General features: G+C 34.8%; 1 protein-coding gene across 8 annotated transcripts; it reads right to left on the minus strand.

Moving 5' to 3' along the window:
- Window positions 1-1,816: 1,816 nt before the first annotated feature.
- LOC134383794 (sodium channel protein type 1 subunit alpha) lies at window positions 1,817-76,670 on the minus strand. 8 transcript variants are annotated; one of them, XM_063105257.1, is made up of 26 exons: window positions 76,401-76,670; window positions 68,058-68,176; window positions 65,886-65,975; window positions 64,240-64,368; window positions 62,458-62,549; window positions 61,391-61,660; window positions 57,500-57,563; window positions 56,839-56,980; window positions 55,655-55,861; window positions 53,800-54,084; window positions 52,472-52,819; window positions 51,065-51,194; window positions 49,943-50,181; window positions 48,365-48,538; window positions 47,190-47,546; window positions 45,488-45,970; window positions 25,914-26,034; window positions 24,052-24,206; window positions 22,363-22,536; window positions 19,738-19,860; window positions 12,438-12,719; window positions 9,985-10,038; window positions 8,276-8,413; window positions 6,516-6,620; window positions 4,568-4,838; window positions 1,817-2,994 (listed from the first exon to the last, which is right to left on the minus strand). In XM_063105257.1, exons 1-26 carry the CDS (start codon window positions 76,662-76,664, stop codon window positions 1,817-1,819), a joined length of 5,994 nt encoding a protein of 1,997 aa, XP_062961327.1. In that variant the 5' UTR covers window positions 76,665-76,670. The 8 variants fall into 8 exon arrangements, with proteins under 8 accessions (XP_062961327.1, XP_062961293.1, XP_062961284.1 ...); XM_063105223.1 differs by having other exon boundaries at window positions 57,500-57,558; window positions 61,404-61,660; window positions 76,401-76,664; XM_063105214.1 differs by having other exon boundaries at window positions 52,439-52,819; window positions 57,500-57,558; window positions 61,404-61,660; window positions 76,401-76,664.
- Window positions 76,671-144,179: the final 67,509 nt, after the last annotated feature.

The raw sequence follows: 144,179 nt of genomic DNA on the forward strand, positions 1-144,179 counted from the left end.
GGAACAAAAATGAAAAATAAGCACTACCTTCAATCAGTTAGTGTAGGCACTACCAGAAATGTAAATAAAATTTTATACCCTTCTCCAACTGCAAAGCATAATTTGGATGTGAGTCGTGAACATATTTTGCCCCTTAAAATTATGAAATAATCTAAAATTAGCAAATGTAATTTAAAAAAAGCAGAAATCTACAATTACCCAGTCTGGTTTTCATTTCTTATTTAACGAATTTCTTCCATGAAAAAGGGCTATGGACAGAAAGTAAGAAAAGTGAGGGCTATGGACAGAAAGTAAGAAAAGTGATTGTGATATCAACCTGAAGATAATTTCCTCTGCATATTTATGTACATAATGCTGAAAAATAAAATAAAATGACTTTTTACAGTATTTATATTTGCTTATAAAATTCTAAACACATTTTTAATAGATTAAGCAGTGTTTTTTTAAAACATTTCTGTACAGTCTGGCTATACACCATATGTTAACCACTTAAAATTTAAAAATAACCAAAAAGCTGTTAAAGTGCTATAAACTATTGCTTAATGACTTAAAGAAATGAGATCTTTTAAACAATTTCCTTGACTTTAGCTGTGACATATCGTTTCTCATAAATGAGATTCTGAGCACTGGAAGAAACCAGATACAGCAGCATGGTAATATAAACATGCATTGATAGCATCCAAACTATCTATAATGATACAGAATACATTACATTATCTGTATAAAGCTTGCACTCTACATTTCTTGTGGTACATATTTGATGCAATAAATACTGTGCTTAGGTCATTATTTGTTTGCTCAAACATGCACCACAGAGTAAAATGACTATTTACATAATAAATAGCATTTCATTAACATATACAGTGTCAACCTTGCTGAGAGCTGAAGATGGCTAAACAAAGTGCAGGATTAAGCAGAAATTTATAAAGGGTTCTTTTGGTCAATTCAGTGTTCTGGGGGTGGCGGGTGGAGGCCAATATTCATTATTCAGGTTTTTTAAAATACAATAAGCAGAAACAGAACATTTATGACTCCAGACATTTGAATGATGTTTGCACCTGCTAAGATTTAATGGTCTACCCCCAAATGATCTACCTGGTCTAGGGGGCTAGATTTAACAGAACAAGATCAGCAAAGCACCTCCAACTATCACCAAATTACCCCTCCCAGAAACATGGATAAAATTTTAGAGCTCATTGTTTTCCTTGTGACTTTTTCTCATGCATGATCTCTAAGTGCAGCATGCTCTCATGCAAAACACACCTTTGTGCAGATAGGAGGGTCATGTGGTTGCTGTAATCCCCAGATGGCATACCTCTTAAAGAGGTCCTTTAGTCTATTTCTCAACAGAGACCCAGTTTACAAAAATAGTCACATATAATAAACAACATATGAATTAAAAAAAAGATGAATCCACTAACAGATTTTGTAAAAATGTGACAAATGTGGCAGTTGAAATGCAAACAGTGGATACAATTACTACACTAAAGTGTTTCATGTTAAACATCCCCCAAATTATAGGTTTACACCCCTTTAAACTGGTCCCTACAGTCTGAGTAGCCATTTTGTCTCTTGTCTTCAGCAGTGTCAGCTGGTAGTGAGAACAGTAACCTCCTGTCAAGGTCGTCTCCAATTCACACACAGTCACCGTTTGCCAACAAGGGGTCACTGTCTTATTGTAGGCACTGACCTTAAGTAGATTTGTGAAAAAACAGTCAGTTTGGCATTGACCTCCTAAAGGAGTCCTGTTGACAAAAATACATCACCTTTACAGGCTGTAAACAATTTGTCACCCAATTATTTTTATTTGTTGTTATTATTTCCCTTTGGCTTTTTCATCTTTGCCTTCTTGCTCATGTTTTTCCACAATTGGCTTTGTCACCCGATCATAGGAGGGCGGACAAGCTGCAGTGGACATGGTCAGATCAGTTTTTTCTGTAACAGAGTTTTCATTTATTCTGTCAATTATCATGTCTTCTTTTACAAGAAGATTAGCCCCACACTTGATTTTGTTTTTATTATATGTAAATGAAGCTTGTTTTATAGTTCGCTTTAAAAGGTGGCGCCTGTAAGCACGCTGAATAATAACAGCAGATACTTCCTCTTGTTTTCGTTTTAAAGTAGTAGTGATTGGCTGATAGGAGACCTTGGAGGGGTTGGAAGCCATGAACCGCTCTTCCATCTGTATTCGAAGAGCATCCATCTCTCCACTCTCTCCTAGAACCCTCTTTGTAAAAGCAAATAAGATGTCAAGACAGTGGATTCGGTCACCACTAACCATGGGCAAATCCATGGCAATAAGCTGGAGTTTGTTTGGTTGTGGCAAATTGAGAGGAGGTTCAAGAGCAGCTGCAAACTGAGATAGTTTTTCAAATTCCATGAACTGGGTTGCATCGGGATCAAACTTCTCCCAAACCTCGTAGAACATCTCAAAGTCATCCTCACTCAGGGGCTCTGCACTCTCTTCAGTAGCAACACTGAAGTTCTCCAGGATGACTGCAATGTACATGTTCACCACAACCAGGAAGGATATGATGATGTAACTGACAAAAAAGAAAATTCCAACAGACGGGTTCCCACAGTCTCCCTTAACTGAGCTTCCAGGGTTAACTTTATTAGGGTCACAGTCAGGAGGTCCACTGTTAAGAATAGGTGCTAGCAACCCATCCCAGCCAGCAGAGGTGGTAATTTGGAACAGGCAGATCATGCTGTTCCCAAAGGTCTCAAAGTTGAACATGTCGTCAATTCCAGCTTCCTTTTTAACATAGGCAAAGTTGGACATCCCAAAGATGGCATAGATGAACATGACCAGGAAGAGCAGGAGGCCGATGTTGAACAAGGCGGGGAGGGACATCATCAAAGCAAAGAGCAGCGTGCGGATGCCCTTTGCTCCTTTGATCAGACGCAGGATTCGGCCGATCCTGGCAAGACGGATCACACGGAACAGGGTAGGGGACACAAAATACTTTTCTATCAGCTCGGCAAGAAACATACCTGTGGATAAACAATGAGAATACCAGCCAGTGAAGAAATTATACATTAAAATAATACTTGCATTTCTTTTGAGCCTCTAAGGTAAAATTCAGAGTACTGAAATTCAGTTACATAATTTTAAATATGATAGACATATTATATGTATATGTAATTGTATGTAATATACATTATAAATAAACCTTGATTTTGACATTTAGCAATAAAATCAACTATAAGAAATATAGTACTTTTTTTTTTGCCTTTAAGGAATGTTTATAAACCATTTTTAGTTTACATAAAATCTTAAGTCAGAATCTGGAAAAAAAAAAAAAAAAGTAAAAAGCACAAGTCTGGCTGAGCAGCAGTGGCCAGAAGTATAAGCACATGTTTATATGAATACAATTACTTTTTATGAAATTGTCAAATCCTAAATCCTCTCTTCACTCCTTATCCATCTAAAAGTATATGCAATTTTTGATGCTATTTTCATCTCTCCATGAACTTCACTTTTCTCTGTTTCCACTGTAATATTCTTTCATACTTATTTATGTATGTTCTGCTGCATTTCTAAAAGTATGCAAGGTTGATGGTCTTTCTGCTTTCCTGTGTCTGACATCATCTCCATTGCCTTTTAAATAAAGACTGTACTAAAAACAAGCTCAAGAAACTAAATGCCTTCAAGTTAAAATGCCTCATTCCGAAAACAGTAAGCCTAAGTGTGTGTGCATGTGTGAAGGGAGCGGTAGGGCATGAAAACCTGCCCCAAAAAGGTGCTCTATATTGGATGGTAAAATATTGACTCAATAATATCATCTTGTTTAAGGAAGAATGATTACTTCAAGCCTACAGACTGAGACTTCCGTACTTCACTGAAGCCTCAGTTGTATCTAGTGAGATGAGCTATTGCTCAAGAGGCTTGTTGTACATTCCAGGCTTTGAAGTATATGACTGATTAAATGATGCCCCTTTGCCACCTCACTTCCCTTGTGCACCATTACTACAAACCTATTTTCATGACAATCTAGAAAATCTCTATATGACAACTGTAAAGAAGCTACCATCTATATATGCTAACATTTGGTCTTTTATTCTCTTTTTACTCTATGTTTTTGTTATTTTGCAACCAGCTTCCACAACTATCTACATGCTGGTGATTCCGTGTCTATGTCTCTAATGCAATGTCTTTCCTGAGTACAACACTAAATTTGTAGTCCTCTTCTCAACAGAACCATCTAGATATTGCATAGGCTTTTCAATATCAACATGTCAAAAATATTTTTATCTTAGTCAACAGCACAATTAGTTTTACTATACTGACTATGAAGCTTTACTATACTTAGTGCCTAAAATAGATAGATTAAGATACAATACCAGTATATAGTAGGAGTCTCATCTTGTGAGAAAAACAAACACACCTAAATGAAATGCATCAAAATATTCACAGTTGTTATCTCCAAATGCCGGAATGACTTCTATTTTTTTAAAAAATTTATTTTTCTTAGTGAACTGATGGTATTGTAATGACTTTTAAACTTGATTGTTCCAACTTTCACTTTTATTGAGCTGAATTTAAGAGAATTTAAATATTTCTTACCTACAATGGAGAGAATGACAACCACAAAATCAAAAATGTTCCAACCAATGGTAAAATAATAATGGCGGAGGGAGATGAGCTTCAGCACACATTCTCCAGTGAACAGCACAATGAAGACCAGATTGATGCGTGACAAAATGCTAGTCACGTGTTCACTCTGGTCATCTGTTTCCACCATCATTGTGACCATATTAAGACAGATGAGAATCATGATGCTTATGTCAAAGACTTGTCTGGTCACGAAGTCAAAGACCATTCCTTGAAATTTGTTCTGTAGAGAAACAGAAATGCTTTCAGCAACAGAGGAGTTTTGTGCACATTAACATCTACATAAGTACTTTCTGCATTAATTGGCTTCCTAATATTGTGCATAGCAGCCATTGGCCCTGATTTTGGTAATAGATGTTTTCTAGCACATTAATTTTCACAATTTAGTTATCTACATTGCTATTTACCAAAGTGTATTCCTTAGAATAACAATCCCTTGTCCAAAGAAGACAAGAAACACTTCTGATAAGAAACACTGCTTCGTATATAATTCTCTCAGAGGTACACAATGCATATCAACATCTTAAGATTATGAGAAGTTAAGAAGTATGTTTGGTTCTGCTTTACCAGATGGACCATGCAGCTATTTAAAAATATAGTATCTATTAACAATTCATTTGTCTTATTTTCAAATAATTTTTAAAGGTTACTTGAAAATTTCAGGACATACCTATAACTTTATGCATTTAAATCCCATGTATAACAATATTGTGTTCTTCCACCAAACAGCCTTTGCTAACATTGTCAGCCAGAGAATGCTGATGCTTCACAAGGCTTTTACACTATAGGGATTCTTGAGAAACAGATCTAAAGTAATCCCAGATGCAGCAAAAAGGAAATGTCGGGAAATCCCAGGGTGGGAGAAAGCCCACTGAATGGCCAAGAATCTGAGCAGATGGCTCCAGGAAAAGAAAACTTAAATGGGTAGTAAAAAGCTAGAAGAATGGCATTCCTTGCATTTTGATGTCAAAAAACTGATGTCCCTTGTCCCTTATCTGTTCTTCTCCCTAGTTCTGCCAATGTCAGTCACTGCAGGTCATTGTATGCCTATTTCCCTGGGCTGCTGAAAAATTCTGTGAATATTTCCTATCTTACATGTTTTTCTACACACAGTTGACTCATTTCTACCTTCAGTGCTAAACCTTAACAGAGGAAACTATATGTTCCTCATCATTCTCAGGAACAACACCTTTTGCTAGCACAGTATGAATGTTCACTAGTATTTTGTTCTTGGATGCACCCCAGGAATTGTTTCAACCTCACAAATCTTCATCATAAAAATCATCATAGTATGAGATAAGGCCTCTCCATTTTCACAGCATTTTATTTGGTTCAACATGGAAACATGAGAATTGTTATTTATCATCATGAATTGTAATTATTGACCCTGACTTCCCTAGACATTAGTAATTTCTGACTTTATAGCCATACATATGAAAAATAGAGACTGGAATTCTTTCCATTCCAAAACTTATAGTACCTCTTCTGAAAATGAAAGTAGGGTGTTATTTCACTAAACACTTCATCAACTTCTTAATCTAGTAAAAAATTACATGTATTTTAGCTCCATCCAAAGGTTTACTCCTTTCCCTTACATTACTTCACAACTAATCTCGAGTCACATGATCAACACATAGGAACATCACATGGCCTGTGTGTCCTTTGGCCATTTAGTTTGGATTCTAGTTGTGCAGTTCTAAATCCCTTGAAGACAAGGGTGCATTTTCTAGTTCTTCTTGTTTTTTATTTTTTCATTTTTACTATTACCATAAAAGATACACATTAATGATGCTCTAAAAGTGGAGGAAGTTTTTGCTGCTGAAAATGTTAGCTGCTTTCTCTTCTGTGAGAATACTTATGAATGTTTTTAATTTTTCCCATATCATTTGGTATTTCTTACTCCTGGTCGAGGTATAGGCTTTTGTGGCTTTTTTGATCCTAATTTTTTCATTGCATTATAGTATTTCTTCTGTTCTTCTGTCATAAAGATGTCTTGACCTCCAAAGTATAGAAAAGAAAAATCAGAACTGGTTAAAACTATATTCCTTTACACATAATTTTTCAATGTTAAACATAAGAAAGGGACAGTTAAGAAAGAAAATGCAAAACTCAACCAATTAGTGTAATTATGCCTGGAATTTTAAATTTGAAAAATTAAAAGTACTTTTTGGATACTATAACCTTACTTAATTCCCACATTGTTTAAAATCAACATTATTGTTATTATATTTTATGGAGAAAAAACAGAAATTCTGAGAGGTTTAGTATTTTACCCAATACCATATATTCATTGAGTCATAAAATTTGGTTCACCAAGACACTAAATACTTGGTTCATTACACTACACATACTACCTTTCTGAAGTTAAAGACAATGATTTTCTTATTCACATGTAGCAAAGAGTTAAAAAATATGTATATTGCAAGATGGTTTGACGTTATTCCTAGAAAGCCATTTTAACTCTGTAAAGAATTGGAGTAAAGGAATAGAAAGAAAACTGGACGAGTTGGTAGAAGAGTTTGGGGATAAATTAGAAATGATGAGCATGGCAGGTATGGGACAGGCTAGTAGGTACAGAGGTTTGGGACACAGGCTAATAAGGGAAATGGAGTAGCCCAGTGAGGGAGCAGTGACGTGGGCACATTCATACACAATATTTGGGAATTTAAATGGCTATATTACTTCAGGCAAGCAAAATACTTCACTCTGGGAATTCATCCTACGGAAATAATTAGACTCAATATTTTTTTTTTTCATTTTGGCATAAAGACTTTTGACAAAGCACTATTTAAATTATCAAAGATTGGAAACAACCTAAATTGTCAGCCTATCGGGGAATGGTTAACCAAATTATGGTAAAGTGCATATGAAGCCTTTTAACAAAATGGGAAAATGTTTACGTTAAGTCAAAAAGAGACTTTAATTTTTCTCTATTAAAAATAATTTTAATAGCAGAATATATGTAAAAACACTTTGAACAGAAAAATGTAAAATATAAACAGTGGTTACTCTCAAGTGATGATATTAGTTTACTTTCCACACTTTCTATAATGCGTATAAATAATTGGGACAATAAAATGGGCTTTACAAATAATAATACAGAAAATAAAAAGTTGTTCAATTCAAGACTGGAAGTGATAGCTTATAATTAAATATCTGGGAGAAAGAAGTGGGGATATATTAAAAAAAAACCCCAACGAAGAAAAAAGTGTGAAAAGAAACACTAGAAGATTACATCTGGTGTCTAATTTCTTGCATATTCTAAGTGTTTAAGCTGGAAAGTATATTTTAAGGGAGAGTGGGAAGTTGTAGGTATAAAACATCACGTTGATTTGGGGAAAGGGGTATAATCCTGGGTTCTTTTCTAGTTCTTTTCTAGTTATTCTCTTTCAAAAGACAGAGAATGTGGCTCCTTAATAATAATAAAAAAAAGAGAGAAGTGAAAGTTTATGAACCTGTGCACCGGAGTGTAGAACACAGTTATTCTTAGCTTTCTACAGCCTGAGAGAGAAGGGTAGTGGATGGCAGAGGGGGAGAAAGCAAAAACATGTTTGAATATATATTCCATGTGGTTTCTGAACTCAATTTCTCATTTGATGAACAAAACACTTCAAATAACTTTTCTACCTCAATGGGAGAGAAAATATTAGAAACACTTATCTTCTTTTTTTGCTGGTTGAAATTATCTATGATGACACCAATAAACAGGTTCAAGGTGAAGAAGGATCCAAAGATGATGAAAATAACAAAGTAAAGATACATGTACAGACTTTCCTCATACTGAGGCTGGAGTTCCACCTACCGAAGGAGAATATTTTGTAAAATATTATAACATTTTAATGCTGAAAATGGCATTGGTGCTTTTTCATGAGAATAGAAAATAATATTCTTAATAATATTTTAGCAGTTTTTTTTTTTTTTCCTGAATCAACCACCTCTGAAAAAATCTCTGAAATTAGCTGTTAGGGATGTTTTCATGTGAAAAATATTGTTATTGTGATACTCTAGAGTCTATTTTTTGTAACTATAAATACAATTAATATTTTGCTATTTGGACAGTAATGTCATAAATTTGGCACGTACTTAAGGTACTGAATTTTAGTAAATTTAAAAATTATTAATAACAACTTTTACTTCTATAAATATGTATTGGATATTTAGAAACAATCATTCATGTATGCATGAATTTATGTAGCAAATAAGAATTGAGTTACTCATTAAGATGTTTGGCATGATACCTTAACATTATAATATTTATTTCGTTTTTCAGATTGAGTAAACATATCTGGAAAGTTCATTTTATAAATCCTCATTTAATAATTTAATCTCTAAATTGTATTTAAAACAAATAGGCACTGAGCTATCACTTATAATTTTGGAAAGGGGTAAAATAATTGCTACAGATAATTCCCTAATAGATTCATGTCCTTCTAAAGATGACGGAGTTAAAACAAACCAAACACACAAACAAAATAAAAGTAACAAAGTGAAATAACACAACTCCGGAGATTATCAGGAAGGTATGCAACACAAAACTATAGCCATATATGGGAAGTGCACTTCAAGAAAGATAAAACCAAACTCTATCAGGTCAGTTTCAAGACTATACGAATGGAAAGTTATTCGTTAGGATTGTAGACTAAACAGATGAGACTTTAAGAATGGAAAGATTAAGACTAATAGAAAATACCAAGTTTTACAAAGTTTTGAAGAGCAAAGTTGGAATGATCATGGGTTTTAGTTCATGTCTTGAAGCTAGAAAGGGACTGGAAACGAATAAGGTAGGTCTTTACTTTGGTGATACAAACTTAATGCTCTTGGCTATGGAAGTGAACAGCATTGTTAAAAGCTCCAGTAAATTTATTAACTCTCAAATCATATAAAAGAATTTTTTTTGCCTGATTTGAAATATGATTATTTGAAAGAGGCTATTACAGAAACCTAAAGCTACCAGGACAATATCTATAAGTTTTTCATGCTGTCTAGTATAGAAAACTACTCAACTACTCATGGCAATCATATATATTTTCACATTTACTCCTGCATATCAAAATTATTGCTGATTATATAATTTGTGGATAAAAAGGAATCAAGATAGAAAAAATTTTAAAAGAAGAATATTTATGATTTCCTAAATATATGAATTTATGTTACTTTTGTTTGACTTTCAAAATAATTCATGTTTTGATTTACCTTGATAAGATCTATCTGATAAACATTGCTATAATTAAATATTAACATGAGTCATATTTTTCCTGAATGTTTTTAATCAATGTAGAATTATTTCATTTGGTTGCTCACACTTTGTTGAGTTAATTTAAGTGCCAGATCCATATTATGAAAAGACTTAGGATAGAAGGAATACTTACATTTCTGGAATCAACTGCTGCATACATTATATCCATCCATCCCTTAAATGTGGCCTATTAAAAAGGACATGCATGCTTTACTTTGGAGTAAAAATAATTAAAAATAAATGTTTAATAAATATTCTTACAGATATATTTTTTAAGAGGAGTATTTTTGAAAGATATTTAAAAACAAATTTTGCATGGGTTTTGACCAAGACAATATCTTAGTAAGACCTTTAATTTCTAGAACACATAATAAACAAAATGATCATTTGATATATTGTTCTGCTTGATAGTCAACTCACAAGTACTTTTCAATTCTTTAGAGTTCATAGAATCATGAAATTTAAAGTGTGATTAAAATTTGGTGGAACACTTTTAGAAAGCCTTGCAAATGCCAACACTCTTGACATTACCTGTAGCACCCAAATAATTACAACTTAGACCTGATGATCATCTGCTAAAATCTATCTGCAAGGTGGTCAAAGAGACTGAAAGTTTAAGATTTCTCTTTACTGTAATAATCTAAGGATCATACAAGTATATATAAGGTCAAAGTTGCAGCCATCCTTTTGAGAATTTTGAAGCAAAACATTCAGAAATAATCTTATATTCTACTTCTCTAGTTCTTGAAGAGAATTAGTTTATATGGGTAAAAAATAGCGGAAAATAGTATGGTAGACACTTGGCGTTGACAGGTTAAAAAAGGATCCCAAGTCTAATAACGTACTAATTAATGATTTGTACTAGGACATGAATTTTGAGCCCTGTGGGCCTGAGAGGATTATTCATCAGCTAGGGTGCTTAGCAAAGTTTTCAGTATATGTCACAACATGTCTTTGTTTTTATAACACTAACATTTGTGAAGTGGTAGATGTTATGAGAAGAAAGCCAAGCGAGGGTGTGTGTGATGAGTGATAAGAAGTTAATGATTCTTAGGTGAAAATAGAAGTTTTTGCGCATAAAAGAGAGAAATGTTGAGTGTGTCAATGGCTCAAGTCAACGATAGAACAAGTCCATTGCACACTTGGTAAGGAGGAAAAAAGTGATTCAAGGAACCATTTCAATGAATTGCTAATCAACAGAGATAATTCTTTATAAAGCCAAATATGAAGCAGTATTTTAGTGTTTTTTTTTTTATTTAGTTGCAGAATTTATTTAATGGCTTTCAATTGATATTTTCAGAATCACTTAGCAATTTTTAAAAATTGCTTAAAATTTTCAATTTTTCTTTCCTCAATTTTATGATGAAGTGATATGTTTTAGTGATGTTTACAAGTGTGGTTATTAGTTAAGAGTTAGGATAAATGCCCAAGGAAATATGTTTCTACTAACATATTTAAAGAAATCATATTGACAGATTTTTAAAATTCCTATTTTAGTTACATGAACATTCAGAGTAGACTAGAAAATGTCCAGAAGAGAAATAAGAATTTCCAACAAACAGGTGAAAAGAATTTGTAAAGTGATCACAGGACAGACACCTCTGAAAAAGCTGCAAAATAGTATTGACCAGTGTAGGTTTGTTTGCTTAGTCTCCTCATTGAGCAATTGGAAACATAACCCTGGTGAACAGAAATAGATTTCTGCCGTAAAGACTCTGTACCACAAGGGAAGAAATTATACAGCTTTTTTATTTTTTTTAAAGCTGAGTTTTCAGCGGCCAAAACAGTGCAGTATTTTTACTATGTTTTTCAAGTACACTGGACTTGTTTTATTTACTGCTTTGTTGTGATGCAGCTGCAGCTAAAAGCAGCATTGAATGAAAATGTTTAAAGGCCTACGATCATTTGTGTTTTAAGAATGAACTATTTTTCTTAGAGATCCAGTCTTAGATACTCAGTAGTGAAAACATTAATATTTAAGATAAAATAGAATTAAATAATGGTGTTGAAAGGTCATTTAAGGGGAGACACCGCCTACCAGTTGCTTGTGTTTCATTTCTGTGTCCAGATACTTCCAGGTATTACTTTCATTTCACCAAGAGGATCTAATCCTAAAACTTAAATATCATTCCTCAATCTTCAACCCAAATGATGTAACTCAGCAGCAATTAATTCCCACCAATTAGTTACAATCCAATCAGGTGGGTTAGGTGTGTGTGTTTGGGGGGGTGACATATCAGTGAAACAAGCTTTCCACTTACAGTAGAAAACAAATAGCGAAGCTAACAATTTATTAATCAACTTGTTCATATGGAAAGAGAGAGCAATATGGAAAAGAAAATATGAGAAAAAAGAGAAAAAGATCTTTGGAAAGAACTGGAATACCTGGCCACTATTAACTATGTCTGCAGTGCTTACATGTAATAAAGTTTCCACTTATGGATTCATAAACTTGTACTAAGTCAAAATTAGAAAAAAAGAAGTATTTATAAACTTTCTTCTTAGTAACTAAGTAGTAGATGTATGTCATTACTTTGTTATTCTTCCAAACAATAAACAATTTCAGAGAAAATAGTGTTCACTTACAACTTGAAGCAAAGAGAGATACCCAAATCCTACATTATCAAAGTTTACTTTCACATTTTTCCATCGGGCAGTCTCATTTCTTTCTATTAGTTTTAGGCAATCGGAATGATTATTCACATCGTTGATGTCAAACATGTCACCAGTTGTGGTGTTAATACAGTGGTAGAATTTTCCAGCAAACAAATTTACGCCCATGATGCTGAAAATTAGCCAGAATATAAGACAAACCAGAAGCACATTCATGATGGATGGAATTGCTCCTAAAAGGGCATTCACAACCACCTAATACACAAATGGAAAAAAAGAAAAGTCAGGATTCGTATCAGTTAAAAAAGGAAAGACATTCCCCTAGTAAACTTTAGTCTTTCTGTTTTTTTTCTTTTATCAAGACTACTTGTTCTAGGATATTTAAAAGCAAAGTAAAAGAAAAAAACAACTTAAAATGGAATCTATTCTTTCTTAAGCAATACATGTAGGGAAACAAATACAGGCAATATAACAGAGAAATGAAAAAAATGGTTTAAAAAAAAGGAAGGGAGAGGTACTAAATGGTTAAAGAAAAAGCAAAATCAGAGAAACTTGTTGCCAAATGGAGTCAGAATATGTGCTGTTTAATAGAAAAAAGAGATGTAGGAAATCCTACTCATAAGATTAACTCATTTATAAAAGGCAATATATTAAAGAACGAAACTAAAATATTTGGACATGAGTTAATTTGATCAATATACTTTTAAAATAAATGAAAAATTCAGATGTACAAATATAAAAATATTATTGAATACCTAATAGAATCTTGTCCTTAATTATTCATGCATCGCTATGACTAATAATAATTTTTGCGTAAGAAGCAAGACAATTTAGCATTATGTATTTCATTAGATCATCACATCGTTTATTTCAAGCTCCAGTCATGTCAGTTGTTTCATTTACTGAGTTTAATTCAATAAACTTATTTTAAATGAAACATAATAGAATTATTTTCTTAGGAAAATAGAAATGGAGGGATGCCATACATAGTTCCCAAATCTGATGTGATTACATGAAGTTTGGTGCTAAATTATTATCTACTTTTTTTTTTTTATGGAAGCATGTATTCCCCCTCTTATCTTTATTTCTGTACCACAAATTAAAAATCTGAGTTTTCATATTTGGCAACACTGTAGGCATGGCTGTCCTTGCCTCTTCCTCCATAGTTCCCATTGGATCTGCACATGAGTAGGAAAGAGGGAAAATAAAGACAAGCCCGAAAGTGCTATGTGACAGATGATGCCTCAGACTTGAATATTAATTGCTAAGTTTAATTCTTCCTATGTACCTCTGTTATTGTCAATTTGATCCAAAGTAAACAACAGGCATCAGAATATCTTCTATCTGTCTTTTGATGCCAGTGCATTTCTACAACAAAGTTTTTTGATTGCCTGTGTGAAAAGAAAATACATGAGACAATTCCTTATACTTCTGAGCCCTAGACAACTCTTGGCCTTCTGGGGATACAAAACAGTGTGATAAGTGGGCCAAAGGAAATAATAAAGCCAGTAATGACAAAGGTGGGGAATGAACATGAAAAAATTAATTTGGGTTGAGTTATCCAGGCGGAACCAGATGACACGGCCTATGCAGCCTACCAAACTGAGACATAGCACCTTTTCTTATCTTATTTGACTGTCTGCATTAGTAAAATTGACTAAATAAACCTGTTTTATACCTCATTTTAAATGTGTGGATATAATTAAATTTCTTTTGAATTAGAAACTTATAAGCTTAAATCAAATTATTATTTATTTTGCTCTTTTTCTAAATATTTTGTTTACCATCCAAAACAGATCAAAATGTTGAAACAGATCAAAATGGAACAGATCAAAATGCTGTTTCTACACACAGTACGTATGAAAATCAGTATTTTTACCTTCAACACCTAGTTTAGAGTAATTACCCATACCTATATTTCTTTTCACATTAGTATATAGGTCTCACACTTCTTTCTAGAAAACTCTTCTCACCTTCCTCACCTCTTTTCCATTCTCACAGTGACCATCCTAGCAGTGCCCTGTTACTTCACACCTGCACTACAGTCAGAGTCACCTTCCTTTAATCCATGTAAGATGAATTAGTCTCCCCCAAATCCTGCTCTAAAATTATTCCAGGGCTCCCCAGTGATTACCAAGTATTTTCCTTAGCTTGGTATTCATATCATTCCACAATCTACATTTCTAGTTTTAACTTCCCTGGCCACCTACACGTCATGTCAATCCAACTAATATAATTACATGTGCTAATATGATTACCAGAGAATTTAGATGCCAATTCCTTTGAAATTCCTTACCCAGTATCTCTTCTGAAGGACGCTCCCTTCTCAGAGGCTTCAGTTCAAATAGCACATCTTTCATGGAGTCTAATTTCAACCCCTAGTTTAGCCTCCTAAATAAAGATGAGTGTTTTCTCCCTTGTACTTAAGAATCGAAATTCTAGTGCTGCGCAGAAATGTAGAAATAATTAGCATTGTGTTCTCATTTGGCAAGTAAGAATAATGAAGTTAAAATAAGTTCAGGGAGTAGACCAGAAGTAGTGTTGAGTGTTCTTTCCAGACTGTGTCATTAGTTCTCCTTAGAGTTGCTGCCATTTATCTGGTACCCATATTGCTCTGTATTGGAGTTAATTGTATTCCTGTAATCCTGACAGATTAATTTTTAAAAAAAAATTTAAGACGCAAAAATATATTTGTGACTCCTCCAAAGCCTTGTGTACCTTGAATACAGGAATACAACAGAGAGCTTTGAATAGAGGAAAACAAACATGGTTGACTAAACGAATGAATGAGCAAATCAAGTAAAGTTTAACTTAGCATTTACTGATCAAAGCATAATTTTTAATTGTTATTTTTGGATATGATAACAACTTTTAACTGTTATTTTTAATAGAATAATTAAAGAACTGGGAACAAGAAAAAGTTTGTGGTTACATAGTAAGTTTGAGAGGTTTACTTTGAAACTAGGGATTGATTTTGAATTAGAATTAACTAACTATTAGAATTCATGATGCAGGCAAGTGCTCTAAAGCAGTGCAGTTCAGAATAGGATTTGCAAAGTTGGCATACATTTGGCCCAGGGAAAAAAGTTTTATATTTACTAAAATAAAAGAGCTTTGTCTTGAAAAACATTTGGCATCATATTGGGGAAATTTACTGTGCAAATGTGCATTCATATTTAAGATTTCATTAAATTAGACAATGAAGGATCTTAGAAACAATTGCCTTTTCCCAAGAGCCTCAAGCCATTCCTTGGTTTAGTAGAGAAGGAGGTGGATTAACACTTTTCAGTCTCTAGGGAACTGCAGTAATTTGTTCCCATGTGTGGAAGGCACTAGGCAGAATTGGTCTGAATACATTGAGATGAACAGATTGAGGTTTCAGGCTGCATAAAAGGAGATGTCTGAGAAAGGAACTATTATAATGAATTATTACTAGAGGGTGTTTCACGAACTTTTCAAACTGTTATCAAATAGAATTTCTCTATTCTAGCAGAACCAGTTCTTACGGAAACTCTTATCTACAGTTCATTATCTGTATTTTTTGATTAAGTCAACTCTAAATGAGGGATTGACAATTAAATATGCAAATTAATGTTAGGAATTTTGCTACATGCAAAAACGTCCTCTTGTCTGAATGAATTGTCTTTGAAGTTTCAAATCAATACTACCCTTGGATTTCAATGCTTCATTAATCAAAATACATAAAAACTATATGAATACAAATCAAAAGGAGGCAAAGTAGAAATCACACGTTTTTGAGAATGAAGAACAATAAGAATCTTTTTTTTAGTCTAACAATTAAATTTGTGTTGTGGGGTTTAATTAAAGTAATTACTTTTTAAAGATATGATAAATCAATTAACCAGGCAAAAATTCCAACTTTTTTTCTCCCTCAAAAATAAAAACTTTTCTTCTTGCACAATATTCCTAAACTTCAAGAATAAACAAAATGTAGACTCATTTTTATTTATGTTTTCACTGTTGTATCTTTTAAGATCCTAGGAAGTTAGCTGGGTGTGACTTACTCTAAGAAGTGAGCTTATGCATTCAATTCTACTTTACTACTCATGATAAGATGTTTTTGCTTTATATCTAGGTGGGTATTTTATTTTGTATAATTTTTTTACTTTTTTCCATTTAAAACATAAATCATGTGTGCTTATTCAACTCTTTCTTAATATATTTTTGCCTTGTTATATTTTACAAATAAGCCCTACGAACTTAATAAAAAATAAGAATGGCCACACAATCGATACCCATTTTATGAAACCTGGAATATCGCACCTTAGCGTCTGTTCACACATATCAGCAATCGAGTGGTGGTATCTACCTGGCAATTTTCAGGCCCCAGATAATGTACTAAATGTCAAGGGTATGCTTTGAAAAGTATCTTCGGCTTGACAAGTTAAAACTTTTTCACACAATCATTCTACACCAGGCACCTCCACCCTCACCAGTCAAGCTCCCCATAAATAAATAACTCAGTATACATAAACTAAATCAGATTTAGTAAAACTTAATAAAGATATCAACTATTGGAGTTAAAATCCACAGAGGGTACATTCATGAAAGTATTTTTTTCAAAAGAAATTTGAGACCATCGAAAACAGGGGGTTAGGATACAAAACTGTATTTTCCCTGCTGTGGTGCAATAGTACCCTTCCCAATCCCCCCCTCGTCCCACTACACATAAGTCACAGTGCAAGGATTAAAGTAGCAAAAGGGGTAATACAGTACCCATAATAAAGGGCTGAGGGGAGGAACCAGCGCTCCACCCCATCCAAGTTGGAGCAAGATTATCCTATATAAAATAGAAATATATAGTTTGTTATTAGTTAGAAATCTGATATGACAGAACATTTGGTGTTACTTTTTGTATATGATACTCTGTTTCCCTATCAATTAAGACTTGAGTTCTTTTGAAAAAGAAGGTATTTAAGATTTCTTAGATTAGGAGGTTAAAAATACAAATTTAAATACAAATTTTATTTTACCCTAGATATTCACGACATCAATTCACTCAGTTCAATTTTACAAGTTGAAAAATTTGGACTGGAAATTTGAAATACAATAAATGTTTAAAAGCTGTCAGCCAGAAGTGTGCATAAAACATGCAAAACACAAAATGCAACGTGATGATAATTTATTTATTACTTTCTACCTTCTTATCAAGCACTGTACGACATGCTTTATTCAGTAATGTGGCATAAAAGCACATGCTTTGAAAAAGTAACAGAACAGCAAAAGTAAAATGAGTGCCTAATTTACGATTTGACACAGCGATTTTATGCTGCTAGGGAGAAGAATTAAATGAGAGTTTCTGAATATATTCAAATCGCACTTCCCAATCATAATTATCATTCTTGTCTCCAACCTCACCATCATCTGTGACTATACTTTTATAAAGCAAAAGAAATCCAAATATTAGAAATACAAAAAATAGGATCAATAATAAGGTTATTTTGACTCTACAATGCCAAACAGGTGTGGAAAATATCACTCATTTTAGTGCTGTCATTATGAGGCAGGAGCTATATTCATAAAGCTGTCAACTTAAATGATTAGTTTTATCCCTATCAGCATCTATAAGGAGTTCATGTTTTTAAAATCCCCAAATTTGTTTTGTTTCAAAAAGAAACCTCTTCTTACAACATAAAAACTATTATGACTAATAATAATAAATAAGGTTATTTCCATAAAAACTAAAAGTAGACCCACAAGATTGTTACAGAAATAGTGTTATATACAGGAAAATCTGATCATTCATCTCATGGATTTAATACATTTGCAAAAGGTTAAATTTAAAATGTTTATAACAGCTTCAAATGTTTAGCTTTGTCCAGACTTCAGAAGCCTTTTAAAAATGCATTATTTTGATTTAGGCAACATGTTTTCAAGTAGAATACGTAAAAATGAAAGTTTTTTTTCCAGAACTAAAGCTGCCAGTCTGAAACAAAAGAAAGTGACATTTTAATTGGAAATCAAACTTAATCTTTACGTACCCCGGAGAGAATTTCTGATAACATTTTGGCGAAAATGTGTGGATCTCTGTGAGAAATAAAAGAAGGACTATTATATTGTGTATTACGTTGTTTTGAATTGTTTCTAATGAGGGAAAAGTTTTCACATATGTTAGGAAAATTGAAGACAAATCTTACGTTCTTAAAAGGTGACACTTATGATAAATTTAAAAGAGAACATAAGGCTATAAACAACTTACAAAATGCAAATGAAAGTCTATAATACAACCTGGTTTCTATAAACATAACTAAACCTTAGGCAGGAAAAGAGCAATGTTTTTTAATTGGAATCATGCAATTCAGCAACTTTGCATAGACAAAAGAAATTTTGTGGTTTTTTTAATAGAACTATTTTTTATATTATACATCTTATACAAATGAATGCTGTGTGCTTTTTAAAAGTCATGGAAAATAAGTCAATAATGGCATAATTTCAAATCTGTTATGAATCATGAGGAATAGTTTAATGTTTTCTTAAAAGGGGCAATAAAAATTTTTGTGTGACTTTGACAAATGAGATTCAAGTTAAGGTTAATTTATGAATCACCTATGGTAATGAGTCAAAAATTATATTTGCTCTTCATTATTTTATAAATGTTTTGTTTTATTGTCATAAAAATATGTGGATTTATATATTATCTTTAAGTTGGTGCTACTATTTATATCAGTTAAGAAGATTAATACAGTTACACATTGAGGATATATTAAACATAACTTTAAAGAGTTTAAAATCCAGTCAGTATCTAATGTCTACCCTTTAATATTCAATTAATGCAAATTTTGGCATTATACAGACAAAAATGTTGGCAGCTTTTTTCATTTACACTCATACTTAGGCACATGTGTGATTCTTATTATTTTCAGTAAAACTTATTAAGTACAGATTAGTCATCACAAAGGAAAAGTAGATGATACAGAATTCACTTAGTTTATTATTATTATATCATTACATACAGTCCTTTATAGTATATCTGCTTTTTTGTATACAGGTTTGTAAGGAAACTCCCAAGATGGATTAGGAAATAAAGTTATTTTAATGAGCACAGCAAATAAATGATATCGTATCATTTCAAGAGAGGCCTAAGTTCTCTTGCATATCACCTAGAAGTAAATATGCAACAGATAAAAGGATAAGGTAGCAATTTTGCAAGAGTTTGCCATTCCTTTTGCATGCATGGGTTTTCCTTTTTCTAAATTTAATTTAATTTAATTCTGGCTATGCGAAATACTTCAGGATCTTTCATTTTCCTTACCCTCATCCCTTCAAATCGTGATAAGGCTCTTAGAGGTCTCAGAGCTCTTAGTGTCCTGAGAGATTTGATGGCACCGAGTTCAGAGTAACCCAAAGCATTTGCTGTTAAACTGACCAATGAAACCTGCACACACAAAGATAATAAAACCTTAAATAAATGGAATAATTGTCATTCAATTTGTGGTTACTATGAAATACAAAAATACAATGTTTGTTTATAATTATGCAGAAGATGAATGGTTGGACATTTTCAACAAACTTTTTAAAAATTTAAGAAAGTTTTATTTTGGGCCGAGCCCGTGGCGCACTCGGGAGAGTGCGGCGCTGGGAGCGCAGCAACGCTCCCGCCGCGGGTTCGGATCCTATATAGGAATGGCTGGTGCACTCACTGGCTGAGTGCCGGTCACAAAAAAGACAAGAAAAAAAAAAAAAGAAAGTTTTATTTTAATGCAAAGAAAGTAGTTTATAAGATGTTAATTTTAAAAAGCTAGTTTAACAAAAAAACTTAAATGTCATGTAATTTGTTAATTGTTCAGCTAATTTAATATATAACCAAATTATTATATAATAAAATATTAGTTGAACAATTGTTAGAAGAATGAAATAAAGAATTAATAAAATGAAAGAAGAAATCCAGGTAGGAAATGTCATTGGTTATTCATCTTTCATTTTATAAATTTGCTGATGAATTTAAGACTTTGCCTATTGCTAGTTATAAAATACAAAAACTGCTATTGTACCAGAAAAATGAAGCATCTCTACCCTGTGTTAGTACATTCAGCTAATTATAATTGGTACTTTCAGAAATTAATGTGTTAAATAAGTTTTGAAGGTGATTTTTGTTCATCTTGTATTTTCATTTATTTAAAGTTTATTTCTATGTAAATAATCTAACTTAAAAAGTAATTTTGTAATGAAATTTCCTCAAATTTTTCTACACTAATTTATGGCTTCTGCCACAGTATCTAGTCCTAAACAGCCAATCAATCAATATTTACCAAATAACTAAATCAATGGATTTACTTCATTTGTATGAAATATGCATGGCTAAAGAAAAAATTTTAGATATCTAATTCTCTAAATAAAGGATCTACCAAAACTCCATATCCAAGAGGGATTGCAATTTCTTTGGTTTGAAAGTGGCTAGTATTGGACAGGTCCACATACACTGGACACTATTTTTGCAAAATTTTCTTTTTTTAAGTGCATTAAGTTGCTTTACATTTAATATGCTTTTATATTATTTGGGATGTGTTAAAATTGCTTTTATCTTCTTTAGAGAGCTGCACTGATACTCATGAAATAATTTCAATGGAACAATGAAAAAAAGGTATTATTCTTTCACAAGTACAAAATTCTCTATCAAATTATTTTTCTAAAATATTTCATAAATGACTATTAAAAACCAACTTGTAATAATAAAGCTATCTTTTTTCCACCTAAAACTTCAGACATGTAAGCATAATAGAGAAAAGCAAAACTCAGGAAATTTCAAAAGGGTTAAATTATATTTAGATTTAAAATCTAATGTAAAAAATGATAAAGAATTGAAGTACAGTGTAACTTTTAATGCTCCATACCACAATGTTAGAAATTTTTCCCATTTTTAATATCATAAAGCAATTATTCTTTTGAGGTTTCTCTCAAATCACTCCTTTCGTGGTAACATTACTAAGCTTTTCAAATAGCTTTGGCTTTGCCTTTGTTCAGAATCAAGGAGATATAATGCATGTATGACAGCTCTAGAAGTATTTTCCACAGGAACTCTTCATAATCCTGGGATAAAACTGTTGCCTAGGAAGTCATGATATTTTGGACATAGCTTTCTAAAGCTGAAATTATGCCAAATTGATAACGTAAAACACAATGTTTAACACATCTTAAAGTCAGCTATTAGTTCAAGGGTAAATGAAGTATTATTCATTGGGTATACACATTCTATGAAGGGCTGTTCGGTACATTACAGGCTTGCCACAAATGTAGTCTACATTCTAGGAAAACTGCTACTGCATAAAGTAGTCATGTCTTTCCCCACACTCTGCACACCTTACATCCTATAATGGAGTTATAATCTGCATAATTTACTTTTTAAATCTATCCTATAAAAACTTTGAGTAAATCGAAGAAAAATTTTTTAAAAATGACAGTAGTACCTACCATCATCACTGTTTATTGAATGCCTTTAATACAGTATAAGTAATATCACCATTTTACAGAGTCAGGGGCCACATAACTTACTCAGTGACACAAAACTACTAAGAGGTGGGACTGGGATACAAATTCAGATCTGTCTGATTCACAGCATAAGGAATGTAAGCACCATGCTGTCTAAGTTCTATATTTCACCACTTTCCCTACAAGCTGATGGTAATAATGTGTGTGTGTTCTTTCCAGCTTTTGTCCTAGATAACCACCATAGATCCCATTCCCCCAATACTATTTTAAGTCAGTCCTAAATTAGTCCATGTCTTCCCCGAACTACACTATTATTCACTGAGTGAGTTGAGTGACTAAGTAGCATATCCTGTCAATACAACATAGTGGTCAGAAATTCACCACTTTAGAATTAGAATACAAACAAGACAAACTACCTTGAACAGAAGACAAAGATATGGAGAATACCTACATCAACAATTAAGAAGTCCAGCCAGCACCAGGCATTGGTGAAATATGTTTGATAGCCATATGCCACCCATTTTAGAAGCATTTCCAGTATGAAAATATAAGTGAAAACCTTGTCAGCATATTCCAACATTGTCTTAATTGTCTTTCGCTGATCAATATATATGTCTTCAAATGCCTATAAATAAAGAGTTATACATTTGAGCTTTCAAAAACTACTATACTCTATGAGCTATTTTTTTCTGGTCATGTATGCATATGGCATTTCATTGTAATAGGAGATCAGAGGAACAGTAATTATTGCTGGTTCCTTCCTCTCAAAGTTTTTAAAATTATTTAAACAAGAAAACAGTTATACTCTTCATTGCTATTACAGCCAGAAGAAAGAAGTAAAATTATAATTCTAGTGAATTAATTTGACTTGTTCAGGAAATAGCTCTTGATGTCATATCCTGATGCAGCCACCCCAGCATGAAGTTACATATTCCATTTGTTTCATTTCTTTTGCTTCCTTCTGTTGTATTTTTCTTTTTCTTTTTTTTTTTTTGCCACAGAAAGGAGGTTAAATAGAAAAATGAAGGCTAATATATTTATAAAGCAGAAATTGTCATTAATCGTCACAGTGCCTGATTTAGCTGGTTCATCTGCTTCTTTTTTCTTTATTTTGTTGATAGCTTATATTTCTCAGCAGAGATATGTCATGACAATGATGGTAAAATAAAATTACTTTTCATTTAGATGCTAATATGTATTCTTCTAACATGAACTGGTCTTGATATTTCACTTCTAGGTATACATTCCTTTCAATGGTTAAAGACTATTTCTTGTCTAAAGTAGCATGTAGAGAAAATTTATTTCATCAGAAAAATTTGCAAGAAAATATTACCCTGTGTTAGATTATAAACTTAAAGAAACTCATAAGAAATTGTGTTTCTACCAGGCAAACTATCATCTATCTGTATCTATCTATTTATCATCTACCTATTTCACAACTTAAGTTTTCCCTTTGTGCCAGTGTTTTTCAAAAATGCTATCTATACATTATATTTATATATTTTAAATAATTTTCATATAAATATAAATTGATTCTGGTGAAATGAACATGTTTACATAGAGAAAGCAATCCTTAAATGAATCACTTAAGCATGCTGCTCAGTATTTATTGTTATCAACATTCATTGTTTCCTAAGTAGTGTAGTAATTGTGAGCACAATTGGGAAAAGACAGAGAAGAGGTCCTTAGCTTACCAACTGTTCATAACAAGATAATAACAGTACCACTCAGAAATGTAATTCATCAGAATGCAGAGGATACATATTCCCAATCATAGGACTTCCATTAACTACATTGTGGTTCTCATACCTATTTTTTTATTAAACCATCAGTAATTGAATATTCACATTCTTTGGTTATAACAAATAAACTGGAGGGCTAAATTTTCTGGGCTACTTAATAATAAGCAACAATTAATAAATAGCTTATGTAAAATGTATGCATAGTAAAGTAGATTCGAAATATATAGTTATACATTAAGTCTATAGTCTGGAAGATACAAGGTGGGGTAATTAAAAGTGCACTGGATACTAAGACAGAAAAGAATTAACAAGAACTAAACGGAAAGAATTAATAAGTCATCAGTATTGGAAGATTATAAAGGTTAGTACTGTAACACTTTTGCTTAATATTCACTCACCAGGGCACCACTACTAAGGAGAATCATGAAAACAATGAAGGTCTCAAACCAGTTGTGTTCAACTATTCGGAAACATGTTCTTCTCAGGTTCCACCATTGTTTTCCTCTTCCGTCTTCCACACTGATTTGACAACATTTGAACCTTTGTACACAGCCTGCAAGTATAATGTTCAAACAGTAAATAAAATAACTTTCATAACATCTTTTGGCATGTCCCTTTTTATCTTTTCATTATTACTACCATCTTTATCTTGCTGGGATAACTCTCTAAGCCTGAAATAGTAAGAGCACACATTAGCTCTGTGAATTTGGGAAAATTATTCAGGATTTTTAAATGGTTCCCTGGCTAATAATATCTGCTTTTTCTGTCTCACAGTGTTGTTGACCAAGAGAAAACTTTTTAAATTACAAATAAATGGAAAATAGCTTTTCCTTGTATTCTGTCATCCTATTGCACTCTGTTGAAGTCACTCTAGAAAAAGATTCCAAAATGGAACTTAATAATAATAAAAAACAGAAAACTTCCCTTTTGAAGAGGACATAGAGTAATACTGTAGATATCTTTCAACAGTGCTGGCTTTGTTACTGTTTATATTTTCTTGTGGTGCTCCTAGTATGGCTAATATAATTTTTGAAATCAATTTAGTTCACTAAAGTGTGATTTTAATGGTCCTGCTTTGATGTGTCATTGCTTTCCTCATGCCGCTTTCACTTATTCTAACATCAGAATTATATCAGCAGATATCTCTGAGTGCCTTCGTAAGCACCATGGAGGATACGAAAAAAGAAGTACAGAATATATACCTTGCTCCTAACAACCTTACATACTGGTTTTCAAGAAAAGGTATAAACACAAGAACCCTGCCCCAAGGCAAAAAGAAAAATGAAAAAAGGCAAGTATGTTGCAAGAAAAAGGAGGGGGAAAAAAGAAAGAGAAAGAATGGAGAAAGAGGGGGAGAAAAGATGGCAAGAAGGAAGGAAGGAACTAAGGAAAGAAGAAAGGAAGGAAAAAGAAAGAAGACATAAAACAATTCAAAAAAGAAAGAGACAAGTTTTCGTAAGACAACATATGATTAATTATCAGGTGAATTAAATGGATATATATATTATGGCTGTTCAGAGGAATAAAAAGCTATCCCAGCATGGTCAGATGAAGGTATTTTGAGAACAGCTCTGAGTGTTGTGCATAATTTATAAATGAAATAGAGGAAGACTGAAGATACGTTATGCCTGTGAAGAAAAGAACACCAAATAGAAAGTATACAAACGTATTCACATCTCCAAAACTCAAATTCCCAATGAAATCAGAGCATGGGAAATACTAGTTATGGGATAGGCATATCTCATACCTGTCACCCATGTTGCACCAGGCTCAACCAGATGCTGTTTAGGTATTAGGTATCAACAGCAGTGCTTATCTCCTGTTTCATCCAACAAGGATTGGAAAATGATGTTTTTGTTAAAAAAAACCACAGTTTAGCATTTACAATTCATTTAGCTTTAGTAGATGGAAAGTTACTTTTAAGGCAAATTCTGTTTATGAGAATATTGACTAGTATTTGAGATGCCAACTTATTGAGAAAGCACCATTTTATTTTAAAAATTGTAAATTAGTCACACGATTTGGTTTTGTTAAAATACTTTTGTCTCCATGTTCATGATCTCTTCCGCATAATGGGCAGAGATAATCAAACTACAACACTAGATTTTAAATCATTTTTGTCTGTCATCGTATTAGAGATAATTGAAATGGATCTATTACCAATTTCTGTTCCATTATAAGACACCCATTTTGGGTGACCAGTAGCTAAAAAAGCTGCCCTCTACAAATGAAAGACTAACATGAATATCATTCTGTTTACCTTCAGTAAAACAGGCTTCAGGTTCAAGGGTTTCTTCAGGTTCCACTACAGGCTGCTCTTCTGCAGGTATACCAATGTCCACAGTGCTGCCTTCTGAGGAGCTACTGCTTTCATTAAGTTTCTGTACATGAGACAGACATAAAAAGTAAATTCCTTTAATTTCAGTAATAAGTGCCCTATTAAGAAAGGATTATTGCTATGAGCTTATTTTGTACTCTCCTCGAGGTAGAGATTTTTAGCACAAAAGAGGGATTGAATAAACAAAAGAAATAAGAAAACCATTGTCTATGTTAATTCCTTTGCTGTAATTCACAGTGTTAAAATATGAAATCATATGTTAAAATATGCTATGTTATGTTGTTACAAATGGCTGTCAGCAACATGTACTGAGCAAACCATAGTCCTGTGGATTAGAAGAGGAGAAAAAGAGGGAGAGGGATGGGGAAAGGGAGGAGAGAGGAGAAAGGAAGCAGGAGAGGAAGAGAATCCCTACCTTAGAAGAAATAATGGCTTTTAAATTTTTGGTGAAATTAATTAATTCATCCAGTAATTTATTCAACTAATATTTACTGAACACTAATAAAGTGCAAGGTGGTGAATATTTACTAATGACTAAAATATTTGTGGTTTTGTTGGGCTACCAAATCTAGTACAGTGTTTTCCAAATTTTAGGCTTATGTAGACCATCTAATAGGCATTTAAAAACACACACCAAGCACTCATCTAACCTGTTATCACAATATTTCAAATAAGGAAAATTAAACACAATATTAAAATTATTAACAAGAGTTTTATATACATGGAAAAGAGTTGATATTTTGGTGAAAATTTCACCCAACTATTTGTATTTGTTTGAGAAGGATAGCTAATATGTCTGGGTCCATATCCAGTTTCTTTCTTCCCTTCCCTTTTAATTTCTTGCCCAAACTTAACTCTCAAGTACAGGTCATTAGGACCTATAATGATATGTAGCTCCATCATAGAGGATTCAAATTGAAGCTGATCTCTGAAATTACAAAAAGATTTATCATTGAAGACTAATTTCAACATTGCGACAAATATTCAGTTGTCCTGCATACCACACTCAAAAGCGGAAGGTTGACTGTTTGACATTGGATACAGTAGCAAATAGATTTTTGGTTGCAAAATCTACTTTTTGGTTGCATTTGGCTCTTAATATCCTTACGTTCTGTTCCAGCATTTGTACTGAATTAAATACATACCCAGGAATAAGTCACTGGTTTCTTCCTCTGACAAATAAAGAAAATCATTGAATGGTATACCTGAGTCACAATCACAATCAAACCATTCATATTAAAGTATGTGGTCTTCTGAAGAAATCCTTATGTCTTAACCTCAACATTACAGAGATTTATCATTTGGTTATTAAGTGATAGGCCTAGGCTGAGATTTGCCATTTCAACAAGTGACTTCATATGATAGAAGTGGCCTTTATTGGCATTATCAGTGTCATAAAAAAATTATTTCATATTTTATAAAAACCATGTGAACAACATTTTGTCATCACCCATTGTTTTTCATTGTAGAAAAGCAGTCTTGTGCAAGATGTCCACTCCTTATTCAAGAATGAGCGAATAGGATCTGAGAAATTTAAGTTTCAGCAACACTAATTAAGAACAAGAAAGCACATTGTTTCCTTTGAATAAATTTGTGTGTGGAGAAGCATTCAGATGCATAGTTAATATCAATAGCAAATTTACCTTGCTGTAAATATAATTGTTACATGCTAGATCTGATCCCCAAATAACCTTTTTAGTCTATATCAACTCATGAAATAAGAGATTGGTAGAAAAAACATCTCTTTTCAATAGTATGGGTTTTCAGTGATGAACAGAACAAAAAGTTGTTGAACAATTCATCCTCATGTAAGTACCACACATAAATGATTCATTCTCTGCACATAAGTGGTTTCATCCAATTGTAAGGTAAATTAGATCCTAGCATGAATATGCACTTAAAAGTTGTTCTTCTTTATTTGTGCTGGTAATATTATGCAATAACAAAGACATTTGATAATAAAATACTGCCAATAGCAAGTTGTGATTTCTTGCCAACTGTATTTCCTTTCTTATGAGGAGTACTACTTTTAATGATACCTCTGAAGTATTGAGTTTTATTCTGCCTTTAAGTGAAAAAAAAATATTCATTTGTTGCAGCAAAGCATTGCTTTTTACTTGTTCTAAGACTTATCTGAGGAGTGACTTTTTTCTTATTTGAAAATTACATGAACCAAAAAGATCTCATGTTACTTTTTGATAAGTTTTCAAAATGACATTCTCTGAAGTGGACAAATAGATCAACAATTCAATAAGATTCCATTTTCAGATACTCATCTTCTTATTTTGACATTTAGTTTTAGGCTGCTTATGTAAGGTTGTCATTCTTACAGAATTACTTTTTTTCAATACTGGCAGACTCATAGTTTTTCTGTTGTTTTTACAGTAGAGTATCAATTCACACAAAAAAATCTGAATTTTAAGGTTTGTATTATTTCAATTTCTATTTCATCCTTTCTAGCTACTGAGTCAATTTTATGTAATGAGGAGACAGCACAATAGAAGAGTAGCATCAATTAATGCAAATTAAACAAATAAGGGATACACACAAACTCTACTAAATGTTAGATGAAGTAAACTTGCTACTATTATCCTTGCAGTACATGAACAACTCTTTAAGAATGTAGTGGATATTAGGAACATCAGAATAATTCTAGGAACTCTAAATTAGCTTATATTTTAAATATGTTAAATATTTGTGAATAACTTTGCTGTTTCTTGAGGACTGCTTTACATGCAAATAGGGACCATGACTGGGTTGTAAGTTAAGGAATTGATGAATAGTGTTAATTTTCCAAATTGTAAAACATCAATGGCAAAGCCAAAGGTAGTCAAGTCACAAACAGATACAAGATCAGTCTGTGATATTATAGCTACATGGTTTGACCACTTACTGTCTTGCTTCGTGTTGTAGTAGACACTTTTTATTCATTATTTCATTTAATTCTAACACTTTAATTCTATGAGGATGGTACTATCATTCGTTTCACAGATGACAAAACTAAAACTCAGGTTAAGTCACTTGTCTAGCACCATATAACTAATAAGCGAAAAAGCCAAGAATTGAGACAATAATTTTTGAGCCCAAAGCCTATGCTTTGTCTTCTAAGCAAACACACTGTGTCTGAAACAAAAGAAAGAGTGTATTCACACATTTATAATTCTTCCATCAAGTTAAAAGTAAAGATAATCTATAGGAAAAAAGTATCAAAATGAGCCTAACAAATGAAGAGAATCAAACAAAAACCACCCATTCACACCACAAACCAATAATGAAATTTTATATAATACAAATATTCAGTGCCTTCACAGAAATTATTTCATCAGCTGCAACAAGTTAACTTTTGGTAGTTATAGACATGAGTTATATTTAATTTTTGTTGATAGTGATTCTGCCAACATAATGATACACTTGTTATAAAGCAAATGTTATATTAGTGGTTTAAGGGCAAGCAATAACAAAACCCTTTGGTATGGTTATTACTTTAAATCACAGGGAAATTTAGAAAATATACTACATGTAAACTCTTTAAAAATTTTGGACAAATTCAGTCTTTGCTTAGCACAATTCTTCACACATAGTGCAAAAATACAAACATTATGCTTCATATCAAACAGGCATCCATTACCAAATAAAATTATGAATTGCATAGATTTCAGTTTTCCAAACAGGAACTGTAAGTCCTAAGGTAAAAAGATGTGATCCTAAAATAATATAAATTTAATTTAATTTTATTTCTACCGATTGCCTCCCTAAGTATTCTTCCCTCGTGTGTCTTGCCTGAATGATGATAAAATAAATTGTTACCTTTTTTATGTACAAAGTTATTCCAGGTCTTACTGGGTAAGGCTTTCTCCAGGTGAGAGTGCTATTGCCAGTATATCAACTTTACTCTTAAGAACATTCTTTAAAATTAATTGTTCTTGTTTTGTAACCCAACTTTTAAATACATTACTAGTTACTCAACGTACTTCTAAGTATACTTTTTCTTTAATGCATACAGTTAAAAGTTGAAAGTCAATCTATATTTTAGAAGTTTTAAAATGATTTAAATGAATTAAATTCCCATTATTAGTATTTCAATGAAAGATCTGCTTTTAGAAATTTCCTAGCTCTAGACAAGTATCCTCTAGATGTTGACAAATTAATTTTCAAATATTCCTTAACACTGTTAAGTGTATCTATGGTGTGTCTGAACTACTGTCGGAAAATAGAGGTGTGTCTATGGCATTCAAACTCAACATGCTCTCTATTAAATCAAAGACTTTGTTTTCCCCTCTCCTAAAAATGCTCCTTTAACCAAGTTTGATTCTGGCCGATTGCAATACCACTCTTTCAGCACCCAAACTCAGAATCTTCCTGTTTACTCTTCCTTATTTCAATGGTTAACTGTAATCAAAGGCCACATTTACTTAATTATACCTCTGAGATAACTCTTTTCTTAGTCCCATCTTCCAAATTTCTGTGAAATTTCTGTTCATTCTTGTCTTACCTATCTTTTCGAGAAATAAATAAAAATGGCCACCCTCATTCTAGCTTCACCTTACTTAGCCCTTTGTGGACCACAAAGCCTGGCATGTGGTAGATGCCCAATAAATGTTTGGTGAAAGAATAAATGCATGAATACCTCTGTTTCAGATATTAGCATCAGATGAAGCTCTTGTCTCCAACTTAGCATTCCGACCAAATCTCCTAAATCTATCTTTCAAAGACAGAAGCTGTGCTTTAGTCAAAGTGAACTTACCGTTTTCTGGCTTTTGCTCATAGTGGTTTTTTCCACATTATTATGGAAGAGTAATAACTGCTCTCTCATCTAAACCCTCTTCAACACTGCACTACCCTTTGGGCACGTATTGCTTTTTATTATAACCTACCTTCATTCTAATTGACTTACCAAATTAATGATGTTTGGCATTTGCTCTATAAAATACAATGATTGATGCCCTTGATGTGCCAAAATTGCTCAGTTGGTTGGCTACTCTGCAGTATACATGCACATTTCTGTTTCCACCAGGTGAGTTGCATGGTTATCAGGAATAAGTCATGTTTGTTTTCAAATCAATTTATATCATTTTTAACTAATATATAATTTAAATTTTGCATAATTAAAAAAAATGAGTTTGGAAAGAAAGTCGTATCCATAAAAACTTAGTTGAAATCACTGAATAAACTTAATAAAGGTATATCGTTCACATGCATACATACCCATAAGAAAGCTTGTAAAATTAGGTTTGAATAATAATTTTTTTAAAAAGGGGTATGTATATAAATTTCTAGAAAGATGATAAATTCAGGTTGTTATACAAGACTCTTTAAAATTTTGTTCTCTTTGGAAAACCTGACCTAGAATCATAGATGATGAATTACAGCTGTGGCTCATGCTAAAGCAATAATGTGCAATCCCAATCACTAAGCTAGAAAAAGGGGCCTAAAATTGCATTTTTAATATATGTGTCATTAAAAAAAATAACTTCTGTTAAATGTTTGGGATCCAGAGGAGTTTATAAGTCATTCAAAAATGGAATATGTCTAAAAATCAGATTTCAAAAGATAGTATTCATATGTGACTTAAGCTCTACTTCCTAAATCAACATTTTGCAAAGAAAGACTGTTAAGTCATATCATAGCTAACCCCTCTGATAGACTCCGATTCTCATAATAGTAAGGGAAATTTGCCTGGACTTTCAAGTTGTACTGACATCACGTAAAGTGACAAGTGAATATTAGAAAGATCAAACCACAGACAACTGTACTCATGACAGTGAATCTACTCTAGATAAACTATGCTAACCACAGAGAAATACTAGTGCTTTTTCTAGAAATTCATATATAATGGAAATAAATGAACAATAATGTGAAAAGGAAAAGAAAAACAAACAAAATAAAATAATACAGAAGAGACTGAGTTGAAGTGTTTTTAGCCAATACATACATGGGCAACAGTAAGAGTTTTGATTGTCATGTTAAATAAAAAACAATAATTAAATTAATATTAAATTAATAATAAACTTATTAAATAATAGATTAAAATAAATAAAAAAAATATTACTAAATAAAGGCACCAAAATCTTTTCACTGGATGACAAAGACATCAGTAATGATGTCAAAGATGTCAGAGATGACAGTAAATTTATATAAACAAGAGAGAAAGGCACCAAGATGAAGCTTAAGCATTTAATTCTCATAAATTCTCTATAAAATACTACATGCTTAGTCATTAGTGTACTTTAGAATTTAGAGAAACACAATTGTTTTTGCAGATGATGAACTGTACAGCTAAACTTCAATTAATAATTATGTACATGTTCAGTATATATCTTGCAATGAAAGGTGAGTATCTGTCTTGTTATGGAAGAGGGGATCGATACTATGATCTGCATAGATCTAGGCTTCAGTCAGAAGGGGAAGGCCAAGCAGGCAAGATCCACTCTCCTCTGTTTTACGTATTCATGGTACATGTAAGAATTTGTTTAAAAATCAAAATTGTTAAAAAATACTGAGAAACCACAATTGAATCAGAACTTGGGGAAATGTGTGCCTGAATTTTTTAAAAGAATATTAAAATGGAAGGAAAAATATGTGCTGAGTAATATGGAAGATTAAATGGAATTAGTAACATAGTTTTCCATGAAAGCAAGGTGATAAGTGGAATGACTTGCTTTTGTCCAATAAAAAAGCAATGGGATGTCATTCCTGTGATTATGCTTATTTTTTCCCACATTTTTTTTCATGAAAAAAGTAATCTGTAGTTCTAACTTCTTTATGCTAAGTACCAAAAATCATGCTTACAGGAGCAGTAAAACATGAAAGCTTTCCTGTGTGAAAACATACACTTCAAATCAAATAAATTTTTACAAATTATGCTCAAATTTTTTACTAGAATCTCATAAGGATTAGAATTGAAAGTGACCTTAGAGAGCTTCGGAGAATATTTAAATTAGAAAAGTAGACCTGGGTGCTATAATTGATTTGGCAAAAAACACACAGCTTATAGGTCAATGACCTAGGGTTCAAAACTTCCAAGTTTAAACCTCTTTTTAACTCAACATGCTGCTTCTGTGAGTATTTCATTACCACACATCATTTTTATAAAAATTATGCAGAAAATTTACGTATGGAATAAGTAGATGATGTAAATTATTTTACACAACCAAACCACATCTGTCACTCTCTCAGCATTTCTCATCTCATTATTCCAGAACTTTTAAAACAGGCTATGGCCTCCAGTCGAGACTTTCTTCAATCCACGTGCACCAGAAACTGGTGGGATCTTTTAAAACAAATTACTTTTCTACTAAAATCTATAAAGGCTCCCCATTATCTCTATGGCATCTATGCAAATTTCTAGTTTTGTCACCTGGGGGAGGCGTCACCTTTGCTGGCTTAGGCCACAATAGTGGAAAGAATTCCATTAAAAATAATTTTTTTCTTTGTATTAAAACATAATTGATTGTACCTGTCTGTGGGGTACAGTGTTTTATATCGATACCTATGTGCAATAAGTGATGCTCAAATCAGGATAATTAGTATATTCAATGTTATGCAATGTTATTGTTTTTCATGGTTCTTTATTGATTCCTCCCTTACCCAAAACATCACTGGTAATGTCAGTTCTGTCCTATCCTTTTGAAAGTTCAACGTATTATTGTGATTGTCATATCTTTCGTTCTTTCTTTTTTTATTGATTTGTTTATTTTTTCAAGCTCCCACTTTTACAAGTGAGGACATGTGGTATTTCTCTTTGTGGCAAGAAACCCAAACCTGGTTCAGCCTCTCGCTTTCTGTGTGACTTTGCCCAAATAACTCTCTTTGGGCCACAGTTTCTTATACATAACAATGAAAGGATGACCTGTAAAGTTCCAGCTTTAACGTTCTGTGACTACATCATCTTTTGGGATTTGAAATGATACATTTTTGCCAAGCCTTAAAACTAAGAGAGATGTGCTATCAGGAATGAGAAGGCAACGTGAGGAGCAGACCTGGACTCAGGAAGAGGAAGGGTGAGGAGTGAGCTCAGGGTGGGGATGCAGCTGGGCCTGCACAGGCTCATAGTAAATGCTGGCTCTGTGGCTAGAAAAACCCCATGATTATCTCTGGCCAAGGAGAAGCAGAAGTAATCACTATTCCCACCTTAGAAACAGGGCAACCATCGACATACGAGTATAGCTGGGCTTTTCATTTCATTTATCTATTAGCTCTATGTCCAGTATTTACTCACTCAACATTTATTGGAAGGTACTATGTTCTGAGATTTGTGTGAAGCATCTGTCTCATGGACCCCCTTAACCGCATAATGCGTTATTTATCTGAGACTTTTTTTCTTTTCATCCGATGCTTTTTGTTGGCCTTTTATTGGCCAAATTGAAAAGTAGAAAGTACTTATACTTACGTTAATATTACAATTAAGGTTAATAATTCTTTGTATTTGTCTTCTAATTATAATGTTTCGTATATAAATTGTCCCTGTCTTTTGCCTATTTTTCTAACAGAGTGTTAGTGGTCTTACTAGACTGTATTTACTCTTTATACATACAAAATCATTTGGGTTTTCTTAAAAAGTATTATTTGCCAAATGTGTTAGTTTTCTATTGCTGAGTAACAAATCACCATGTACTTAGTAGCTTAAAACAACCCAAATTCATTATCTCACAGTTTCTGCAGGTCAGAAGCCTGACACTGCATGGTAGGATTCTCTGTTCAGGGTCTCACTGGGATGTTGTCAAGTTGGATGGAAATGCAGTTCTCATCTGGGGTCAGGATCTTCTTCCAAGCTTACTGTTGATGATATAATTCATTTTCTTGCGGTTGTAAGACTGAGCTCTCTGCTTTCTTGCTAGCTCATGGCCGAGGATCACTCTCAGCAATTAGAGGCCACTCACAGTTCCCTGCCACATGGCTGGCTGCTGTATGCAATTTACAACATGGGTGTTTGCTGTCCTCTGGGCCAGCCCCAGCATATTTCTCTGATTTCCTCTATGTGACCAGTGGGAGAAAACACTATGTTCTTAAAAAGTTCACCTGACTAATCAGGACCACCCAGAGTCATCTCTCTCTTGCCATAAACACAACATAATCACAGGGTGGTATCTCATTATACTCTCAGGTTCCAACCACACTCATGAGGTGGGGATTATACAAAAGTAAGGGTCATTGGGGTCACCTTAACATCTTGACCCCAAACTGAAGTTTGTGTGTTTTATTGATTTTTCCCCCTGAATACCACCTGCTATACTAATATCATTTGCTACATTGATAATTTATTCCTTTCTCTCTTTATTTACATTCCCTTCATTTTGTTGTTCTTTTTCTAATTTCTCAAACTGAGATACTTGTTATGCTCTTTCATCCTTTCTCAATCATTCTTAGTAATATTAAGACATTCAGTGGCTGCTTGGTCCTGTTCCACAGATTTTGACATAAAATGTTCTTATTTTTGAAACATCTATTCATATATTTCATTTGCTCCATAACCCAATATTTGTTTAGGGGGACATTTCTTAATTTTCGAGTGGTTGGAATTCTATCAATTTATTATTAATTTCAGGTTTAGCTGCACTGTGACCAGATAACCCTCTACAATGTCCACTATTTTGAATTTATTGAGGTTTACTTTGAGAACCAGTGTATAGCTAATTTATATGAATATCCCAATGGGTATCTGAAAATAAGAATTCTCTGTGAACATAATTTTTGAGATAATATGCAGTCATAATATATTTGCTTTTATTATTTATATTACTCAAATTCTCTGTGTTCTTAATTAACTTTTTCCATTATGTTTTATAACAGGCTAAAATAAATTCTATTAAAACCCTCATAAGCAGTACATTTTTATCAATATAATTTTTATATTTATCATTGTTGAAATCAAAGACGAAGTAGCTAGTTCTTCATTTCATTAGGATAATAACACTTTTACTCAAAAAGGGAAGGTAAAGCTCTTGAGATATGAGGGAAGAATCCATCTCTACATTAGTACCCAAGACATGAATTCAGATAAAATACTAAAGAAATTTCATAACAGCAAAACTAAAACATCCTCAAGCAAGTAATTTTATTGATTTAAAAATCAATAAGGTCAATTAATTTTTCTTTTTTTGTTCTTACATTGAAATTTATTTTTTTTTGAAATTCACAATTCACATAATAAAGTAATTGATTCGCATTGTTTTTGAGATTAATAGAATATTTTAAAAATTCATTTTAATATTTATTAAGCCATTAATTAACCTTTAATTTACTAATTTTCAAATGGATTAATTCACTTGACAATATGTACATTTTCACACATGACCCTCAATAGCTAAATTATGCACTCATACACTGACTTGTATTGTCCATATATTTTTCGCAGGCTGACTTTATTACATGTGAGCTGAGAAAATGCAGAGATCACATTGTGTCTGAAGCATCCACTTTGGCTTGCACACTAGGGCATTCAATAACCACTTAATAAATGCAACCCTGATGGTAAGAGCGTTTTTCTTCCTCAGTAAATTTATGCAACATTTCTTGCTTTTTAAAAATGTTCTCTACTATAGTAAATGATTTTGACCTTGAGGGTGAAGCAAAACAAAGCAAAGCAAACATAACACTCCACAGTATTTCTTTAAGAGCAAACAATTAAATGCTGTTTTTTGTTCTCTGATTTGATCTTAGAATGTTTGCGTGTTTACTTTTAGACTTGGTTTGTCACAGGGACCTTAATTATAGAGTTTGATAGGAGTTCAATGTGTAAGTGATAAAAATAAATCAACAAATAAATCTGGAATCTACGAGTCAAAAAGATAAAAGAATGTCTTTGTGTAAAATATGTTTGTGTAAAATATACATGAATATATATATTTAAACTGTAACAAATAAAGAATATTATCCCAAGTACAGGTACTGATTTTTAAAGCTTGGCATGTACTATTTTAAAACTGGGTGTTTTACTATTGTTTTTTATACATATATATACACACATACACACACACACACACACACACACACACACACACAAGGGTACTTCAAAAAGTTCGTGGAAAAATAGAATTAAAACATAATGTGAATGTTTCCATGAACTTTTCGAAGACGCATCATGTATGTGTGGATATATATATATCTTAAGTCATACATACTAAGGTGCTCTACAACCTCAAAAATATTAGTATTAATATTTTATGTACATTGGCACTAGTAAATATTTCTAGTGTATACTATGCATATTAAAAATTAAAATGACCTCTATTAAAGACTCAACAAAGCAACAATGTAATATCGAAGGAAAGACAATGTACCGAGATTTAGCATTTCCATAGAGCAGCTAGAAAACTCAAATATTAACTCATTAAACCCACATTATTCCTATACCCCAGATGACTTTTTCATCAGGCTGCATGTTGAAAGGATAATCTTCAGTGCATTATTCATATTTACTAATATTAATCTGTTCCTATTAATTGTAAAATCTAGTATTAGTCAAACACTTGCCCAAGGTAGAGGTGAAGATGGAAGAATATAGCTCTAATATACCCTGAATTCTGCTTTAAAGTACGTCAGACATGAACCTTGGTATTGATTAGATAAAAAGAAACAAACGAAACGTAACACCACATCACATATTGGGCCAACAGGAAATCACTGTAACGTAAAAAAGTTTGAAAGGAAACAAAAAAATTCTGCAAAATTGCATTTATCATTAATTCCCAAGCTAGAAATCAAAATTTCAAGTCAATTGGGTAGTTTCTATTATTAAGTTCATTTTGCTGAATTGAACATAGGCTCTCTAATGTTCTTTTGACATTCATTTTTAACATTAAATGATAACATATTTAGTGTCTACTGGCTAGGGAAACTGTATAACTATATAATAAAATGTGTAAGAGTACTGTTTTGAGGATCAATTAAACTTGGATTTGAATCACAATTAGGGTTTTATGGACTTTAGGCAATTGTCTTGAGCTCCTTAAGGTTTAGGTTTCTAATTTGTAAAGTGGCCCTTCACGTGGTTGTTATAGGATGGAGCATGGTAAACACATGGAAAATGTTTGGCACGTGCTTACTTGATAAATGTAACAATTTTCACCACAGTATTGCACAGTTTGTGATAGGTTTAATTGCTGGTATTTGACCTTTTCAACTACCACAAATACTGGTTATGAGCTAGGCATAAAAACTAGGACCTGAAAAATAAAATAGTGAATATAATAGATCTAGTTCCTGCTGTCATGGTTTCACAAACAGGTGGAAGACACAGAAAGCAAAGAATTGCCACACACTATGATAGGGTCAGTAAAGCATATTGAAAACACCTAGCTGAGTCTAGGAGGGGTGGAGAAGAAGAAAGTGACATTTGGGACCAAAAGGATGAGATGGGTGCGGGTGAGCCAGATGAAGCAGCATGGAGTAAGAGAATATTCCAGACATAGAGAACAGGTATAAAGATAAGACCCAGACAAAACATGGGGAGTCTGAGAAAACAAAAGATCAGTTTAACTGGGTGGAGAGGAGTGGGGAATACTATTCCATGAGGCTGAAGAGGTCAGAGATGTCAGTTTTTGCAGAGACTTGTAGGTCGTGTTAAATGGTACAGACTCTGTCCTGTGAGCAACAGGCAACTCCTGAAAGGTTAGAGAGAAGAGAGCTGTGACCAGATTTGCCTTTTAGAAAGACCACCAATCATTGTGTGGAGACTCTCAGGGGCATAGTACTGTGGGAGACCCAATTGGAGGCTCTAGCAGCAAAACTGAGAGATGATGGAGATCTGACATTGGGTGAAAGCAGTGGAGATGCAGAGAAGTGGACACGGATGGAGAGACTTGGCAGTCGCTGGTAATCAATTAGACATAAGGGAGAGGAGATTAGGTTCCTACTGGCTAGATGGTTGTACTCTTCACAGATAGTAGCTTCAATCTCAAAGAGATCTTGTGCTTAGGCTGGAAATTGTTGTATGTTCCTAACCCAAACTTTGTAAGAACAAAGTATTAAAAGTATTAAAAATACCAGGAAAGCAGTAAGTATTTTTTTTTTTTAACACAGGTGATACAATTGGGAGAACAAATGGGAATCTAGAAGTAACTGCTCATCACCCATTTATTCATTATTTAAGAAATATTTTGTATGTGCTATAGGCTTAAAGTAAGACATGGTTAGTGTTTTCCTGTTCTCAAAGACCTCAGAAGCTCATAAGGTTATCATAGAAATGCTTCTTAAGGATTTGGAAGACTTTTCCAGACAGCATTAAACTCAGAAGGGTATGCTCCTTAAGCACAACTTTGAGTAACTACAGCCTGGAAGACTAAGTGATCTGTAATTTGGACTAGACTTCCATATGTCAATGTGGGATGTAGAAGCAGATCAGCCTAAAGTGCAGGCCAGTCCAGGAGGAAGAGGACCTTCCAGGACTGAGCAAAAGGACTCTAAGACATTCAGGCTATGCCATTAGTCCACACCCAGCGAGGAGCGATTGGTAGTTAACACTGAATCTATAGTTGACACCTATTCCTGGTTCTTCAATAAATAGTATCATTAATTTTTTAAAAAATGCTAAAGGAAATACATTTTCTGACATTACTGAGAAGCTTTAGTGTAGTGGTTAAGAGCATAGACTCTGTACAGGCTACATGGATTCTAGGCTAGGATCAACCATTTACTATTTGTGTGACTTCAGCAAGTACTCATTTGTTCAAAATATGTTCGTTTTCCACACCTGTAAAACTGGAATAGTACTATCTATCTTACCGTATGAAGATTGAATGAGACAGTACATGTAAAGCTCTACAAACAATGCTTGTCACTGGTGAACACTTAACAAATGATATCTGCTATTAACATGACCTGAATTACAAGGACCCAAATAACATTTTTATTCATTATTCTAGAGCTCACTTATTGCAAAAGCAAGTGCTTTTTCTTAACTACTTTAGTTATGTATCATTTTTATTCCAAAGAGCTATAATTTTAATAACTCAATTTTTCTAAAAGAAATCACAGGAGTTATTATGGTGACATCACCATATGCTTTTGAGTGCTTTTCACTTCCAAACACCTTTTAGATCCTCATACTATTCCCATAGGCATCATAGGACAGACGCCTTTGTTTAATAAATTGGGAAACTGGGTAATATAGAACTAGTGATTTGACTATAGTAGAGTAAAACTCTAAGTCTTATATCCTTATTTGGCAACCAAACTCAAAAAATTATTGAGCACTCATTATGTATCCAACATTGTAGTAGGTGCTTCAGAGGCGAAAAATTCTATTAAACGCAATCCATGAACAAAGAAACTTGCTTTCTAATTGTCAAGATATGATTTTATACCATTTTTTTTTGTATAGTTTCAGCAGTTTTGTCCAGATTTCAAAGCTTTCCAAAGTCTGTCTCAGTAGAAACCTCTATTTCCAGCTGATGATTATTCTTATTATTGCATGAACCAAGAAACTTTCTTAGGTTTTCAAAATAATTCCTCAAGTTATTTGTATGTACTTTGAGGGCTGAGGTCTCTTGGGACTTATAGAGGTGATGCCTTTTCTTCATTTGAAGGCCGATAGGAGGAAGGTATAGAAATGATGACCACAAATTTGTCCCATAATTGGGGACAGTGATGTGTGAGTGCACCCCTGATATAGGAGGCAAAACAAATATGAGCTTCCATCTTACTGTGTCTCTTCATACCAGTCTATTGCTGGTTTCCTAGAAACTGAGACTCTGCTCTTACCTCCATCTCTAGCCTCATCTCCTGTGACTTTATGGCCCAGCAATTCCAAACTGCTAATCATTTCCAAATGCACCTGTTGCTTCATATCTCTAAGTTCTTGCATATTTATTTTTCTGATTGAAGTGTCCTTCAGAAAAACAAATTTCTTACATATTTTTTAAAGTTTGCCATATAAGAATTTAATCAAAACAATTTAAAAATTAAACAGAAAATATAAAATTTATCATTATCCCCAGATAAACTTATAAAGCAATTTATTACAGAAGGAAAAAGGTACACAATAAAAAAAAAGGACAAAGAAAACTGGCTGGAACAGTGTGTTGAAGAATGCTACTGGTAAAAATAGTAATGACGACTTATCAAATATTTACTGCATGTTAGGCACTGTGCTAAGTACTTCACATTTACTATCTCATTTACTACTCGCTAAAAAATATGCAGGAGGTAATATTATCCCCATTTCTAAGATGAGAAAATTGAGGTTTAGATAATCAGGAAGGTCATAAGTAAGTGGCTAATATGAAATTATATAACTCAGCATCTGGCTACGGAGTATAACCTTTTATCAATAACATTCTAACAGTGTCCTCACATGTCTAAAAACAAATGTTCAGAGTATAGATAATAAACAATGGGTACTTGTCATTTTAACCCAAGGCATTAATAAAACTTCTGGGGTATTATAATAATCCATTGCAGATAAGAGTCATTATTGAAATTGAGAAATGGAAACACTAACAAATTCAAATGGAATAGGTCTAACAGAGGCCATGAAAGGTAGCATTTTTGAGTCAATACAGTATGTCTCAATATGGAAATTTATATTTAAAGGTTGGGTCATCTTGTGTGTGTGTGTGTGTGTGTGTGTGTGTGTGTGTAGAATCAAGGCTTATGGCTTATTAGTATCCACCATTATCTACTGCTCTCCCTGGCACATGGTAACTGCAGAATAAATGAAGGTAGGAAAAAAGAATAAAGTCTAAAACAGAAAGAACCAGAGTGATGAGATTACTTTAATATACTATAGGCCTATAGACTACATTCCTAATGTAGAATAAAGAATCTTCATCTTTTGAGACGTCTGCTGTCAGGTTAATTCCTCCAAAAGCTGAGCATCTCATAAATTCTGCTTTGCTCTGATGAACAGAGTACAACATAAGACTGAAGAAGAAATGAGGAGAAACAGTTTTCTGTCCAAGAAGAAAGAAATGTTGAAGTGGAAATGCCAGGAAATTTGGAGCATTGTAATAATATATAAAAGAATATTTTTAAAAAGCCAGATCAAAAATGAATGAAAGAAATGGAAATGTAATATTAAGGGATCAATAGAAGTTTCAATATTAAATTGAAAAATTTAAGCTGGATTAAACACCACTGAATTTCAGAAGCAATTTACATGAAAAAGATGAGGGATTATTACTTTCTTAGAAGGCCTGTATAAATTAACAAGGTAACAAGGCTAACAACAATAAAAACAAAATTTAACTCAGTTGAGTCCAGAGAAAGTGGGGTCTGAAATTATGGGAAATAAAACTATAATTTCAAGTATGCTCTCATCAGAACAAGCGTGATAAGAATCCATCAAAACTGTTCTAGTAAGAAGGGGTGAATGAGCTGGAAAATTTTAATCTGAGCATCTACTTCATACCAAACATGTAAAATTAGGTCAAACCATAAAAGGAGAGATATACATGCATATAAGTAGCTACCCTAAAGTACTATGGTACTTTGCAAGATGCATGAGCCTAGGGTATGCATTATTTATTGCCTGTGCTTGTTTTATGCCTTATATCTCTGGGAACCAAAAAAGGAAGCAATTATTTCTGCCTAGGGTTAGTAGGGCTTCATGACCACTACCTTCAAAGAGCTGAAATGGTGTTTCTCAAGCTTGAGAACTCCTGAACTTCAGGTACTACACCCATGGACCAAATGGGTAGACTCTAGTCAGACAAACAGTTCATTAAATTTCACCACAGGAAATAGAAGCTTCATTTGCCAGTATTTCTCCTTACAACATACAATGTGCTCTGACATAATCTATTCTATTTCATTAAAATTTTAAAAAATAACTGGTGCATGAAATGGGTTTCTCAGCTCCAATTGAGTCATAACTCACCATTTGAGAAACACTGCATTAAATTATCTCTAAAGTTTCTACTACCCTAACATTTAAAATTTCAGTCAATGTAATGTTTCAAGATATAAAATGTCAAAGAATGTGAAGAAACAGAATTGCCTCTAGTGATTTGGTGGATAGTAACTTTATGAAGAGGTCAGTGCTCCTTTTAGCCCCGATCAATACACACAAAAATGTAAAAATATAAATTACATCAGAGTTTTGCAGAAGTACTTGTTATGGATGGCCTTTGTAATAAAATAGTTTTCTTTTCCTTTCTTAATTCAACAGATAGCACGTAGTAGCTATTAGTCTTCATCAAATATTAAATGTAGGTCTGAATATTCAAGACAAAGAAAATCAGACTAAGAAGAATATTACTAAATTTATTTTAACAGAAGTTCAGAACCAGTTATATAAATATGAAGACAATAATTTCTCAAAAAATTGCCCCCCATCTGGTTCCTTAGCAAAACCCAAGTCTTTTAATAAACAGTTTGAACTGATAAAATGTTCAAATTAAAAATCTGAAGAAATTTCACAATGTTTTACAAAAATAATCTATTCTTTTTTTCTTTTTTCCTGAATCCATTTCCACATCCATGAGAAATGAGAAATAAATACCATTACGTCGCTGTACTATTTCCCTCCTGCTTCTCTCATTACCCAACCTGAATTACCTACGAATCCCTAAGGCTAGGGTCAAAGCAACAGTTTCTAGTTCTGACATTAGCCCTCTACTCCTAAAAGTGAAAGATGCCCTAGATTATTAATAGACTCACTATAAATACTCAAATATCTTTAAAGGGACATATTTAATAATTCAAAAGAGTGTAACATGACTGTGGTATCTTATATGGACAACTATCAAAATACAATGTAGTTATCCTTGGACATGGTGACATCTACTAGAATTTTGTCTGATCCTTTAAAATATTTAAACCACGCAATCTGAACGGTGGGCACATTACTGTTTTTGAGACTTCCAAACACTAAAAGGAAAGTGAAAGCGCATTGTTCTAGACATTTTTTGAATTATCTTATATATCAATATTTCTAAGTAGGTTTCTTTGGACTGAATTGTCCCTTCCCCATCCCAATTCATGTGTTGAAGCTTTAACCTCTAATGTGACTGTATTTGGAGTCAGGGCCTGTAAGGAGGTGATAAAGGTGAAATGACGTCATAAGGGTGAGGCCCTAATTTACAGGGCAGGTCCTTTACAAGAAGAGGAAGAGACACCAGAATTCTCTCTCTACATGCACATGCACCAAGGACAGGCCATGCGAGGATATCTCAAGAAGGTAGCCATCTGCAACCCAAGGAGAGAGCCCTCACCAGACACTGACCCTGCTGGTGCCTTGATCTTGGACTTTCCAGTTTCTGGAACTGTGGGAAAATAAGTTTTCGTTGTTTAAACCACCCAGGTTATGGCAAAGTGAGTGTTATGGCAGCCCAAGCAGACTAATACACAGGGCAATGTAATTTTAGCTGGAGGAGCAACATATAATATTTCTTGTTGTTTAGTTCTCTCCCATGTATGTGAGCCAACGTGCTGCAATGGAAGGTAAACAGAACTTATTAAACAAATGCTCCAAGTCTCAGCTCCACCCTCCATTAGTCATGTGATCTTATACTCCATAAGATAGTTTTCTTATCTGAAAAGTTAGAATAATAACACATTCCATTCTAGGTCATTTTAAGGATTAAATCAGATGATGTTGTACATTTGTTGGATGATTCGTTCATCCATCTAACAAATATCCATTACTAAGATGAGAAAACTCAGACATATAAGTTATTTTTTAAAAATTTATCAATCATCTCCCTGGTTTACTTTTATTTTTTTCCCCTTTCATTAGCATACCACATAATTTATTTATTTATTTATTTATTTTTAATTTTTATTGAATCAAAATCGATTATATGTATTTTTGGGGTTCAACATTGAGATACGTTGATCAAATCAATATTACTAGTATATATATTATTACAAATCATACTTATTCTTGATGCCCCTTGTCCAATCTCACTGCATATCTCCCTGGTTTAAATCTTCCTCAGTGAAATAAAATTTTGCCTGATGGCAAAAAAAAAAAAAAAAAAAAAAATTAAATGGAAAATATATAATCATAAATATGGCAATATATAGTGTATGTATTACAGATGCTCTTTGACTTGTGATGTGGTTTAGTCCTGATAAAACCATTATAAGTTGAAAATATTTTAAGTAGAAAATGCATTTAATATACCTAACCTACCAGATCATGGCTTAGCCTAGCCTACCTTAAACGTGTTCGGGATACTTACATTTGCCTACTTAGGCAAAATCAAGACACAAAGCCTATTTTATAATAAAGTGTTGAATATCTCATGTAATTTATTGAACACAGTCCACTGTAGAGTAGAGGACTAGTTGTCTACCCTTGTGATTACATGGCTGACAGGGAGCTATGGCTGCTGCCTCTGCCCAGCATCGTGGGAGAGCATCTACTGCACATTGCTACCTGGGAAAAAGATCAAAATTCGAAATTCAAAGCACAGTTTCTACTGAATGTGTATCGCTTTTGTACTTCAGTAAAGCCGAAAAATCATAAATTGAACCATCATACATCAGGGATCATCTCTCTCTCTCTCTCTCTCTATGTGTCTATTGACCTACCCACATCTATAGATTCTTACCTCTTTGCTTTCTTCCAGATCCGATTCACTACTAAAGTCCTCTGTGTTTAAATTTTCAAAGTCAGACTCTCCTACAGCAATTGGTACAGTCACAGTAAGACTGGGATTGTTTATGAACGACATGTAATCACTTTCATCAATAATGTATTTTTCAACACTGCTGCCGGTTCCTATGCCACTTGTGGTTCCATTTACATCTTTAAGATAGTCAAGATCTTTCCCAATTTCTGTTGTATGATTGGACATACAACAGTCTTTCTTGTTGTTTAGATCATCAAGTGGCTTGATTTCATCTAAAATCTTTTGTTTTCTAACAAAGGACTGTTGAATAAATTCATATATTTTTCTTTTCACATAAGCTATTCCTTTGTGCATTCTATCCACAGCAATTTGGAGATTATTCATTTCATTATCATCATCCGTGGCTGCAAGGTTGTCTGCACTAAATGAGCTCAGAAGCAAGGCCAGAAAGAGGTTCAGGACCTTAAAAACAATAAAAATATGATTATAATTTTAAACCATTGTAAAGAAAGGCAGATTATGATCACTTATTCCTTTAAGTGTGGAGGAAACTGTAAGTTCTAAAATTAGATGAGAAAGAAACACCACAGCATAGTGATTAGAAGTTGAGCAATTTGAATCTGTGATCTGGCTCAGTAGCTACTTATCTATACATCCTTGGGTAAAGATGTGTTTTTTACCGCTCTCAAGTTCTCTCATTAGTATAATGAAGAAGTTAAATGAACTGACTTAACCCTAGGGTTTCACTATGTATGAAACTGTAAGATTAGAAGAAAACAGATTTATATATGTACTTTAGAAGAATTCTAAACTTAAAAATCATTAATTATGCATTTAAATGCATTTTACAGTTTCTTTTTTGATAAACAGAGATATTCAATTGGGCGTTAATTGAAAAATAACCATTATGACTCAGAAGAGGATTAAAGGCTTAACATAGGCATTGGGACATGTTTTCTTAACCGATGGTATTTCTCATACCCCACTGTTGACTAATTAGGAGAACTGTTTATGAATAATCACTAACATTTCCATGAGATTGGCACATTAATGTACATACCTTTTGGAATACATCATATATTTCTATGCTAAAACGTAACATTCCAAATTTAAAATATAGAAAGATTGATCAGTTACTACATTAGGGTAATCTCAGGCATCGTTTGCCATCTTTTCTTTTGACTTAGAGCCACTAGAGAATCGACCAACCCAGGTTGGCTAATGTATCTGCCATATGACATAAAGTGACTGAAATGTTACAGGTCACAAAGAGGCAAGGAAATGGTGCAGTAAGTATGAACACTCAAAGGCACCACTTTTTAGTCCTATACTGGCTGGTATGCTGAGATTTCTCTCTCTGTATTTTTGTTGTTGTTGTTTGTTTTTTAGTATTTCTTCCTGTCTTGGCTCTGAATTTGTAAAATGTTCCCAGCATATCTGTCTTCAATATGATACTCTATTACAATTCACATAATAAACGTGATAAAATCATTGACACAATGGAGTTGAGTACAAAAATTGTAGGGTCACTGCTATGTTGCTGTTTTCAAAGTAAAAATATGAGCATATATTAGGTAAGAGACTTTTTAAACTAATAACAATAGGTTGGGGGGCAAAATTGTCACTATTCCATTATGCTTGCAATATATTTCTGAAATACATATCTTGGGTGGGTACATACCACTAGGTTTCCAATCACCATGACCATCATGAAGACAGTAAGGCACATGGCTTGGCCAGCAACCTCCATACAGTCCCACATGGTCTCTATCCACTCCCCACACAGCACGCGGAACACAATCAGGAAGGAGTGGAAGAAGTCGTTCATGTGCCAGCGTGGGAGTTTGCAGTTACTGGCAATCTTGCAGACACAGTCTTTGTAGCTCTTACCAAAGAGCTGCATGCCGACCACAGCAAAAATGAAAACAATGATGGCCAACACCAGAGTTAGGTTTCCCAGAGCCCCCACGGAATTGCCAATGATCTTTATTAGCATATTTAGTGTGGGCCAAGATTTTGCCAACTTGAAAACTCGAAGCTGGAAAATAACAAATTAATATATATTATTATGATCTTTAAAAGCTTTACATATATTGAGGTTTACCAAGTAATGATGTTTAAAACTGAATCTCTTACAACATCTGCCCTGCCCTAACCCACTCAGGCTTATGGTTAATGGTTAATTTTTGGACCCCCTAGGAAGATTCTTTTTTTTTTCCATATTTTAGCCATGTAGATCATTTTCTCTAAGAGTAAAGTTTTAATGATTACTTGGGGTCCAACTTTTCCTAATTAGTTTTATAAAGATGGTTTGTGACATACTGGGCATGACATTATAATACTAGCATCTGAATCTGAATGATCTCTGTTGAAACATATTCTTTTCTCTATTAGTACACAATGTAACGTTATTTTGAGTTCTGATATAGGTAGAGAAAAACTTCCATTCCTTTTTTTTCCTTTATCGGTGTCGTTGTCAGGACATTGATAAGGCTAGATGCACCTGCCTTGAAAAACTTGAGATATTTCCCATGACTCTATAATTATTTCCCTGATTTGCAAGGGCACATATGTTAATTAATGAGCATGTTTAGCAATCCTGCAAACTTTCTCTTCTTTGAGTTTGGAAGGTGTATACTTTCTAGAGGTAGACTTAGGAAAAGTTCCTGCATGTACATCTTGTATCTGACTGTCAACCACTGCTACAATGGGCTATTTATATTTTCAAGTTACTGATAAAAGTGATGCATTTTCATTAAAAAATATTTTCTAAATCTGGAAATCTGTAGTAGTCTCTAGAACCAAGTTTGTGTCATAAAATCTGACAGCACTATGCGTTTTTTTTTTTTTTTTTACCAGTCGAAATGAACGGAGAACTGATAATCCTTCCACGTTGGCAAGGCCAAGTTCTACTAGGCTAAGAGTCACAATGAAACCATCAAAGATATTCCATCCTTCTTGGAAGTAATAGTAAGGATCCATGGCAATAATTTTCAGAAACATTTCTGCTGTAAAGATCCCAGTGAAAACCTAAGATCAAAACAAAATTATTCTAATTCCATCAGGTAATGATAAAGTGCATGACATAATATTTGCTATTAGAACAAGATGCTTATGCTACTTTCTCCATAATGATTCTATTAATAACTTAAATTTGTAAAGTAATTTGTAGTTGATGAAAGACTCTCATATACATTATTTCATTTTATCCTCATAGAAGCTCTAATAAATAGATAATGTAGGTATTATAATTATTACTTTACAGATGAGGAAACTAAGGTTTTCAGATGGGTGAAATAATTTGCTCACCATCATACTATTAGAAAATGGCAAAACTAGGATTTGAGTGCAAGTCTTCTATTTTTTAACAGTGTTCTTTCCTTTACATCCAACTGCCTTTTCCTTCAGACTTCACACAACACAGGTACTGACAAGATTTTGTCCACAAACAGTTTTATTTATTTATAAGTTTATTCTTATTTGCCTCAAGTCAAATAGTTATTATACATGCTTATCTTTTATTATAATGTGTGCATTACTATTGGCATTATTTGTTATGCACAGGAAAAAAATTTACTTCCATAGCATAAATAGTAGAGCTTTAAAAATATAAATAATACACGCAGGATGTTAAGCATGTTTTTGCTTTTTATCACCAAAAATCCTAAACCTCAAACCAAATATCATGAAAAATGCATACATTACTTTAAAAGGCGAAAGATTTATACGATCTGAAGAGAAACCAGAGTATGCATACATTACTTTAGATAGCTCATTCTTTCAGCAAATAAAAGCTCATATTCCTAAGTTGAGGCAACTGGCAATCATTTTAATAATTTATGTTTTTGAAGCACGAAAAAGAATTAAGTGGCAACCTTCACCAAAGATGGCCTTGCTAATTATATAATACACAAAATGTACTGAAGGTTTTCAATACGTCATGGTTTTGATATAGAATACATAGATGGACAAAACAATATATGTACTATCTAGATCCCAGAAGTGGAAAAGCTAGAGACATTTTTGGGTTGTTAAAATTATTTCTTGCAGTGATGATGACTGGCAAGGCTAAAAAAAATCTACAACTTTATTTCAACTTTCTACATCTGGGGCAACTATGATAATATCATTTGAAAAAAGAGAATCCTTAAACTATGAATGGCTTCTACATCTTGAAAAAGTTAAAGATGTCATCATTGACTTTTCAAGTAGTACTGTAGGCCTATGTCTACTGTTCTCTCTCAGTTTTTGCATGGACATTAAGGGCCATTATTTTTGGCAAAAAGTAGGGTGTGGCCAGCTAGATATAATTCCCATTTTGGGGGTCAGGGGATAGAAATTGTGATTGAAAGACTGCTATAAGCTATTAAGTGTAAACATTTTCTCAAACAGAAAATTTGAAGACTGAACACATTTACCTTCCAATATGCTTACCAAGTTTCCTACTGTAAGCACATTATTGAAATGTTTCGTCATTGGATAGTGCTCCATGGCCATGAAAAGAGTATTTAAGACAATACAGATGGTGATGGCCAGGTCAACAAATGGGTCCATCACAACCAGGTTGACGATATGTTTCACTTTTAACCAATATGGAGAACAGTCCCAGATTAAGAATATGTTGGAAAATTTATACCAACAGGGCGGGCATTTCTGCCTGGATTCTTCAAGTTCTGGATTTAAAAAAATAAGAACCACCACCAAAAGATACATTTTATATACACATACATTTGTTTATTTCAGATCTACTAAACTTATTTTTAGTAATCAGCACATTTCCATTTGCTACAGAATCAACCTTTTGTACTTGATAAAAAAAATACACACACACACACACACACACACACACACACACACACACATATAGAATCTACTCTAGATTCCCAAAGATATTTCATTAGATATGCACAGAGCAGAGATAGAAAAGAATAGTTTTTTTTCTCTCTTATGCATTGATACTGTGGCTCAACACTTGGCCTCAAGTGAGTGGTCTTTTAAATGAAGTCACAATAGGAACATGGTTTGGGGTAGTGTAGAGACTGTGTGTAACCCTGTGTTAACGACTGGCTACACTGTCAACCTCAGGTTGTAAGAGTTTATTAGTATAGGGATTGATGTGATCCAAGAATCATCTTTTTAATTTTTTTTGTTTGTTTTGTGAAAATGACCTACTCCTCCCCTTCAATCTTGAGAGGATGTAGGATGAGCCTGGAAGAGAGAGTTGCTGAAGTCCTAAACTAAGTGGAACAAAGAGAGGGTTGTGATGACTAATAGGATTAGAAACCCCTAACAGAAATGCTTTATTCCTCATTTTTAAATAGTTGCCACACAGGTAGGAAAACACTCTTTAGAGTCCCAATGTCATTGACTTTAAATAATTTTTTTAAAGCTTTTAGAATATATAAGTACATATAACGAATAATAACTCTTGAATAAAACTATTGTTTTCTCATTAGAATATACTGTACCCAATTCACAAATAGAGATATTTGTTTCAAATGAGACCATATAAGTTTGGTGGAAGTAATTAAAATGGCAATGGAATTTGTTACAAACCTTCTACTGTATTTGTTAAGATGCTGGCTATACTCATTGCTCTTTGCCTTTGGGAAGGATCTAGAAAGTCCATGGAAACATGAAAAGAACTTGACCTTCTCTTTCTCATTTCAGTTTCAGTGGTTGTTCCCTGTAAAGAAAATGCTAATGTATTAAATGATTAACTTGAGCAATATGATAAACAAAAACAACCAAATGATGACACAGTGAATTTCATGAAACACATGCATCATGCACTGTCATATTTAATTGGTGATGACAGATATTGCTGACTTATTGTATCATTAACCTGGGATGTCCAAACTGTTAACCATTTAGTTATACAGCAAAAACTGAGTATTTTAAACCTCTAATTTCATAATTTTATAAAATATGATATAATTTTGATTTGGTTGATAAATCTCTTGAGAGACATATTTAAGTTATCCTTACTTCTGAACTAATAGTAAAAACCTAATAACTTAAGTCATATAAGTGATCAAGGCATTTGATTTTTGAGAAGGTAACCATTTATTTTTAAGAAAATGCCAAATGATTACCACACACTTAGCTGCCATCTCATTTTCTGGACACAAGACATGGATGGTTATTGACAACACAAATTATATGTTAAAAAAAAAAATCACACATGCAGCATGGACAACAGTTTCATCCAGGGTACCAAGCAATAAGTCATCCAATTCGGACTTAGTCATGCCTCATCATGCTGATATATTTCCAAGTGAGTGAACAGTCTAAAAAGAGGCAGCATCTGTTTAGAAATTCCTCATCTGGGTATACATTCACAAACACATATCACACCTTTGTATTCAGACAATTATTTTATCTGCCTGTATTCATAATTTCTCTGTGTTTTTTCATTCATATTAGTTTTAAGAAGGCCTATATCAGCATTTTTTTTCAGTAAGACACATACAAGTACTAGACACTTTAAGGTAACAGTGAAGCTATTTAAGCACAGTGTTTTCAAAAATCTAAACTAAAGCAGAGATGTATTGGAGAATATGTTAGAAAGATTTATTACACACCCTTCACACTTAAACATAAGGATCTTTCATTTATTTTTATGCCAGGGCCTTAGAGGATGTCCTGCTATTTAAATTCAGTGTGGGTATATAGCAAATCCTCCAACTGGAGACAGTAATTATCATGTTTGATTAATTCTTAGCACTTTAAATAAGTAAACGCATTCAGGTTTGTGCAAGAGAGTGTTGAGGTTTTTAGTTGGTTAGTCTATCAAAGGTATTACAAGATGCAGGTGCATTCACAGCTTGACCAACCAGGAATCATTCTCATGGGTTCCATTCTGTAGAAACACTGGCTGGTGCAGCAATAATGGGCCAGCCATGCCTAGACTATTTAAAACTTCCTTACATTGTCGTCAGTAGCTGGTTTATCTATTATCACCTCTGGTAGAAGCTGTCCTACAGGCGATGTAGGAACTGAAGGTCCACCAACCAAGGAAACCACACCATTGCAATCCACAGTGCTGTGCATCTTTCCATTTGCTGGAAACACTGCCAATGTCCGGGAGGACCTACTGGTCTGACTTAGGTTACTGTTGCGTCGCTCTCCATGTCGTCGAGGTACAAACAAGGAATCTCTCCGGCTCTCGTTATCCTCAAAGGTGCTGTGCTCGTCATCAGCAAAGTCATTCTCAGACCCCACATCTTTTGCTCGCCCTCTAAAACTGAAAAGGCTTGTTCTGCTATTTCGCCTTGGAGAAAATAGGGAGCCACGGATGCTCAACAAAGACTAAAAGTTTGAAACGAACACACAGAAGTAAAATCATATTAATATGGCCCTTTGAAATATGCTTTTAGTTTGCAAGATTAAGTTGAAGGAGATTTCAGCATTTATAACAGGATGGGCTCATTTCTTTTAATTAACATTCTCATTTTTTCTGTGCATTTGGAATTCAGATTAAATTCGTTTTTATAAAAGGAGGTTTCTAGCCCTTGGGATTAAAGAACGAGGAGCTGGATTGCAGTGTAAAGATATGAAGAAAACCCTCAACAAACCCTGAACCACCATTTCTCAAGTTGAAAAGGAAACATCCTCAATATATTGCTATGGATGTTATAAACATTTGGTGAGCACTGGCTGCATGACCTTAACAAGGCCACACTTGTTTTCATAGCTCTTTCCTTTCAAAGAATTATAACACTTTTTTACAAATTATTTTACTCTGCTTTTCAGAAATCACTTTATTATTTCTGTTTCACCTATAAGGCACAGTGTTCTGGGAACTTGAAGTTCAGACTTCTGAAATTCTGAGTGGTATGTTTTTTGATAAAGTGTGCCATGATTAATATTTACAGAACCATGAATGATGATTTATAAAAAGTTAGGGGAAAAAGCCCATAATAACCCAAAGGACATTATGAATCAGCTAGCCCCAGATCCTCATTTTGCTGTTGTCATTAAAAGGGCTGAGGACCAGAAAGATTAAATGTCATTAGTTATAGAAAAGTACCAGCAGACAGAATCAGAATGAAAATCCAGGTCTCCTAACTTTCAACCCTTTCAAGTGTCATTTCAACTACACCAAGCTATAGACTTACATATGTGGGGAGTAAAATTTCACATTACTGTGTGGAGAAAGTTTAAGTAAAATAAAAATAGTAGCCAATTCAATTCATAACAATTGCTAATTAAAATTCCATTTTGACTCTCCTCCCCTCCTCAGCATTCTAATTTTCATCCATGCACCAGTAGACTGAGCGATGCCATACCTGGTGTGGGGAAGAGTACCTCTTTTCATAGGTCAGGCGGTTCCCTTCGATGGAGAAGCGAAACCCTTTCCTCCTGATGCTGTCTTCAGATTCCGATTTATGGAATTCATCCTCATCTTTCTCTTCCCCACCAGACTGCTCTTTCTGTTTTCTTTTTTTCCTTCGATTTCTTCTTTCCTTAGCACTCTTGGAACTCAACTTGGAGGCTTCAGATGAGGTGTCTGAGAGCCTGCCTGCTGCACTGGGCTCTCTGGAATGTTCTGAGGCAGTTACAGTTGCTGCTTGCTATATTGAGAAGAAGCAGTGTTAGCATGGCACTAGAGAAGACTTTATCTTTTTAAAAATGGCTCAAGTATTTGCATGGCATTTAAAAATACATTTAGCTGACTGAAGCTGATATAACATAGGAGATGTTCTGCAAGTGTAAGTGAGATTTTGTTTTTTTAAATAAAGGCTTTCAGAGATAATTTGGTTTTCTCCATGGGAACATTTATTATGTCTGTGTTATGCTTCACAGACCACATATTCAAAAGGATCCACTGGGCACCAACAGGAACATAAATTTATAGTACTTTTTGGGATTTGATTTACTCCAAAAACCGATATTTAATTAGTGTTGTCTTCTTTTCTCTGAAAAAGAAACTGCAGCATGGAAGAACTGCTGATGAGTTACCTGAGGTCATATCCACTTCAGATAAAGATCTGAATTCCACTCTCCAGTTATTGAAACTGGGTTGTCCAATACCTTCAAAATATTATCAGTCAAATTTATGTATGGTTATAAAATCCCTTCCACACCCTTCCACAATACTCTGTCCAGAGGAATGGAGGAGGGAAGGTCAGTGGTTTTCTGCTAAGCAAGACAAGACACCCAGTTCTCCAAAAAGTGTCCCCACGCTCTTCATCTCAGCACTTGTAGTTACTGGCCATGTAGGCATGGAACAAAAACAATGCTTTTTAGTTTCAGCTTGTACTGGTACTAAGTTGGCACTTGGCACCAACTTGTTTGATTATTATCATTGTCCCCAGAGTACCCTCAATACAAGACTTTTGCATACAGACTAATATTCCCCAAGTAACTGTCTTCTTTAATAAAGACAGTGAGTGTGTATGCTAAATAGAAAAACTGAGGGAAAACGGGAGGAAGAGGGGAGGCATTTTACAATTTATTGTATTATGAGCACTGATGCCTCACTATAAGAACAAGCAATCCCTCTTAGATTACCTGATCCCCATAAGATTAGTGATGTTCATATGCCTATTGGATACCGTTGTATCAGAGAACATTACACGAGGGTACTTCAAAAAGTTTGTAGAAAACAGAATTAAGAAATAATGCAAATATTTTCATGAGCTTTGTATTATTTGATCATTTCTTATAAACGCAATTGAGTAACCACATTAAAAGCCAACATATTTTTGATTAAAGAAAGGTTGATACTATTTTTAAGAACTAGATGAACATCTTTTTATATAATAACCAATAATTTTTTTAAAGAGAAGATGATTTCCTTAGAGAAGATGATTTCTCCTAATGTCAGTATACTCATTCAGTAAAAGTTTCTCACTTGAGGAGACTCAGAAAGCACATTTTCCCTTTTATTCTGAGACTCCTAGGATGGTTAAAAGGAGATGAAAAAGTTCTATTGTGGTTAATACTATAAATAGCTTAGAAAAAAAATAAACCCAATGAAACTAAATAGATGATCAAAATACAGAAATCTTTACTAGTTTTCCATACTACCAGCTTCCCTTAGATACCATCTCTCACTTTTCTCCAATATTTTTGTATCAATCAAAATAATAAAAAAGTTTGGGGCCACGAGACAGTGCATATTTGATTTGATGAATTTACCTGAGCTGCTTCCTGTTGCTTTTTAAGTTGTTCAAGCATCTGTTGAAATTCAGCCTCTTTCTGTTCTGCCTCTTCCAAAGTGGCCTGATTCTGTTCCTCATAGGCCATGGCCACCACAGCCAGGATCAAATTTATTAAATAGAATGAGCCCAAGAAAATGACCAGCACAAAAAATATCATGTATGTTTTTCCAGCAGCACGTAATGTCTAGAAACAGGAATATCAGAATTATTTTTTAATATTATTTCACTAACGGGTGGCTTCAACTTTCAACCTACTTGTGTGTCTTGCAAAACTCTGATATAAATAAGAATAATGTTGGTCACAGCTTCTCATACCTCTTTGACTATTTGTTTCTTTAATCTCAGTCTCTTTCTCCGCCCCTACCTTATGCATTCATACTCTGATCTCTGAGAAGGATTTCTTGGATTCACCAAGAATGAGACAGTTAATAAAATGCCATGGGGACCTCCATCAGAGAGGTGAGCCTTTCATGAAAGTCAAGGAAGAGACAATTATCTTTCTCTCTCTGCTTCTTCATTTTCATTACCTCGTACCTGAGGGATAATACTTGAAGGCGTAGATAGGGATGTGGGGAGAATGTGCTTTCTGTTTAGTAGAATCTGAGTCTGAGAAGGGTAGGAAAGAGTCTTTGAGCCAAGGGGAAATGGGAGAGAATTGAAATCCTGGGCATCACTCTGCTTAATATGTGTTATAATCAATAGGCTAGAGAAACTCAAGTCTACTGATTTCAAGTTCTGCTCTTTCTGTTATATTACGCTGTGGTTTGGGTTTCATAACTCAGTTGGTTTTCTTGTATACATTTACTTAAATGCAGACTGTTGGCTCTTCTTACCTGTGGGTTCTGCATCCGTGGATTAAACCAACCATAGATCAAAAATATTCAAAATAATTGCATCTGTATCGAACATGTACAAACTTTTTGTCTTGTCATTTTTCCCTAAACAATATAGTATAACACAGCATTCACATTGTATTAGGTATTATAAGAATCTAGAGATGACTTAAAGTATACAGGAGGATGTGTGTAGGATATATGCAAATATTGTGCCACTTGTATCAGGAACTTGAGCGTCTGCAGATTTTGGTATACATGAGAGGTTCAGGAACTAATCCCCCGAGGATACCGAGGGTTGACTGTGTGTCTCTCTTCAAATTCTTACCAGCTGATAAAGATTTTCCCAGAAGTCCTGAGTCATCAATCGAAATAAAGACAAAAAAGCCCAACTGAAAGTATCAAAGCTTGTGTAGCCATAATTGGGATTTCTGCCAGCTTTCACACACATATATCCTTCTGGACATTGGCTGTAAATAGAGCAAAAAAAGTATAAAACATCCTTCTCTCTTTTTATTCTGGTAAGATGCTATACTTATAACATTGTCTAACCAGAAAGATTTGCTATTTCAAGGGATACAAGTATGATAAGTAACTAATACATTTTCCAGCTTTTGACTTAATAGAGTTTTCTTAGCCACTTGGTGTCATATTTAAAATATGGTACAGTATTTCTAATAATATTTTACAAAACTGTTTTCTGTTGGTAATTAGCATTTTATCATCTCTACTTCATTTTTTCTACTATAGAGTCTCCAGAGTTGATTATAGTTCAATATACTTATCTAAGGGAAAGAGCATTATAGCTAAAAGTATTACTTCTTGCTTTACAAAATGTATAAGCTTATCTAATTAAATAATCTCACACTTTATCAATAACCCTAACTATCAAATTAAATATAAATAAAGTTAGTTGGCTGTCATTGGTCAGTGTCTAAAAAAAGACAGGACAAAATACACACACATACACACATAAATTACTGGCTTACCCTGCATCAGAGCTATTTCCACATAGCAGTGCATCTAAAAAACCCTCCAGGACATAATGGTACCCTGTTTGAAAAAAGAGAGTCATCTGATGAACATTTGCACTGTAAAAAACACTGAAATGAAAACAGGAAGATCAGATCCTACTTTTATGTTCACCAAGTAACTTAAATATATAATTCACTCAAAGACTCAAGTATTTGCCCCCTCTCCTCCAAATATTAGATTGAGGGCATTAGATACTTAATAGTGAAGAATATTTCCTCATTATGGATGTAAAATTAGTGATAATCACAGGTACTAACATAACATTTTTAAAAGGTATCAGTGTTTTTCCACCATTCTCATGAAAAATAAAAAATTTTATTCAATAAAAGTAATTAAAAATGACAAGAATTTCTTTGATTTCTCAAAACAGCCACATGTTTTAAAATAAAAGGATTGTATGTTTTCTGGTCTTCTCTCCTATGTTTTTAACACTATTAATCAATTTTAAGTAATTAATTAGAATTTACATTCTACCGACTTCCAAAATATAGTATAGGCAGCTTATAGGAAAAGATGCATAAATCATATCCGCTATTAAAACAAATGTAATACAGAAAAACTTTAAACACTAAAACTCGAATGATTCCTACGGGCGACTATTACACCATCTCACAGCTTCCTGTTCTTGGCAAACTCCTTGGCTTCTTCCAATGTCCAGTTGAATTGTCACTTCTGTGACGTTTTTGTTTATATTCTCTACTTCCTTTCCACTAAAGAGTGGCAGAATTAAGAACTCCCTCACTGTGCTGCCAATAACATGTATATACTTACAATGTTAATATTATTACTTCTAGAAAGAAAGTCACCATCATTAATTATTTCTGTATTACTACGGTTTGGGACCTGGTGGCCGTTCACTACAGTTTATTGAATGAATAAGTAAATGAATGACAAAAAGAGAAACACATGGAATTAAATAATTATTGTTGGATTTGGTAAGAAGAAATACTTTCTCGATGCTAAATTTTCAGAAGAATTTATTACATTCGTAGTTCTGTAGAGGACATAGTACTATAAAATCATTTTTATTTCCAAATGTCCTGACTTCTTTGAACAAAGACAGGAAAAGTGACATAGGATTTCTTAACTTTCAATTAAAATTAAACAAAATGAAAGGAATATAATAATTTCTGGATGAATTTTTGATATCCCATATTTGCAAATAATGTTTTGTCCATTAAATTCAATGACCTAAAGCCTTAACCTGAGGAAAATATAACTTTTCAGTCTAAATGTGTATCTTTAATTTTAATAAATTTAATTTTCTATCATTTTTAGAGATGAATCATTTTATTCATATTTGTATCACTAATCATCAGGGAAATGCAAACGAAAACCACACTGAGATATTATTTTCGTCCAGCTAGACTGGCTATTATCAAAAAGACTGAGAATAACAAACACTGGTGAGGATGTGGAGAAAAGGGAACTCTTCTACATTGTTGGTGGGACTGTAAATTAGTGCAACCATTACGGAAAATAGTATGGAAGTTTCTCAAACAACTACAGATAGATCTTCCGTGTGATCTAGCAATCCTACTTCTGGGTATATACCCAAAGGAATGGAAATCATGTCAAAGGGATATCTGCATTCCCATGTTTATTGCAGATCTATTGACAATAGTCAATATATGGAACCAACCTAAATGTCCATCAGTGGATGACTGGATAAGGAAAATGTGGTATATATGCACAATGGAATACTATTCAGCCATAAAAAAAGAATGAAATTCTGACATTCTCAGCAATATATATGAGCTTGGAGAAAATTATATTAAGTGAAATAAACCAGTGAAAATTATATTAAGTGAAATAAACCAGGCACAGAAAGAGTGCATGTCCTCACTCATAAGAAGGAGCTAAGAAACAAACAAAGAAAGAAATACCATAATAAAATGTTGAACTTTCGAAGGAGAGAACAGAACTATAGTTACTAGAGGTGGGAAACAGGGAGGCCAAGGGAGAGGGGGGATGGGGAGTAATTGGGTAAGGCATATAAACAATTATGATTTAGAATGATGGAACATGCTAATCATATTGATTTGATCATCACATACTGTACACAAATACTGACAGTCAACTCTGTACTCCATAAATACGTATAAATAAAAATAATAAAAAATAACCTTTTCTCAGCAAGTGAAATATTATTAGAGAAAATGGAAAGAATCAGATTTTCATAGTGAAAATGACCTCAGATTATTTTCATTTCTTTTACTTTGAGCGTAAGTAAAATAAAGTCAAATTTTTACTAGAGAGAATAAACCCTAAGTGACATTCTTATAATCAGTATCTTGATCTTAAATAATCAAATAAGAGATTTCATGGAGTTGGTGACAACAGTGTTCTTATTAACATCATATGAAGTGAGTAAGGGATGTTCATGAGTTGCTCTGACAGTTATTGTTCTTAATCTAGAGATTTACAGCTGATTGCAAGTTATTTCTTAGCATATATCATGGAAGAGTTAATCTGTACCAACCCAAGGCTTTTACCTGATCTATAACTACAAGGGGACACTGATTAGTTCTTCATTTTTTTATTATGCTGTTATACTTTAGGAATTATCAGACCACAGGTAAGTAAGTTTCTATGACTAATCTTACTTGTTCCATGCAACCAGTCACTAAAGTTTCTTTGTTGTATTTCAAAGTATTAATCATAACGTTAAAATAATAAAGATATAGCTATATTAAAGCAGACTACAGTCTAAGTTTTATAGTTTTAAGGTTTTTTTTTTTTTTTTTTTTGTCTTTTTCGTGACCGGTACTCAGCCAGTGAGTGCACCGGCCATTCCTATATAGGATCCGAACCCGCAGCGGGAGTGTCGCCGCGCTCCCAGCATCGCACTCTCCCGAGTGTGCCACGGGCTCGGCCCCAATGTTTTTCTTTAAAAAGGACATTTCCTTTCCTCGTGAATCATGTTCTAACTCTCTGCTTTTGAAATGTTGCTACTGTCAGATACTAAAATTAGAGACAGAGAGAACTTTATTTACTTTTATTGTCACTTTAAAAAGAGAAAGCGTATTCGGCCAATTATTTTTTCATTCTTCTAGAACAAATTATTTAAATGTTTGACTATTTTGTCTAAACTCTGAAATGAAGATAAACAGATTCCTATAACTTCACTGATTTATCTGACATTTTCTGTTACTCTCTGCTGAAGCTTAATTGATTGTAATTTTTTCTCTTTTATGTAATACTACTCTTCAAATATAGGAATAATATTTATCTGTAGGTATCACTTGATTTCTGTAAAATAACAAAATAATCTACTAATTTATATGCACCCCGAAGCCATGTATTATCACCATTATTTTCCCCAATATCCTGTACAGTTTCTGGTACATAAAAGTCATTCTGTAATTAGTGTTTAATGGTTTACATTTGCATAGTACTTGAGCATTTACAAGGGTTTTCAAATATTTTATCTCCTTTGTCTCAATTGCCATCGGAAGAATGTACAGCAACTGAAAATCCTAGGAAAACTGTAGCCAAATTCTTCAGCCTCCCACATGATGATACAATAGTAAGTGGCATTTAGGAGCCAAACTTAAAATAGTTATCAATAAAATAATTAAGTGTACATGCAAACTATTGATAAGTTGAAAAATAAAATTCTTCTTTAAAATTAGTTCGGAAATATGTGATCTATTATTTAAAACCCAGAAGAAACAAATGCCCACTAAAAATATAATGTTAAATATTTAAAAATAGTTTGATCAGATAGTTTTCTAAGAGATCACAACTTGTTATACCATCATTTTAAAAAAAAATGTTTCCACGCCTAGATGGAAGGCAAATCAACAATGCAAAGAATAAATATACATAACAGTAATTCTTACTTGTATCTTGAATGTATGACTTCCAGTCAAACTCCATGACAGTTTCATTTACAAGTGTGCCATTGTAGTTCATAGTTATATTCTTTTCTACACTATGTTCCTCCAGGGAAGCATTGGTGGGAGGCCACTGTATGCATTTATTCCTCAGGTTGCCCATGAAGAGCTGTAGCCCAATTAGAGCAAACACACTCAGACAGAATACAGTCAGGATCATTACATCCGAGAGCTTCTTCACCGACTGGATCAGGGCTCCCACAATGGTCTTCAGGCCTGAAAGAGAGAAGCCTATTACCATGAAGATTTAACACATCCGAAATAATAAAAGTGTCACAGAATTTTCTTGAAAACATAGATTTCATTCATAAGTCTGAAATGCTTGCAATGATGGTGGAAGAGCAACACTTTGTGGCAGGCTGAATAGCATATGGAGATGAACTCTGGAAATGTAATGATCCAAACAATGAAATGAAGACCCATATCCCATCACACTGAGAGATAATAACAGGAGGTTCATGGTTTTCATAAAGACTGTATTAAAGAAAAGTTTTTGTATTTCTCTTTTTTGCTGCTGAAACTTGCCCACACTTTCATTAGGGTCAGGTCAGTTGTCAGTTTTACAACAAATTACCTAAATAAATATTTTTTAAATTCCTTATTTATAAATAGAAAAGGGTTTGCTATAAAACTGGAGGAGGTGTGGAGAATAATTGTAATAAATCCTCCATGCAGACTCATGCTATTCTTTATTATCTTATTCTCTGTCTTTGGTTAGCAAAAGAATTACAAGATTTACATTGTATATACATAGTCATCAATGGCTATAATGAATAATAAAGTACTGATTGGTACATTGAACAGGGAACAACTCTTTGGTAAAACTGACAGCAAGAAAACAATGATATCTCTCAGCACAAATCACACAGACTGCACATTACAGTGTCTCATGCAAGAAATCGTTAAACTCCAAGGCTGATAGAAGTCATGTCTAGACAATAAGAATCATTTTCTGTGACACACCGTGTCTGATGATTCCCAATTTTCTGTGATGCTGAGTGTCAAGCTCTCACCTGGAATGACTGAAATTGTTTTCAATGCTCGGAGGACTCTGAATGTTCTCAACGCTGAGACATTGCCCAGGTCCACAAACTCTGTCACATATCTGTAATAAGGAGTTCACACACAAACACAGTGACAGGATACAAAGAAAGAGCTGTAGGTACAAGGAGCCTATGCTTTACACCAATCACTTCTTACCTGGAGTTACAGAAATAGTTTTCAAAGCTCTCAAGACTCTGAAAGTGCGAAGAGCTGAAAAACTGCCTACGTTTACAAATTCTGTTACATACCTGTAGAATTAAATCAGTTATCTAAGATTTAAGCAGGATTTACATTATTTGCTTGGGTCTTTTATAAAGACCTTCTTGGTGATTTCAAATGAAAAATATTCTAAGTGGCAAATTACAAATTAGAGTCCATCACTATGGCTTTATTCATATAATTTAAGGCCACTAGCTAAAAGTAAACTTCATAAAGTATGCATCCCTGCTGCCATTTTGGACAGTGATGTAATAAACATCATGTATAACTTAGGAGAATTAAGTAAGGAAGAAAATAAACCTTGGCTATGGTTTTAGGGCTTCAGTCAGAAATTTAGGCATGAAAAGGCAGATTGCCTTATTGCCTTTATGTACGAAATGAGGTTTTCCTAGCTTAACTTCTAGATGAAAGTTGGGCAAGTTAAGAAAAGTATTTTATGAGGACCCTGACATTACTCCTATTTTTATTCTCAAGAAACAGAAGTCCCATATGGTTTCTTTTGAGCTGTGACCAGAGAGCGTAGGGAAGAATTGGCTCATCCTGATCAGATATGAAAGGAAGACTAGACAGGCAGTATTTAAAGCCCTGAGAATATCAGCACCAGCTCTGCTCATATCCACCACACTACACCTGCAAGAATCCAAGACAGTCTCAGCTACCGAAGGAAGGGCAAGAGCAAGTGGTGTTAGGCCACCTTCCTCCAGACTCTGCTTTCACCGATTCCTGAATGGCTTTCCATTATTTTTCTGGGTAATTTTGTGGGGAAGTTTACCACTAGGAAAAAAAAAAAAAAAAAAAAAAGATGGGGATGCAGAAATTGTGCATACTCGTGAGTGTATATGGCTAGGATGTAACATTAAGAAAATTTATGTTAAGGGCAAAGAAAAGCCTCAGAGGGAAAGAAGAGAGGAAGAAAGAAGAGATCTGGAAAGAAATAGAAAGAGGCAGAGAAAGTGTGTCTGTAAGTCTTAAAAACCAGTTTGCTGATGAAGTAGTATTTTAATATATTAAATACAGAATATACCAAACACCTTCTTTTTTGCTGTTAGTTTGATTTCTCAGTGTTTTGATGCTAGTAGATACTGACTTTCTATTATTCTGCCAAACTAACAAAAGAAGCTACAGAGAGTACATAATGTGGGTAAGGTCGGTGCTAATTTGTGGGGCCAGTCGAATTGTTGCTGGCTGTAATTTTTAAAAGGCATTTTTACAGATGTGTTGTGAATATGCTTGTAGTTTTTTATTAGGGTGTGTGTGTGTGTGTTTGTGTGTGTTTTGGAAGAGTGGTATGTATGAAATTTGCTGACAGATGATTAACACATGTGAAAATTGTAGTTTCAACTACTGCAAAGCCTTCATGCCACAGTGAAATGTCACTTAGACCTCTGCTGTGCTAAATCAAAATCCAGAGCTTAAGTGTGTAGATCACACCAAAATATTATACGGTTAAAGCAACCCTATTCTTTAAAAGCATGAGCACTTATAGGAAAACAAACTATGTTCTCTTTTAAAGTTTCAAAAAAGTCACTTACGCAAATGTAATGACAGTGAAATCAAGCCAGTTCCATGGATCCCGAAGGAAAGTAAAATCTTCTAAACAGAAGCCCCTTGCAACAATTTTTATAAGTGATTCAAAAGTATATATTCCTGTGAAGGTGTACCTAGAAACGAGCACCCAAAACGAATTGATAAAGTAATAGTTTTCTTTTACAGCATATCATTTCTTATCACTCTGTTAGTAGAATAAATGAATACTAAAAAAGAAAACTAAACAGGTTGACTTTATTTTCATAGAAATAAAACATAGCCCTAAAATTAAATTCAACTTCCTAAAACATGAAGAGTTGTTTTTAAGGTGTTAAGAGCAGTGTGAGAATTACATGCCATATAAAGTCTATCTAGTTACTGTCTGAAAGGTCTTGATATTGACATAAATGAATAGAGCCTCCTGAGAATTATCCAGAAAGTTCACCTTATAGAGTAGCCAATTAATAATATTGCAGAAGCATAAAATTATTTTCCTTTAGAAGGGGAAAAAAATCTCAATTTTAATGATGTTTTAAGAATGAGAGAACATTGACAAATTAGCAAGTGTTATGTTTTCCCTTTCCATAAGATAGGTTAACTTGGAAAAGGAACTTCATTAAAATCAGAGTGAATAATTCTAAGGTTATAACAGGTAAAAATTTAATTTAGAATAAAATATTGTGATAATTCAGAAATTTACATGTTTATAAAATTTAAATCTTCTCAGAAGTTGGGGTATAAGGGTAGCATAAAATCAGAGAAACTAAGAGGTCTGAAGACCTGTGAAGCTTCACAGGTAAACTGCAATACTTTAAGAATTCTTTTTTATTGTTTTCTTCAGTATTTGTCTATTTTTTTATTGCATTCAACCTGGAAGTGTCCAGGAAGGGAAGAGGCTCTTGGGAATATAATTCTGTAGTTGTTTTAAGGGTCAGCACCCACAGAGCGATAGGTATTACAGCCTAGGCAAGGTGACTAGGTGCAGTCCTAGCTGCAGTTATCACAAATTTGGCCTCTCTGCCCTCAAAAGTATCCCCAAACAGAGAAAACATCAATATAGTTAGTAATGCTTCCAGTTTCTGAAAATGCTACATGCACTTTCACTTCAGTTAGTTTAGCCTTCAGTCTACTGAATTTTCAAGTTCTGCAATTCCAATATTTTGGATTTTTCTCAGCCAATTTTTTGGAGAGCATTCTTGAAACCGATATGGGCCTGACATGAGGTGGACGTGCCTGATGGAAATTAGAACGTTGTGACACTCAACGCTGTCTTCTCACAGCATTTGTAACTTGCCTTTTTTGATTCTTAACTCACTGAATTCATCTGGAATTTACTGGAACCAAGGCCTACCATATTGCCTCTTTCCTGCAATTGCTTTTCTCATATTTGCTTTGTCCACTGTAGATCCTAAAGGAAAAGTGGTGAATGTCCAAGAATACTGGACTCCCAGTAACCACCAGGTACAGATGAAAGAGAAAATTAGCTCTAACAGCAGCAGGCCAGAGGGCCAATGAGTATTGCTGCATAATTGTGTCTAGAAATGGCAGTACTAAAAATGCTCTTTAGTTTTATTTTGAGGATACATTAAGACATAGTTTCAAAATCCCAAATATATATATGTATGATATTTAAAACACAAGTTGAACTTACTCGACATTCTTTGTCCAGTCGGGAGGATTACTCATTGTCATAAACACACAGTTTGTCAAAATAGTGCACATAATTAGCATGCTGAATAATGTAGGTTATTGTTAAGGAACACACAAGAGAAAATTTAAATCCATGTATTATATAAAACTAACATTGAAAAGATTGCTCAGTGAGGACTTAGTGAGAAATACATTGTGGGCAAGTCATCTAATCTCTTCAAATTTCAGTTTCTTTATCTGTAAAATTTGGGTTATAACATCACAGAGTAGTTGTTTAGATTAAATGAGATAGTCTGTGAGAAAGCATTATAATAGTGTAAGATGTTGCTTTTGCTACTATTATTAAATCAATATATTTATCTCCCAAAAAGCTTCAGTGGGAAGACTGTATTTGAGCGACCTGGGGTTGCACACTTTTTGAGCAGAAAGCATTAACTTGAACTAATTCAGTCAATTTAAATAGCAAACTGTTGAGGAAGGGTACATACCTGCAATATTGTAATTTCTTAAACACACGTTACCTACTACATTTCAATGCATGAAAATAATTTGTGGTTCAAAATGCAATATGATGCTAAGTGTTGGGTTGCTCTATCTTGACTGAGTTTGTACAAACGCAGCCCCATTGGGTAAGATGAAAAGTGAATATTCTTGAAGGACAGGACTTATCATGATATAAATGTAATTAAAATTCAATATAGCAAAGTGATCTTGGGCAAGTCATTCAGCTTCTCTGTGCCATTGATCCTCCTTGTGTCCCACTTACTTTTATACACTGGAGCTAATAATGTACAGACTTCACCATTTTGACATACAGATTAAATGAGTTAATACATGTGAAATGCTTACAACAGTGCCTGTGTATAAGTAAATATGCTCTAAGCGTTCAGTAAAACAAATGAACAAGACATAACAGAATTATAGAGCTGAAAGAGACCTTAAGAAACAAACTGTTTTATCACTATATTTTAGAAATCAGAGAAATAAGGCCCCCAAACTAGAAATATTAGATAACTTGGCCCAGGACTAGAACACAGGTTTCCTGCCTTCAGATCCAATATTCTTTCCACAATAGTGTACTGCCAAAACAAAAATTTTCCATAAGTGAAAAAGAAGGTTTTGTCAGTGACCACATGATGGCACTAGTAATACAAACTAGGATAGAGAAACTTCCATAAATGTAAAAACCCTGAACATAGGATTTTTATGTTTTTAAATTTTAATAATAGCATATGTAAACTAAGAATGCTCTTGCTATCAACTCTTAAATTGCAGAATTATTTTTTTAAAAACCAGGTAGTGTGAGATTATGACAATTATAATAGTGTTTCTGTATGTATTATTCCCAAAACCATCAAATAAGACATAATCAGAAATAAAGTTTTTCACTGATGAATATCAACAGATAAATTTAGTAACAGAGTCTCTTTTAACACCAATGGGAAACACAAAGCTGAATCCCTTAAGACCATTTGGAAATATAATCTTAGCTTCTTTCATTAACTTCCAGAGTCTTTACTAAGCTATCAGTAAAGCTTTATTTGTGTGGTAGAGTCATAATTCAATGACTTAAATTTGAAATTCAGCCAATTTTCCAGAACTGCCTTCAAAAAAACCATCAGGAAAGCTGAAGGATTAGCTAAGGACTGCCCAAAGTCTCTTGGTATTCTCCCATGGAGAATATACTCAAAAGCTGTTTATTCTAAGGTACACTAAAGGGATTTATATCATAGTTTTGGCTAAATTTGTGTCTGGAAGTAGTTCTTTTGTTATTATATCACTGCAAATTCTACACAATCACAAACTTTTGTACCAAGATGGTAAAGATAAATATGGCTATCTTATACTAGATTTGTAGGATTCAATACATGCAAGTATTTTTAGAAAGATAACAAATATACATACATACATGTGTGCATATGTGTGGGTATATATATATATATATATATATATATATATATATATATATAAAATGTTAAAGACTTTTCAAGTTTCAGTGACATCAATGTGATTAATCAACTTTAAGAATAAAGCTTATATGACAAAAGATAAAAAAAAATTAGTGTTGAAAGCTACAGAATATAAACATTTCTCAACCTAATTTTATATTTAGCTCCAAAGTACTTATAGATTATGTACAAATAGTTAATATTAATCACTTGAAAAAGGATATGAATGTACCAAAATCTTAATAGCTATTTTCCTAAGAGGATTGAAAGGAGTTAAAATGTACAGGGCAGAGGTGGCACTGAACCGGAAGATGGCCTTCCCTTTATTCAATACTATAAAAGTCTGTAAGAGGAACACAACACAGAAGTGTAAGAGTATAAACCATTTAAACTCTATTATCTTCTTTCTTTTATTTTTCATAATAAATTATTCCAATATTGCATGTGAAATCAGCACAATTACAATTTTTGATATGTGCAATGAAGACAAAACTGTCACTGGATCTCTTCCTAACTGGAGAGGAAACCCAACGCTATCACTTACCTTTGACCTGATACTTACCTGCAAGTTTCTTATTAGAAATTGAATTGTTAGACATTTAGCCAATTTCTCTTTCTAGAAGACAGAATTTATTTTCTTGATATTTTAAATGTCTGAGTTAAATGAAAATTTTAAATAGGTGTACATTTCATTCATTTTATTCTAAAAATCTTGAGGCGCTGCATTCCTTTTATAGTTATTTCAGCTTTCCCAATTTCAATACCTTGAAAATTAATCCTGTGGAATGCAAAATCATTTAATAGAACTAATGCTATTACTGAAATAAATGTTCTTTCACCCTCTATCCTTATAAAATAAATATTATCACTCTATTTGTAATACAGAATAAAAACAGCCACCATTAAACCCACTCTTGGGTTAAATGGATGTTATCCTATAATTGATTTCTGGAGGCCAAGTTCCCTGGAGAGTATCTGTTGACCAAGAGTGCTAAATTCTGTATTGGGATTTCTAAGTTAGCTGACACATTGAATTCTAATCCCAATGGACTGCCTATCTCATGTAGTACTTTCCTGCCACAGAGGAAAAGCTCAAAGCCCCTGAAGAACCCAGGATCCATGAACGTGAATGAAAATCCATTTCAAAAATTAGGCTTATTTGAAAGCAACTGGCAGTGCACAGACAAAAAATTAAAGAAGCAATGCACAATAGTGTATAAACGACTCTGGCCCAGTATTTTTTAACGGGTTTACTTATATTCAGACAGAGCCAAGGGTGGGAGAAAGCCTTTTTCTTTGTGCAAAGCTTATTTGGAGAAGGAGATTTTTACGTTTTTAAATTTTAAATTGACCCGTTCTTCAAAAGCTCTTCTTTTTTAACCTTAAGATGATCTAACGGGTATTAACTTGATCTATTTTTTCTTCTAAGAGTTGTTGATAATGGTTTATTCTCTACATTCAGATCATTAATAGATTTCTCATTTCTTTTTAACCTCTACTTTCAGGATTTTCTAAATTTGAGTAATCACCCCACAATATTTACTGAGTAGCTGTTTGAAAATAGTACTTCTTATCTGGTATGGGTAGAAGTGCCCTAAATCAGCTTTGAAAGTGTGGTCTCCAAAGTTGGTGGTTTGCAAGTCATTCCTTGTCTGTGACAAGATAAGTATCGGTACTAATAGCATGTGTTTAGAAACTTGTAAATCAATTTGACAAACTAATTTTGTGTCTATTTAATCTGATAATTTAAAAAGTGGTGGGTTGTAGTTTGTGGGTCTGTTTTCATTTTTTAGAAATAAAATTTTCCTGCATTTTCTAGAAGAATACGAACCTCTCTTTTGCAATGAGAAGCCCTGTCGAAATCTAACCTCTGACTACATTTCCTCTCTCATCTTTGAAGGGTATGAGTCCAGAATACAAAGAAAACAGTACTGCAAAGTCCATTAGTAGTAGCAGAGAGTTTCACCTGTGCTTACTAAAGGAACAATTAACTGTGTTGACAAAACTTAGCCCCCTTTTTTCCCCGATTTATTCAGTGCTTCTGTCCCTGAAAGACATTGTGAGATCATCATGAAGGTGAACAAATTTTCACAATGCAGATGCCTTTGCCCTAGGAAATATGAGCATGCAAGGACTTGGTCCCAAAGTGAACTAACTCAGGACTGAATAGGGCCCACCTTTCAAACCTACTTCCTTTGCCCCAAAACATGCCCAGTAAAACCTGGTAGAAATATTGGGAGTTAAGGTAGGAGGACCAGTAAAAATATAACACAGAATATATATTTAAAAAATAAAATGTTCTTCATTGCAACTAATATTACAAGCTGATTTTGAGATGAATACTAGTGATACATAGATATAATGGGGAAGAAGTTACAAACCATCCATAGGTGGTCTAAATCATGGGCTGGAGGGGTAGAGTGATCAAGATGGTACTGATTGTAGCTCAGTGAACAAGGAAAATAACCAGGCTCATCCTAAGGAGATGGGACCACACTTACAGGAGAACACCTGGCTTCTTGGCCACCCTCCAGCCCAAACCATGAGGTAATAAATTAAGAAAATAGACATGACAGAGGAGGGATGGTAAAGCAAAAAACAAAGCTAGAGGCCAAAAGAAGGTGGGGGGAGGGGGTGGAAATTTCTGCCCAGAGCACTAAAAAGTAAACAAGGTAAGACTCAGAAACTGAACAGAGAGGAGCTCAAAAAGGAAGTCTAAAGGTCTGGAACGCAGCAAGGTGAATTTAACAATACCACTGCACCCCCAATGCTGATATGTCATTGCAGAATCTACACGTTCTGTGACATAGAGGAATTAATACTTTGACACAAAAGCTAAAGGCAAATGGACATAATTATCAATTGTTCAGCATTAGATAGGAACTTTTACTGATTTTAGAGTGTATTATCCTTATTTACTTATAGAATTTTCTGTAACTTGGTATTTACAAGATTTATGTGTGCAGTGTGTAAATGCTTGCGATTTGAATTTATAAATGGAATTAATGAGGTTTGACTGTACAACAATGTTTGTTCTGCCTTAATTTTTCACAAGACATACTGGTGGGCAAGGCGTCCTTGCCAGAGCTATCCAGAAAGCTGACAAGAAGGCCAACATTAGGGGACCATTTTAATAGGATTTCTTCTGTGAGGACTCTGCTTTTCTCAGGTTGGAATATATATATGCTTATGTACAAACTTCATATATGTTGCTACAGAGTGCTTATGGTTTTATTTTAAACAGCCTTCCCATATAGCAAAAGAATCCAGACTTTTACAGCAACCCAATATGTAGAATTTTAAGTATGTTATCATTTTTATGTGAGTAAGCTCCATTTGGAACTTCAAATGAATTATTTGCAACTGATCTGATGTTTGTTTTCTCAGCTGTCTGTATCCATCCTTACATGTGATTACACAGCCAAGAAGCTGATCATTCAGATTTTGTGTTAAGAATGAATGAAAGGATACTTGCCCCCAAGGACTCTGTGATACACGTTTCTTCAAACAGTGGATTTATGGTATTGAAGGGAATGGAGAGTCAGAAGGGAACACTTTACTTAAAACAAATAGTTAAGTAAGTCCAGAGTTTTATACATATAGATATTTGATTTCACCAACTTAAACATATGAAAGGGCTCCAAAAATGAAGAATTCAAAGACTTGACAAGAAGACATTACTGTACTTTGAGCTGTATAAACAAACATTACGTAGCTTTAGGCAAATCAAGATATATGAACTGTTCAACTGAGTGCTATTTTTTTACTTTAAAAGAATCCATTGGGTGGCTTAAAGTCACGTATCTCAGCATCCTTTAAATCTAATTAGTTCAACAAAAATTTTATTAACACAACTCCTCTGAATAACTGTTATTACTTTAAGTCACTTCAATACAAAATGTTTATACATTAGGGCTGTTTTAACTTGTCAGTTAATTCTTCATATATAGCTATCAAAATCAAGTAATATTTATTGAGCATGTACATGATAAGTTGCTAATATGTATGAGCATTGCAGACACCTGGAAAGTTGTGTGGACCTAGTTTTAGGTCCAATTGTTCATTTCAATTGATTTTAATTCAAAAGACATGTATTAATTGTTTAATACAATATTTGCAAAATCCAGTGCTACAGTCCAAAAAGAAAACAAAAATATGTAAATCATGAACCCAGGAAGTTTACAAACTAGGGCATACTCAATTACCTCTACTAACAGAAGAAAAACTAGAAGAATTAGTGAATGTTTACCTGGACCAGCACTGTTTCATTGAAATATGTGAGCTACAAATCTGAGCCACAAATATGACATTAAATTTTCTGAGTCATGTTGAAAGAAAAAAGAAGCAGGTGAAATCAATTTTAATGATTTTTTTAACCCAACATATCTAAAATATTATCGATGGGGAGTAAAATCAATATTAAAAGTTCTGGAGATATGTTACGTCATTTTTTCATACTAAGTCTTCGGTCTTCCATGTCTGAACTTGCCGTATTCTAAGTCCTCAATAGCCAAACATGGTTAGCATCTGCTGCATTGAGCAATACACACTTATACCTAAAGCATTTATTGTTCTGCTGGGTCATACTCTCTGCAGGAACCCTAGCCAGGCAAAAATCATTTCTAGATTTAGAGAAGAAGCAAGAATGTAGTTATATAGCAAAACTGGTAAACACACCTAATAATCAACAGTTTAACCTGGAAAGCAACATGGGGAAGATCTGAGTAGAATTTATTTTATGCAGTTGTTAGTGCAGACTCTGGAGTTGGATGTCTGGTTCAAAGCTGATAGAGAAAATAATTGTTTCTAAGTGGTCCATGAGGCAATCAAGGAAAGAGTACATTTAAAAAAAATAAATACATTTCTACACTTCATAATTAACTAACATCCATCTTCAGTACAGATCTAAAATACCTCATTCTATTTCTAGTAAACTGTCATGTTGCCAAAATGACATTTCCTTCCATGGTAAAAATGAGCCATCTGTAATTTTAACAAGAACATGAGAAGGGAGAAGTTTTCTGTAATAAAGAGTGGGTGAAGAATTTGCATGTATAGTCAAATGGTGTAAAATCAACCCAAGCTATGAAAGGAAACTGTGAAAAAAATCCCATAAGAAAAAAAATGTGTGTTCACAAGCTAAAATCTGCCTTGCTACACAGCTAAAGTAAATAAACAAAAGGAACCCAACCTAAATCATGTTCTGAAGATCACTGGATCAGAGCAAACATGGGATGAAGAATTCTGTGACTATATTATGACAGCCCTGCTATTTTCCCCTTAGATCTTACCTTGGACTTCTGAAGACATAAAACATTTGAGGGTCTGAAAAGCTCCAAATGCTTCCATGCATCAGGAAATGTTCATGAGATGGTTGCTACTATTTCTTCATTTACTACTACTACTACAGTATTATTGATCATAAATTAAATTACTTAACAATTTTAGTAGAATATTTGAACATTATATAATTTGCACATTTTAATTGGGGCAAAGAGGATAAAAATATGTGGGCATACGCCATTGAAAGATGAACCATCGGCAGTGACATTTCCGTAAGCTCACTGACATTGTCTTTATAAAAGATCACAGAGAGCCTCAGTGTGGTGTTGTGTTGTTTCTACTCACATAAACTTCTTGCATGTTTACTGCTGCACTTTAACCTGAAATATTACAGAGGGAATGGATTTTGCAACCATTTACTTAGTCAGCTTGCTTTCATAATTCTATATATTATTAAGAAAGAAACTAGAGGCTTTGTATATTGTTACAATTGACACATTAACTATCGTACTGGAGTGTAACCTTAGGGAAGTCACTGGCCCAATTGATATTTTCATATTCCAATTCACTCAGGCAAACCAAATCCACACCTCCAATATCAGCAATAGTGGGAAATCTCATCCTAAGAAGCATTTTCCATAGTGACATTGCCAGGTCATTTGGCTATGCCAAGAGTACTTTGTGTGTCTACTGCATTGTACAAGTGAAGATCACCTTGCCAATCTCAGACACCCAAGTCACTAAAATAAAATGGACCATCAAATATTGAAAGAAACATTCATTATTTTTAAAAGGTTGAGATTTTTGCTAAGCATTCCAACTTTAATCAGAACAAATTAATTCAGAATTTAAACTATTCCTCAGTACTTTCAATTATGAAAAAAAAATTAAGGACTAGAAAACAGTGTACAGGAAACTTATGGAAAGTCTTAAAATGTAAAAATACTAAAGGAAGAAATACTATATACATAGCTCAATCATGTGTTCCAAGCATGCCATGCTAGTCTTTAAGGATTTCAGCCCTGCAAAAAGTTTCATTTGTATTACTGTTGAATGACTTACATTTGAAGATTGACTTGACGTCAGCTGTGTGAAAGCTGAGGATGTACCTTACCTTGGGGAAAATTCCTTCCTGATAACAATATTTGTCTTATCAGGTTTTTCTACTTGCACACTGTGATTTGTTCCAAAGTGCCAAAATATTTCTCCCTCCTCACACAATGTGCATTTGAAGATAAGGACAGAAGATGTTAAAGGCAAGTTTGGACGTGAGCCTAACGAAGTTTATAAGAGTGACCAGACATTTCACCAGAGTTGGTCTTTCACCCAGTTTTAAGATATTTCTTTTGGGTATTTTGAAAAGGTTTGTTTTCCATCTGCCTTTATATAACCTTCATTACATATAATTCATTATAAACCAATTGTGAACCATTTTGTTTGGGGACATCCTTTCAAGACAATAACTTTTATCGGTCAGAAAGTTTTTTAATTTAAAATAAATGATTGGATGATCTGGTTTCCACATGAAGAACCGCTACCCCAGTCAACATGTCATGACTTTGCTCTTTCTCAAAACATTTGTTTATTGTTTTACAAATAAAGACACAGCATAGGAGCTGGATGCTAGATTTCATTCTTGTTTGATGAACGGATAGACTCTGGATGGCTAGCATAATTTTTGAATGGGGATTAGCATCAGAAAGGTGGGAGCCAGTTGTCTGAGGGTAGCAAAAGGCCTGCTGAGGATGGAGCGAACTTACAAAAAAGTAGCCTCTGAGTAGACTGGATGCATTCAATGACTATGAATAAAGCAGCATACTTTATGCTGTGAATGAATTTCTGTCTGGAACACATCAGGTTCTTTACTTCAACAACGAAATAATTTTAAATAAGTTAAAATGTTTGAATAACTGGATTATCTGAATTTATATTTTCCTTATACAAATTAAATCCTCATAGTTTGCTTAATTCGGGCTTTGGTTTTTCAGATATCATATTACATTAATTAAGTACAATTTTTCTCATAATTTAAATGACAGGAGATGGATAATCTCTTACCTACTAGAATTTGACAATACAGCGTTAAAAAGCAAAGTTAAGCAAAAGAAAATGAAATTTATGGAAATTACTAATCTCTTTTTTTAATTGTAAAATGGGCAAACCAGTTTTTAAAAAAGTAAAGTGTGTTATATTTAAACTGGCTATATCCTGAAAAGTTAAAAAAACACTGAACATAGAACTAGTCATTCTTTTGTGAGGCTCTTACCTCTGAAACTGTAGCAATCAGAAGTGATTTACAAAGCTGTTTCAAATCTACATATTAAAAATGACAAAATTTTGTGTGCATTTGACAAGGACTAACCTCACACAGAACTGGGCCAACAACAAAGAGAATCTCTAAAAGCTTCAGAGTATTTTAAGGCCCATGTCCAAACAAAAAACTTATTTGCATAATTACAATTTTCCACTAAGAATCCCAAATGTATTGCATCAGGTGAAAAATATAATAAAATGTTGCAAATTAACTAAGGTCATAAATTTAATTTAAAATCAATACAATAATCTTTTCTGATTTTTATCTTTTTTATGCTTTTCCTGTTGGTTTGGTGAAATCATGGTCATAATGGAAGGTTGAGTGTTTAATACAAGGTATTCATTTCAAGCATGGATACAGAAAATGCATGCATTCAAATAATTATAGGTTCTTCAGAATATCACCCTTTTGTTAATTCTTACCAGTATCAATACATTTCTACCAAAAGATTGAATAACTCATAAAATTGTAGTTTTCATTTTATATAGGAATGTTAGTTTCCATATGGGAAGAAGTTCCTTCAGGAGATTAACTGATTTATTATTTATAACATCATATAGAAATTGAAAACCTTTATGATATCAAATTTTGTTCCATGTAAAATTAAGACTAATATTTTCTGTAGTTTTTATAACTCATACGATTTCAGGATTTCCAAGTGCAGAAACTACAAAAAGTTGTATAGTAAATCTAATCTGAGGGGAGAATTTTTTAATTTGTTGAATTAGCTGTCTACAACTTACATTTATTTTTAGATATCTGTCATGGTACATTTGGGACAGCTCCATATGTTATAACATAATCAATTTATTTCTTCTGTATATGCATAAATCACCCACAAATGTGTTTCATTTCTTAAGGAGAAGGCTACTGGAGACTTTGTGTTAATACAGCATGTGCTGGAGCTACAACTGTCCAAGGTGTGCAGTAGGCAATTAGCAGCAAAACATGCCTGATAAGAAACACTCACTTTTTTATTGATATAGTACGGGTCCAGGTCCTCCAAGGGCTCGGACACCATTTCTGGAGGAATGTCTCCATAAATAAATGGAAGGTTCTTTCCAGCTTCCAAGTCACTATTTGGCTTGGGGCCATTTTCGTCATCATCTTTTTTGTCTGGTTTGGGATTCTTAGCCTTTTCTTCTGCAATGCGTCTTTCAATAGCCGCAAGAGATTCTCTGGTGAAGAAGTTGAAGCTGTCAGGTCCTGGTGGTACAAGCACTGTTTGCTCCATCTTGTCATCCTGCACATTTTAATTACCATTTACTCTGCATATGAAAGCCCTTAAAAAAAGAATACAGATATTTTAAAGAGTAAATTAAGAGATGTTAATATCTATAAATTCTTGCCATGAAGTAAGAGCTAGAGGATTTAAATTTTTTGTTTCCTCCCTTAATTGGAACGTAATTTCTGAATAAAAATTCTTAGTAAGCATGTTTCCATGTCATTTTGTTAAGTAGCCCATGTATTAACTGTTGTGCTTTACTGTTACTGGAACTGTGCTATGAGTTTAAAAAGTAGTTCAAATATAGCTTTAACCAAAGTTCATTAGGCTAATTATTACCATAACACTAATGGTCTGTTCACTCTGTGGCCCATAACACTAATGATCTGTTCACTCTGTGGCCCACACAGAGATGGAGACTGTGTGACTACAAAGGATAGCTCGGTCAACAGGTATAGAGTGGAAAGGATTTGTCTCAAAGAGGACATAAAACCCAACCTTCTAGGCTGACAAGTGATTCCTGAACAAGCTCATCAGAAATGTTTGCTGCAGTCAGCCTTAGTGACCAATCAAATAGTTACTGCTGTCTTGGGCCTTCATCTACTCTGAAATTTGACACGACTGGAACTATGACCTACTCATGCTAGGGTCAGCTCACTTGAACATATAAAGAAAAACACAGTACAAGGTTGGAAAAATTCACTTATGTGACTAACAAGGAGAAATGGACTAGGCTGGAAAGAAATGACCAGATTGGGGTAGGGGGACGGGCAGGGGAGAAGATAGGTAGGTGCAGGATACAGTAGGATTCTCCTCTTTCAAGAAAAAAGATAAGAAAGAAGACAGGTGCCATAAACTCCATAGGAACTGAAGTGTTTTTCTTCACTAAAGCAATAACAATATTCTTGCTAAATCTATAGCCCTATAGTGCTAAACATATTATGAGGACCTGAGGCAAAACTCTCAACTCCATATAGCAGAGTCAGATCTGATCTGATGCCAGAGGCCAAATCCCAAATGTGTTGTTTTAAGGCATATTTAATAAGAGCTCAAATTTCACAGATATTATTGAGCCCAAACTTCCCAGAACCTAAGCTACTGCTTACCATGAATTTTATTTGGACACTGCATTAACTCATTAAGGACAGCAAACTATGATACAGTTAATTACAGCCTTAGTGTATATGAATTGCATTGATAAAATTGCAGGCATAATTATTTTGTGAGAAGTCCTACAGGGACCTCAAATCTCATGAAGGAAGTTCTCATTGCTATCAGGTTTATGAACATATTTTCCACAGTAGATGAACAGAAAGAAGGGAGCTCCCAAATCTAAATTTGTACCCTCTGTCTATTAAGTGAACTTTTCAGAGCTTCTTACAATCTATCTGCAATTAGCTTAGGGCCTGGAAAAATAGGCTGCCTATAAATTGATGCAAAAACAATGTTCTGTCTAAAAACTCTAGTTCCCCCATAAGACATCAGGAAAATACTGGCGTTTATTAATTTAAAATAAAAGTTTACAGATGACAAATACGGTGCATTTTTTCATAAAGAAACTATTCTGACATAGGTACATGTATGGTTTTTATTTTTAACTAGTTTTTGATAGAAAATATATGTAGGTAATATAAATTCAAAACATTTAAGAGAAAACACATTGTAAAGTCTTTCTTCCTCCTTGTTCCCTGCATTCAATTCCCCTTCTCAGAGGCAACCACTGTTACCTGTCTCCCACATATTTCTCCAGATACATAATAGGTACATGCTAGCACACGAGTATATGTATATTCATACATATTCTATTTTAAAACACACATACAAACAGTGTCTTACTACAACATGTTCTGTACCCTGCATTTTTTACTTAAAATATATATTAGAGTTTGCTCCATCTCAGTTTTTATATATTTGCCTCATTCTTTTTATTGGCTACATGATTTTCCATTGCATATATGTGCCATAATTTACTGAACCAATTCCCCAGTTATTGGCATTCAGGTTGTTTCCAAAATTTTGATTTTATAGATAAAGCTACAATTAACATATTTTTACATACGTACTTTCACATTTATGTGGATTTATATAGGATTAATTTGTAAAGGTAGACTTGGCTATGCAAAGAGTAATCCTTTAATTGATAGTTATCTCAAAATTACTCTAATGGAGGATGTACCAACTTATTATTCTCCTGAAAGAATGAAACACAGTGCTTGTGTTACACTATACCAACATACATTCTCACCAACATAATGTGTTATCATTATTTTCAATATCTCCAATCTGATAGGGACAAAGATGGGGGCTTATTATAGTTTTAATTTGCATCTGTCTTACTAAGTGAAAAGTGAAACATATTTTTGATATATTTGAGAGCTATTTTTTATTTCCTTTTTTGTAATCACTGTCTATTTAAAGAACTGCTCATTTTATCATTTTTCTATTAAATCCATAGAAACTTTTTAGATATGACATTAACATTTTGATTTTGTGATATTTTGCTTTTTAAAAAATTATCATATGTTTTTTGATTTTATGATGTTTTTTGCTATGGATTCAAAACAATTTAATAAAAAATGCCAAAATTTTTATGTGTTTATCTAATACTTTTTTGGCCTCTGGATTTTGTGCTATGAGTGTACGCAGTGGAGAGTGGAAGAAAGGATTTGATATATATATTAAATATATAATACACACACATATAATGTTTCCTTCTTGTATTTTTAGCATTCTGATGTCTTAATTTCATAAATATAAATTTTTGATCTATTCATAATTTGTATTCTATAGGGAGTGAGGTAGAGATTCATTTTTTTTTTTTTTTTTTTGGTCAGGCTATCCAGCTATTCTAACATCAATTACTGAATAAGCTAACATTTTCCCACCAATGTACAATGCTAAACAGGTGAAATGCTAAAAATATAAATATGAATGTGTATATACTTAATTGTATAAACATCCAAACCAGCAATAAACTTGACAAAGTAATCCTAGATATATTTTCATTAAGGTTAAGAAATTAATGCTATTATTTGACAATTTTCTGGTGATAAAAACCAATACAATTAGATATGAGAAATAATTGCATCATATAATAATAAGGATAAAGGATGTAAAATTATAATTATTTGCATATTGTATAATTTTTAAGTCTAGAAAAGTCAATAGAAACCCTTAAAAATTTCTATAAATAGTAAAGAATTAAGGTGTCTTGGTTCAAAATTAACATTAAAAACTAAACAGATTTCCTTTATATGAACAATATGAGTTTAAAAGCTCTCCCACTTAGATCAGAAACAAAGCAAATTATGTCCTCTCTCACCACAAAATTGGGAAAGAAGAAATAAAGCTGTCTTTTTTTTGCAGGTGACATAGTTGTCTATGTAAAAATGTGAAAAAACTAACAAAAAAATGCTTGGAACTAATAAGTGATTATAGCAAAGTTAGAAGAAACAAGGTTAATATAGAAAAGGTAATTGCTTTCAATGTTACAGTAATGAACAAGTGGAATGTAAAATTAAAAACACAATACTATTTACATTAGCACCCCCAAAATGAAAATATGTGCAAGATCTATATAAGGAAAACCACAAAACTCTGATTAAAGATACAAAAAAATAACTAAATAAATGGAGAGATATTCCATGTTCATGGATAAGAAGACTCAATCTTGTCAAGGTATCAGTTCGTACCAACTTGATCTACAGATTTAATGCAATCTCAATCAAAATCTCAGCAAGTTATTTTGTGGATATCAGCAAACTGGGTCTAAAATTTATGTGGAGAGGCAAAAGATATAGAAGAGAAAACATAGTATTTAAGGAGAAGAACAAAACTGAAGGGTGACACTAATCCAATTTCAAGACTTGTTATAAAGATTCAGTAATCAAGCAAATGTGATATTGGCAAAAGAAAAGACAAATAGATCAACAGAACAGAATAGAGAGCCCAGAAATAGACCCACATGAAAACAGTCAACTGATTTTTGACAAAGGAACGAGACAACAAATGAAGAAAATATAATCTTTTCAACAAGTGCTGCTGGAACAACTGGATATTCACATGAAAAAAAAAAAATGAATCTAGATGTAGACCTTACACCCTTCACAAAAATTAACCAAAATGGATCACAGACCTAAGTGTAAAATGTATAACTATAAAACTCCTAAAAGGTAACATAGGAGAAAATCTAGATGACATTGAGTTTGGTGATGACTTTTTAAATACAACACCAAAAATTTCTTTCCTTTTTTTTGGCGGGGAGGACTGGCTGGTATGAGGATCTGAACCCATGACCTTGGTGTTATAAGGCTGTGCTCTAACCCACTGAGCTATTTAAAGAGGACACAGAAAGATGGAAAGACATTCCATGCTCTTGGATTGGAAGAATTAGCATTGTGAAAATATCCATACTATTCAAAGTGATCTATAAATTCAATGTAATCCTCACCAAAATACCAGTTACTTCTTTGCAAAAATAGAACAAACAATCCTAACATTCGTATAGAACAACAAAAGACCCCCCAAATAGCCAAAGTAATCCTGAGCAAAAAAAATACAGCTGGAGGTATTACACTACCTGACTTCAAATTATACTACAAAGCTATAGTAACCAAAACATCATGGTATTGGCATAAAAACAGACACTCAGACCAAAGAAACAGAATACAGAACCTAGAAATCAATCCACATGCTTACAGTCTGCTAATTTTTTACAAAGACACCAAGAACATACATTGAGGAAATGACAGATTCTTCAGCAAATGGTGCCAGGAAAACTGGATATTCATGTGTAGAAGAATGAAACTAGACCTGTACCTCTCACCATATACCAAAATCAACTCAAAATGCACTAGAGACTTAAATATAAGACCGGAAACTATAAAACTACTAAGAGAAAACTCAAGGGAAATGCTTCAGGAACTAGGACTGGGCAAAAACTTTATGAAGAAGATGTCAAAAGCACAGGCAATAAAACAAAAAAAATAAGCAAATGAGATTATATCAAACTGAAAAGGTTCTGCCAACAAAAGAAACAATTAGCAGAGCAAAAAGACAACCTACAAAATGGGAGAAAATATTTGCACACTATGCATCCTTCAAGGGATTAATATCCAGAATATACAAGGAACTAAAACAACCTAGCAGTAAAAAACCAAGTAACCCAATTTAAAAAAAGGCAAAGGAGCTGAACAGGCATTTCTCAAAGGAAGATATACAAATGGCCAACAGACCCATGAAAAAATGCTCAACGTCACTAAGCATCAGAGAAATGCAAATCAAAACCACACTGAGACGTTATTTCACACCACTTAGACTGGCTATTATCAAAAAGATAGAAAATAACAAGTGCTGGTGAGGATGTGGAGAAAGGGGAACCCGCTTACACTGCTGGTGGGACTGTAAATTACTGCAGCCATTATGGAGAACTGTATGGAGATTCCCCCCAACAACTACAGATAGAACTGCCATCGGAACCAGCAATTCCACTTCTGAGTATACACCCAAAGTAACAGAAATCACCATGTTGAAGGGATACCTGCACTCCCTTGTTTATCACAGTCCTGTTCACAGTAGAAAAGAATTGGAACCAACCAAAATTTCCATTGGCGCAATTTTCATGGATGAACTTAGAGAAAATTGTGTGAAGTGAAATAAGGCAGGCACAGCAAGAGAAATACCACATGTCCTCACTCATACATGGGAGCTAAAAAGATGAACAAATAAATTTTAAAAGAAAGAAAGATACAAAAATCACCACAATCCACTGAACTTTCAAAATGAGAGAACAGAACTGAGGCTACCAGAGGTGGGAAAGGGAGAGGAGGAGGGGGGTTAGTGAGAAATTGGTAAAAGGCCACAAAATGGTTACATTATGCAATGTTGAATATACTTATTATCCTGATTTGAACATCACATATTGCACACAGGTATTGATATTCAATGCTGTACCCCACAGATATGTACAATTAATTATGTTTCAATAAAAAATTATGTTGAAAAAGTTTTAAACAAATAAGTAAGTAAATACAATATCAAAGGCATGGACCATGAAAAAAATAATTGATAAACTGGACTTCATTAAAATTAAAAACTTCTGCTCTGTGAAAATCTCTGTTAAAAGAATGAGAAGACAAGCCACATACTGGGAGAAAATATCTGCAAAAGGCATGTCTGATAAAGCCCTGTTATCCAAAATATACATGGAATTCTTTAAACTCAAGAATAAGACAATAAACAACCTGAATAAAAAGTTGGCCAAAGACCTGAACAGACACCTCACCAAAGAAAATACGGAGATAGCAAATAAGCATATGAAAAGATGCTCCAAATCATATGTCCTCAGTGAAATGCTAATTAAAACAAGGAGATACCACTTCATGCCTGTTAGAATGACCAGAGTTTGAACACTGACAACATTAAATGCTGGCAAGGATATGGAGCAACAGGAACTCTTATTTATCACTGGTGGAAAAGCAAATTGGTATAGCTACTTTGAAGAGAGTTTGACAGTTTCTCACAAAACTAAACAGACTCTTACCATAAGATCCATCCATCATGCACATCAGTATTTAACCCAATGGAGCTGAAAACTTATGTCCACACAAAATCCTGCACATGGATGTTTATAGCAGTTTTACTCATAATTGCCAAGACATGGAAGTAACCAAGCTATCCTTCAGTAGGTGAGTGGATCAATAAACTGTAGTACATCCAGACAATGAATATTATTCAGCACTACAAAGAAATGAACTTTTTGATTCCAACTACCATTGTCCCTCAGTATCTGTGGGGAATTTGTTCCGGGACACCCCATGGATACCAAAAACGAGGTTACTTATGAAATATCTAAAAAACTATGAAATATTAATATTTTTCAGTAATATTATGGAAGAAAGATCTAAGTTGCATTTGGAATCTGCTAAAATGCACAGAAATAAATCATGACTTCTATTTACACTAAAAAGGGAACTTTGCCTCTTTATCATAAAAATTTATACCTGAATACTTTAAATAGTCCCAATTAATGAAAATATGCCTCATTAGCTATGGGGGTGGGGGGAAGCTCACAGAATCTGTGGTTTTTTGCTTACAGTTTTCTTTTCACATGAAAATCAGAATTGACATATGTTTTGGGGTAGAGAGAGGGGCCCTTGCTCCTTTCAAAAGAGATAAGACAACAAAACTTCTCAGATGAGAAAAGATTTCAAAGAGACAGACATATTTCTAAGATGAATATGGTTATTTATTCAGACAAAATAAAAAAGAGAATAAGTAACCATAGCTAGGAAGAATGAGTAACAGGAAGTGTGTGTTAACAGAAAGCAAATCTGAAAGAATAAAAAAAATATATTGGGAATAACTAGTGTAATGGGTAACAGAAATCTGGAAGAAGAATGATTCTTTCAAAGATAAACAAAACAAATTAAAAGTAGAAGTCAATTAGATAAAAAAACAAATAAACAACAACAACAGCAACCACAAAAAAACCCAAAGGAAACAAGAAAAAAATTCCAAAAGGAAATGAAATAGAATTATAGACCATGAAAAGAAAAGGTTGCAAAAAAATGAAGTGGAATTTGTGAGTGGAAAGAAATAGTGAAGAATTAATAATGTGGACAAAAGGAGAATAAGGGGAAAATTTACTAGAACGTACAAATAACAAGTGAAAGAAATGATGTATGCTGGTAATACCTGATAGAAAAAAGAGGGGACTAAATCAGTAGCATTAGAATTACAGTTTAGTAATATTATGCATTCTTGGGGGGCTTTAAAAGATCAGAAAGTTGATACTATAATATTCTGTATCATTTCTAAGACCTTCCTAATTCATTTTTTACATTATAACAAATATTTTACTACTAGATGAGGTTTTTGTTTCTAGACATTATGTATCTCTCTTTCCCATAGAAGATTACACATATATTACATATTGGACTTGAGTTGAGCATTTATCAGCCAGAAGATTTTTGTACTGAAGTGGCTAGGACTGGTAAACCATATGGTATTAGTTACCTTCATCATGCAGATGGAGGAATTTCATTCAAAGTAAATTTAACCCATGAAGTCTCATAGTTCAGACTTCTTTGGGCACATGAATTTCTCCACCCAAACAGAAATACCTACAGTAGTTCAGAATGAAGCATTTCATTTTCACTGTGACATGTCACATGCAAGTCTTAAACATGAAGGCAATCTTATAAGTGCTTTGTACTTGAAGACATATGGCCTTTTATAAGTTAATCTCTCTGCAACTTCTTCCTTTGGGGAGCACCTCTGTTCATGACTACATTGGACCTGTGGGGTAGATTTGCTTAACTACGGATTTTGGCTAGCAGGTCTTTTGGCTTTTGCATAAAGTTACACCCTCCAAACAAACTTCTACGAGGTATAAAGGTGATATTTTGTTACTTATCTATCTTAGTCCTCCGTTTAATTTTTCTTCATTCAGAACCTGGGTGAGAAAGATGGATGCTGTTTAATGTTACCCCCTAAAAGACTCCCAACATCCACAACTTTGCATTCTGTTGCCATTGTGGATTCAGGTGAGGAATAGCATAACTGAGGGAAGTCCTCATAAGGCTTTTCTCATTCAACAATGTCCTTAAATTCCATGTTGTTTTTAAAGCCTAAAAGTAATTCCCCCTACCTGCTCCCCTGTCCCTCTCCCCGACCTTGGTGAGACAATTGTCTCATTTTCGTCTCCCGATTTCCACCGCTATCATTATGATCTATCTGAATAATCACCATTATTTTAGGCCTTATCTGAATCCTTACAGGGACAAATCTTATTGACCAATTGATGAATTAACTAAATATACAGTCTTGCTTTCTCAGGATGCAGCTTTTACAATTTTCTTTGCAGACAAGAATATACTCGGATATGTCATCCTTAATGTAATAGTATTTTGATATTGATGTGGAAGATGTTAGAGTCTACAAGACAGGCACTCAGGCAGAGAAGACTGATTGTCTCAACCTCTGAATTTCTGAAAGGTTAAGTTATTTTAAGAGATTCAAACAAGTACGAGTAAATCACAAAATCAAGAAATCACAAATATGGAAAGAAAAATTAGAAGTCATCTAATCCATCCCTCTTATTTAATAGAAAACAAACTGAATCAAAGAAAATTGGCATTTCTTTGTATGGAATTTATGTGCTTCCTACTTCCAAAATAAATAAATAAGTTTGTCCAAAGTCACTATAGCTTGCTAATGGTAAAATTGGAATTAGAACTTTTTCTTCCTAACTTCCAAACCAGTGCTTGCCAGTTCCTAATAGTAAAGAAATATAATTTTAAACTTAAATAAAATGCATGCAAACATAACACAAGTAGCCATGTTAAACTAGTGTTCACTCAAAGAAATTATATTCCTCGGAGAAACCAAAAATGAATTTACTAAATAAAGCATTTTGGCAGAAATACGAGGGTACTTCAAAAAATTCATGGAAAAAAAGTATTAAAAGATAATGCAAATCTTTCCATGAACTTTTTGAAGTACTCTTCTAAAAACCCTCTTCAAAACTTTGAAAAATGGGAAATACGCACACACAAAAGAAGATTGCAATATTTGATGAAATGTACCCTGACAGACAAACAAAATGGACTCACTATAGTGAAAAGACATTCAAATTGTTTAACAGAACTAAATGGCCACAGGAAGGCAAAGGCCATACATGTATTTCTCAGCCTGCAAATAAGTATCTTACTAACTGTTATGAAGTTTTCTTTTCTGTAAACAAACAAAAGCAACTCTCAGAAGATAAGCCAAATCAGCTATAGCTGGGAATTCTACATTGACCTTCAACAAGTCAGCCTGGCAACAGTCATCGACCTCTTCCTTCTCATTCTTGAGGGCCCACTGTGGCTCCAGTCAGACATGAACCAGACTCCAAGGATGCTCTTCTTCTTCTACCAAGCCTGCACATGAACACACCTTTGTGATATGTTCACACACTGCACATGTGTATAGCCTTCTCCAATAATGTTCATAGCATTTCTCTAGGTTCACTGAAAATGTATACGCACCTGATCCTAGAAGGAATAAATACTAGCCTCCTTCCCTTCCCAGGCAGATGCTTGACTTCAGCCCAGCTGGAGCCTGGATTCCCTGATCTGCTGATTTTCCCCCCCCCCCTCTCTCCAGAAAATAAAGTCTCCTTTTCCTAGCAGATCCTGGTCCTCTTTTCATTAACATATTCAAGTTTAGAATTGTATTATGCAGGTTTGAAACCTGATGAACTCTAAAACCAATTCATACTTTACTTCTATAATTTTTTTTTATATTTTGCTAAACCTGGTTACTTCTAGTTATCAATTGAGCAGATCTCTTTATATAATTCATCTGCCTCACTCCAATCTCTGCTAAAGTTCTCTAACTTCAAACTTGCAACATTTACATAACTTGACCACTTTACACTATATAACTTGATGGGGAGGAAAATCATATATCTATAATTCTGTTTCTAATGTGGTTTGATATTCATGCTGAGGAGAACCCAAAAAGTCTCCTGCCGAAATGCCTGCCATCTCCTTGTAGAGTCCTATTACTTACTATTCTGGGGACCTAAACCATCTGGGCATGACAATTTGTGAAGCGTTTCAGTTCATTTTGTGGTGTTCTCACCACCCACATTACAAAAGAATGTTACTGCCAGTCATAATAAAAATAACTACGTAAAATGTTATTCTTACAGTTGAGATCTCACACACTGTTTTTTAATATCCAAGAAAGGATATTAAAAAAGAAAGAAAGAATACATGGAATTTCTCAGACCTAGGAAATACTGATCTATAATTTTTTTCTAGAAGCAACTTGGTTTGGCATAGTTACAATAAAAGTTTTATTTCATTTGATTTTCAATAAAATCCATTTTAATGTTATAATTAGAATTAACTAAAACAACATATTTCATTCATGTATTTAAAATGCTTATATTCTTTAAAACTTTATTACCTATCCCTACATTTTCATGCCATATGTAGATTACATTTAAAATAAGGTCATATTTCTAACATATGCCTATATCTACATTTGTATATTTCAAGGGTGTTTTTCAGGACATCCCAATAATAAACTAAGCAGTACAAAACTCACTCAATCCAAATACCAAAAAACTACATTATTCAAATAAGTACATTATTTATTACTTTGTTGAATACATGGTCTATGTTTAATCTCAGATTCTAATGCAAAGTTAATACAAAGAATGTGACAAAAGTGCTATGGGTTGAGCTAAAATTAAAAACTGTGTTCTAGTCATGTTTGAAATCATGAAATATATAATATTTCAATTTTTTAATTAAAGTGGTGCAAGTATTGGGCATGTCACTATATAATTTTTCTCACTGTACAATTATTGAATAAAAAAGAATAGGGCCTAAATTTCCAATCCCATCACTTGGAGTTAACTTTGAATGTAATCTCAATTTGGCAATATGTTTGGAGTAGTATTTGATGAAAATGGGAAAAATATTATATAGTTTTATTTAAATCTCTTCCCACAATCTGTTGGTCCTATATATATTCTTGTATATTCCTGTGAAGGCCTGTACTCTTGTTTTAGTATAAACTTTCCTACTCAAACATAGTTCTAATAGATATTCTCCTATTGTTCACCTAAACAGCAAAGAGAAAGCCTACTGGCCAGTGCTGTTCACCCTTCCTTTTCTCATTGCTCATCTTTCCTTGCCCAAGTCTCCTAGTGCTATGGGTCAAATGTGTTCCCTAAATGTTCATATATTAGAACCTTGATCTCCATTGTAGTGGTGTTAGGAGGATGGTAAATCTAATTTTGGTATTGAAGGTGGGCCTTTAAGAAGTGATCATGTTGTAAGGACTGTGCCCTTGTGAAGTGATTGACTCATTCATGGAGTAAAGGGCATGGTTCTGATGGCTTTATACCAAGAGCAAGAGAGCAGGTTAGCTTTCTCCCCATGTGACACTGAGTTGCTGTAGAGTCACCCCACCAGGAAGTAGGCCCTCACCAGATGTGTTCCCTTGACCTTGAACTCCCCAGCCTCCAAACCTGCAAGAAATAAATTTCATTCCTTTATAAGTCACCCAGTTTCAGGTATTCTGCTATAAGCAACAGAAGTGGACTAATACACCTTGATTCTCCATTTTCTTCCTTTTCTTCGGTCCCCATCTCACTTCTGTTGCTCCCTCTCCCCCAACTCCTCCCCACTCCTGACTGTGCCTCTTCTTTGTAGAAATGTCAGGATTCCATTCATTTTTATTCAAAAACCTTAGTCTAAAAGTAACTTAATAAAAACTCCTCAAAGACACAGACAGAATGAATGTCATTACTCTTGCTGTGCTCTCTCAGGCAATGCAGGTCATTTTTGCCATGGTGCTGCTAAAGGTTGGAGTTACACAGCTATAAGTAGCAGCCAGGGGAAATAGTGCTAGAGTCAGCGTTTGTTTCTTTATCACTGTGGGACAATAATGGGAGAAGGAAAAAAACATCAGGCTTACTTGGTACAATTCCCTCTGAAGGAAAAAGAAGCCAACACTAGCATTTTAACACAAAATGCTGGGGGGAAATTGTTACACTCCCTCTTTGCTAATATCTACCTTGATAACCATTTCAGTGAAATAGTGCAATATTTTCCATCAGTATGTAAATCCTTTCAGTACTCATGGCATGAATAGATGCTGTTCCTGAGAGACATATAATACACCCCTTTGGAAGGCTCTTTACTGAATATCTAGGCGTTAATATTCTTAAGAACTCATAGTTATTACAGTTTTTTTTAATGACTTTAACCTTTCACTCTTGTAAGTGTTGCCTGGACAACTCATGGTGTGAAACAGTTCAAGAGAATTCCCTGAGCTGCTGAAGCCAGAAAGATGTTTAAATGGCATTACACGTGAAATGTCCTGGAGTGTGGAATTCTGCTCAGAGGGGCTTCTCTTTAGCATAAACTCAATTTAAAGTTACTTTTCCTGCTCAGAGAAATTCCTACGGAACCATCTCAACACAAAGCAAAACTGCCAAGAGCATACTGATGTATGTGGAGACATAGCATAGAACCCAGGGCCAGCTGGGGAGAAGCAGAACAGAGCTACAAGGGAAAGAAAGATGAGACTGGGGGGGAAGGAATCTTACACACAAGTTGACTACCCTGCTATATTACTCCATTTTCTGTTGCTTATAACAAAATACCTAAAACTGGGTAATTTGCAAGGGAATTAAATTTATTGTTTTCAATTTTGGAGGCTGGGAAGTCTATGGTCCAGTGAGCACATCTGTTGTATTCTTATTGGTGGAAACTCTACAAAATCCTGTAGTGACCAAGGAGTAATACTTGCTCACTTGCTCTCCTTATAAAACCATCAGAACCACTTCCTGATAACCCATTAAACCATTAACCCATTACTGCATTACTACATGAATGGATTAATCCATTCACAAGGGCACAGTCCTCATGATCTAATAATCACTTCTTAAAGGTCTCACCTATTTAATACCAAAATTGGATTTTCCATCCTCTTAACAGTGTTACAGTGGAGATCAATTTTCTAATACATGAACTTTTGGGGGACATATTAACACATAGGACTGGGGAATGAGTATCTGGTGTTTGACATGTTCACTTTTCAGAATGACCTGAAGACCAAGGGAACCTTTCTGAATTATGAAAAATTGAGACCAGGAGTATCAGAGCTGTAGAAGTTCAGTTGATAAAGATTCTATATGCATAAAATCTGGACATTGAACTATTCTAGGCAATGAAACAATTTTATCTATAATTATTACCTTAGACTTTTGTTCATAGTAAACTGAAAGGACTTATAGAAAATAGGTCTTGAAAGATGAAAGGTAAAGATAATTTCCTGATTCAAAAACTCACTATGTTAAAATTTCTGTATATGTTACTTATCATTTGATATAAAATTATACTTAGCTTTCAGTCTATAATGTGGGGTCAGTCATTCTTACTGTATTCCTTTTTGTGGTAGACTGGTCTGGGTTAAAGAGATCCTCCAGGAATTGCTAATATTTTATCTCGTTCTAGTGCCCACCAGCTGACGATTATCACAGATCCGTATAGAGTAGACACTACCAGATGCCCAGCACATCTGTCACAGAAGATATGACACTGAGCCAGATCTATTCCTATCTAGGTGTGTCACACATGGTATATGCAGTCAATTTTATTCATTTTAAAAATATTTATTGAATGTATACCATGTATAAAGCACTGGGCAGAGTTGTGAAAACTGTGAAGTTGGCAAGTAGAAAAGAATAATATTGAGAATCCTGGAAAGTAAGCAAATTCCTTTTACAAGCTGCTTTATGAAATAGACTTTGGGCTTTAAGCTACTTGGACCTTTACTTGGAGATTTAGATATTTCTAATTTTAACAGATTCATTTTTTCAACCCAGAGAAGAGAGAAATGGAGGTTGAACACTGAAGCACTGACTTTGAAAATGAAACATCTCTCTCAACTCCACAAGTCGTGTGTGTGTGTGTGTGTGTGTGTGTGTGTGTAAGGGCAGTGAACTGCAACACTGTCCTGAATTATTATCATTAAACCATTTTTAAATAAATGGGCAAGCAACATGTCACCTCTATTCATACTCTCACACACAATTATCAGGCCAGAATGATTTTTCCCTAATTTAGATACATATTTTAATGCTCCTCTCATTTAAAGATAATTTTGGTACGTCAAAGTGAATGTTGAAAAACCTGCCAGACAACAGAATGTGAAGTTCAGTGCGTGTCCTACATTCTTTTGGCTTAACCGTTTTGGTGGTGCCAATGTCTTTTTTCAGGCATCAGATAAAGAACTGGAAAAGGATATAGTTAAAGCAAAAATTTCTGGAAAAATAAATGCATGCCTTCTGGATCTATTTCTATTCTTCCATCTCAATATGTTTTCTAACATTTCTTAAGTGCTGAGAAAAATTTCCTTTTTGTTATACTCAATAGCAGGTGGCAGCTGAAGTTGCTCAATTACATTCTTTGTTAAAACCTTGTAAATAACTTAAATACTATTATCACATTCAACTGAAGCCTACACTTAAATTATTTTTTCTTCTGCTTAAATTCCCAAACTTATGTTACCTGCTATCCTACCCTCACCCCCAGTAAAGTGCTATGGCTATTGGGCTAGGCAGGAGATTATTGTTTGGGTTTTTGAAATGTTACAAAGTTGGCCTAAAAGAGTGCTTGATTTGTTGTGACAACTACTGCTCTTTTCCAGGTAGAGTGTTGGGTGCAGAAAATGTAATGGTGTCCAAAAGTCAATTCACCAGCTCGGGCTCGACTGGCAGATCAGAGCTAGGGAGAGTCATGGACAGCTTTATGCCATGGAGAATACTAGCAACCACCATGATGATTTAAGAAACCGGATGAGGTTGCCAGAAAAAAAATACATGACACCAAGTTGTATTTGAATTTCAGATAACCAACAGAGTTTTTGTTTTGTTTTGTTATTATTATTATTTAGTATAAGCACATTCCATACAATATTTGGGGCACACATATACAAAACATTATTCATTGTTTATCTGAAATCCAGATTTAACTGAACATCTTATATTTTTATTTGCCAAATCTGGCAGCCCTAAACCTGAAGAAAGTTTTCTTTGTTAAAATTTTTTCTCTTCACATGCCCTGAAATTCAATTAATTAACATTTTCAGTCTAGTTAATACACATTCCATTTTAAAAGACAAATATCTCTGGGAAGTATATGAGTTGTTCATGCACCAGTGTGAATTAATTTTAAAATATGTTTATTTCTCCATGTCTAAGTCATTTCTCAGCATGAAAGTGGGTTGATCAGTCAGACTGAGGGTCTAGAAGTTCTTTTTTTAGTGAGAGGGGTAGAGTGTGGGGTTGCCTGGGAACCGTTAATTTCAGTGGAAGGATAGTTGACGATTAACTAATTTTAGTGGATATTTTCTGACAGAATTATTAAAGTGCCAGAGAGAGACAATACAAAAAGACAAAGATGGAAGTAGTGGGGATAGGAGTGGGAGGGGACGGGGGTTGGGAGATGATGGGACATGTAGGTCAAAGGATACAAAGAAGCAGATATGTAGTATAGAGGTCAAGTGTACAACATGAGGGCTATAGTTAATAAAATTGCATTTTATTGGGAATCTTTGTTAAATAAGTAACTTTTGTTGCTCTTGTCACCAACAAAGTAACTATGTGAGATGATTGATATGTTAATCTATTTCACTATAGTAACCATTTTACTATTTATATGTATCCCATAACTTCATGTTGTAAGCCTCCAATATACACAATAAAATGTATTTAAAAAAAAAAAAAAGATGGGAGTAGAGAGCATAAGGTGGTAGTGCCAGAGAAACTCACTCATTCTAGAATTTTTTTTTTGAAATATTAAATCCCCACAAGGGGAATCAGTGGTAGCCTTTATTTTTCAATCATAGGTAATGATAAATGTTAAAATCAGTGGCAAGATTTTAATCAATGGTGAAGAAATCACAATAAACTAGCAAATGAATCTAATTCATTTTATACTTTAATTTGTAAAGAAAATCTTTTTCTTTAGGGAGTAGACAATTATGATTAGTTGAGTCAATAAAGATAATTAAAACTATTTTGCATTTATTGTAAGGAAGAATACCATTGTTTGTGTGTTCTGTGACTGGGTCATACAGCCCACAGAAGGAGCTACCTTTTCAGGTAACAGAGTTGTCTTTCCAGGTACTGGAGATAGATTTTTTTACGGGCCTACGCACATGTTATCAAGATGAATGCCTGTGGTTAGGAACTCAGTCTGTCACCATGAACAGACCAAACTCCTGCCTTTGGTTTCCTCAGTCACATGTCTGATGGAGTAGGGGAAACATATAGGGAAGAAAATCACCTTCTTGATGTAACAATCTTGCTCATAGTAAAAGTCCTGTCTTTGTATTTCCTAGACTGTACATTGAACCTGTTAAAATTCAAGCAACCCACCTATGAAGTCAAGCAAGCAGCTGGGATTTCTTAGTTTTAGTTCAAAACACAGCACAGTCCCTGGCTCAACAGAAACCACAAATGTTGAAAGGATGAATGATAGATGGACAGATGGATGGACAGAACTATTTAGGAACATATGTTGAGGTTACCTGGATCTTAATCTCTTACTTGACTAGTTACAATACTTCGTTAAAGTTACTAAAGCCACTGTTAATTTTTTGAGTGTATACACCAGGAAAGGACAGATAAAGTGGCAAGACAAATCAAGTTAACTAGTTTCTTTAAGGTTTCAATATGTGTAAACATCAATGGTTATATTAATAACATTGGCTTTCATTTCTAACAGAAATCTCAAATAGAAGGTTCCGAAATTCAGCTCTTGGCATAGTTAATATCTGTTTGATCACTTGCTAAATAGTCAGAATTCCTTTGTTTTTAAGAGTTTTTGTGTGACATTATCCTCAAAGGTTTGGGTAGTTCATCGTTCCACAGCAATGACTTTTCTCCTTTGTTCATTTTATCACTCCACTCTGGATTCAGTAGATCCTATACATGCAACCCAACAAGGAAAGAAAAAGTAATTCAGACCTCGAGGGATGAAACTGCTGTTCCTGGACAGCTCATAACAACTAAGAGAAAAGTGCTCTTGAACATTTGTGTGGGTCATAAACCTATAAACTTTGAGAGATAAAGCAATTACATTTTCCCTTCAATTTCAGAAGTGATACAATATACTCCTCGAGCTGGGGACTGGATCCCCCACCCACAACCAGGCACACCATCAGCACCAAGGAGCATGCCAAGAACATCACCTCCATGTGGGTGGCCTGCCACAGCCACCAGAGTAACCATGGCTGCCATGAAAGCGTCTAGATGTCACAACCACCATCTAGATGGTCCACCAGCCGCTGGAGTGCATTGACACAAGGACAGTCACCAGCAGAGACCAAAGAAAAGAATAGGATGTGTCTCTCCACAAAGCCCATTCCAGAGTAACAGAAGAAGCATCTGCTCTATGATAATATTGGGGGGACCTGAACACACCTTTCAGCATTGGACAGATCATCTAGGCAACAAATCAACGGAGTAACCATTATTCTTTCAGAGGGAGAGAAGAAACCTAGGGTTATCAGTGGTGGGAGGGGGAGGGAGAGAGGGGTAAGGAGAGATTGGACAAGGAGCATAAAGAATAAGTACAATTTGTAACAATATACATACTAGTAATATTGATTTGATCAACATATGTCAACATTGAATCCCCAAAATATCATTTAGCTCTCCTTAACATAAGCCAGCCCCAGAACCTTCCCTAGTCACCATGGTCCATAGTCTATACTGTCTTTACCACTCACTGGGTGTGAGACAGATATTTTCTTATAAAAGGTGACTGATATTTAATATATTTACCATAGTTACAAACCTCTTTTGCCTCCCATTGCACCCAGAAGAATGATATGTAATTAACAGGCCTTTAAAAAATTTTGGTTAATGAATAATTATTAATAAAAACTCGTATTTAAGGCAAATTTCTAAAACATACTGTAAATTTCAAAATTTAATACTTTATATTATCTATCAGTTTATTCATACGGCTATTTGCTACTCCTAAGCAAATAATCCAAAGTTTAAAATTACATTTTCCTGAGATTTGTGTTTTAAAGTAACACAACTCACCAAAATGATTTCAAACCACAATCACAATCTATTGCGATTACTAGTATTTTATTGCACCACAATCTGCATGAAACAGACGTCAGGATATAATGAACTAACCTGCATTGCACAGTATTTTCCTTTTTGGACTCTCTGGAACAATGATTTTTATAGGAACAGAACTACACAGCTGACTGATGGGGCAAGTTATACAATGCACAGCTTTGCGGCAACCTACTAATACAGTATGAAGATGCTGCAGAGAGGCTGGAAATGAAATAATTTTTTTATGGAGCAGCACTGCTTGCTCAGCTGAGACGCAAAAGAGATTTTCTCTTTTTTTTTCTTTTTGAAAATTCACATAACTAACCTAACATTAATTCTGTTAAGCACTGGATACAAGGCAAAGTACTTTACCTCAGGAAATCATTTAGCAATTTTTAGAAACTAAACATACAGCAATTTAAAATAGTTTTATCTTTCTTATAGCTAAAGCACAGGGTCCTTACAGGAGGGACTTTGATGCTACTGAATTGAATAAAGAAAATACTGATAAATTTATTATATGCTTTATTCAATTAGAGGTTCATTTTGAGTTTAGAAACAGGGCTAGAAAAACATCAGGGATTAAACAGCTCTGGTAGAGGACACTGAGCGAGCTGCAGAGAAGGGGCGGCCTGCTTATCACACTTGCAAGCGTGACTCAGCACTTTCATCAACTGAGACATCTTGCCGGCTGCATAAGCAAGTTAAGACCTGTTTCTCTGCTGCGCAGTCTTTTTTCTGCCAAAAAGGAAGGTGGGGAAGACAACTTCAGACTTGGAGGAAAAAGTAAATAGTGGAAATATCCATCACATACTCGATAAACTAAAACTTCTATGCCCTGTGGTTCTCTTCCAATTATGAGCACGATCATTCTGTGTGACGTATTGGAGAACCAAAATGTGTCCTACCCTGGGCTCAGTACCTTTTCCTGAATGAATAACTGAATGAATTCATAATCAGTGACTCCCCTATGTCACCTGCTCAGAGCACAGGCCATAAGAAGGGCAACACCACTGTTCTTCACCTCACTCTAACATGCAGGTTATCAACAAACTGAGGGAACTCAAAAGTACAGCCAGAATAAAAAATTCAGAGCTTCATTCACATTAGGATAACAAATTCCCCTTCCTATGTGTAAGAACCCAAATACCCCAAGGGATCACACCGAGGAATGTAAGAACCCAAATGCCCCAAGGGATCACACCCTGATCACAGAAGTCCTTCTTGGCCACACCCCATCATGGCGCTGGTTGCCCTTCTTTTCCATACTCTCCTTCCCGCAGGCACGAATCGCACACCAATCAGCTCACCCCAAGCCCCATGCAGTATGCTAAGTAGGGATTGTATTTTAAGCCAATCAGCCTTCCCTAAAAGCCCTATATATATGTGTGTGTGCCGCCTAATAAACAGGCTCTCTCCGGTGGATCAACTGGTGTCGACTTGTCCTTTCACTATGAAATCCAAAAATGTAATTAAATGAAGGCATTTTTTTGGAGAACTAAAATAATAATATGGCATAGTACTTTTTGTTTATCTAATGCAGACTGAACTTGGAGGACATAAACCATTGCATTTGTAAAAATCAACCGGAGAACTTTTGAAAACAGAATCCAAAGCCCCATCTCAAGATTTTGTTTCAGAGGTCTGAGGTGGGCCCAGAAGCAGTATTTAAACTATCTGCTTTGAAAGTTGGTTATACAAATTGGGTCATTCTTGTCATACCCAAACTAAAATTGGAATCAAGGGGCCAGGAGGAAAAATCACTCGGGGCACATAGTGTCTGCTCCAAGAGGAATTTTCTGTGAGCCCAGATGCTGAAACCACCTGCAGTAACCTATGACCAGTTGTTACCTCGCAGCTTCTGAAAAGACCTGCCATGACTCTAAGACTAATTTTACGTACTGCTGCCACTCACCAATCAAAGACTGCCAACTCCCCAAAACTTTGCTAGTGCCAATGAGCTTTCTTTCAAAACGGTACATCACATTTCTCTCTCTAATACAACCCCCAGACTTTTCTTTGTTCTTTGGACATACTAGAGACCACCCAGTCTCTGTGTGTGCCCCAGATTGCAATCTTGTTGCAATGATGCAAACATTGTCTTAGAGATTCATCTCTCTCCTTTTTTTTTTTTAATTGTAACACTGTCTAGGTGATCAGGATGTAGGGCTCATACTTCGTCATTGGGCAAATTTTGAGAAACACTGCTATAGAAAAGTGGACTATGAAAAGCATCCTTTACAAATATCAAAAGCAAGCTTTTGTTACCTAAGGGACTGAGTCAATTCATTCAATCATTGGTTTGTTGATTAAAAATGGATTCATAATTCAAACAATTTAAGTGTTACAGGAGATCGTTTCTGACATGGAGATTTATTTTCTCTACCATGAATGTTTTGTGATAAGATCACTCAACTTAGAATGAAAATATCCAGGTTCAAAATTTGGTTTTAGTCCTTAATAAAACTGTAATATTTTAAAATAATTTCTTGACCTCTCTCAGCTTCAATTCCATCATTTATAAAATGTGAATAATTCTTAAAGTAACAAATTTTAGGTGTCTGCTCAGCCCTCACCCCTTTTTGGATGTTGTCCCCTATGTGGAAATCATACTGCAAGATGAATGTGGACAAGTATGTTTGTGTCATGTGACTCTTGCATCCCTTTCCCATGACCATAGCTCGGTAGGTTATATGAGGACACTGATCACAAGGGGACCACTCCATAGGTCCTTAACTGAGACAACAGGATTCTCTTTCTGGGGAATGTTCAAATGTGGTAGAACTGAATGAGTCAGAATGTTGTGGGAATATGAACTGAATGATCTAGAGATGAGGATGGGAGTTATGCCCGGCCATGGCAAGCAGAGGATAACAGCCAAACCAGAAAAAGCAGAAATCCAAGTAGCCATGCAATCACTCAGAAAGAAAGTGGGCTGTTTTGATTTGGTTCCTGACTTCTCAGTTCCAGTTCAAGCTCCTCATGGCTTAGCTATTTTGGCTTATGAGAGTTTTCAAGTGTATTCTTATAATTAATAACCCGTTTTACCTATACTGGCTTCAGTGTGCTTTTATTCCTTGGGAACAAGTGCTTTCTGACAAAAACACAATGTAAAAAACATGCATGTAACAGGTTCTTACAATTTTATTTTAACTGCCTATTTTATAGAGAAGCAGATAATGGAGTGATTAGCCTTGGTCAGATAATATGGAGGATGTTTGAGATTTAAACCTGGGTCTAATGTTGCACAATTCAATTGTCTTGTTTCAAAACTAGAAATTTAGGCGCAGGGCTGATATTTTATTAGAAACATTTATCATCCCTGACCTGTTTTCTCAGTGAGAAATTGAGTCATCCCACTTTTTCAGTAAAGTAGATTAAAAGAATATTTACAGGTTATATCTTCTTCAAAAAAGGCCTTTAATATAATTTCAACCACTTGGACAAATATAAAGGTACTTCAAAAAGTTTGTGGAAAAATAGAGATCAAAGATAATACAAATCTTTCATTAAACTATTTTGAAGTACTCTCAAACCTAGTTGGTATATCAGAGATTTATGTCATAAAGGAAGGATAAAAAATTTGTCAGAATGGACTACCTGTAAACAGAATCTCTGAGCCATTTAATGAGTTGAGTGGGTGAAAGTGTCCTTGTCATCAATTTAGAGCCTGGAAAACATCTGCCAGACATAACAAGTTTTAGTACAGTTGACACTAAGTTGTGCCCAGAATGTTAAATTGAGTCAAATTTATTTTCCACATAAAGTCACAATTTTACATGTTATTATATAATCTTTCAGCAGAAATAAGGAATAACATTCTCAACACTGCACTTCAAAATTCACAAAATCTTAGTATAAAAATGTCTAGTATTTTAGATGTTTCAAAGTAAGGCAAATGCAAAAATTAAGTTGGATGTGATAAAAATACCAGAAAGTTTTATTCAGTTGGCACAATGCTGGCAATTTCATCTTTAATAATTCAGTTGCTAGATGTATAGTAGAACTGAATTCAGCAAAAACTGATCATTACATACCAATCAATCACCAAGCACAACTATGCTCAGTTACAGGCTAGAGGGCATAGGGCTGTCAGAGATTGGCAGTGTGCTCTCCTTCAGTCTTTAACTTTCCCATGTAGACAATGGAGTCTATCTATGGAATCCACCTCCCTGCCCTGTTTTAGTTGGAAAGAAGCACAAAGTCAAATTCAGGACCAAACAAAAATCAGTCACCCTTCAGCATTCAGCAACATCTCCTTCACCACTCCTTTTAGCTCGTTTGGTTTTTTAGCTTATTCTGTTTCATGTTGTATATGATTTTGTAAGTCAGATCAAATCATTTTTGGAAATAGAAAATGAGTAAACAAACTCTCCCTTGCTACAGTTTATGCCTATTTCAAGTGACACATCTTTCCACAGAGATAAAAATTCAATTGCATACTCTCCTTCAGTGACAAACCTGCATACACCTGAAGGCAGTTACGTCTCCCTTTACTTGCCTCTTTTCTAAGGTAAACATTTTTCAATCTTTTAACCTCTGTCATAGATACTATATGCCTTGGGTTGAATGCAACCCCACAACTTAATCCTTGCTGTAACTGCTGAGGATGAGAAATCCTGTTATGGTAATTGAAAGGTGGGACCTTGAAGAGGTGATTAAATTGATGGTTTAAACCATGGACGTGGTTCCTAGGGCTTTAAAAGCAGAGTACATGAGGAGCTATCTCTCTCTTTGCTCTTCCATTTTCTACCATATGAGACCTCTGTGTTGCTGTAAATCCACCAGCAAAGAAGGCCCTCACCATGAGTGTTCTCTGGGCTGTGGACTTCTAGCCTCTGAAACTGTAAGCAGTAAATTTCGTTTTCTTTACAAATAACTGGGTGTTGAGGAAAGGATGAAAGAATCTGAAGGAGATGGCTAGGAAAAGCCTAGCTACTGGTGGGAGTTTAGATGACAAGAAAACCAGGGAAAGTTTGGAATGTCTTAGATACTGGTTAAGTGCTGGTGACCAGAATGCTGATAGAAATATGGACAGTAAAGGCCATTCTAAGGAGGTCTCAAATAGAAATAAGGAATTATTGGAAACTGGGACAAAGATCACCCTTGCTATAGACTGGCAAGGAACTTGGCTCCATTCTGTTCATGCCCCAAGTTTTATGAAATGTGGAACTTCAAAGTGCTGACCCAGGGTATTTGTTCGAAGAAATTTCAAAGCATTGAAGAAGCTGAATGGCTACTTGCAACTGCCTACACTGAATTATGCTGGCAAAAGCATTAAACAAATCCAGAATTTGTAATTAAAAGGAAAGCAGAGCATAAAAATTTGGAAAATTCGCAGCCTGGACATGTGGTAGAGAAGCAGAGAGCATTTTCAGAAGAAAAATTCAATGGTGCTAAGAAAACTAGTACAAAAGAAAGGGATTATCAAGAGAAGGGGGAACAGACCTTGAAGGCATTGCAGAAGCTTCTGTGACCAACACTTCCATTACAGGCCCAGAGGCCTGGGGAGACAGAATGGTCTTGGGGAACAGGCCCAAGGTGCCCTCCTTGGGCTCATTGCCCAGGGCCACCTCACAATGCTTCTCCCCACACAGCATCTCAGCTGCCTTGACTGCTCCAGCCATGATCAACTTGGTCCCCAGTTTGGCTGGACCCACAGCTTTGGAAAATACAAGCCGGAAGCCTTGGCTGCATCAATGTGGTGTTAGGTCTGCAGGCTTGAAGAATGCCAGAGCTCTGAAGCCTTGGGAGCCTCCACCCCAGTTTCAAAGGATGTATGGAAAAGTCTGGGCACCCAGGAAGAGATCTGTCACAGGGGCAGAATGCTGTGGATTGATTGAATTGTGTCCCCCAAAGATCATTTATTAGAAGCCTAATTCCCACTGGAACTGTTGAGGGTGGGAAATTCTATTACAGTAATTGAATGGTGGTACCTGAAAGGTGATTAGATTTATAGGACCATGCCATAGTGAATGGATTAATAACAGTGGTCAGGGGTGTGGTTCTGAGGGCTTTGAAAGGAGAGCACACGAAGAGCTGTCTCTCTCTCCCTACTCTGCCATTTTGTGCCATATGAGACCTCGGGGTCACTGTTGCCACCACCAAGACCCTCATCAGTTATGTTCCTAGACTTTGGATTTCCCAGCCTCCAAAACTGTAAGCAATAAATTTCATTTTCTTACAAATTACCCAGTTCAGTGTATTTTGTTATAAGCAGCACAGACTAATACACTATATAATTAGCTGTATTATTCTTTTGCTCCCTTCCAACTTCTGACCAACCTGACTGATTTGCTTATGACAGAAATTCTACTCTAACAAAATGGTAGTATTAAGAATAATAAAAAGATGGGTTGACCAGTTAGGTCAGTTGCTTAGAGCATGGTGCAGGTAACACCAAGTTCCAGGGTTCAATCCCTATACCGGCCAGCTGCCAAAAAACAAGCAAAAGAACCACAAAAAGATGATGCCTGACTTTTGTATACATTTCCCTTAGTACAAATTACCATGTCAAGTTTTTTAGTAATATAATGCTTATATTTATTTAGCCTGTGTCTTTGTACAAACCAGTTTGGTATTTTTTTAAAAAACAGGGAGATTGAAACAAAACTGATCTTTACATATAAAAATATACCATGATCTTCCTATTCTTCCTGCTATTAATCTGAAACAACAACTATTTATTGATTCCCTGTTAAACATAATGGCCTTGTTTATTCCACCAAATTTGTGATAAATTCGTTTCTCTACCATCTTGTTACTTGTATAGTTTGTTCTTGACTGAAAATATACTACACATAGACCAAATTCTACACCACGGTCTCTCTTGCCTTGATGGACCAGTTTCTAAAGGTTATTCTGTTTCCTATTGTTACATTCCTCAGAGCTATTAATATCATTCGCTACATACCACTTAAACATTTATTTTCAATTTCAACATCCAGATCAGTGAAAAGTTATTAAATGTTAATAGTCTTTGGATTGATTTTGATAGGTTGTAATTACTATATTTCTCCAGGATGCCATTGAATCATTGTTAAACATCTTGAACCACTTGAACACTTCTCTTTGTTTTTTTTGACACTTTTACTACAGTTACCCAAAATTTTACACTTTGTAACAAGAAATACATAATATACTCATAGTGAATGCTAAAATGCTATAGTTACAAATGCATATGAAATACAATTGTAACTTGAACACTTTTCTAACAACAATATGACATAGACCAATGATGGCAGAAAATCAGGTTCAGATTTATTCTTATTTCTGTCTTATTTGTCTTATTTTTGACTTTTTTACTTTGTCTCAGAAGGAAATTAAATTGGTCTGACACAATATCTATTCACAGGGTCATAGTGGTTTTTATTCTGTGTTGTTCTGGGTGACTCTCAATTTCAATGTATATATGATTTTTTGTTGTTTTGGTTTTTTGGGGGTTTTTTTGTAGAAATTTCAAGATATTGAGTCAATATGAAGGTCCTAAAGCTCTTTAATCACTTTTCTCAAATACAGACTTCTAAATTTCATAGAAATTTCATAGAAAGTTTACCACTAGAACTAATGAATCTATGTAATCAGCATTACTGATGGAAATCTAAAAGAAATATTATAACTTCTTCTGTCTTCTTATTTAGCAGCTTACAAATGTACAGTAATTACGCTTTTCTTCTACTTTTAAATACTTTTTTCTTCTTTTTTATCTAGAAGGGATAACCACTTCTAGAAATCTCCATCCCTACCTCATCCTTTAGTTTCTATTAATTTTCTCACTCTAAACACCAGGATTTTGAAAATCAGAAAAAAAGGTATCTACAAAGCTGATTTAAATAGGAGTGCATTAAAAATTTTTGTATGTGAGATTATCTAAACTTTAATTTGAAACAAGGGGTATGAAAAGATATTAGGGATATTCGAAAGCCTTTGCATTCAATTCTTAACTTAAGGCTGTGTTCTAGAGGCCAGTAGAATTAGAAAACTTATATTGAGATAAATGAAGTTCATTGTAGAAATATTTGTGTTCAATTGAATTGTTTGAATTAAGTTTTCTTTTCAATTGCATTTACAACAATTCAGAACAAGAAATATATATGCATATGTGTACGTGTATACAAGTATCTGTGTACGTGTGTTGGATTAATATTAAAGTTCAGATTCAGATCCTTTGAATTAGCAATTTAAATGTCAGATTCATAAGGCTTTTATTTATTAAAGTTACATAAAGGATAAATCTCATTTTACTTTCCTCACTTAGAATTACAAGTCAGTAAGTAAATGTGTATGTTTGTATAAAACTATTTGTCAACCAAACATCTTTTTCATCATTATATTTTAGGATATTGGCATTTAAAAAGTTTTATACTGGCATATTTCATAAAATAATAACAAAAAGTAATATATTAATGTTTAAAATGAGAATGATTACATGCCTAAATAGTGATCTGTCTGGCTAATCTTTAATTTGCCACACTTATTCAAAGCTAAGAAAATATTGCCTGAGATTTAAAACAATGACATATATGAGAAATATTTTAGTTTTTAAAATTATGAGATATGGTAAAACGATCTTGTATTTACCTGAATCAACACATTTTAAAAAAGAAATAACCTCACTTAAGACTGGAGAGTTGCATTATATTCGGGCATATATTTAGTAATTTTTTTTTTTTTTTTTTGTCTTTTTCGCGACCGGTACTCAGCCAGTGAGTGCACTGGCCATTCCTATATAGGATCCAAACCCACGGCGTGAGCGTTGCTGCGCTCCCAGCGCCGCACTCTCCCGAGTGCGCCACGGGCTTGGCCCTATGTTTAGTAATTTAAAGATGTAGTTTGAACATGAATAGAATAGATATCTCTAGAAAAAGTATATAAAACATTTCATCATTCATAATGAAAGACATATATATTAGCATTCAGAAGCATTGAATTAAAGAAACAGATTTTGTATGCTAGGTACATGCAGAATTATTTAGGTAATGTAGTAATTATAAATATATTATATCTCATTGTTATTCAGATAACATGGATGTAGAAAATATCATTCAACGAATAAAGTTTCAGTAATATTTGATGCTATTTTGTGAATAATGCAAGTTTTTGTATCTCAAGGCATTATTCAATTCAGTTTAAAAATAACTATTGAGCTGCTTACCAGTTTGTATGCCTGATTTAGGGTTTGAGATACATATATATACATATGAAAGACATGGCTTCTGTTCTGAAGGAGCAGGCAGTCTATTAGGAGAGATGCACTTGAATACCAGTAGATTAGAATATTGCATAAGTGTTACAGTTATCTATGAGACATGGAGGAAGCACAGAGCAGGACATGATCGATTCTTTTAGAATAAGGGGAGGGGTAAAAACGTTGCTAAGAGAAGCTTCCTAAGTAGGTGAGAGCTCAAACGGGTTTTATAAAATAAAAAGGAAATTCTCCAGGAACAAAGAAAAAGGGTTGAGGACAAGTAAGCATGTAAAATTAATATAATCCTCATGGTGGTTTTAATTTGCATTTCCCTAATGATTAGCGACTTTGACCATTTTTTCATGTATGTCTTCTTTTCAGAAATGTCTTCAGGTCCTTTGCCTATATTTTAACTGGGATTTTTGTTTTTTTGCTCTCAAGTCATCTAAGTTCCTTACATATTCAGGATATTAGCCACTTGTCTGATGTGTAGTTGACGAACACTTTCTCCCACTCTGTAGGTTGTCCCTTCATTTTGTTGATAGTGTCCCTTGCTGTGCAGAAGCTTTTTAGTTTGATGTAGGTATATTCCCAAAGGAAATGAAATCAAAAAGACACCTGCACTCCCGTGTTCATTGCAGCCCTACTCACAATAGCCAAAAGATGGAATCAACCTAAATGTCTATCAATGGATGAGTGAATAAAAAAACTGGTATATATACACAATAGAATACTACTCAGCTATTGAAAAAATAATATCCTATCAATTACAACAACATGAATGGATTTGGAAACCATCATGGAAGTGAAGTAGGCCAGGAAGAAGAGACAACTACCACATGATATCACACACATGTGGAGCCAAAAAAAAAAAGTAATTTTCATAAAAGTAGAGAGTAGAATAATGGTTACCAGAGGTATGGGGTGGGGGAAGGGAGGAAAATTGGTGGACTAATACTAATGGGTACAAAACCGTTCTATCTACCCTAAGTGTGAATCATTGTGCAGTACATGCATGCATTAAAACAACACTGTACCCCACAAATATGTACATGTCAAAATATTTTGAATTTAAAAAATTAACATAATCCTTTTGGTCACTTAGAAAAAAATACCAAAATAGAAAGCCAATGGTGTTTAAAAGTGTCTACTCAGTGCCAAGCATTGCATTATGTACTTGGCAAACATTACTTTACACTTTACCATATAATTTGCAAATATATATTATTCTCACTATTTTACAGATGAGAAAACAAAAGCCAGAAAAAAAATACCTTAATCAATGTGATCCCTGTAGAGCTGGAGATGGGATATGAATACTGATTTGCCTGACTCTAGCCCTAGGTTCCCTCCATTATATCATATTTGCTGGACATACATCTCTGCTGGTGGCACAGTGCCTGGCATTATGCTTATAAATATCAGCTGAATGAAAGAATGAGTGACTGATTTGAAATAAAACTCGATTTCATCAGTTAATTTTATTGGTGATACTTATGGATAGTAGAGAAACAAATGAAAAGAGATGGGAACAGACATGCCAAAACTTTCTAAAGAAAATGATAGAACTAGAAACTAGTCAAAATGAATGTTTACATTCTTAAAACTCAACTGTTAATATTTGTGGAAAACAAAAGAATTAATCCCCATTTTTTAGAAGAGGATATTGGGGAAGAGAGATCATAATGAACATTGTCTAATGTTAACAGCATAATCTAGGAAAGGAAGCACAGACAAGAGTCCATTGAATTAACAACATGGTTGTCCTTGATCACCTTGGTGAACAGAGAGTGCTAGAATATAAGAATGATTGTGGTGGTTTAAAAAGTAAATGGGCAATGAGAAATGAAGACACTGAGTTGAGTCTCTTTTTGAGAAGCTCTACTATGAATAAAAGGATGAGACGTTACTACAGCCAGAGAGAGAAGGCAAGTTTTAATAAGAGGGAAAAGACATCTTCCTGGAGCTAAGTAAAGGATCATGACCTCTGAGAAGAAGGTGGGTGTGAAGACAAAAGAACTGGCGGGTTTATATAGAAGAGCAAATGATTCAAAACTCAGGTCCTTTTCCTGTGAGAAGAGATATATCATATCATCTCTCTCAATGTCTTTCTTTGTCTACAAAATGTTAATTTAAACTTAATAGGACATGAGAATCTCATAAACTGAAGGGCAGGATCAGATCATCTCTAAGGTTCCATTTAGCACTTATATACATACCTTTAATATTTTATACTTCTTTTCCTTAGAATAATCCCTCTTAAAAGTAAATTAAGGTGAATTTTATGTATGGAATCTTCAACTGATATTTTTTGGACAACAGTCCTTATGAAAGTTTCTTCATCTTTAAAGTGAATGGGCCACTATGTCTTACCAGGATTTTGTTTGTAAGAATGCACAAGGCTGATTGTGAAAAAGGAAACACCAGCATGATCCCGAGAAAGTACTTCCTCAGGGAATAAAAATAACAAAATGAGATGCTTTTTCAGCTTATTTTTGATACATTTCAAATAATCTCAGTTAACTCCTAAGGAGAATAGCTTGTATGTTATATCTTACTCCTTAGGATTTTTGCTATAAAGGAAAGAATGTGAAGTTTTCTTAATTTAATGTTATACATATCTGCTTGGTGTATCTTGCCCCTCCTCAGTGAGCATACTTTAGAAAATGGTAAATATTTTCACTTTTAGAAGATTCCAGAGTCAATAAACTCATAGATTGGCTTATTATTGGTTGTTTTGAAAAATCTTTGAGCTAAAATTGCACTTGTAAGTTAGAAAAAATCAATCACAAAAATGTAAAAACTGTTTTATTCAGGGTTTCACCCTTTTGCTAAAAGATCATAAGGTTAAAAATGAGGGACTGAATTCAGTTAGCAACAGGATTACCAACAAGCCAGAATGTAAATCAAGGCTCTGTCAATAGAAGTGAGAGTTACAATTAACCAGTGATTTTGTGAACTAGATATGCCATTCAGTAGGAAGAATTTGGCCCCCCAACATACAAAAATTAATTCAAAGTTGGTTATAGACCTAAATGTGTGAGCCAAAACTACACTATAAAAAAATAAGTAATCCTACATGACCTTAGATTAAGTGATGATTTCTTAGGTACAACACCAAAAGCACAAGTGACCAAAGAAAAAAATTAATAAATTAGATTTTATGAAAAAATTACTTGTACTTCAAAAGACATTATCAAGAAAGTGAAAACAACCCACAGAATGGAAGAAAATATTTGCGAATCATGCATCTGATAAGAGATTATATGTAGCATTTAAAAGAACTCTTACAAGTCAATAATAAAAAGACAAATAACCCAAATTTAAAAATAGGTAGAGGATTTGGATAGACATTTGTCCTAAGAAGTATATGAATAACAACTAAGCACATCAAAAGATGCTTGGCATCATTAGCTATGAGGGAAGTGCAAATCATTACCCCAGTGATACATCATGTACACTAGAATGGCTATAATAAGAAAACACAGGAATAACAAGTATTGGCAAGGATCTAAAGAAACTGGAACTCTCACATATAGCTTATAGAAATGTAAAATGGTACATCCATTTCGGAAAATACTTCGGCAATTTCTCAAATGTTAAACATAGATTAATTATATGATTTAGTCATTTCATTCCTAGATAACTAATCAAAGTAAATGAAGACACATGTCCACACAGAGACTTGTATGGGAATGTCCATAGCAGTCTAATTCATAATAGCCAAAAAGTGAAAACCATCTAAATGTCCATGAACTGGTGAATGGATAAACAAAACGTGTATATTTATACTGTGATATACTCTTAGGCAATTATCAGTATTTTACGGGAATGAACCTCAAAAATATTATAAGTGAAAGAAGCAAGTTACAAAAGATAACATATTGCACCTTTCTATTTACATGAAATGCCTAGGAAAGGCGAATGTACAGAGACAGATAGCAGAGCAGTGGTGATGGAGAGTGGCTACAGACAGGCATTTGGTTGCTTTTCAGCTTGATAGAAATGTTCTAAAATGAGGTTCTAATTACGGTTGCATAACTTTGTAAATATACTAAAAAGCATTGAACTATGCAAGGAGCTAATACCACAATGATAATCATGCAAAGAGTGATAATTATTTGATTCCCTTCCTTTTTTGCTTGTGAATCAGAATGTCTTGATCATTTCTTCCCTTATCTTTTACCCCTTTAAAGAATTTCAAGAAGTTGAGAATTTTATAGAAATAATAACAATAACTATAGCATTGATTAATAAATGTATCTTTTAATAATTTCCTTTTTGCCTAAAGTCAAGAATGGTTGTCCTTAGAATATCAATTAATTACCCTAGTAGTTTTGTTGGGCATTACAATAGAAAAAAAATCTTTGTTCCACAATTTAAGTTGGAATTTTGAATCCTATACTGACCAAAAATGCATGCTACTGAATTGTATTAAGAGACAAGCACATAAAAACAAGAATACTTATTTTCTTAAGATCCGCAGTATGGAGGCTTAGAGATTGTATGCGGTATGTTTGGAGTCTCAAAGACGTTTTGAATTCCATATTAAAAAAATTTTTTTACACTGCGTTACTGTGATATAATGAGAAATAAATATTTGGTCTTCATCACTGGTTCCTGGCAGTGAGCTCTTAAAACCCCTGTGATTTCCTCCGTCATCACACAGGAAATAGAAGCGTCTTTTTGTTATAATATTTGATCTTAGTCCCAGTTCCTGACATAGGAGCATCTATGATTCTTGGAATCTCTGGAGAGATAAGAATGTCTTTTTGCATGCTAATGAGATGACTGACTGTGGGCCCTATTTAGCTTCAGGATGGGAGCTGGTTACCAGAAAGACCAAGGCATGATTAGAGAGTTGGAACTTTCAGCCCCTCCTTCTATTTCCAGGGAAATGAGAGGGGCTGGAAATTGAGTTAATCACCAATGGCCAATGATTTAATCAATCATGCCTTCATAATGGAATCTCCATAAAAACGCCAAACTATCGGGTTTGGAGAACTTTCGCACCCTACACCTTGCCCTATGTATCTTCTCCATTTGGCTATTCTTGAGTTATAATGTTGTTCTTTTAGAATAGACTAGAATTAGTAAGTAAATTCTTTTTCTGAATTCTTCAAGCTGTTCTAACAAATAATTGAATTGGGGGAGGGTGTTGCGGGAAGCTTCAATTTACAGGTAGTCAGTCGAGTACTTACTAGAGGCTTGGGACTTGCAACTGATGTCTGAACAGGACAGCTCTCTGGGACTGAACAATTAACTTGTGGGGTCTGAGGATAATAACTCCAAGTAGATAGCGTCAGAATTGAATTGAATTGTAGAATACTTAACTTGTGTCAGAGAACTGGTTGGTGTGGAGGAAAAAGAAACACCCCCATATGTGGTGTCAGAAGTGGTGTAAAAATAGCAGTACTTGGCTTATTATTTTATTTAGAATCTAAGTATGAGTATATATCTTGGCACCTACTCTTATACATAGTAGGTGCTCAATACATCTTTAGTAAATAAGTGAGTAATAAATGAAAGAATAAATGATTAAGAAAATTATTTCTTCCTCTGAGCAATTTCCTGACTGTTCTACTTCAAGGCTCAGTGGATATCACTCAACGAATATTACTACAATAGCTAAAAAGAATGTTATTGGCTCATTGTTTCCTCTCATTTGTCTATTAGATTGAGCAACCAGTATATATACTAATCATAAATATACTATGGAATAATAGGTTTACCATCATTTTAACTAATTTTATGCAGTACTCTATGCAAACCAGTCAACTGTTTTATGGGCTTAGAAATTTTGGGCTTCAAAATGGCTTAAACTAAGGAAGTTTAGAGGAAGGGTAGGCTTCAGGGTTGGTTTATCTACTGGCTCAATAGTTTCAGCAAGGACCCAAGCTGCCTTCATGTCTCTGTTCCACCATCATCAGTGATGGCTGAGCAAGATGGCTGTAGCAGACCACACCTAGAGAGGCCATACTCAGAAGAAGAAAGACCATCTTTTCTTGTAGCTTTTTCTTAGGTGAGAAGTGAGTTTTTCTAGAAGCCCTGTGACAGACGTCCCTTATATTTCATTAGTTAGTAGGAGGTCTCAAGCCCAATGCTGAACCCACTCATTAGCAAGGGCAATAGGATCACCCCTAAACAAATGAGACCACCCCTAGAATTGGGGAGAGATCAGTTTCCCCTGACCCCGAAAGATGCCTGGGAGGGTGGCACCTGCACAAAATTACAGTTCTGTTGTGATAAAGTGAACACTGTCTATTACCACTACCAAATTTAAAAGAAGAAAATGTTTCCCGGGTAATTTCAAATGACCTTGAAAATAACAGCTATTTTCAAAGCTCTGAAATTGTAGATTATCCTCTGGAAATTAGATGTATATATCAAGGTTATTGCTAGAGAACATAAATTACTACACATTAAGATAAAATGTAATTAAAATAATTTTTAACACTGTAATGTTACCCTGATTTGGAACATAATGTGATTCTTAGATCTCTTGGAGGATATTAATGATTCTCTCTTGGATAATAGCAAACCTGCAACTACACATATTTGAAGGATAAATGAGAACTTTAAAACTGTCACTATTTCTTTACCTTCCTTCAAATCTAATATTATTCAATATGCTCATTAAAGGCAGATTCTTTTTTTTTTTTTTTTTTTGTCTTTTTTTTGTGTGTGTGTGACTGGTAAGGGGATCGCAACCCCTTGGCTTGGTGTCGCCCGCACTGCGCTCAGCCAGTGAGCGCACCGGCCGTTCCTATATAGGATCCGAACCTGCGTCGGTAGCGCCGCTGCACTCCCAAGTACCGCACTCTCCCGAGTGCGCCACGGGGCCGGCCCTAAAGGCAGATTCTAATGAACATTTTAAATCCCTTGAAAACTTCATGTTGAGAAGTCTGAGAAGAGAGTTGTCTGCTGCTGGAAAGTGATAGAAAAATCAGAAATCAGTTAGGCAATGCGATGGTTTTCAGATCATTGTTCAATGTTTATAGATACATTAGTTTGTCTTCATTTCTAGAAGTAGGAAAACTCTGGGAATATAATGAGCTATCCCAAAATGACATATTTTGAACCAATGGTGAGAGGAGGAAAGAGTGAATAAAAGTAATGAGCAAGTCCTACCTGCGATCTCTACTCCCAGTGAGGGCCAGGAAGGAGAGCAAAGGTGAAGAGAATAAGCCCAAAGCACTGAAGCGTGCACCTGCATCGGTTCCTTCTGATTAAATTGGTAGGTGACTGTATCTCTTGCTGTGCGTGCTACATAGACTTTTGGGGGTTCTTCCTTATCAGGAAAAGCACAAGTTTTTGGCTCTGTTTATACAACAAATGATCTTATGATTATTAATAGACATGTAATATGCTTAGTATTTTTAATGTGTTAAAGTTTACCTTAAAAGTAATGATTCAACTAGAAAAAAAAAACAAAATTCCCATGACTATAGGAATAATTAAACTTAAAACTCTAAGATAGAATATTATGAAGCTGTTAAAACTATATTTTTAATTACTTCAGATGGCATTAAAAACATTTAAGACATAACACATGATAGAAAATTGAAAACATCATAGGAATCTTATTATTAAACAAAAAGAAAAATGTTTTAGAGCAAAATATTAAAAGCAATACCTTATTGCTGTGCGAAAAAATCATAGACTGTGTGATCATAAATATTATTTTCTTCTTTATGCTTTTCTTAGTATTCTAAGATGTCTATAATAACAAAAATACACTTTATAACTGTAAAAAGATAACGTGGATAATTTTTTAAAAATTAGACTCAAGCAAAGGCCAAAGTAAGCCTCAAAATGATAAAAAAGTATCAAATTTCTGAGATGTTGAATCAAGTCATAAAAGCTAAAGACATAATTTGAACTAAAAAAACACATTCAGAATTACTTTAAAAAGCAGTATTTAATCACAGTGTATATGAGCTATACAACGAGTGTGAATTTGCACAAGAAACAAAAGAACTATGAAAATTATTATATGCTTCTTAAGTGTATTTTTATAAAAATGGTATTTGCAAAAAAACTCTTTAGATGATAGAATTGTCAGGTATTAAGGTTACCCTAAAAATGTTTTGCTTTGTGTCATTTTCATTTAACAAACTTCTATTGAATACTTGCACCCAAAACTGAACTAGTCAGTGGTGGTGATACTTAGTCATATCAGACAATAAACTGCACCATATTGCAAAGAAGGTACAGAAGAAGATAGAAAAATGAACACAATAAAGTGCCTTTGGTGCTATAATAGAAGTCTATACTGAGCACAGGCACAGCGCAAAAGGGAAATGAATCATGCTGAGGGGAAGAAGAGATCATGGCTTCTCATACAGAGAAAGAAGCAGTAGCAAAGGCTTAGAGACAGAAACATCTTCAGATGTTCACAGCAATGCAATTAATTCTGCAGAACTAATGGTAGGGTAGACAGGATAAGAGACAACCCATGGAAGCCAGACATCCTGAAGAACTGGGCTTTTACTCCAGGACATAACTAACAGTTTTAAACAGTGGAGATTTGATAAGCATGTTGGAAAGGTCACTGTTGGCCATGTGGAGGTCAGATTCTAATTGGGGGAAGGGGTGAAAGAAGATTTGGAAAAAGGCTAAAAAAATTTCTTATGTTAGTTCAGGTGAGGGAAGATTTAAGTCCAAACAAAAGTATTAATACATTTGTATTTTATAATCCCCTGAATTTTTGCCCACTTTTACTAGAGCCTACTAAACTGATGATATGTGCAGCTCATATTATAGTAATGGAAAACTTACATGCTTGTATAGTATGACAAATATTCTCGCTAACCAGCATAACCTTGAGAGACTCAATCACCTGCATTACAATAATCTCAACTAACACATATCGACAGTACAACCCACATAAATGTACCCTAGAATCAGATGAATTATCAAATTCATTCTTGTCATATTATAAATTTTTGGTCTCAGAACTCTTTTATATTGTTAATATTATTGACGAACCCAAAAAGCTTTTGTTTATGTGGGTTAAATTTATTGCTATTTAGAAATGAAAATCAAGAAATCATGAAAATATTAATCAATAAATTTAGAAATCGCAATCATAAACCAAATGTTAAAATCAAATTCAAGTGAAAATAACTATATTTCTAAAAGAAAAAAAAATCTAATGAGGTGAGTGGCATTATTTTATAAATTTGTAAATCTCTAATGTGTGGATTCTTAGATCTGCTTCTGTATTCAATCTGTTATAATTTATGTTTCAATGCAGAATATGAAAAAGTCTGGCCTCACATAGACAGGTAATTGGAACATGTGAGTAGCCTTTTTACGTAATTGCGAATATTCTTTTTTGATAATCTACCCAAACTTGACAAGTGGAATTTGAAATCATATCGATGAACTTGCTCTACTTTGCTGCACTAAAACCCATTGGCCTATCTTGCACATTGAGTGGATTCATTACCCATGAATGATTTTGTATCATTTAAGCATTGCCCATTTGTAAAATATTGGTTGACTGAGTTATGCAGATCTTCAAAATGTTGAAATATTTTACTATCCATCTGTTAGTATCACCTGTAATCACATCAGAAGATCCTTTAAGATTTGAGAAGCCACTGAGATCATGGCAACGGATTCAAGTTTTTCAAAATTCTAATTTTCTCTTGAAAGGTCAAATTTTGTTATTGGCCACAAATACTGTCAGTTATTTTTCTTGAAATGACAGGCTCACTTCATTCATTTTCAAAAAATTATCTGCTCAATATCTCAGTCTGTATAATCACCATTTGTCTATCAGTCATTCTTTCATGTAAAAATAGTTGCATGGAAATGCAGCTGGTTCAGCTTGCACTCAGACAGTGAGCACGTGATTTTTCTCGAGATAGCCATCATCGTACTTTGGTAGGCAGCAGATGTCCTTCACACGTACTTTCCATTTTAGCGCACAGAATATTAAAAATGTGCATTTGAGGGTACAGTTGAAATTTATTTCTACTGCTTCATCAAAGACATTTATTTACTGCAACTGGCTTTTAATTTAATTAATTGATTTGTTTGTTTATTTACTTATTTTTTAGTGAGAGTGAGTGACAGTGAAGAGTACAATGACTACTAGTACAGTTTGGTGTCACTGTCTTGATAAGTGTTAAGCCTGGGAATTTCAATTGCTCTTATACCATTAAGTGCAAATGTTAACACAGTGAAAAAATGAAATAATGTTTTTGTATTACCATAAAAATAGTTTTGACCTGATGGATCCCCTAAAATGTCTCAAGGGAACACAAGGGGGTCTTTGAAAATAACTGCTAAAATCACACTAAGAATTTTTCTGTTTTTTGGATTACATTCTACATGCCTCAAAGACTATAAATATTCTGAGACTATGACTGTGAAAAATACTTTTACATAACCCATTGAGTGGAGAGGGAGAGTAAGAAATGAAAAGAGGATGCAAAGATAGAGGGTAAAACAAAATGCTTAAGGATAAAAAGAGAGAGAAAGAGAGAGAGAGAGAGAGAGAGAGAGAGAGGAAGAAAGAGTAAGATAAGATTTGGTTCCAGAGAAGAGACAGCTGGGATTCTACCAGTTTCGTGGGGAAGATCACCCTCCTAATTTACTTTTTCTTTACTTACTGATTTCTATTTAGCTGCTTCTTCACTGTGTTCAAACTTCCTTTCTGAAATTTCTTCAAAATCACTCCATTCAACCCTCTAATTGCCTTAAATATGGGTGTTCAATTTTCCAGACTCCTCAAATCACCTGAAACCTGAAACGCCAAGGCCCAGGTGGCACTGAAATTATGGTATTCTAGACCTGAAACCACTCTGTTGACTCTTTGCTTTTGTACCAACATACAACACAAATACCTCTAGCCTTTTAAATGGCATATCACATTCCAGGGTAATATGAAAACTGCTGCCTGGCAGCATCTGTCAAGTTTCAAAGTACCTCTTTCTAGGATTTTCAAATTCACTGAATTTCTAAGATTAAAATATTTATGTGATAGAATTCTCTTAGTTTTCCCTCCTTTGTGAATATATAATTGAAAACCCTGAGCTCTGGTTTCTTTATTCAATTTTTTCTTTAATTTTTAAACTATTAATATATGCTTAAAATAATCTAGATATTTTTGTCTAAAACATGCCATTAATAATCTATTCCTCTTCGCACAGATTCCTTCCCTTATCCCCTCAACAGAAATAATTTCACGTCTCCAAATGCAACATGGAATTGCCCTCATTGCTCCGCCCGGCCACCTCTGGCTTAGCTGGACCCTCTGTTCATTTACTCTGGTAATCATTCCATTTGATAATCTGATAACTTGATTTTGTCAATTTGATGAGTTTGATTTCAACGTGTGTAAAAATGTATGTACATACCGTGTTAGTATGTACAGGTGCATTTTGTTTGTTTAATTTTTAGTGTTCTCAGTCTTTCAGTATGAGGTCAAATTTTACGAAACACACCATTGCAAAGAGTAGATGCACTGTAAATATAAGATGAATTTCCTAAAATTTTGCTGAATCTCAAGGGAGAAATTAGGCTGCCAACTAACACAATTTTCAGAACACCACCCATCTGTCATTTCAAACATAATTTTATATTAGACACCTTACCAAAGCTTTTCTATTTTTGCACAGTTTTCAAAATACTACTTTTATTATTGGGAGGTTTGTGGTCTAATTTTATTGCTATTCCAGGAAATAAAATATTTAAACACTTAATTATTTCCTCAATAATTTTACACTGAGCTTACTATTTTGATTAGAGATACAATGAATATCATTGTACAAAACAGATTTACCCACTTTCATGTGAAAAATAGTGTACACTATCTTTATTCTGATTTTTAAAGCAACACATGCTTATTTTGGAATTCTTTTTTTTTTTAGAAAAAGAAATACCAGAGCATTCGAAAAAATAAAATAAATTATTAATACTGATAGTTTAATTGTATACAATTATGAGTTATTTTTATTATCTTTACTACTTTATACTTTCTTTTATGCTTTATATAATGAACATGTATTAGTTTTGTTATAAGAAAAAATAAGAGGCCGAGCCCGTGGCGCACTCGGTAGAGTGCTGCGCTGGCAGCGCGGCGACGCTCCCGCCGCGGGTTCGGATCCTATATAGGACTGACCGGTGCACTCACTGGCTGAGTGCTGGTCACGAAAAAACGGCAAAAAAAAAAAAAAAAAAAGAAAAAATAAGATGTAACATTCTATTTTTAGAAAATAAAATTTATAAAAAGAAAATAGAAATCATAATCCCATAAACCAGAGGTAATTAATATATTCTTTTCCATTTCTTTAAAGCAAAAACATGTTTGTTTTTCATAATTGGGACCATACTAGATATATACATTTGCATGTACTCTTTTATGTACCATAATATGCTCAGCAATCTTGCATAGAATTAAATATTCCTTGATAAATTATGTTTAATGGCAGTATAATACCTCATTGTTTAAATAGACCATGATTTATTTAGGCATTCTTCTAACATTGTGTGTATAGAGTGTATACATAGACTGTTTTTAACTTTCAGTTTTGTTTGGATGGAATTACTCTTCCTAAATGGAAAATAGTCTGGTGGGTCTATCAGTCAAGGCGTATAGTTTACCCTTAACTGAAGTATTGAATTCGTCACCCAAACTTCACCAACCAGATGCTCACTTTCTGGAGTTTTAGTATTAAACATGAATGTCAGGAAAAAAAAAAAAGGCCAGAAAGCAGTTGAACTGATTCATCCTAGGAGATAATAGCATCATATAGAAACCACCAAAAATTCCAACATCTGGGCTACCTGCTGTCATAGCTTTCCTTGCTTCTGTCATTTTCCAGTCTAGATTTTAGCTATGCCTCAACTCTGTGAACTGTGATATCTTTACAGGACATTACTTTTATACTTAAATAAACCTGACTCAGTTTCAGTTGCTTATCAAAACACTTTGAAATTAATTATTTTATTTACAAATTCTTCATGAGTTCCTAATTTTATATTCCTTTTTGTCACTTTTCTCATTGAAACAAATAAGAGCCTTAATTCTTATCACAGAGCACAAATATAAACTTGACATTAAAGGCATACCAGTAGAAACAATGTCACCATCATTTTGCTTCTGCTCACTTTGCTATTCATCATGCCTCTTTAAATACAAACCTACTTAATTGCCTTTATTGGAATATTAACAAACACACACAGACAACTTTTTATGATCCAATGGAGAAGGATATGGATAATGAAAATCCTTCATTAACATAACAACAAATTCACCAATAACAATAAATGATGTCAATTCAATCTTTGCTTATTATTTTAGTAGTCATAAGTATAGCCAAACACAACTGTTATGGGCTAAATTTTGTCTCACCTAAAATCCATATGTTGAAATCCTAAACCCCAATACTTCAGAATGTGACTATATTTGGAGATAGGGTCTTCAAAGAGGTGATTAAGTTAATGAGGTCTTCAGGTTGGGTCCCAGTCCAATGTGACTGATGTCCTTATGAGAAGAGCAAATTTGGGTACAAAAAGAGACACCAGGAATGCACGTGTGCAGAGGAAAGAATATGTGAGGATGCTGTAAGGAGGAGGACATCAGAAAGCCAAGGTGAGAGGCTTCAGAAGAAACCAAACCTTCCTGCACCTTAATCTTGGATTTAAAGCCTCCAGAACTGTGAGCAATAAATTTCTGTTGTGTAAGCCACCCAGTCTGTGGTATTCTGCTATGGTAGCTCAAGTGGACTAATACAACAACCAACCCTATTTGAATAGCGCACCTTTATGTCAAGTTTAACAGTTTTCTCCAATGGTATTTGTGAAACAAATGGACTAGCATCATAAGTTATAAACAATATGGATAATGTTTGTATACGTTTGGGGGAGCACTGCAGTACAGTAGAGATGTTTCTTAGAAAAAACTAGTAATCTTTCTCCAAAAATACTAGGTCATTTCTGAATTGTACGTCATTATCTCCTTAAATTTTCAGTAGAGTCACAACTGAATATGCTTTCAATAATAAGAAGAAAATTTTGACATGAATTCAGGTAAAAAAAACAATAAGTGTTTAACAGTTAAAGGTACATGGGCCAATTTTCTCACACTTTAAAATTAAATGGATTCTCAAGAATTTAATTCTGGAGAATCTCTCTGATCTTTTCTTTAAAATTGTATCCCTAGTGCCCAGAGTAAGAAATAATTGTTGCTAAAATCATAGATGCATGGCCAACAAGATTAATAACACAATTCAATGGGGAAAAAATAGTCTTTTCAGCAAATGGGGCTGGGATAATTAGATATCAACAAGCAAAAGAATGAAGATGGACACTGCCTCTATGATATATGAAAAGCCGACTCAAAATGGATCACAGACCTAAATGTAAGAGCTAAAACTATAAAACTTGTGAAAAAAAGTAGGAGTAAATTTGTTTGGCCTCAAGTTAATGACTTCTTATACATGACACCAAAAACACGAGTGACAAAAGAAAAAAATAAAATCCAAGATTGTAGACACTTCATCAAAATTAAATCCAAGGTTATAGAAAGACCACCAAAGGAGGAGCAGGCAATATGAGCAGACAAGGACTTTGACCATTTACAGGGACAAACTAAAAAGCAAGGTTTATTCTAAGTTAGAAGAGAAGCAAATTCATATTTCCTAGAGAAGAACTACAGGGTCCACAAGTAACTTGAGAGTGAGGGGGAGGAAATAGAAAAAAGTAAGCTATCAGAATGCAAATTTTGAAGGAATAAAAATGTGGCAAAAAATGTTTTAACATAGATAAAAATGAAAGCTGATGTTTATGTTTTACCAAATTATTCCAAAATCACATTCATATTCATTCATTTGTGAAAAATGACTTATTCAAACACTTCTGGGTTCTGGCCACTCTAGGTATGAAAACATTGGTTTCCATCTTTAAAGTTTCTTCCCTGCCCGCACCTTGTCAATTTGGTCATTTTTTAGGTGCAAGAAAGACTGACTGGGTGACTGGGGTTGTTTTTTAGTGATACTTTATATCAATCTAACTAATAATCTCATTCAAACAGATATTTTACTCATCTAATAGTGTCTTTTCTACATTTTTGAGCCAATTTTTAAGAGAACTTTTAGCACTTTTTAAGAGAACTTCACAAATGGTTAAAACTTTTTTTGTGTGAAAATGATTGGTTTAACTTTTTTTAACCTAAGTAAAAAAATAAATAAATAAATAAACTGGTTTAATTTTTCTAACTTGTCAACATCAAACACAAGACTTAAATTTACTTGACATAGCTCCTTGATTTTTTTTTTTTTTTTTTAAAGTAAAGGCCAAGGGCAATTAGAGCCGTAAACCCAGTCTCCAAGACTCCACAGATGTGGGTGGCCACCTGTACGGTCCCATTTCTTTCCATTTCTTCTACATGCAGGATTGCTCACAAGGTTCCTGCCATTCCTCATATCTGTGAGGCACTTTGCCCTTTGGGACCTTTGTGCTTTCTTCTCTCCCCTCTGCCTCCAATGCTCTTCTCTATTTATGTGTCCCAGGTCACTCCATCTCTCATCTCATTCAGATCTCTGCTTAAAAATCACTTTCTCCACCTTCTTAACATCGTTTTCTGTCTGCATGCCCCTCTCATCCTCACTATCTCCTTATCCTATGTTATTTTTCTTCAAAGAATTATATTTACTGATCTTTCTTTATGCATTGATTTGTTTACTGTCTAACACCATCACTAGACTGGAAGCACCATGTGGGCAGGAATTTTGTTTTATTCACCATATTCTGGAACCTAGAATAGAGACTCTCCTAATAGTATAGGAGGGCACAATTTTTTTCTATTTCAATGAACAGATGGAGCAGATTTGGGGATTCATTCTAAATCAAAGTCTTTTTGAAATTTTGGCACATAAGGAAGCAGATGAATTAAAGCTGGCACGCAGAGACTGTATACAACCTGAGTCCTGGCTATCTGGGCTAACCATAGCTCTACCATCACACAGGTGAGAAAGAAGGGTCAGGAGCACAGATGCCACAGCCAGACTGCCTGGGTTCAAGTTTGGGCTCTGCCACTTACCTAACTGTACAACCAGGCAAGTTCACTCAACCTCACTGTGCTTTGGTTTCCTCATCTGTAAAATTAGCAATAGTACCTACCTCATAGGATTAGAGGAGATAATATTTGTAGAGTGCTACTTAGAATACTGGCTGGCACTGAGTTAAATGTTATACATCTTTGTTATACAAAACAATAAATGGGAACTTGGGAACATGGACAAAAGAAAAAAAGTTGAAAAAGAACAATTTCGGGCAGTTTGGGGAAATCTGGCATAATTTTTTTTTTTCTGACCACAATTGCACTGAGAATAAATCTGTTCCCCACCCCTACCCTAAGCAGTGTAATCTAAATTGAGCTGCAAAGCATGCTTAATTGACTAATCAGAATTTCAAAGGGAAGTGATTGCTTCACTGAGCACAGCCCCAATGACCTGAGGGTGACCAATTCAGGACCTTCAACGGCTGATTCTCCCCCTTTCCCAACCTTCCCTGTGACCCCTTTCTCCCACTCTCCCCCTTCCAAGGTAGATGAGTGGGTTCAGCCTCTCCAACTACCCAGAAGAAAAGTACCTTTGCACGGGTGCCCAGGCTAAATTTTGGAGGGGTGCTTTTACATGTCAAGCTCATATTAACACAGACTCTTGAGAACCACCTGGTCTGTGATTTCCTATGGGTAACACCAAACAGGCCCCAGATTTTCTCTTCCTTGTCAGCAATATCCAGAGAAGGTGCTCTTATGTTTCCCCTCCCTGAATCTCTGGGCTCCCTGACAGTGCCCTCTAAACAAGGAGTGGAATGTCGGGGATTCTTGAGTTTTCATTCATTCCCTGTGTTGGTGCTGATTGAGGACTTCAGTCTCCAGCCTGTCCTTTGCCCTTGGTATCTCCGGTTGGTAAAGCAGAATACTGGCTGAGATCCCCAGTGCCTTTTTGGATACTGTATAATTAATTAGGCCTCCAATTGTGCCTCCCCCACCCTACCATGAATGGAGAAGCCCTGTCTGCCATGTCTTAAAAGGAAATTGCCACAATAAATGAGTCCCCAGATAACAAATTTCCAAGCAATAAGGGCCATGTAAAGGGAGACTATTGGTATTGGCAGCAAAATTCAACGTGTTATTTTTACCAGTATAAGCAGTCCAGATGTAGTGGCCTCCTAAATAGATACTTGAAAAAAAAAAAAAAAAGTAAAGGGAGGGGGGATTAAAAAAAAAAGCCACACAAATGAGCTGCAGTGAGTTTAATGAAAACTAAATCTATTGCTAGGTTCATGTGATATAAACAACCACTTCTGTTCTGTTCTAGTGGTTTATAACGTTACTTCTCCCTCTCCACGAAACTGTTTTCCGGTAAAGTCTCTGTGGCTATCCATTCCTGTCTACACATTATGTTCCTGAAATAGACACCATCTAAAAATCTCTTCAAGGAGCTCTGTGGAGAGAGGCCTAAGTTGCAACACTCCTCCTAGTAGAGAGATGCAAGCTTAACAGCAATTACGAAAGCAACAACCACAAAGAGTTTTTAAAGGAGTTTCACCCGCTATCCTGCTTCTGAAATGCACACAGCTGAGGGAAAGAAGTGCCAGACGCCGGTGAAGGTGTAGGAGGAAGCTCCGAGCTGCATCACCCTGACGCGCCAGGTATTGCAGCAAATGGGAAAGGTGAGCGACCCGCTGCTCTGGGCAGGAGGAAGTAACGCCGGACTCACCAACCTCCGCATGGAATTTTCCTATTTCTGCTTGGCATCATCCTCCTGGGATGATTTAAAGTGCTTTTTGGAGAAATATGTTCTGTTACTACACTAGCGCATCAGAAATACCACGTGAACCTGCAAATAAGTAGAAAAAGAAGCCACCTTTTAGAGGTGCGATAGCAACGGCGTTTGGCAATTTGCAGGTTTGCTACTGCACCTCAGAAATATTTAGTCGCATGGACATATGAACAGAAACATACCCTGCCTTGTCTTTATCGTTTTCGGACACGTGAAAGAGCACCTCCCCACCACTCTATTTGGACGCATTTGTTAAAAAAGGAACGACAATCGCCAATGAGTAACTGAAGGGAACAAAAAGAAATATGAGAAGTAAATATGGCGGGGGGGGGGGCTTTGAACACATACCTCAAACAGGTAGGAGAGAGGGAATCCATGAAAACAAAGACTTTTGAAAAAGCCTCACGTCCACCCAGAAGTATTTCTCGTGCAGTTTGCAAAAGCAAGACGGTTCACAGTGGGAACCGAGCAGCATCTGCAGTATCATTGCTGCTTATGACCTCTGTCTAGTTAAAAAGTAAGTCAATCTTTCCTGTTTGGCATTGCATGGAAAAGGGGATTCCTCGCCACCTCCCTCGAGCTCCTTTTTTAGTGTGGTTCAAAAGGAATTGGGGTGGGGGGATCATTGTCCCTTCCGTGCCCCACGCATGAGGCGTTTCTTCTCAAAAGCCCAGCCTCTGCGCGAGGAAGCGGGGTACCCCTGCACTGCTAGGCTCCGGCAGCAGTCCGGCTGCAGTCTTCCTTTCCGTGGAGTTAAAACTGAGATCTAATTTTTGTTCCATCCTTAGGAACAATATGACCTCTATTCACAGCCAGCTAGTCCAGATCCACAGCACCAGTGAAGGAGGGGGGCTTCAAAAGGAGAGCCTGAGAGGACGAAGGCAAGCAAAGGCAAGAACTGGCCAGATTCCAAGCTATTTCAGGCCAAAGAATCCCATCTTGCATCAAAATGCTGAACTGCAAAACAAACCTGATTTCAGTTGGTGGAAGGGGAGAGGGGGAGGGGGAGGGGAGGAGGGGGACAGTCGGAATTCACATACAAAAATGGACTTCCTGCTCGGCTCAAACTCTATTTCCATGGGTTCTTTTCCCAAAGGAATAACAGGAATGAATATGCCTAAGAACACGACGAAACAGTTAGATGGCTCACCTGATAAAAAGGAAAATTATCCATCTGCAGTGAGGAACAGCATCTCCCAAAGGCAAGAAGATAACAATGTGCCTTCAGTTGCAATTGTTCAGATTCCTTCTTGCAAAAGATGACCAAGTATATAATTTATGACGGCTGCAGTCTCACTGAGGCAGAACACACACACACGAACACACACACGCGCACACATACACACATGCACCAGAGGCCTCTGCAGTATCCTCTCGACTTCATCCTCGCCTCACTCTATGGTACCTAATACAGAGCAGCAAAGAGCTTGTTTAAGACAAAAAAAAAAAAAAAAAAAAAAAAAAGTCGAGGCAGCACCTTACATTATATCGCCATCTAGTGGCCAAATACTAAATACTTTCTCACAGTCCACATTTGTGTGTTCTTTCCCAACCTCTTCTCTCTCTCAGCCTCCCTCGTCCCTTTTCCCCTTTGGCTCTCTCACTGTTGCTTCATCTTGTTTCCCTTTCATTCTCAATTGCTCTATGGTATCACACACCTAATGACTCAAATATGAAAAAGTTTAAAACTAAATATAGCTATTTTCAAGTATATGAAAAACTTCAGTGTTTTCTTTGGAGATGCTACTTTCTTCCTATTATGAATCAATGTTATATTTACAAATTGGAGAATTCATGGATGATACTTTATTGTCATCTTATTATCCCACCAGAAGAAAATAGAGTATCCCTTTATTACAGATCTATGGCTTTATAGGGGACTGACTTGAAATTTTTCTCATTTTTAATATTGTGTTTTCATAGGAGGTTCTGTATTATAATGAACAGCTCAGAGTGAGATGTGATTTTTACTTCAAGTTGAACACTAATAAGCATGTGCTTTTGAGCAAATCACATAACTCTTCCAGGGAAACTTAAATTTTTCTCATCTTCATCTATAATTAGAAGTTAAGTAAGATTATTTTCCCACTCTAAATTTCTATGGTTTTACTACAATGTATTTCCTGATCTTATGGAAATGACCAAAGGTTAATAATAATAGCATGTTTTAATAAACAAATATATATTTTAAATCCAATTAAGTGTTACCTGTTGATAGAATTATGCAAGCCATGTATATCAGGTTTTTCTATAACAATGGAGAATTCATGCTAAACTATTTGTAACTCAAGGAAGTGAGAGTAGAGCTTTCTATGTTATATACTGTAGTTTAAAACTGAATCTGTCTTTAACATTTGGTCATGCATAAACTCATAAACTATTTGTATATTAGTCATTTACAGTAAATATTTTATCCTGGTTGTTTTTTTCCCTCTACCACCAACCACACTTACTGTTGATTACTATTATCGTATGTGCTTTACCATTTGTTAAATGATACCACCTTCAATAATTAATTTTTCTATTCTTACTATAAGATGGTGAGATACATACTATTAATACTACAATTATGTCTATTGTACAATTAAGAATACTGGGGTTTTCTGAGTCTCGTTGAGATTTATTCAAGGCCACATGACTTGCAAAGCAAGAAAACTAAGGCTCTTGATCCTAAGCTCCCAAAGAACAGTCCATTGTTCTTTGAACATACCTAAAAGTCAACCTTTTTTGCCTTGTTCTACAAACACAGGATTGTAATTTTTATTTCTATGTTCATGAAACATTTAGTAGCCCTTAATTATTGACTCATAAGTCCATCTCGTTAGGTCCATCTTCTCATCTATAAAAGAAAGAAATCGAGTAAGATAATTTCCTGTGCCAGCTCAAAAACCCTATACTTTCACAAAAGCTAGTCAGGGTAGCATGAACACATTCACGTAAAGTTATTCAGTGTCAGGGAGATGATGGTGCCCAATCTCTGGTAAGTCACGGCAACGTTGAAAGAAGCTGAGAGACAGATTACCAATATTGGTAAATAAATACCAGGATGTCAGAGGTGAAAAGAGAGTGGGAAATATGTGAAATAACAGGTAGTACTATTTTTTAAGTTTTAGACTAACATATTGCGCGTGAAGAGTACTTACCATTTAAATTCATAGGCATACAAAATAACACCCTTGGCCACATGCGTTCATGCCTTCTGATTGCATATTTCAGGGGTCAATTTTTTGAGTGTCTGCTCTTAACAGCCATTGCAACAGTTCTCCTTCCCTATTTCCCAGAGTTGACCTGCCCTCCTGGCTACAGAAGACCAGAGCAGAGGAGAGAGTCTGCCCCGCTGACCAGTGAAGAGAACCGCTCCACGTGGTTCGGCGGCTGCGGGGTAAGCCTTCTCTCACCATATGGACTCAGAACCAGGTGGGCCAGAGTAAGGAGAGAAAGAAGTCAGGCAGATGGGGAGGAAGAAGTGGTGACAAAAACCAGCCCCAAACCTCCCTGGGTTCCCAAGGACTTCACAGTTTCTGGCTCCAGTCCTTCTCAAGATCCAGCTAACTTTCTTTACTTGGGGTTCCATGATAGACCCAAATAAACTCCATTTTAGCTCAACTGAACTTGTTTTCTGTTACTCTATGGAGTCCTAACCAGCTCACTTGCTGAAAGAAAGCTGCAAGTACTGCAGCTACCAAGTATTGTTCATCTTCTTGGCATCTGGCACTGTAGTTATTCACTTTTTCAAGCTCCTACTATATGTCCCACACTTTTCCAGCTACTTTAAGTAAACAAACCAGATCAAAGTCCATGTCAGTCAAATGGAAAAGCACCCTGTTTTCAGTGTGCACCTACTCTTCCTTCCACCTTCGTTCTTCGTTCACAACCATCACTTCTCTTGACAGTCCTTTCACCCATCTACACATGCCAAATTCAACCAATGTTTTAAATGCCTGGGTCAAATATTCTTTCTTCTCTAATGGTTTTCCTATTTTATTAGTAAGTAGACTCTTTTTTCTTTTGTTAATTATGGAACATTTTTATGTTTTATTTCCCAGAATATGATCATTTGTTAGTTGAACATAAGAGAATAAATGGCTGTTTCCATACAGAATCAAAAAAGGCCAGCCCACCAAGGCACGATGAATACTTTTGACAAATAGCTCATCATTCTGTACACAGACATTTCATTCATCAGAGCAGAGTGAAGCAGTTTAACAACATGGGTTACTTTAAATATTCTTCATTTAAGTCCTGGCATAAAGGCAAAATTTGATACATATATATTTTTTATAAACTATTTTTGTGCCAGCTGCTTCCCTGACTCTTTGATTATTGTTGTTGTTGGTATTGTTAATTTTTAAATTTGTTTTGTTTGGCAGTTGGCCTGTATGGGGATCTGAACCCTTGACCTTGGTGTAAGACACTGTGATCTTACTAACAGAGGCAACCGGCCAGCCCCCAAATATGATATTTTTATTAAATTAGTGTAGCATACACTTAAAATCAGATATTCATTAAAAAATGTGTCAAAAGATAAGTCAAAATGAAACCTTATCTGTGTTATCTTATACCACTGTTGCATTTGTTCTGTTTGACCTTGTGCTAAGAGTTTTATGTAAAAATCTTATTCACCTTCCAGGTTATAAACTCCCTTTGGAAATAGCTTTGCATTTTATTTTTCTTTGTGTGGTAGATTAATTTATTGAGATATAATTTTGTCTCTTCCTCACTGTTATGTTTCCAGCTTCAAAGAATGAAAATGTAATTTCCCTCTTCCTCCCTCATTTTTAAAGTTAGCCATTAAAGGAGGCCCTCTGTAATCTTATCTCAGAAGGTGGAAAGAATTTGTCAGTCATTTCCTATGTGACAATACCTCTACAATCTGTGAATACAGTGACTTGGTAAACTGGCTAAGGGACCTGTGCTGTGCCTTTTCTATGAGAGTTTCTGACAAGGAAAAGAGAATGAAAGCATAAGATGTCCTTTACTCTTTGGATGTCTCTGCTTCTGCCATGAGAATTTGGTGGTTGCTTTGATATAGCTCTGTTGGTTGCCAGCAGCAGTGCACTGCTCGGCGCCCAAACGGAAAAGGAGATATTCTAATGGGGCATCATCTCTATCCATAGATCTTGGGTATTAAAGGGACAGTGAGGTCACTCGGTGGGGGGAAGCTGTGCCAGATCTTTTTGTCTGTCAGTTCTAAGACGATCACAGTCTCTTGTTGCTATTAGAATCTTGAAAGAGTTCAAGGAGAGAGTTACTTCAATATCAGAAGGCTGAATAATTAGTGTGATCAATATGTAAATATTATCTAATAGTTCTTTGCATAAAAAATAAGACAATTTGTTATCAAAAACGTTCTTTCTAATGTCCATCTCTTGGAGTTCTGAACATTTTATTCAGCTGCCTTACAAAGAGAGTTTATTAATTAACTTTGGGGCCGGAAAGGAGAAGAGAGTCATCCTTGAGTTTTGGCCAAAAATTTCCCAAAGTAATAGCCAAATCATTATGATCTGAGTTTTAAATTCTCTTGCTTGGTGTTATAAATGACATTTGAATTTTAAGGCAGAAAAATGTTTCTAGATTCCCCTGTAATTTGTTTGGGAATCTATACTCACTAAGTGACATGAAGCTGGGTACCCTAAAGGGATTGGATAGGTGCTGGAACTTGGATACCTTGAGGTGATGTCCCAGAGGAGATGGTGCTGATGACACACAAGCTCTGGGTGCTAACCGCCCTCCGACACTGAGGTGAGTAATTCCAACACAGTTAGCAAATGCCAGAGGCAGGATTTGAATCCAGACCTTATGATTTTAAATTGACAGGACCACTTTATCATTGCTTGGATTTAAATCCTGGTTTTTTCCCCCTTGTGACTGGAAAATGAAACTCAGTTAAAGCACAGCCCTGATGTAATCCCACAGTAAACGTAATTTACTACTTTGGAATTTTGCTTTTGTAGATGTGAATTTCACATTAATACTTTTCTATATGCAGCATTCTGCAAAAATTTACTACTAATTTCTTGCTCTCACCCAAGCATTTACTAATGCAGTGCCTTTAGTAGCCATTATTTTAGAAATAAAAAACATTTTCTAGCAGAAAACAATGAACTCATATCTTTACTTTTGAGGTTTACCTGTTGCTGTGGATTGATTGAATTGTGTCCCCCAAAGTCCCCACACTAAAGCTTAATCACCACTCTAACTGTGGAGGGTGGAAAATCCTATTATGGTAATTGAAAGGTGGGGCCTTGAAGAGGTGATTAGATTGTAGGACCATGCCATAGTGAATGGATTAATATTACGGTCAGGGATGTGGTTTAAAAGGAGAGCATGTGAGAGTGTTTCTCTGTTTCGTCATTCTCGCTATGTAACACCCTGCATTGCTTTAGAGCCACCTCGCTGATGTGTTCCCTGCACTGTAGACTTCCTAGCCTCTGAAACTGTAAGCAATAAACTTTGTTTTCTTTATAAATCACCCAGTCTCAGGTATTTATGTTATAAGCAACAGAAACAGACTAATACACCTGTCCTTTTGAAAATGAACCAGAAATAAATGTGGAATATAACTGCTATTAGATAAATAAATGCAGAAACTGCAATTAAGAACCCTCTTTTAGGACTAGAGCCAACTAGTTTTTCAGCAAGTTTAAAGTTACAATTTCTTGATAGCAAAAATTGGCCAACTGGTTTAAGAATATTTTATAGGTGCTAAAGTGGACATTTGAAACTGTGGTAAAGTCCATATATCCCACAAATGAAAAAAATCAAAGAATAAGCTATTTTTTCAAACATGATATATACAAAAATATTTGAGAATTTCTCCTCACCACACTCTACCCCATCCTTGCAACTGGAATTCCCTGAATCAAAGCTATCATAGGCTTGCGATTTTTGACTCATAGATTGCTGTTTTTTAAATCACTTACAATATAATGAGCCTAAATAATTGAAATTATTTTGCTTATGGATTTGATTCTAAAATGTTTCTCAAGTGTCTATAGAATCAGTGTGCTTATGGATATACACAGAACTGTCTAAAATTTTATAAAGTTTCTAAAAATTCATTTAAAAAAATCATTAACTTACTCCCAGTTCTCTCTCTCTTTCTAATAGTGGAGGAGAAAGAATAGTAAAGCCTTTTCTTATCTTACCACTATGCAGTGATTTAAAGTGAGAGGGAAAGGGGGGAGGTTGTGGGGTTATGATGGAGATTATCAGATCCCCCAGTCTCCCAGGCCTCCCTGCTGTTCCATCTGAGGCACAGACAGCCAGAATTTAATTATAAGCCTACAGATGATCATTTCTAGGGATTCACTTATTCCTTGTTGGAAGATTCATTGCATTTTCCTTTCAATTACTTAGGCAGCCATTGCAGCCATTGGAGAAAAAAATAATGGTATTCCCAAACCAAATAAATAGGTTTAATGGACAAGACAGAATAACACTTGAACCCGATTTCTCAAAGGGGAATTAAGTATATGAATATAAAGTACCTGATGTGATCAGCATTGCAATATAGGTTCAATATGAGTATTAAATTACAAAATTACTTTTTATCACTTCATATAATTTTGTCATTTCAGTATTATAACACAAACCAAGCCACGATTGAAAAACATCACTTTAATGCTTTGTATATATTTTCAGTTTTACATCCTTTATTATTTAATGTCCTTGTTTATTTTTGGTCTTTTTTTCTTCAGCTAATGTGTAAGAGTACATTATCAATATTTACTGAAGATGACACAAAGAAATGTTTTTTGTAGCAGCAAACTTTTTGCCTTTCCCTAAACAAGCCAGGAACCATCACACCCTCTTCAGTTTCCTCTGCTTGGAGGACCTTCTCTTCTTTGCCCATATCCCCCTACCCCCTCCACGTATCACCCCACTGCCCAATCCCCACCTATAGTCTCTTTGAGAACAAGAATTATGTCTTTTTTGTTGTTGTCCCCCAAACATATCCCAGTGTCTGGGGTTGAATTAAGGTAATTTCTAAAGATGAACTGGTGACATCTGCTGAATACTGATAAATGAAAATTCCAGAAATGGAATTCCAACAAAATGTGTAAGGAGGATAAAATAGCTTTGTAAACCTAATTTTTAAAATGTCAGTTGACATAATTCTTTACCACTGCTTTGTGGAGATGCTTTTGCTAATCATTGAGCAATTGTGGGCCTGGAAATTTCTCGGCGATCATCTAGACAAGGATTCTTATTTTGGATTCAAGGAAACTGATGCCAAAACAGGTGATATGACTTGTGAAAGGTCACATAGATAGTTTTGTACCACAAAAGTCCATTCAAGTTTTTACACAGTTTAACTGTGGAAAAAATTAATATTAAATAGGTGCATCAGCATGTAAGAAGTAAAATGGAAGTGAGTGGGGTATTTCTAGATATGCCACAATTGATTTTCACTCATGTTTTGACAGAAAGATGGATGTGATGGAGGGTATGATTGCAGTTACGGTTTAAGAAGATGATGGACTAACCAATATTCATTTTAGCAAAGAATAAAGGAAGTGACCATCCTTCAGTCTAGCTCCACAGACTGTTCTTGAATATTAACCACAAAGTGCTCAAGTTCAAGGGCATAATCCCAGGTACACAGAGTGTAATGTTGACAGCTTTCAGTAATGCAGGCCCAAAGAGAGCCCCAGAAAATATCCAGGAAGCAAATGGTCTGGAAGGCCTATAATTTCTTTGAAAAGCCAAAATGTAATCTAAAAATATATTTTGTTTCTTTAGGCTAATAAACTATATTTATATGGCCATTATTTTTCATATACAGAAACAAAATTTAATGTTTCACATTCCCGAACTTTATACCTTTCTTTTAAAATATCAAGGCTTCCTAAAGTTTTAGCTCTTGAGACAAGATCGAGATATATCACAATATTTGAAGTATTATGTCCATATCTACTGCCATAGGAGGATAAAGAGAGAAAAGAAACGTAAATGTAAATGCAGAAAATGTGTGAACAATCATAAAGAACTAAGTTCCTGAGCTGGGTTCTATTCTGTGCTTACAGGTGCTTTTTCCTATGCTCTTAAGTCAATAAAACATAATGCTTGAGTTCATCCCTGATGTATTTCACTCAGCAATCTCCTGCACCCCCATCCCTCTGCAAAGACAAACCAACTAAAGCTATTACGAAGAAAAATATGATTGATCACTTATTAGAACCCAAAGACCAGTTTGCCATTTTAATACATCTTTAAATCAGCCACATCACTTGCCTACATATTGAACAGGCTTAATTAGACTTTTCTTTTTATGAAGAGAATTTTCTTTACACCAAAGGAAATAGCTGATATTTATGAAGACAGCTCTTTATTTACAGACTAAAACTAAACTTTGCCATAACTTAGCATAAGCAAATATAAAGCTCTGTTCCCCTAAAGAGTTCTTACCAACATCTTTTCCTTTCATTTTAAAGGCAGGAAGCCATGGACTTTACCAGAACCATAACAAAGCTACCCATAATGTATGTAGGTGTCATTAGAATTAGACCGCTACCATACTTCTCAGGGAAATTAACACCTTTCACACACCCCCAAGCAGTTCCAGTCTTCAGAAATCAATTCACAAGCTTACACAAATCACATATATGATTGCATCAGTTCTTCTCTTTTCCCTGGGAAAAGCAAGAATTCCATCCGAGGCCAACTCATGGACAGAAGTCATGAGGGCCCATTTCAGAAGAGATTGGCAAGAGAGGGGGGAAAAGGAGCACGGAGGGCGAGAAGATAGTTTACGTTTAGCCTGGTCCTCCTGGAATGCATGTCCCTCTGCAGTTGCATGAAAGACAGATTCCTCTGCTCATTATGGGATGTTAAAATGACAGAACCACTTTGTCCCAATATTTTCCATGGCACTTGATACAAAAGGATGCTCAGAGACCAATTACTCATTTCCATGTTCCACTTAATTTTTCTGAAAGTCTTTTATATTTTGGTTGCTATCGTTACATCAAAGTAACCTGTATCCCTCCTCTCTGTGGGGAAGAACAGGCTGAATCAAGCGGGTAAGGACTCCTTTTGGGTTTGCCTTTTAATTAACACATGTGAGATGTGCCCATTAACATTTCTGCTCCCCTTACTCTTTCTGCAGCTAAGCAAGTACAGAATGTGGATCTTTCTATGACTTCAGCAATGATGAAACAGCAATTCTTTGCCCCGCTTCACGTGGTAGTTGTTTCTAAGTTTATGTTTTGTGTGTGCGCGCACACGCGTGCGTGTGCGTGTATGTGTGTGTATAACACACAGCTGGTTGTTAATGTTCTTTTTTTTTTTTTTTTTTCTTTTCTTGTCCCTCTCCCCTCTGCTCTCCAGGACAGCAATACCTTTACACATATCTTCATCTGTCCAAAGTCTCCTGTCTGGGACATCACAACCAGAGCTCCCCTTCATAAAATACTTATTGCTTTAAAATTACACCTCAGACTCAGTCAGGTTCCTGGCAAGAAACAGATGCTACACTCAGAAGGGATTATATGAAAATAATTTCGTGGAGAAACTATTTACCATGTAGGTTAAGATGACTGATAAAGCTCCTAGGAACTAGCAATAGAGAGAGCCATTCCAAATGAGAGGAGGGGAGCAGCGACACCAGATCCCAAGAGAGATGGAGACTTGGAAGACCCCAGCAGGAGGTGTAACCATAGAGGAATGCAGCTACTTCTTTAGGCTAGAAGGTGAGATGTGGTGGGAGAGATTCTCCAATTTCCTGCTAATGCCTGCCTTGGGCTGAAACCAAAGGAAGCCAATGGACAAGGTCTCCCAGGTTAGACAATCCGTGGAAAGTGGCCTTTGGGGACTGAGAGTCTCTCCCTCACCAGCCCTTTGTCCTGCTTTTAACCCACACTTCACCACCCCCATCCCTCCCCCTCCCTGGCCTACACTCCTTGGCTCCTCCAGCCCCTGCTGGCAGCCCCCTTCCAGGGCTCCTGCTCTTGCTGGGCTCTGGGAATGTTGCTCCGTCCAGGTACCCATTTACTCCTCCCACCTGTTGCAAGCTCCCTTATACCTGCTCTGTGGACAGTCCCTTCGTTCACACTCTCCCAATTAAAACATCCATTTCTTTGCAAGAGTAGGGAGGATAACTTGCAAGTTCTGCCAGATGTGAAGGGCTGGTGGGAACTGGGGAAAAGGACAACGTGTCCCATCTTATCTCTAAAAACACTTCTTTCTTTTTGCTTAAAAAAGAAATACAAGCATTTAAAATATTTTACAGAGATGAACAATATCTTTATGATAAATGATTCTGTTGAATACCTTAACCCTTAGCATACTATCTTATATATAGTAGATCTCAGAAACAAATATATTGATATTCAAACGTTACTATTTTCAAATCACTTCTAATCATGATTAAAGAGGAATAATAATTATGGCTAATGTTTTTTGAGGACTTAGTATATGCAGAGAGCTTGAGACGTCACAGCAATTTTATGAAATCGATACTATTATTATCACCTCTATTGTATAGACAAGAAAACTGAAACTCAGAAGAATTGAGTATCTTGGCCAAGGTCACACAGTAAGGAGTGTGGTTTTGAAACCAACAATCTGTCTCCAAAGTACCCAATCTTACCACGAGGTAAGATTACTGTCTTGTGTCATATAAAACTCTCTGGCGGTTTTAAAATCATGGTGGTGAGTCTGTGGGATCCAAGTTCAAAGGCAAGCAAATGGGAGATGACAGGACTGTTCCTCACTAGTCAGGGTTACATCACATGACTCTCACATAGGATATGGTGGAGGAGAGGCATTTCTGCATTTAGCTGACCCAAGATAGTTTTTAGGTATCTGGTAGATCGACAGTCTGGATTTCTGTCAAACATGTTGGGGGGTGGTGTGTGGCAGGGTGGGAGGGTGGCAGATGACAGTTCTTTCTTACTTGTTTTGTATTCTTCAACCTTCCACAGCATGTGAAAGAATGTAACTATGTTTGGAAATACTGTCACCAAGTCAACAAACTACACATATGAGGAGTGGAAGAAAGAAGTGTGCCTCAATCTGGCAATGCTTTGGTTTCAAGAAGACTAAAATTGTTAAAGCTAAAAAGCTAAAAAAGCAGAAGTGCTGATCATGAATATTGACAGTGAGATTGCTTTGGCAAAGCTTCATGTTGCAACATCATACTCAATGAAGTATTTTTTCTCAGCTCATTTTCTAAAAACAAGTGCTTTCTGGCTCTGCTTGATATTTGTGAAGACACAAACCACACAAAAACAGGATGCTTTCCAAGTTTCACAGCTTTGCTTTTCCAAGTGTGGTGGTGGACTAGCAGCATTGCTATTTCTTGAGAGCTTGTTGAAAATGAGGACTCTTGGGCTCCACCCCAGACTTGCTAAATGAGAATGTGCATCCTAACAAGCAGTGGTGTAGCGAACTGTTGGCCATGATCTTCACAGCCAGTCTCAGCTCTTCAAGCCTGCCCTCGTCCCTCTGCACCCAGAGGTGTCAGTCAGACACTCTGCCTTTGTCTCCAGTCCCCAAGCTCTCCCGCTCATCTTTGGATGCTTGTACACACTGATTTAGACACACCAAGTGAACACCTAAACTGCTGTTTAAGTAACATTTAGAATGTCAATTCACCTTTGTGGTTCTTTCAGTAAAAATTAACTTTCCATTTTCTCTTCCCCCAGGCCCATACTGCAGAGGCAATCACAGTTAGCAATTTTGTCTGATCTTTTCTCAAATTTCTTGTGTATACCCAAGCATCTGAATTACATATGCTTTATATCTTTTTTTTCCAGAAATGACATCACACAATATTGTCTGTACACCTTGTTTGATTTACATAATTTTCCTGTAATCTGTTCCCTTGCTATTACTTAAACAGTATTTCATTATTTATATATATGGAAGATATTTAATTAGTTCTCAAATGATAAACACGTTATTTCCTTTTTTTGTAGTTCAAGCAATGGTGGTGTAAATGTCACTTTACAAATGCATTTCCCACTTGTACAAGATTTGCTGTAAAATACATTTTCAGGAAATGGATTGGCTGAGTGGAAGGGTATGAGCCTTTCAATATTAGTAGGTATCAATGGACTTCCATCCAAAGGCGTGGCACCCTTTTATATTCCAACAACAGCATAAGCTACCTATTCCCCACATCTTTGCCATTCCTAGGAATTATCAAACCTTTTTGTTACCTGGGAAATCTAGGCCAAGTTTTGATTTCACCTGGGAGTTTCCCTGAGGCATTTTCTAGGCAAAGCACAAACAGGATGGGGGGGAAGAGAAAGTGCATTCTAAGAAGGGGAATGTTGTGTGGAGATGGACATAAGGTTGGGTCTGTGGAAGTGGCTAGAGTTTGAGCAGGTGGGCAGATGGCCAGATCACACAGGGCCCTGCACATCTGTTAAAGAGGAATAGATGCAACCATATTCACAAAGGAAACCAGGAGAATAAGATGTTGCAAAGCTAAAAGCAAGTATTTTGTTTTTCCTTTCCACCAGTTTAAGGAAGCCATCTATCTCCGGTCAGGGCACTGACTGATAATACTAATGTCTTTACAATTGGCTTATTCGCTCCTGAAACCCAGGTTAGACAAGGTGGGTGTGGGTGTGGGAGGGTTGGCTAATTGTCAGGAGGGCAATATTTAGTAAATCTGGAGGCGAATACCAAAACTTTTTTTGTGTGTCTGTGTGTCCCTGTTGGGCAAATACAAAGTTATTTGTAATACTTTTACTAGAAACTGTATATTTGAAACCAAAACACTCACTATTACTGCTACTTTCCCTTCCCCCAAAATTACATGATCACAATAATATTCTTTAGGAAATTTCATCTGGGAGATTGACACTGGTTCTACTTTCCTCCATCCCTAAATGTGACAATCCCAGCAAAACATCAAGAACTTCTGGATATCTTATTGCACTGCTTCACTGGTGGTATATAAAAAACTATAAAAAAATAAGAAATGCCACTTTATCAGAAAACTCTAATTTCATTTAAAACAAGAAGAATTAATTTTTCACAAATCAGCATATTATCAGATAAATTCTAGATCATGAGACGTATGTGGCTAGTGATGCATTTTTGGGTAAATGATGAAAACAGCAATGTTAAGAGACACTTATTTTTCCTCAGTTATCAATGAATACATGAAATAGGTTTATTCATTCTAATCATCTTGAATTTAATTCATATATGGATGATCATATTGCAGAGTTAAGCTCATTTACACAGAATATTATAATTAGAAAAATTCTGAGGAATCACTTAATTCAGGTTCTCTGTTGACAAAGAATTTACCTTAGTTTGGTAGAAATTTGTTTGTCTTTGTCTTTAAGTCCAAATTGTTTTTCAAAATAAATGAATTCATGTAATTTCAAAGGATTATTTTATCTTGACAATATAATTTTTCAAAACAAAAGCTGACATTTAAGAAAAAAACAAGTAGGAAAATGATATGGCTTTTTATTTATCTTAGGATCTTGCATTTTAAGAAGTATCTTTAGGTACAGGGTGAAAGAGTCCAGGTAGCTGTTCATTGGTTAGCCTTACCCTACCTGATCAGCCGTTCTTGACTTAGATTTGAACCTAAGTGCCTTAATCCAGCATCTTTTGAGCCCTAGATCCTGATGTTGATGTGAATATCATAGTTGCTCAGAAGATACTAGGACTCCCTGAGACAGGCCAACGTATTTTCAAGTGTGAAAAGCCAAATATTTTTGTTATTACAAACTATTATTTTTTGAACACTTAATACATGAAAGGTACTGTAAGAAACACTTGACATGCTTCATCTATTTTAAATTCTGAGAAAGATATTATGATTCTCATTTGGCCACTGAAGAAACTGAGATTTTCAGAGAGATTAAATAAGTTGCCTGTGGTCACAGAGCTAAAGGGATGAGAAAGAGTTTGTTTGACAATGAGCTTGCACCCCTAATTCTAGGATGTTGGTCAAAAACTTCCACTCTGAACATAGGACTCTATAATTAAGCAGTCAGTTTTGGTAGAAATGGAATTCACATATACATATATACCCTCAGTTCATTTGGAATTTGTTGTATTTAATATGATGGGTTTAAATTAGCCTCTATTATTAAATGATTTTTTTCTGCATCAGTATTCTAAAATGGAATAAAAGATCATTTAAGTTCTTCTCAGGTATTTACTTTAAGACCAGACAAAGTGGAAAGTGACTTTGTGATACAGGTATTAGGAAACTAGAATTTAAAAGAAGGAATTTGTATTTGATGTTGGGAATAATTTTTCAGGTTATGAGTTTAAGAATGGCTCTGTATCAAACCAAAAAGGATTTTCTAAAAAGAAATAAAGCATTAAGTGATTGAGAATTGCAAAGGGTTCCAACATAGTGCAGCCATAAATTAATCTACCTCTTCCTCTAAGAATTTAGTTTTTCCTTCTTCTAGGTCTCATTTGCAAGTTGCTACTTAACTGACTAGTGCACATAATGCTATGTAAAGTCCAAAATATAAAGGAACTAGATAGCAATGCCAATAATTCAGTATTTCTTTAATAAATGATTACTGAAATTCTGTATATGCCAAACACTAGGGTGCACCAGTAAAAAGAGAAGGTCTGTTGCTTTGTGCTCCATTCAGGCTAGTAAAGACAGAGCAGATGGCTGGGTCAATGTGGTAACTCTGCTAAACCTCAAGTTTAGGTTAAATTTAATTCAACCTCATATATCTTAAGAGGGGAAATAATAACATCCTCACGAAGTTTTTAAGAGCACTAAGTGATATGACTACGATGTGTTGAAATCATTCCATAAGTACTGTGGTAACACATATAAAGAACACTTAATTAAGAATATTATACAAATGAATCTATTTTAAGTCAGGGAAAATGCATTAATCCTAGGGACTAAAGCAAAGCATTGGTAATATACAAAAGTATGTCAAAAAGATCATGAGAAAAAGGAATTGAAAGATAATATGACTGCTTTCATGAATTTTTTGAAGTACCCTCGTATATCAGCCCTTGTACTCTCTGAATGACTTTGGAACAGAGAGATTCTGGAAATAAGTCTTTATCAAAAAACAGTTAGAAATTATACTCATTAACGTGTTCAAACTACATACACTGTTGAGTCTTGCCTTGCAGAATAGTGAAAAGAGAAGGGAATTTGCCATCTGGAGATCTTATACTTTTATTTACTGATCTGTAAAACAGTAAGATAATGGGACCTATCTTAAAGAGTTGCTGTCTCAGAAAGGATCATGTCTATAAAATTACTTGGAAATATAGATATAACCATTCAAATATAAGTTATTATTATTTTGATTAATAGAACTATTGCTATCTTGTACACTTTTTATAACTACATCATAGTTAAGTCCCTTAATTCACAGTTATCTCAGAACAACACTTAATTTGAATTTGTAGGACATTGGACTGAAAAGAATTTCTAACTCTTGAAGACAAATGTGTGTGTGTGTGTGTGTGTGTGTGTGTGTGTGTGTGGTTTGCCTATTTCTACCATGCATATCTGCTCCAGATAATGTCTGCACTGAATTGTTGAATTGTTTGAGGTAACAATTCATGGGAAGCTAACATGTAAAATTCGGAGGCACTTGCATGTAACGTGTAATTTAGGTGCCAAGAGTTATCATTAAGTATGACTTCTAAAGACATGAAAATGAACTTTAACTCAATATTCCTTTCAGCTCTGTGATTTTATGATTCTATATTACATGACCCCCCAACTGCCTTCTTTGAAGGGGTGATGGTCCTAAATTGAAGGCCCAGGGTCTTCTGAACTATTTGATGAGTTTGGAATCTACATCTGGATATAAGAACTGTGGAAAGCTGGACTACCAGAAGGAGAAAAATTTGGAGTGCTCAGATCTTGCAGAAAGGGAGTTAGGAACAGAGACAGGAGAGGAAGGGGAGAAAATGAGGGGAGAAGCCCATATCTTCATTGAAATCTATTTAACCCAAAAGGTGATTGGTGTAGATAAATCTCTGGTAGAAACTAGTGACAGATGGAACTTGGGTCACTTGGGAGAGTGGTAATGTAGTACACATCAAAGCAGGACTCCATGACAGAGGACAATTAAAACTTTAAGTCTTGGAGAAGTTGCAGAAGTGTTTTGGACTGCCACAGACTATGGAATTAGGAGGTATTCAAGCAAATTACTGTGAGGTCTTCAAGGCGGCAAAGAGGCCCCAGCTTATACCTGAGTTACACAAGTAAGGCATAGATTTATTTATTTGTAATTTTTAACCTGCCTGCTTCCAAAAGGAGAAAGAATACATTTGTTGTATTATTTAGTATATTAGAGCTTTTCATAGGGGAGTTAATCTAGGCTAGTGGTTTTGAAATAGGGAGAGGGAAATTTTGCCCTTAGGAGACATTTGTTAATGTCTGGAAATATTTTTGATGGTCACAACTGGGGGTTATGACCTTGTGGATAGAGGCCAGGAATGCTGCTTGACATTCTACACTGCACAGGACAGATCCTACTGCAAAGAATATCTGACCCAAGATGTCAATAGTGCTGAGCTGAGAAGCCCTGACTTAGGCCAACCTCTCAGTTTACAAATGGGAAACAACATTCGTGAGGGTCAGTGATGTGTGCCAAGTCACACAGTGAGCAAATGAAGGAGACTGGTCCTCTAGTGTTTGCCCATCACACTATGGAACTTCCAAGAGCTAAAGTTCTAATATGGAACTTTTGGAAAATAGAGCTTCTTATGAACATATTTAGGCTTAAGAAGTGCTAAATAATTACATAAATCTTTGAAATATAGTACTGCTTACACCAGAATATCTAGGCAATGAGGAAAACAGAATGTAATTATGTGATATCTATTTGATTGTATATAGTAAAAACTATTTTCATGATATTTGTCCAAATTACCACTCAGCATAGTGGTTCTCAAACTTTAGTGTGCCTCCCAATCACACTAGGGAGCTCATAAAAACAAATTACCAAGACCCACCCTGAGGGTTTCTGACTCGTAAGTCTTGAGTGGGGTCTGAAAATCTGCATTCCTAACAAGTTCCCAGGTAGTGCTGATGTTCTGGTCAGGAGACCACACTTTGAGAACCACTGGTCTGGCATTTGGTTGGTACTTATTAAACTTTGGCCTAATATTGTAGGTATTTAAAAATAGGATCTCACCAAAAAACATAATCTTACTTCAGAATAGATTAATTGGTAATGCTAATTCACACTTAGAGGAATCCAATCATACAGATGGCAGAACCAAAACTAATTTAGACTTCACTTAAATCAAATTCCTCACTTTAAAAGTGAAGAAATTAATATCTTTTCAAGCTTTTTACCATAAAGAAGAAACTCTTTTAACAATAGCCAAAAGAAACAGTATTAAATGAAAATCATTTATAGGCATTTGAGTACTGAAAGTGTTATCCTAAAGATATGTAAACCCAAACATTTTAATTATAATTTGGTATGTATATATCATTTTTAACATTACATTTATGAGGAATAGTCTAAATGCCAAACTGCATAAAACTTGATCTGATGAGGCTCTCATGCCAAGTTCTATCTATGGAGAAAAGGCTATTGACATCAGTGATATAAAATCAGGCCCAGAGGGACCATAACTGTCTCTTCAAATTATTTGGGAAAACATGTACATGTTTAATCAATTAAATATAGCACAAAATTATAAGCAGTATATTTCTATCATAAATAATCAATGTGCTACTGTTAATCACAGTTAATAGAGTGAAAAGAACCCCCAAGGAAATTCACTTCAGTAACTCATTTTTATTTCTTTAATAAAAAAAATTTTTAAAGCAAAAGTTTTCAGATATTTTAAAACTACCTTTTTACCTGAGAGTGTGCTTTAATGAACCTGCTTTATGCCAGTTCTCATTTAGAGGTACCCAGAGAAATGAGTGAATAGTCAACTTTCCATTTAGCTCTTTGAGATCAAGTAGACAGTTTATACAGCCTTTATTTTCCTAACTCATACCATCCTGTCCAAGGCACTGACTTGGCTTGCCAAGGGCACAAAGGAAGCCAAACCCTCTCAAATGTGCTGTATTTGCATTCAACTTTTTAAATATCCAGGTATCTTTCAAATTAGGTGCCATCTGTTGTATCATCATCTCTGGTTAAATCTTATAAAAATTCCTCGCCAATATCACACTGCTGCCGCAATCTTACCCTGCTACTTCTCCAGGCTTTTCTGCAGCATTCAGTAAGAGCCTGCTATTTTAACTAATTTCTATAGCAGGACACAGTCTGAGAGTCTAAAACAGAATCAGTGCTGTATTGTTTCCACTTTTACTCAACAGTTCATGAACAATTGTTCATGGCAAACCTGGGATCATCCCTCCAAGTCTGCTAAACACAGCACAATTTGAGCCAATGCGGTTAACCCACGACCATTCGGTGCTCGTATCGAATGGCGCTTTCACTGCAGTATTCACCTTGGAATTAAGTAGGAGGCAGGATTTAATATTTGTTAAAGTCACACAACTGCCAGATTATGCAGGCTCCATTCTTATATTAACATAAACAATCACAGCAAGACAATTAAAGGCAGTCATGTAGCTCATTTACAAGGGAAGCAAATTCAGTCAGAGACAAGGGCAACATAACAGCCAAGAACTGCAGTAAATCTCTTTGAGCAAATAGCCACATCTAATGATGCTCTCCTACCACACCTCTGATCAAATGGATTGTATTCAGAGTTTAAGCATCAAATCAACATTCATTCCTTGAAGGTTAGAGATAAAGCTTGATAAGCAAATTGTTATTTATGATTTGTTTATTCCTTAAGTGTCTTAAAGCTAAGATTACTGGAAGACTTACTATGCTTATTCAAGCATGCTTACAGAACTGGAATCTCAGTAATTTCTCTCTGTACCTCTCAGCATAGCTGACAGGCATCTGCCAAGACTGTAGTAGATAAATCACTCAATCATGCAAAAAATATTTACCCCCAAAAGATGTAGTAAAAGCTCAGCTTCCTCCAGCTTCCATAGCCTGTGAAGTGTTAATCTGAAGGAACAGTTCCATGAGTTTCCACAGGCCAGCAGTGTCTCTCCTACACTTGACCTAGACAGCCTTACATAACGAGACATCAGAGCTGGGGAGCTCACTGGATGTCATCACCAGCAAGAGTAAGTATTGGCAGCAGCAGGCAGGCGGGCAAGCTGGGAGTTTGCATGGAAATCATAAAGTCTTTCTTGTCTTCCTCTTTTGAAGTGTTTTGGAAGGAGAGATAAGAATAGCTCAGAAACTTGTCTCATTCTTTCTGTGGGAAGAATAAACAGAAGCATAAAAGTTTAATCTTCCAGCAAGTGCAAGACACCTCTTTTGGTGTTTGCAGTAAACCTAACAGAATGAATTGCTGCCTGTAAAGTCCTGTACCATGACACCTAAAATGAAGGGAATTTTAATGAAAGTAATAACTCTAAGGCTGCCAGCGAGAGCTTTTGTCTACCTTTAACTCTTTGTGGTGAGTAGAGGGGAATATGTGTATATGTTATAAGATAATATTTGGGGTGTGAGTTGTTTTTTAAGATGATAACTAAAGGATTTTCAAAGAGTGCTCACGTTCCTTAAACATCTTGTTGAAAGCAAGATGATAGCATTTTTACTCTGGTATATCAAATTCAGAATGTGTTGGATTAAAATGGTTGTGCTTAATGTATTTCAACTACTGAAATTTTCTTGCAAACAATGAGAAAAGCAGGCGCCTATCTATGGTGGTTTGCAGATAAAAGTCAGATGTGTTAATTAATTACTCCTATTGTCTATACTAAAAAATATGACCTGAATTTCAGCATTCAGATTTTTCACATAATGAATCTTGTTTTAGACTTTGAAAATAATTTCTCAGAATGAAGCAAGGGGATCTGTACTTTTGAGATAATCGTTGTTAGACACACTCCAGATATCTAGGGGATACTTTAAACAGCAAATTAAAAACAATGTACTCTCCATGTAATTTTCATTCAATTATCCCAAATGTGTGCAATACAAGTTATGTCCTTAAAAGCTAGAAATAATAAAACCAGTCCTCTATTCTGAGTACGGTGATATGGTATTATTAATATAAGATGACATTATATTGTTTAATTATATATAAAATTGTGGTTTGATATGGGATGTGAGCTAAGATGTATAATTCCTGTGGCAACAGAAATAGAGAAGACACCATGAATCATTTAAAAATAATCGTAATGTTCTGCTCTTAGCTGGGAAGCCTCTCTGCTAATACATCAAGCTGAGAATAGAGTGAGGAAATAAAAGAATTTAGGTCTACAAAAGAACACAGTGATCTACTTCCATCCCATCAGTTAACCCATAAGGAAACAGAGGTAGAAAAAGTTAAATGATGTGCCCAAGCTGAGACAGAGGAGAGGTGAGTTTTCCAGATACTCACCTGGTGTTTTGCCACCATGCTTCAGTGAATACTTGTCCTTTGATACTGGAGTAAAGGTTTGATGGACAGTGAATTTTGCAATCACATGACCACAATACAAAGTGAAGTGAATATCTGCTTTCAGAAGTAGTCTGATTTTGTAAAAACAAGTTCTGTAGTGCGTGGAATGATAGTTTTTCTTCAACTATTTCTCACAACTGTAGTGAACATATTGGTGCAACATTCAATGAAATTTTCAAATTATGAAATTGCCTTTTGAACATTAAGCTGTGGCCCATGCTGGTGGCTCACATTTTATTTTCTTAATGTTGATGATGGTGTTAGGCTTCTCCATCTCTCTGAGAGCTACTGTATGTGAAATAACCCATAGGAAGCAAAGGACCAGAAAACAGTGTTTTAAACAAGATTCTTATTTCTTTCAAATAAACTGAGTCTCTTGTAATCAGGCACTGTTTTTTATTCTTGCATCTCTGCCCCTGGCACAGTGCTTACCGGGCCCTCAATAGATGTTT

The sequence above is a fragment of the Cynocephalus volans genome, chromosome 1 (assembly GCF_027409185.1).
Source record: "Cynocephalus volans isolate mCynVol1 chromosome 1, mCynVol1.pri, whole genome shotgun sequence".
In the NCBI taxonomy this organism is placed as follows: Eukaryota; Metazoa; Chordata; class Mammalia; order Dermoptera; family Cynocephalidae; genus Cynocephalus; species Cynocephalus volans.

Coding starts and splice junctions, on each gene's coding strand:
- LOC134383794 (XM_063105204.1), bottom strand. CDS start 76,664: ATGGAGCAAACAGTGCTTGTACCACCAGGACCTGACAGCTTCAACTTC. Junction 26,035..45,487: donor ATCTGGAAGAAAGCAAAGAG/GTAAGAATCTAT, acceptor TCTCATGTACAG/AAACTTAATGAAAGCAGTAG. Junction 6,621..8,275: donor TCAACCAGCAAAAAAAGAAG/ATAAGTGTTTCT, acceptor TCTTTTCTATAC/TTTGGAGGTCAAGACATCTT.